The sequence below is a fragment of the Bufo bufo genome, chromosome 10 (assembly GCF_905171765.1).
Source record: "Bufo bufo chromosome 10, aBufBuf1.1, whole genome shotgun sequence".
Taxonomy (NCBI): Eukaryota; Metazoa; Chordata; class Amphibia; order Anura; family Bufonidae; genus Bufo; species Bufo bufo.
In genome coordinates, this window is record NC_053398.1 from 89,525,901 (window position 1) to 89,666,075 (window position 140,175).

General features: G+C 44.5%; 1 long non-coding RNA gene across 1 annotated transcript; it reads left to right on the forward strand.

Annotated features, from left to right (window-relative positions):
* The first annotated feature begins 15,702 nt into the window (after nt 1-15,702).
* Nucleotides 15,703-56,046, forward strand: LOC120980771. The gene is made up of 3 exons (XR_005774573.1): nt 15,703-15,744; nt 19,088-19,251; nt 55,758-56,046. It is a non-coding gene; the product is annotated as an uncharacterized LOC120980771 (long non-coding RNA).
* Nucleotides 56,047-140,175: the final 84,129 nt, after the last annotated feature.

Below are 140,175 nucleotides of genomic sequence, written 5' to 3' on the forward strand. Positions count from 1 at the left end.
ATTATGTGACAGAGGCTTACGGCAGTTGCACAATAAGGAGGTTTATGAGGTTGTACAAGTAGACCCCACACATCAGTTTGCAGGGACTGTTGAGGAGGTTACTCCATAAACATTGCGAGTGCAATACCCTGTCGCAAAAATTGGCAGAAAAATTACTGCTACTCTTCCCCTCGAAGCCATCCTGGTATTTTGTGCCCAAGGTCCACAAGTCACTGACCCAGCCTCCTGGCAGACCCATTGTGTCCGGGGTTGGGTCAGTGACTGAACCCCTGTCCAAGTACGTGGACTGGCTGCTTAGACCCATAGTGAGTAAACATACCCTCATACGTCAGGGACACGTCGGACCTCCTCCAGGTGCTAAGGTCTATACCTTGCAGGAGGGTTTCCGACTGGTGTCCCTAGACGTGGAGAGCCTGTATACGCGCATCCCCCAGGATGAAGGCATTGAAGTAGTCACGGACATTTTGTCCGGGACGGGCAAAAGTGAGAAGTTTTCCAGCTTCATCCTGTGATGCACTGGGATTCATTCTCAAGCACAATGCCTTCAGGTTTGGGGATGCGTGGGTACAGGCAAAAGTTCGGGACCGCCATGGGGACGCCGGTATCATGTACTTTTGCGAATTTGTATTTAGCAAGATTCGAGGACAGGTACGTGTATGCACTTTCAAATCCATTTCTTTCATGTATCCACACATACAGTCAGGTCCATAAATATTGGGACATCGACACAATTCTAACATTTTTGACTCTATAACCACCACAATGGTTTTTGAAATGAAACGAACAAGATGTGCTTTAACTGCAGACTGTCAGCTTTAAATTTGAGGGTATTTACATCCAAATCAGGTGAACGGTGTAGGAATTACAACAGTTTGCATATGTGCCTCCACTTGTTAAGGGGCCAAAAGTAATAGGACAATTGGCTTTTTAGCTGTTCCATGGCTAGGTGTGTGTTATTCCCTCATTATCCCCAATTACAATGAGCAGATAAAAGGTCCAGAGTTCATTTCAAGTGTGCTATTTGCATTTGGAATCTGTTGCGGTCAACTCTCAAGATGAGATCCAAAGAGCTGTCACTATCAGTAAAGCAAGCCATCATTAGGCTGAAAAAAACAAAACAAACCCACCAGAGAGATAGCAAAAACATTAGGCGTGGCCAAAACAACTGTTTGGAACATCCTTAAAAAGAAGGAACACACCGGTGAGCTCAGCAACACCAAAAGACCCAGAAGACCACGGAAAACAACTGTGGTGGATGACAGAAGAATTCTTTCCCTGGTCAAGAAAACACCCTTCACAACAGTTGGACAGATCAAGAACACTCTCCAGGAGGTAGGTGTATGTGTCAAAGTCAACAATCAAGAGAAGACTTCACCAGAGTGAATACAGTGAATACACAAGATATAAACCATTGGTGAGCCTCAAAAACAGGAAGGCCTGATTAGAGTTTTCCAAACGACATCTAAAAAAGCCTTCACAGTTCTGGAACAACATCCTATGGACAGATTAGACCAAGATCAACTTGTACCAGAGTGATGGGAAGAGAAGAGTATGGAGAAGGAAAGGAACTGCTCATGATCCTAAGCATACCACCTCATTAGTGAAGCATGGTGGTGGTAGTGTCATGGCTTGGGCATGTATGGCTACCAATGGAACTGTTTCTCTTGTATTTATTGATGATGTGACTGCTGACAAAAGCAGCAGGATGAATTCTGAAGTGTTTCGGGCAATATTATCTGCTCATATTCAGCCAAATGCTTCAGAACTCATTGGACGGCGCTTCACAGTGCAGATGGACAATGACCAAAAGCATACTGCAAAAGCAACCAAAGAGTTTTTAAAGGGAAAGAAGTGGAATGTTATGCAATGGCCAAGTCAATCACCTGCCCTGAATCCGATTGAGCATGCATTTCACTTGCTGAAGACAAAACTGAAGTAGAATGTCCCAAGAACAAGCAGGAACGGAAGACAGTTGCAGTAGAGGCCTGGCAGAGCATCACCAGGTATGAAACCCAGCGTCTGGTGATGTCTATGCATTCCAGACTTCAGGCTGTAATTGACTACAAAGGATTTGCAACCAAGTATTAAAAAGTGAAAGTTTGAGTTATAATTATTATTCTGTCCCATTACTTTTGGTCCCGTAAAAAGTGGGAGGCACATATGCAAACTGTTGTAATTCCTACACTGTTCACCTGATTTGGATGTAAATATCCTCAAATTAAAGCTGACAGTCTGCAGTTAAAGCACATCTTGTTTGTTTCATTTCAAATCTATTGTGGTGATGTATAGAGCCAAAAATGTTAGCATTGTGTTGATGTCCCAATATAGTATGGACCTGACTGTACTTGAGATACATAGACGATGTGCTCATAGTGTGGACAGGGACAGAGTTGGAGTTTACTAATTTTGTACAGTATCTTAACCAGGTGAACGACATGAACATGTTGTTCACGCATAAGTTTGGTGGTGACCGTCTGGAATTTCTAGACGTTGATATCTCCGTGAGGGAGGGCGAGCTGGTGACCGAGGGCTATCGCAAGCCAACGGCCACCAACTCGCTTTCACATTTCTCCAGTTAACATGCGCCCAGTGTCAAGAGGGCGGTACCCTATGGCCAGTTTGTCCAATTAAAATGGATTAATAGGTTGAGGTTGATTACAACAGTCAGGCTTTGGAGCTTAAGAATAGACTACTGGCTAGGGGGTATCCCCTTAGACTACTGAATCAGGCCATGAAGAAGGCCGACCACATCAAACCCCAAATCTGCCCTGTACCCACGGGAATGCGCAGATAGAGAGAGCAGGGCCTGATGAGGGCTCCCACCCCTTTGTCTTCTCTTTCAAGTATGGACCCACGGCCTCTCTAATTAAGAGGGTCATAAAGGACAACTGGTCCATACTTGAAAGAGACGAATCATTAAGGGAGATAAACAACGTGGCACCGATTATAGCTTTCAGGAGATGCCACACTTTGAGGGACAAGTTAGTCCGTAGCAGGTTTCTAGAGAAGAAACCTACCACATGGCTGGAGAATTGGGGACCAAAAGGAAACCGCAGGTGCGGACATTGTTCGTGCTGTAGGTTTAATCCCCAATGGAACACTTTAAGGTTTGGAGGGATACAACACAAAGTGAATACCCTCATCACCTGTAAAAGCAAATACGTGGTGTACCTTATTAAGTGTGCATGTGGTAGGTTTTATATAGGCAAAACAATCAGGTGTCTCCAGGAGAGGATCAGGGAACACATAAACTCACTGTCCACGGGAAAAGGTTGCATGCGACTTATAGATCATGTGAGGGAGGAGCATGCAGGTAACCATCTCACCCTTAGCTTTGCCGGTATAGAAGTAATACAGAGTCTACCACAGGGGGGCGATACACACAAGGAACTCCTCTGAAGAGAGAGTAAATGGATCCTACGTGCAGACGCAATGGGACCCCTGGGGTTAAACTATAAAATCGACATGGGATATTCCTATAGGGACCCGATTTCTCTTGCTAACATGTTACATGTATAATAGAAAAACAATGGTACTATTTTAAAGTTGTGTTTTATTGTTTGTCTTTCAGTTGTGACGCGGTTTACTCTGACGCACAGGGGCAGGCGCCGGGCCTGTGCAGTACCTGTTGGGCGCAGGTAATACCGCGTCACAGGCTGAATCTCTTAAAAGAGCAGGTGAAGGGACCACTTGATTAAGGGCCAGAAGAAGCACTAAGGTGCGAAACAGCCTATTCAGCTGGTACACTCTTGTATATGTTGTCCGCTATCTACCGAAAAATAAAGAGAAGATTGTCATAGCGCAAAGTGGTGAGTGCCGTCCGTCTTGGTCTCTACTTGTACATGAGTTGTCTGAAAGATACCACCTACCATAATACATAGCCCCTACTGTAAAATGTATTGGAGTAGGGATAATTTATGGTGCTGTTCTTTAGGATTTGGGTTAGAACCCTAATTAGAGATGAGTGAATCGATTGTAAAAGAAAATATTGTAAAAGAAAATATTGTATCCGAATGAGAAATTTTGGTGACTTAATTCAAGTGAATTTTGAAGACAAAGAGAGAGAGGATAAACAGATAAAAAAAAGGAAGGAAAAAGTAGGAGACTAGAGAAAAAATATGAGTCCTAGGAGACCTCAGAGTGCAAATTGGACTTTCTTCTCACTGTTCTCATAGGGCCCTCCTCAGCAGGCCCAAGAAGCAGCAGTCAACTACAGTCAAAGCACTGGAAGCTGTCCATAACAGGTCAGCAAGATTCTCAGGGTCACTGCCTTTCGCAGATCTGCAGATGTTCGGTTGTCAGTTGCACTATCGACGTTGTGTGCACTTGTCTCGCACCTGACAGTGCACTCTCAGTACACACAAGCACGAGCTGCTCTAAAAAAAAACTTCTAATATACCGTAACCCAAGTCTCAAGAAGCCTGTGCATGCGCACTACTCCTGCATCCAGACACATAACCAGAGACCACGCCACCCACTATGCCTTCCAGCAGCTATATGCAGTGCAAAACACAACTTTATGGTGGCAAGAAATGACCATAGTCAAACCTTCTAGTCACTGGGATTTTCCACACGTATTAATGAAGTTTGGCTTCTACATTGGTGTCAGTGTATAGTACAAGTTCCAGCCAGTTGGCATAGTAGCTCTACAAGTACCAGCTTGTGTGTGCCAGATGAGAGCTCGGACAAAGGTCTTGGGCAATCTATGAGCAGCACAGTGAGAATTGGTGAGGATTTTATTGCAGCAGTTAGTTTGAACAGCCCAGTGTCCTCCCAATGTCTAAACGCAGGTTCATGGATCGCCATCAGCAGCAGAAGCTCCAATATCCCTGGACAGAAGAGCCATAAATCAGTAATATCTGGCTGTATGTGGCTAATTCCAGGGTACTGAGAGTGATATGAAGCTTGTGAAATGAATGGTAAATATTACTAAATGTTATAGATTTACTGATGAATTGCCCAATATATTGCCTCAAACTTCTGCTCAATGTATTGCTTTGTTCAAGCTGCTTCTGGGAATATTAATCCTGTGTTCATAATAAAGACTGTGATATCTGCAGTGCCCAGGACAACACTGGCTGCCCACTTCATTGATTGATTCGAAGCACATATAGGAATGGTAATTGATTCCTTGTCTAAAATAATGACTTCAATACCAATCTCTCGTTCTGATTTATTCCCAGTATTGACTGGAGTACCAATTGATTATTCACACTACTGGTGTAGCTAGAAAACAGACTAGATGAATAGCAGAGATTAGCTGGATTGACTGTTATTCCTGCTGTGATGGTCCTGTAGCAGGTGCTTATCGATTTTAGCCTCTGAATTTGGACTGTCTTTTTTTAATTATTATTATTATTATGATGTTTTACTTTGTTTTTCACATACTTGCAATATGGTTGATCTACTGTATATGGTAATGTTGCATGCAGCATTAAATTCAGTATATAACAAAGGGAACAATACAGCAAACGTCTATAATTCAATAAATGTCTGACATTTTTGGAAGGTGCCTCAAGAACGTTTTTGTTCTTTTTCACATAAAACATAAGGACACAAAACCTGCAAAATAACGGCATGTTATCAGCACATAACATTGCAATACATCACAGCCGTCCTGTTAGATTAGAAACATGAAGGAATGATGGTAAAAAGAGCACTTAGTCCATCAAGTCTGCTCTGATTTAATTTCATTTTGATTTTCTTATAGGATAGATACAGCTTTATCCCAGGCATTATAAAGGGTACTTTCACACTAGCGTTGTTCGGATCCGGCAGCGGAACTGCCTGCCGAATCTGGCAAACCATATGCAAACAGAAATATGTTTTTTTCTGGATCCGTTAGACAGATCCGGTGATATACCAGATGGGTCTCATCCGGTATCATCCGGAATAACGGATCCGGTATTTAATTTTTTTTAAAGATCAAAAGCAAAAACAGTTCCTCCTATGTCCCGGCGCATGCGCAGACCGGAAAACCGGATCCGGCAACACTGCAATTTCCGGAACCCTTGGTACCGGATCCGACATTAATACATCTCTATGGAAATGAATGCCGGCAAGTGCGGTAGTGTTCCGGGATTTTGGCTGGAAATAATACCGCAGCATGCAGCTGTATTTTGTCCGGTCAAATACCATACAAGGGATGGAACTGAATACATCCTGATGCATACTGAACGGATTGCTTTACATTCAGAATGCACTAGCACAAAACTGATGCATTTATTTCCGGTATTTAGACCCTTTACCGGATTTCAATACCGGAAAAGAATAATGCTAGTGTGAAAGTACCCTAAATTCACGTACTGTTGATTTTCCAACCACTACTGCTCTTTCAGTAAAGTAATATTTTCTGTCATTGCAGAGTGTGCCTCTTGTTTTATTTTAGTTTCTTATTAGAAATACTTCCCTCCTGAGCCTTATTTAACCCTCTAACATATTTAAAGGTTTCAATCATGTCCCTGCTTTCCTCTAGACTGTAAAAACTAAGGGGGCCTCTTATCATCACCCTACGCTAGTTTTCTGGGGTAAAAAAGTCGCAACCTCTGTGTTTTAATTTTTTTTACGCCTCTGCAACAACATTTTTTCACAGGTGCCATTTCTATGCCACCTTTGCTACTTTCATGAGGGCGGGCTGGCCCAGCTCATTTATCTTCATTCACGCCAGTTTTCTGGCATGAATGAAGACAGAAATCCACAACAGATAGGAGGCAACACATGGCCGCAGGATGTCCCGCACATATCGCTGAGCTGTTCGTGTCCCTCGTATCACTACTAGATGTAACCGACTGTCACATGCGATGGCTCTCCAGATTATCACACCAGCAGTATGTCACTTCACAGCAAAGGAAAGGACTGAAGCCATCCCCACGAGGCCTCCATAATCAAACCTGACCATTGTTGGATCCCAAACAGAACCTAGGTTTGTAACTAAGGCTACTTTCACACTTGCGGCAGGACGGATCCGACAGGCTGTTAACCATGTCGGATCCGTCCTTCCGCTATTTCGCCGTGCCGCCGGACCGCCGCTCCGTCCCCATTGACCATAATGGGGACGGGGGCGGAGCTCCGGCGCAGCACGGCGGTGCACGGCGAAAGCCGCCGGACTAAAAAGTCCTGCATGTCCGACTTTTTAGTCCAGCGGCTTTCGCCATGCACCGCCGTGCTGCGCCGGAGCTCCGCCCCCGTCCCCATTATAGTCAATGGGGACGGAGCGGCGGTCCGGCGGCACGGTGAAATAGCGGTAGGACGGATCCGACATGGTGAACAGCCTGTCGGATCCGTCCTGCCGCAAGTGTGAAAGTACCCTAAAGGCTTTACAGTTCCAGTCCATAGGAGTCCATGTCTCTTGTTCATGACACGACTGCAAACAAAGGCAACAATGGCTGGCTGTCAATGGCAGGTAGGGGCAGACTGGCCATACACCCTACAGGCAAATTTTCCGGTGGGCCAATGCCCAGGGGGTCGCCCAAGTCCTCCTCTCTACTGCTAGCCAGGTGCATAATCAGCTCTCGGCCGTAATTAATGCTGTGAGAATAAGGTACTCATATACCCAACCAGTGACTGCACATGCCTTCCTGAATTTAACTGCTGTGGCCTGAATCTCACTTTCTAAGCCCCCTGCTCCATATCTTAATCAGAGACAACTGAAGGAGGACAGACAATGGCAGCTATTGATGACTACCACAGAGGGACAGCTTTTGGGTAACAATATTGTGCTGCGCTGTGGTATTAGGTTCTGCTGGGATGGTATTTTGCACTATGGTATTGCTGACTCTTTCTACTTGTATTGCCCCACCTTCTTTCAATTTGGGCCTGCCTACAACATGGGGCCACTTTTTTTTCCAGGGCCATTTCAAGTTCCCACTCAGCCCCTAATGGCAGGACATGTAATGGGCGCCATGGTGCCAAATTCTCTTCTGCTATGCGCCTGGAAATTGTCCAGTCAAAGAGGTAAAAAACTGTGGGAGCTGCTCTTGCTTGTTGGCAGATCAAACAATCCTCTTTACTAGTGTTCTGTGTGGGCTGTCTAGAGCCTGTTGGCAGTGTGTATATCCCCCCACATAATCACTGCTGCCAACAAGCTACTAACAGCTCGTAAAGGCATGTCTAACCACCAACAATCTATCACCAAGCGGTATACTACCCAAAAGTAGCCTCTAAGATCGCTCTCTCTCTCTCTCTCTCTCTATATATATATATATATATATATATACACTCACCTAAAGAATTATTAGGAACACCATACTAATACGGTGTTGGACCCCCTTTTGCCTTCAGAACTGCCTTAATTCTACGTGGCATTGATTCAACAAGGTGCTGATAGCATTCTTTAGAAATGTTGGCCCATATTGATAGGATAGCATCTTGCAGTTGATGGAGATTTGAGGGATGCACATCCAGGGCACGAAGCTCCCGTTCCACCACATCCCAAAGATGCTCTATTGGGTTGAGATCTGGTGACTGTGGGGGCCATTTTAGTACAGTGAACTCATTGTCATGTTCAAGAAACCAATTTGAAATGATTGGAGCTTTGTGACATGGGGCATTATCCTGCTGGAAGTAGCCATCAGAGGATGGATACATGTTCTCATTCTGTTTACGCCAAATTCGGACTCTACCATTTGAATGTCTCAACAGAAATCGAGACTCATCAGACCAGGCAACATTTTTCCAGTCTTCAACAGTCCAATTTTGGTGAGCTTGTGCAAATTGTAGCCTCTTTTTCCTATTTGTAGTGGAGATGAGTGGTACCCGGTGGGGTCTTCTGCTGTTGTAGCCCATCCGCCTCAAGGTTGTGCGTGTTGTGGCTTCACAAATGGTTTGCTGCATACCTCGGTTGTAACGAGTGGTTATTTCAGTCAACGTTGCTCTTCTATCAGCTTGAATCAGTCGGCCCATTCTCTCTGACCTCTAGCATCCACAAGGCATTTTTGCCCACAGGACTGCCGCATACTGGATGTTTTTCCCTTTTATACACCATTCTTTGTAAACCCTAGAAATGGTTGTGCGTGAAAATCCCAGTAACTGAGCAGATTGTGAAATACTCAGACCAGCCCGTCTGGCACCAACAACCATGCCACGCTCAAAATTGCTTAAATCACCTTTCTTTCCCATTCTGATATTCAGTTTGGAGTTCAGAAGATTGTCTTGACCAGGACCACCCCCCTAAATGCATTGAAGCAACTGCCATGTGATTGGTTGACTAGATAATTGCATTAATGAGAAATAGAACAGGTGTTCCTAATAATTCTTTAGGTGAGTGTATATATATATATATATATATATATATAAACAAAAGATGCAGACAGTAGCACTAGACCAGACCTTGATCAAGCTTGAAAAAAGCCCCAGGTAGGAGCTGAAACATAGCATTTTTAGGCTACTTTCACATCTGTGTTTACCTTTCCGGATCAAAGGACATCTGTTTCTGGTGCTTGCCACACCTTCTTTCCCCAGGTGTGGCTTTTGTGGTCATTTTACCTATATTTATTGTTGTTTCTCCCACTATGCAATGTGGTTTATAGCTTCTGTTAGACTTGTGGTTAGCTTGTGTTTGGTTCTCGGCTGAGTTCCTGGTGCTACCAAAGCTTCATTGAAGATAAGTGTTTCCTTTCCCTTTTGTTTTTTGTTTATTTATATGTGTGTGTTGTCTTTCCATGTTGTTTGTCATTAGGCCTTAGGGAGACTCCTGTTCTTCCTTCCCTTTGGAGGAACAGGTAGTCCTGACATTAGTTCCAGGGTCCTATAGGGTGAGATAGGATTCTAGGTATCCAGTGTATGAACTTGCCTACCTTTGGGGCTTGTTCATACTAGTAGTCTGTCACGACTGGAGTTAGGGTTTTCTCTAGGAGGTGTCCATTTTCCTTCCCTAGTTTCCAGGCCTTATTCTGGTATCCCCTTTTCCCTCCTACGCTCGGTGTGGTGTTTTCCTCTCACACACGAGCGTGACAGTATTATATTGAAAATGAACATGCCAGATCTGGCATCAAATACCATTGTAAGTCAATAGGCATTGCAAGTCAATTTTCTTGTCTGAAAAAAACGGATACGGCACCATTGACTTACATGTTTTTTTATGCCCGATCTGGCATGTTCAATTTCTCTCGCCTCTCTCATGTGTCCGAAAGAGGTTAGAAAAAAAAGTAGCACTCCAATCTTCAATCCAATCGTGTATTTATTAACACCGAACAAAAGCAACGTTTCGACCCAAAAAATATTTTTCAAGCTACAAATTAATAATACAAGTGAACAATACATATACACCCCTCTTAATAGGGATTGGTTGGACAATTACCACAAGAGAAGGTCAACCCCTCCCCTTTCACAATACTACCATTACATCAAACCCCAGTGACACTATTGTATATTTTCCACATAGAATCAAATCTGTGCATACATTATTTAATACTTACATCAGAGCTGAACAAAAGAATAGTCAACTTAATCAAGCGGGAAGAACAGCATCCCAGGCACGTTACTGCGCCTACGCGGCTTACGTATATTGAAGTGTGGCCGAAGCCAAGACTACATCCGCTCACGTGTCCGTACTTGGAGGCCATTATCAAGACGCTGTAGGCGATGTCAGTCACCTGATCTGTCACATGCTCACATGTGTCCTGTTAACTAGGCAACCTCCGGACCTGCTCCAAACCTGTATGTATTCGTTGCAAACACATCAGGGATCCATTAGATAAATGTTTCTCATATATAAATACAATCTGAGTGCGCTGTTCTCCCTCGCCTGACCCAATATTATGGAGAGAATTATATACATAGCAGACAACATCTGATGTACCTACAAACAAGGACCAGCTATACAGAAAGGTCCATCAAAAACAATGGTACCCATTCCTATATTGACCCCGCTGGGTATGCATGGGGCTACATTAGTAGTATAACTAAAGAATGACCCCCATATATGCACAACCACTTTAACCCAGTGGTAGAGACAGCACCAGGTATTAAGGGTAAGGGGACTCTCGGGTGCAAAACCCCAAACTCAAGAGAGGGGGAGGGGGCTTAGAAGGCACATAAATGTCCAGAGGACCAAATAGAGAACCAAATACTTAACAGCGCAGACCCCAATGACTCCCACCTCCGGGGACTGCATTACGGCAAATTGCCTAAACCATTCACATCGGGGAAACCAAAAGGCTGAGGCATCTCCTCAATAGGGAGGTAAGTTGCCCTTGTTCAGGCAACGTCTGGGTACAGCCTCCTTTATATTTGTGGTAAGGACCCCTCCCCTGCCTATGTCCCCTTCATACAAGGTACCACTCAATCAGTCCACCACTATGGATTAACTAGTGCCGTCCCTATCACATCCTGAGTTACCCCAAAGACAATACCCACAAGAAGGCATCTACTCCACCCGATCAACTTGTCAACCACTAGGTAAAAAGGGGGGGCAAGGGGGTCCCCCAGTAGAAAAATACATACAAATAATACAGTCCCCCATTTCATAAGTCCAGCGGTCAAGTGGTGTATTCAAGTAGCCGGTGCCTTGATTGCATCCGTCCGCATCTGCACACAGTTCTATAGCTCTGACGTGTAATACACCAAAATACCTGTGAAATATATAAAGAGAAAAAAATTATTAATGTATTTCAACACAAAATACCATCGGGTAATCTCACTTTTGTTACATTAAAAACAATAACATTGTCCAAAATCCTGTATGGCATTCAAAAAAAGGAGCCCACCTTGAATTGAGACCCTTGGGTTCAACAGTATCAAGCTTAAAGATCCACTTAAGTTCTAAAACGCTTCAGTAGCCGTTCCTGATTTCCCCTCTGCATAGTGGGGGAATACCATCAATGATTCTGAACCTCAACTGTGCCACATTGTGTCTACACCTATAAAAGTGTTCCGGCACTGGAAGTTCCCCCTCAAGTTTACCAGTTTGAATCTGTCTCTTCACAAAAAGTTTCCGGATAAAGTAATGGTGTTGATTTATCCTCAATATACAAGCTTGCGTTGTCTCACCCACATACAACTGTAACATATAGATAACAAAATCAGAGGAACAGGTGTAAAAGTCCCTGATCTTGTATTGCTTACCGGTAACGGGGATGGGAAAAGACACCCCCCTTCAGCATACTGTTACAATTACAGCAGTTAAGGCAGGGGTAACAACCCTTCCTAATCCTCTGCATCACCTTTGGGCTCTGTAATTCGGAATGTATAAGGCTGTAACCTAAGTTCTTCGACCTCCTGTAGGACATCAGGGGTGGGGACTGAAATTCCTCTATGTCTGAAAAAGACTGTGCTAAGATCTGCAAATTACGTTTAAGTACTCCTGCTATCTGTCCACTCATTGTTGAAAATGTAGATACAAATGGTACCCTTTTCCTATCCATCTTTTTATTATGTGTGTTCAATAGCTGCGATCGTGCCTACCGTAGTCTGGCATCTGCCAACTTCTCATCCGAAACAATGCGTCTCGTCCTAAGCAGCTGGCTATATGGGAGAGATTCCAACATACCCTTAGTGTGGGCACTATCGAACCTCAGCATGTTATTCCGGTCCGTTGGTTTCACATACAGGTCTGTCTTTAGGCCGTCAGCTGTCACGTAAACTAAAGTATCAAGGAACTGTAAGGAATGTGTAGAGTCCACCCTCGTAAATTTAAGTTTCACATGAATACTGTTCAAGAAGTCATGAAACACCTGCAAATCAACATCTGTCCCCATCCATATTAGGAAGATGTCATCTATATATCTCATCCACCCCCTCACATGTTGGTAAAGGGCGGATGGGTATATAAATGACTCCTCCACATACGTCATGTATATGTTTGCGTATGTTGGGGCCATATTGGACCCCATTGCGGTCCCCCGACACTGCATATAAAACTCCTCCTCAAAACAAAAGTAGTTGCAGGTCAGCAATATTTCCAACAGGGAACACACAAAATCGCATAACTCCGTCGGATAGTCTGTGAGCCCTAATGCCCATTGTATCGCCTCTAGACCCCGTTCATGCTCAATGCTGGTATATAGGCTTACTATGTCAAAGGACACCAACCTATCACTCATATTTAATGTAGTATTCCCCAATTTGTTTAGGAAGTCGGTCGTGTCCCTCGCGTATGACAAGGCGGGTTGTACAAAGTTTTGTGGATTTTGGGCAAAGTATACAGTATTGGTGTCACCGGATGCTGCTGTATGAGAAAATAATGCAATTTCCCATCAATAATATTATTGGCATAGGCATTGTCTACCAAGATTTTAATCTTTCTCATAATTTTAAACTTTAGATCAACATTTACCGGTTTGTACACTTCCCTATCCTGTAATTGGCTCCTAATCTCAGCGACATACTTGTGCGTATCCATGATAACTATCGCTCCTCCCTTATCAGCCGCTTTGATAGTTAATTCCTTGCGCCGACTGAGAGAGAGGAGAGCATCACCCTCATCCCTGGTCAGATTGGAACCATGTTTATCATGTTTATGCTTCCTCAACTTCATGATATCCGATCTGACCAACGAAACATAGGTGTCAACTGCCTTATGATTAAGAGGAGGTTCAAAATCATTTTTAAGATGTAGGCCCAACTCCGTGAGTGTTAGCATACTGTGTTCCACATCTACAGAGGTCCCTGGACTGGGCCTGACCATGGGCTCCTGATTATTAAAGAACACTCTCAGCTTAATCCGTCTAAAAAAATTCAACAAATCAATTTCATTCTGGAACCAGTCAATGTCAGTTAATAGACAGAAGGACAACCCCTTATTTAACAACATTACTTCACCATGTGTTAATGTTAATTCATATGAAGAGATATTTACCACATGTGAAGTCCCATTCATGATCATTTCCCCTGTACGCCTATTTTCCGGTGTTGTGACACAGAGGTCTTGTTTCCCATGGGCGGTCTCATTGAGTGTGTCTTGCGGGCAATTGTAGACTCTAGTCCATTGTGCTGGTACCTGCGTCCTCCCCTTCTCGTTCTCCTGGTTCTCTTGAGGTACCTACCCCTAAAAAACCTATGTCCTCTCCCTGGCCTCCTGAGGAATCCGTATCAGTAAGGTCTACCCGACGTCCTGTGGGTCTCTGTGCTCTGCGTTTTCGCTGGGTCATGGTGTTCCTATTGTCTGTCTGGATTTTTTTATAAACTTTTCATTTTATACAGTATAATCCTCCTGGTCTCTGAACCATTTCTGTCTCTTTGTTTCCTCAATATTAAGACGGTATTTACTCAGATCTATCTTAGATTGTTCTATTAATTTCAAAAAATTCTGGTCACTGAGCAGTGTCTTCAGCTGACTCCCATAATCTTTAACTCTCCTCTTGATGTGGATTAAATCATTTTGCAACAACTCCATATTGAGTAACATCATGTCCATTGAGAAACGGTTCGCTATAACCGTGAACTTATTCAGAAATTCCGGATTATTTGGGCACAGGATTGGTCTCAGATGGGTTCTCAAGCCTCGTGGTATACGCTCAGCTTTATAATATTCCCTGAAGGTAGATTGGTAAAATTCATTATTAATGAGCTGTTTCTTATCATTCTACCACTTCCGTTTAACCAGGTCCACTGTTGGTTTACTCAAGAAGGCTCCCTCCTCGTCATTCCCACTCAGGATGTGTGAGATTTGTTCACTTGAATAAACAGAGCTGTTTGGTGAATCCATATTCTTGTTGCCGCAATCATCCACAGTAAAAACCAAGGAACCAGTCCTATTTACTCAGTGGCCAGTGTGCTTGTCCTCAGGCCCACAATGCTGAAAAAAACATAGAAATAGGACAGCACCACTTACTGACATATTTTAGTCCATCATTTAGCGCTAAATCATGGACTAATATGTGTCAGTAAGTGGTGCTGTCCTATTTCTATGTTTCTCTCTCATGTGTCCAGCATGGGAATGCAACAAAATGGAACGGAATGCATTCTGGTGCACTCCGTTCCGGTTTGTTCAGTTTTGCCCCCATTGACAATGAATGGGGACAAAACTGAAGCGTTTTCCTCCAGTTTTGAGATCCTCTGCCGGATCTCAAAACCAGAAACAAAAACGCAGATGTGAAAGTAGCCTTATGGATACAGAGGAATAAGTCTATTTTGTCACATCCCTGGAGTGCTGTGATCCCTTCTACATGCTATAAATATACTGTGTGTGTGTGTGTGTGTGTGTGTGTGTGTATATATATATATATATATATATAAATATATATATACACACACAAGCCTGTATTGTTCATAGACTTATACTTCACATTATCTGTTGGACTAATCACACACTGTACTACCCTCTTCTGTTTTTAAATTGGATCTATTTGTGTTAATCCCATAAACTATTTTGTTTTCTTCTTCATTGCTTTTCAACCTTATGAGATTGCCTTGCATACTTGAATGAGTACTGCCTTTTTTGCTTAGGTGTATTCTGTAGTCTCACACTGCAGATACCTTTCATGCCATTCTTCTCACCCAGTCTCTGCTCTCATTTTATTATCTCCCGTTGCTCTTTTCCATATTTGTATTGATAATTGTAGCTATATGGCTATGCAGTTTCCACATGTATCTCTTTTCTCCCCTGGGCAGATCAGACAAATCTGCTCCACTCTGCATGCTGTTGGAGAAATGGATCACCTTGCTCTCTTTCTATGGTCTCTGCCACCATATTTATCAAATATATATGCAAATATGGAGGCAATCAGCTTTACTCTTCCACCTAGAGAAGAAAGGAACACAATCAAATCAGCTAGAGAAGTAAACGGGGCAGCACACTGCCTGAAGGTAAGTTATCAAAAAAGTATCTGTGCTACAATATTATCATACCAAAGAGTGCAATTTATTGACATTTTGTCTCATGCATACAAGTTATATATATATTTACATTAGAGATCGACCGATATTGATTTTTTAGAGCCAATACCGATAATCGGTGAACTTTCAGGTCGATAGCCGATAATTTATACCGATATTTTATATATTATAATATAATATATTAATTGGTAGTTACTGAGGTGGTGGAAATTTGCATTTGGCACTAGTATATTATAAATGTACGGTAAATTATAAATTAACCACTTCACATCCAGGCCATTTGCCCCTTTCCTGACCAGGCCTAATTTTGCAAATCTGACATACCTCACTTTATGTGGTAATAACTTTGGAACACTTTTACTTATCCAAGCCATTCAGAGATTGTTTTCTCGTGACACATTGTACTTCATGATAGTCCTAAATTTGAGTCAATATAGTTCATCTTTATTTATGAAAAAATCCCAAATTTACCAAAAATTTAAAAAAATTAGCAATTTTCTAAATTTCTATTTCTCTGCTTTTAAAACAGAAAGTGATACCTCATAAAATATTTATTACTTATTATTCCCCATATGTCTACTTTATGCTGGCATCATTTTGGAAATGTCATTTTATTTTTTTAGGACGTTAGAAGGCTTAGAATTTTAGATTAAAAATTGCCAAAACTTTTTAAGGACCAGTTCAGGTCTGAAGTCACTTTGTGTGGCTTACATAGTGGATACCCCCATAAATGACCCCATTGTAGAAACTACACCCCTCAAACTTTGTTAACCCTTTAGGCGTTCCACAAGAATTAAAGGAAAATGGAGATCACATTTTTAAATTTCACTTTTTTGGCAGATTTTCAATTTTAATCCATTTTTTTCTTTAACACATCGAGGGTTAACAGCCAAACAAAACTCAATATTTATTACCCTGATTCTGCGGTTTACAGAAACACCCCACATGTTGTCATAAACTGCTGTATGGGCACACATCAGGGCACAGAAGGAAAGGAACGCCACATGGTTTTTGGAAGGCAGATTTTGCTGAACTGGTTTTTAGATGCCATGTCCCATTTGAAGCCCCCCTGATGCATCCTTAGAGTAGAAACTCCCCAAAAGTGACCCAATTTTGGAAACTAGGGGATAAGATGCCAGTTTTATTGGTACTATTTTTTGGTACATATGATTTTTTTTGATCATTCATTATAACACTTTATGGGGCAAGGTGACCAAAAAATTTGTTATTTTAGCACAATTTTTATTTATTTATTTTTACAGCGTTCACCCGAGGGGTTAGGTCATGTGATATTTTTATAGAACAGATCGTTACGGACGTGGTGATACCTAATATGTTACTTTTTCTTATTTATTTAAGTTTTACACAATAATAGCATTTTTGAAACAAAAAAATTATGTTTTAATGTGTCCATGTTCTGAGAGCTATAGTTTATTTATTTTTTTTAAATGTTTTTTTATGTAGGGGCTAATTTTTTGCGGGATGAGGTGACAGTTTTAGTGGTACCATTTTGTGGGACATACGCCTTTTTGATCACTTGGTGTTGCACTCTTTGTGATGTAAGGTGACAAAAATAGCTTTTTTTGACACAGTTAAATTTTTTTTTGATGGTGTTCACCCGAGGGGTTAGGTCATGTGATATTTTTATAGAGCTGGTTGTTATGGACGCGGCAATACCTAATATGCATGCTTTTTAAAATGTATTTCACTTTAACACAATAATAGCATTTTTGAAACAAAATTTTTTTTTTTTTTGCGATTTTCTTATTTAGGGGCTCATTTTTTGCAGAATGAGGTGACGGTTTTATTGGTACCATTTTGTAGGACATATGCCTTTTTGATCACTTGGAGTTGCACTTTTTGTGATGTAAGGTGACAAAAATGGCTTTTTTTGACACAGTTTTAAAATTTTACGGTGTTCACCCGAGGGGTTAGGTCATGTGATATTTTTATAGAGCTGGTTGTTACGAACGTGGCGATACCTAATATGTATACTTTTTTTATTTATTTCACTTTAACACAATAATAGCATTTTTGATGTAAGGTGACAAAAATAGCTTTTTTTGACACAGTTTTTTTTTTTTTTATGGTGTTTATCGGACTGGTTGGATCATGTGATATATTTATAGAGCCGGCCGTCACGGACGCGGCAATACCAAATATGTGTGTTTTATTTCTTTCTTTTTATAAAAAAAATAAAATGGTATTCCTTACTTTTTTTTTTTTTTTTTTTTACATGTGAAACTTTTTATTTTAACAATTTTTTATTTTTTTTACACTTTTCGACCCCCGTAAGGTCATACAAGACCTCTGGAGGACATTTAACTTCATTTTTTTTTTCACTATTGATTTCTCCTGTAACTGGGGCTGACATAGTAGCCCCAGTTACAGGGGAAATACACCCCCCAGAGAGGCTGTACGGCGGTATACTGCGCTGTACAGCCTCAGTGCAGGGCTGATCAAGGTATGTGAAATACCCGACAGCTCCTGCACTCACCCGGCTCCGGCGGTCACATCACCGCTGGGCCGGAACAGGAAGCGCATAGCACTTCCTGCACTGTATACACAGCGCTCGGTGAGCGCTGTGTATACAGTGATCTAGAAGGCAGGGACACCTGGGAACTGTCCCTGCCTTCTCTAAGGGTTGCCCTGCTGTCACTGACAGCGGGCAACCCGATCTGCAGCTGCACGATTAGCGTGCAGCTGCGATCTCTGAATGGACGATCAGAAACGTCCATTCAGAGATAGAGAACCACCTACCGGACGTTTATAGTCAACGTGCGGATGGGAGGTGGTTAATAAAGCACTTAGTTGGTAGTCAATTTATAATTTACGTTTATAATATACTAGTGCATAATGCCAATTTCCACACCATCCCCCCTTCTCACTGACTTTATTAACCCCTATCAGACCTCAGATTAGACTTTAATTAACCCCTATCAGACCTCAGATCAGACTTTATTTAACTCCTATCAGAACCTCAGATCAGACTTTAACTCCCATCAGACGCTGTATGGGGTCAGGACAGTGCAGTGCGGGCCCCATCAAAGAAGACCAGGGAGGGTGAGTATCGGAAGCGCTTGCTGCGCTTCTTCCCTGCTCCCGGAACCCGATGCATACTAGTGAGCTCTTCCATTAGCGCTCACTAGTATTCGCTTTATACGCATTATCGGCATATCGGCAAGGTTAGATGCCGATACCGATAATGTGCAAAATCCTTAATATCGGACGATAATATTGGTACTTCCGATAATTGGTCGATCCCTAATTTACATACTGTATATATAGCTATGTACTTGCTATACTTTACTAGGAAAACACCCGGAAACTGCTAAGAGAGTGTTATCTTCGAAATCCATATCCCAGTCCAGCACAAAAGAGGCATCTTTCCTACATGACTGGATTGCGTCCCACACAAGTTACTAACTGGTATAAAAACAGAAGACAAAGGGATAGGGCAGTTAGCTCAAAAATGAAGTAAGTCAAATCATACTTCAAGATTTTTTTGTTGTCTGCTTCTCATCATTTAAATAAATGAATATATTTTACATATATATATATATATATATATAAAACAAACTCCAGCACGAAATGCACTTTGATTGTTGTTTATTGATAATTACTGCTGCTAGTGTATTTTGGCCGTGTCAATAAACAACAATCAAAGTGCATTTCGTGCTGGAGTTTATTTTATATATTAACTATGGGATGGGAACCCTACTCCTAGCAATATTAACAGAGTGCGACAAGGATTAAACAGTGAATATATTTTACATAAATATTTTCATTAATGTGTTAATATATTGTTTATGACCCCATATTTATAAGTTAGGGTACTTTCACACTAGTGTTATTCTTTTCCGGCATAGAGTTCCATCCTAGGGGCTCTATACCGGAAAAAAACTGATCAGTTTTATTCCCATGCATTCTGAATGGAGAGCAATCCGTTCAGGATGCATCAGGATGTCTTCAGTTCAGTCTTTTTGACTGATCAGGACAAAGATAAAACCGCAGCAGTACCAATAGGTACACCTGTGAGGAACTGGGTATCCGGGAGACTGACTTTGCTGATCTAGAGCTGTTTGGAAGCAAATCTCCAGGAAATTGGTAGAAGATCCGTTAACAGACCTATGTCCTAGAAGCACTAGACTGCCCCCTCTAGTTCGTTCTGATCATATTGATATCTTTCTGCAAATGGTTGTATCCGATCTTGAAAAGTTGGGTGCTAATGAGACTCGTTTCTCTAATCTATCTAATACTGAAATGGAAGACTTGCAGAATTTGGAGAATGAAGAAACCCCGGAAATCTCCACAGCAGGCCCGGAGATTTGAGCCGATAAAACCCGCCTGGGATGTACCCATGGAGGACCTGGCTCCGATGGTCTGCTGGCGGTGTCAGGAGCTTGGCTATGTAAGGGCTGACTGTCCCCATCGGGTTGAGCCCATGGACTATGGCTATCGTCAGTCGCTATATATGCCAGGAGGCTGTGTGCAACAGGTTCCCCAGAGTCTCTAGATCACTTAAAAATCTACCCCACCGTGCTGATGTCTCTAACAACGGTGGCCGGTAGATGGACCCACGAGGTGGCTGTCGCCACAATTTTTTTTTTTAATAGTATTTATTTTATTCACTTTTTAGTTCACAGTACATCAGCATCCTAACCGGGATGAAATAAAACAAGAAAGAACATTAGACATTATTGAAGACAGCAAGCCCAGGTATCGCAGTAATCAATTACACGAGAAGTCCAATATTAGAGAGGGAGCACCCCGTTGCCCCACCCAACTCAATACTTAAACCAGGTTTTGCGCATGTAGCCAAACGTCCCAGATCTTTTCAAAGCAGTCTGGAGTTCCTCTAGTAGTGTACAGTATGTTAGCTTATACATGTTGAGATCAGCATTTATGAGTAGGGGCCTTAGGTGGTTTCCAGTTTAGGAGAATAGTCTTTCTTCCATAAAACATTAATAAACGTCTTCTGCCATATTTAGTGGGGATCACATCTACCTCAAGTCCCAGTAAGCATACTATAGGGGAACAGATCCCCGGGAGACCCAGCTTCGTATTAATGAAAGTGCATATCCGACCCCAGTGCAGCTGCATAGTGCGACACGCCCATATCATATGGTACAAGGATCCTCTCGACTCTCCGCATCTTGAACATGAAGCATCCTGTAGTCTACGCATGTGGAGCAGGAGCATTGGGGTCAGATACACCCCGTGTATCCACTTCATCTGAATGAGCTGGTCTCGGACACCAATTACTTTGGTTCTCCACACAGAGCCCAACTCCTCCAGGTGAGACGCCTGCAGGCCAGGAATATCCAGGGACCAATGCTCAAGTGATCACCGGAGTGGAGAATCTTGCATTTTCATTATCTCCTTATAGAAAGAGGAAACTGGTTTATAGGGCTGTGCTCACCTAGCAATAGATTCGAGGGGCCCACATTTCAACTGTAGAGGTAAAGCTCTAAACTGTGTCCCGCAAGCATGTGTCAACTTTAGAGACTGTCAAAAGTACGGAATAAGCTGTCTTTATATACAGTGGGATGCGAAAGTTTGGGCAACCTTGTTAATCGTAATGCTTTTCCTGTATAAATCGTTGGTTGTTACGATAAAAAATGTCAGTTAAATATATCATATAGGAGACACACACAGTGATATTTGAGAAGTGAAATGAAGTTTATTGGATTTACAGAAAGTGTGCTATAATTGTTTAAACACAATTAGGCAGGTGCATAAATTTGGGCACTATTGTCATTTTATTGATTCCAAAACCTTTAGAACTAATTATTGGAACTCAAATTGGCTTGGTAAGCTCAGTGACCCCTGACCTACATACACAGGTGAATCCAATTATGAGAAAGAGTATTTAAGGGGGTCAATTGTCAATTGTTTCCCTCCTCTTTTAATTTTCTCTGAAGAGTAGCAACATGGGGGTCTCAAAACAACTCTCAAATGACCTGAAGACAAAGATTGTTCACCATCATGGTTTAGGGGAAGGATACAGAAAGCGGTCTCAGAGATTTCAGCTGTCTGTTTCCACAGTTAGGAACATATTGAGGAAATGGAAGACCACAGACTCAGTTCAAGTTAAGGCTCGAAGTGTCAGACCAAGAAAAATCTCGGATAGACAGAAGTGACGAATGGTGAGAACAGTCAGAGTCAACCCACAGACCAGCACCAAAGACCTACAACATCATCTTGCTGCAGATGGAGTCACTGTGCATCGTTCAACCATTTGGCGCACTTTACACAAGGAGATGCTGTATGCGAGAGTGATGCAGAGGAAGCCTTTTCTCCGCCCACAGCACAAAAAGTGCCGCTTGAGGTGGGCTAAAGCACATTTGGGCAAGCCAGCTTTATTTTGGAATAAGGTGCTGTGGACTGATGAAACTAAAATTGAGTTATTCGGCCATAACAAGGGGCGTTATGCATGGAGGAAAAAGAACACAGCATTCCAAGAAAAACACCCGCTACCCACAGTAAAATATGGTGGTGGTTCCATCATGCTGTGGGGCTGTGTGGCCAGTGCAGGGACTGGAATCTTGTCAAAGTTAAGGGACGCATGGATTCCACTCAGTATCAGCAGATTCTGGAGACCAATGTCCAGGAATCAGCGACAAAGCTGAAGCTGCGGCGGGGCTGGATCTTTCAACAAGACAGCGACCCTAAACACTGCTCAAAATCCACTAAGGCATCTATGCAGAGGAACAAGTACAACGTTCTGGAATGGCCATCTCCGTCCCCAGACCTGAATATAATTGAAAATCTGTGGTGTGACTTAAATACAGTTGTCCATGCTCGGAAGCCATCAAACCTGAATGAACTAAAGATGTTTTGTAAAGAGGAATGGTCCAAAATACCTTCAACCAGAATCCAGACTCTCATTGGAACCTACAGGAAGCGTTTAGAGGCTGTAATTTCTGCAAAAGGAGGATCTACTAAATATTGATTTCATTTCTTTTTTGTGGTGCCCAAATTTATGCACCTGCCTAATTTAGTTCAAACAATTATAGCACACGTTCTGTAAATCCAATAAACTTCATTTCACTTCTCAAATATCACTGTGTGTGTCTCCTATATGATATATTTAACTGACATTTTTTATCGTAACAACCAACGATTTATACAGGAAAATCATGACGATTAACAAGGTTGCCCAAACTTGCGCATCCCACTGTATATATATACACACACACATCATATACACTGTACATATAGTACACACACACATATATACATTTACTCAGTCATTCACATATATACAGGTACATTAGACGATTACACACACATCGCATACATATGTACACTACACAGGCATAAGTACAGATATGTAAACACACACATATTACACTGCGTACATATGCACACACTTACCTTCTGAACAGGTCTCCAGGGTAAACAGTCAGGATTGATGGGAGGACATCTTCTCCTCAGCTGGGCAGTGCAGCAGGCTCTCTTCCCCCCTTCCTCTGTCCCGACTGCTGCACATAGATTACATAACAGCAGAGGAGGACTCTGCAGTGTGCCAGGGACGGGAAGAGGAGCAGAGTGGGGGAGAGGAGCACTGGGGAGGCTTCTGATGGCAGCAGCACATATTGCTGTAGCTTCTGAAAACTGACCTCTCCTCAGTAGTGCAGCCCCTGAGGACATGTGCAGGCTGATGCCTGGAGGCATCTCCTCATGGTAGGATCTTGCTGGAGGGGAGGCCCTTGCTGGAGGGGAGGGGGGAAGCTGGGGCACATCGTGCACAGGAGAAACAGTGAGGGGAGCTGAAAGGCTGAGCCAGAGGCCCTGGCAAGGACTCTGGACGGAGTTGTTGTGCCAATTGTAATAAGGGGGCGGCGCTTTTCCTCCACAGCCAGGCCCCCTTCCCCTACCGTCCCCATAGCAGTTGCGTGGTCTGCTTCTATTAGAGGTACACCACTGCTCCAGCCACATAATCACTTGACCATTTATGTACGGTGAATGCATAATTTTTGGGGCCTGTAATTTAACTGGCAAACAGTAAAATTGTTATATGGTGACCGCCTAATCTACCTCCAGCCACATTATCAATTGTGCTTTTCTGTACGGTGAATAAATCATTTTTGGGGCCTGTAGTCCACTGGCCTGCAGTAAAATTGATATCCATTGACCGTCTAATATACCTCCAGCCACATAATCACTTGATAATTTATGTAGATTGAATGCATAATTTTTGGGTCCTGTAATCTTACTGGCCAACAGTAAAATTGTTATACGGTGACTGCCTAATGTTCCTCCAACCACATAATTACTTGTTCTTTTCTGTCCGGTGAATGCCTAATGTTTGGGACCTCGGAGGAATTCAACACTTGTTTGACGACGACCACGTGTTATCGAATTTCAACTATTATCATTTGGGGGGTTTTCAAGAGGGGGGATGTTTTTAATCCAATTTTATATTTTTTGTTCTTTTAAACATATGTATTTAACATCTATTTGTACTGGCCTGCAGTAAAATTTATATCTGATGACTGTCTAATATACCTCCAGCCACATAATCACTTGATGTTTTCTGTCAGATGAATGCCTAATTTTTGGGGCCTGTACTCCCGTGGCCTAAAATAAAAAATTTCTAGGCTCCAGCAGGCCACATTTTTGAGAGTTTCCCTTTAAGACGCATAAAAATGGCCCCTGAATAAAATACATATTTTTTGTGGGAATTTCTGCCATTGATCCCCTTCTGGTATGTCACTGTCCATGTTGTGGGACGATAAGTGCACGTCTTGTAAGTATTTGGTGGCTGCAATAATGACCTGAAGGTTTTTCAGGTTCGCCTGCCATTAAAGTGAATGGGGCCTGCCACGAACTTGCGGTTCGCGAACAGTTGATCAATGTTCGTCCATCACTAGTGAGTATATATATTTTTTTGTTCTTAACTCCTAAAAGTCCTGAATGTGACGGTCAGATGCTGCGATCAGCGTTGGACGCTGCATTACAGGGGTTCAATGAAGGGGGGTGGCCCAATCGCTGTTACCCGTCATTGCACCCGCTACATACAATGGAATGCGATTCGTGACGAAGTGATTTGTCGCAAATCGTGTTTCTTTGTGAACTTCCATGAAGCAACCGAATTGAATTTTTGATAACTTCGCTCATCTCTAGTCACAGTTGAAGATACCACACCCTTGGCCAACGGTTTGATTAAATATTGTACCCTAATATCTCTATGCTCATTGGTGATATGCATTCTGAGGTTTGTTCTCTGTTTGTAATAGAAAATTTGCCAGCTAAAGTGATCTTGGGTGCAATGGCTCCAGGTACATAATCCTGTTATTAACTTTATTTCTGGTGAGCTGGAGAAATGGGGACCCAAATGTTGCAGTATCTGTACATTTAGGACTAGTCCAAAGAATATTAAAGCAAATGCCATATTTAGAAAGCTCTTTGTCAGTCATTCCTCAGATTTTGAAACAAGAATCCATCTTGTGTGATGGGATTGTCAGTTCATCTATTTTCCCTCATCTGAGATCAGAGCTTAAAGGGGTTGTCTCACTTCGGTAAGTGTCATTTATCATGTAGAGAAAGTTAATACAAGGCACTTACTAATGTACTGTTATTATCCATATTGCTTCCTTTGCTGGCTGGATTAATATTTCCATCACATTATACACTGCTCATTTCCATGGTTATGACTAGAGATGAGCGAATCGAAGTTGACTAAGTGGAATTAGATCCGAATTTCAGGAAAAATTCGATTTGCACCAAATCCGAATTTCCTCATGCTTCGTGGTAACGAATCACGTCTTTTCCTAAAATGGCTGCTGCACAAGTTAGGACATGATGTAAAGAACTCTGGGAATGAGGGATCACCCACAATGCCATGTATGCATCCAATCAGCAGCCAGACAGCCCTGTGATGTCACAGCCATATAAATAGCCTCAGCAATCTTGGATTCAGCCATTTTCCAGTGTATTTAGTGCAGGGAGAGACATTAGCAGACTCTAGGGAAAGTGCTAGGAAAGACTTGAAAACTTTTTTTTTGCTGAATAGAAGTTCAGGGAAAGATTATTAGAAGTGTAGGGAAAGGATAGGGAGGAATTATTCCACAGTATTGAAGCAGAACAGGGTTCGATAAGGGAGGTTACAGCCTGGGTAATAGGAACAATTCTATTACACCTTGCTGCACTGACTGCAGATCCAAATTGCCATTATACTGCTTCTTCCAGGTTTGCAATAGATGATACCTTTGTAATTCTAGCAAACCGTTCTTTTTCTTCTTTTTTGGGGGTACAAGTGCTGTGTGATACAGCTATTAACAGGTTGTATTACTAGGAAATATTTCTATGTCTTATTAGCCCTTGTGCGGTGCAGTTATATGTTCTTATATGTTTTGGCCGTTCAGTGGTGCAATTATATGTTCTAAAGCTTTTTTGGCGTGTATTAGTGGCAAAAAAAAAATTATTTGCCATTCAGCGGTACAGTTATATGTTCTAAAGCTTTTTTGGCCGCTCAGCAGTGAAGTTATATGTAAAGCTTTTTTGGCGTGTATTAGTGGCAAAAAAAGTATTATTTGCTGTTGTGTGGTGAAGTAAGAAAATTAAAGCCCTTTTTGGCTTGTATTAGTGGCAAAAAAAAATAATATTTGCTCTTCAGCAGTGAAGTTCTAAAGCCTTTGTTGGCATGTATTAGTGGCAAAAAAAAGTATTATTGCCCGTTCAGCGGTGCAGTTATATGTTCTAAAGCCTTTTTTGGCGTGTATTAATGGCAAAAAAGGGCTTATTAGACGTTGTGTGGTGAAGTGACAGAATTACAGCCCTTTTTTGGAGTGTATTAGTGGCAAAAAATATATATTATTTGCCATTCAGCAGTGCAGTTATATGTTCAAAAGCCTTTTTTGGCGTGTATTAGTGGCAAAAAAAGGATCATTTGCCGTTGTGTGATGAAGTGACAAAATTACAGCCCTTTTTGGCATGTATTAGTGGCAAAAAAAAAAAATATTATTTGCCGTTCAGCGGTGAAGTTATATGTTCTAAAGCCTTTTCTGGAGTGTATTAGTGGCAAAAAAAAATTGTATTATTGGCCATGCTGTGGGCTCAGCTCAACTATACAGCGAGGACGAGCTACTAGAGGACAGTCAGCAGCTGTTCCCCAGCCATCATCTGGAGGAGATATCCGCCGCTTCCTCCGGTAGGCGGGCAAGTAGTGATGAGGAGAGTGGTGTGGGAGCTGGAGACCGATGAGGAGGACATCACTGACGTGCAGACAGTACTCGATGATGACGTAGCCAATCGAAATTGGGAGCCGGGTGACGAAGGGGCTTCATCATCATTTGGAGTAGAGGGTGGCAGCTTGCGCGTGAGGCAGCGGCGGAGTCAGCAAGTTGGTAGCATTTCCAGGAGTCAGCAGGGTGGCAGCAGTGGGAGGTCGGGAGCCAAACATGCCTGAGGTAGACCACTACCTGCCCAGAAAGTAGTAATGCAGAGGTTCACGGAGGCAGCGGCGGTAGCAGTCAGTCAGTGCAGAGTGTTGGGGGTAAAATCACCTACTCGGCGGTGTGGCAGTATTTTGTGAAGCCGCCAGAGGAGGTGAACATGGCAATTTGACGAATATGTGGGCAGAAGGTGAAGCATAGCCAAGGTGCCAATGTCAACATATGCAGCGTCACCATAAAGTTGCCTGGGAGAACTGTGTCTCCAATGTGGTGGTCCAGCCTGCCGCAGCAACCACTGCATCACCCAGTGGCACGCACCCGATTTCAGGCAGTCAAGGCTCCACCACCTCAGCCAAAGGGAGCTGTCTGTCCGACGGCACAGAAGCTGAGCGTGCTCCTGGCCAAGTTGCTGCAGTCCCTCCCTTTCCAAGTGGTGGACTCTGCACCTTTCAGAGAACTGATGGCTTGTGCCGAGCCGGAGTGGAGAGTCCCAAGCCGTAATTTCTTTGCCAAAAGGCAGTACCAGCCCTGCACAAATATGTAGGACAAAAGGTGGGCCAGTCCTTGAGCCTGTCAGTGTCTGACAAAGTGCACGGCAGGAGTGCTTTATGATATCTACTTCTCATGCCTTTTGGACTTTGCAATGCACCCGGAACTTTTCAAAGATTAATGGAGCGTTGTCTGGGCCACAAAATTTTTGAAACTGTCCTGTTGTACTTAGACGATGTCATCATCTACTCCAAATCTTATGAAGATCACTTGAAACATCTGGCCGAAGTTTTTCAAGTCCTCATTAAACATGGACTCAAAGTCAAACCATCTAAGTGTTATCTACTGAAGCCAGAAGTCAAATACTTAGGGCATATTGTCAGCTCTGAAGGTGTTAAACCGGATCCAGAGAAGATAGCCGCAGTCCAAAATTGGCCTACTCCTACTACGGTGAAAGAAGTGAGACATTTTCTCAGTTTCGCAGGATACTACAGACGCTTTATTCCTCATTTTGCCCAAATTACAGAGCCAATATTAGAACTTCTGAGAGGACATCCTAAAAGGTATCAGAAATCTCCAATACCCGTTAAATGGAGCACCGAAAGAGAAATTGCCTTCCAGCTCCTGAAGAAGAAGTTAGCAGAGCCACTAATCTTAGGCTATCCGGATTACCAACAGCCATTTCATCTTTACCCAGATGCCAGTAAGAAAGGCCTGGGAGCTGTCTTGTCACAAATACAAGAAGGTAAAGAAAGAGTCATTTCCTACGCTAGTAGATCTCTTAGAGGTACTGAAAGAAACGATCAAAACTATAGTTCCTTCAAATTGGAATTCCTCGCACTCGTGTGGGCTGTTACAGAGAAATTTAAAGATTACCTTGCCGCAACACCATTCGTGGCCTTCACAGATAACAATCCGCTAGCGCATCTTACCACCAAGTTGGGATCATTAGAACAAAGATGGGCCTCACGCCTTGCTAACTACAATTTCACCGTGAAATCCAGAACAGGAAAAGCAAATGAAAATGCGGATGCATTATCCCGTCTGCCGACCCAAGAAGACCCTACTACACAAGAAGATGTTTGGGAAGAGGTAGAAATGCCATCCTTCTACAAAAATTTTGCCCACTAAGACATTATCACCATCAAAGGGAAAAAGGTCCTTAACCTTCAACAACAAGTGGATCCAAAATCTCAAGTGCACAAAGAAAGATGGGTCAAGCTGCAAAATGAAAACAGAGTGTTGGGTGAACTGCAAGATTTCTTCACCAGCGGAAGAACACCATAAAAAATCTGCAGGAGGAATGCTGATCCAGAATTGTCAAAACTATGGAGACACAGAAAACACCTCTTTCTACAAAAGGGCCTACTATTAAGGACCTTAGATCCAATTACCTGGGATCGTCTGTATCAAATCTTAATACCGCGCCGAGATGCAAGAATAATTCTAGAGATGTACCATGATCAATCAGAACACTTTGGCGTGCAGAAAACAGAAGCCACCATCCGTAGAAGATTCTACTGGATCGGGATGAGAGGAGACATTGAAAAGTGGTGTCGAGAGTGTTCCACTTGTGCTGTTAGAAGAAATGAAAAATATGACCAAAGAGCACCCTTACATCCTATTGTAAGCCGAACACCGCTAGAAATAGTTGCAATTGACCATGTGAAGCTGGAACCACGTCGCTAAGGTTACACATACGCTTTGACCATTATTGATCATTATACTAAATTTGTTGTAGCCGTACCTGTCAAGGACACTAAAACAACTGCAGATGCTTTCTGGAAACATTTCTTGTTGCCATATGAATGCCCAGAAAGAATCCTTACAGATCAGGGATCTGCCTTTGAGTCGCAACTCTTCCAAGAACTGTGTACCTTTCACAACTGTCAGAAAATCAGGACCACAGCATACCATCCTCAAGGGAATGGGCTTTGCGAAAAAATAATCCAAACTTTAATTGAGATGTTAAGAGCGGTACCACCTGCTACAAGAAATGATTGGCCTACTCTACTGCCTCAATTGATGTACACCTACAATAACACTATTCATTGTTCTACTGGGTATACACCCTACTACCTTATGTTTGTCCGACAAGGTACATTAAGTGCTGATCATACTTTGGGCGTACAAGTACCTGATGCAATCAACCTTCTATCAAAAACTGATTGGGTGAGTGAGCACAAAAGACGTTTGATTGATGCACAAGAAATTGTTCAACAACGCATGGAACATGCTCATGAAAAACAACAGAAAGACTATAACCAATCTGCCAAAGCAGAACCTCTCAAAGTTGGTGATCGTGTGTGGTTAAAAAACAATCATTGTACCAGCAAATTAGATAGCAAATGGGAGAAAACTTTACACCATTACCGCTATTCTCAATCCAGAGACTGATACTTATGAGATCACCCAAGAGGACAAATCACGTATAGTACATCAAAATCATCTTAAGTTGTGTCTCAAGGAAGATACTCAAGGAGAAACTCTTCAAGAAGAAGCTGTTCAAAAGGAAACTCAATCCGTAGAACCAGAGCCTTTTGTCACATTTCGTTGTTGCCTGACATACTGTATGTTTGCCTAACCCATTTTACAAGGAGTACAAGAATGGAGTTATGGTATTATTTTCTATGCATGCTTTCCCTTATCTTATATCTTACAGGAAGACACAACATCGAGTCAAAAATGTGTCGAGGTCGACTTATGTTTTACCATGGGGGTATGCAACTTCCCACTAAGGACACGTGGGAACTGCAAAATTACTTTAAAAACTGCAAATTTATTGCTCCATTGTCATTACTGACAGAAACAGAGAAATATAGTGGCAATTCTGGAGGAGCTGCTCAGCCCCTAACACTGTGGCGTGTCTTTCATTGGGGGAGCAGCCCGACCGCATGTGGACCGCAGTAATCGACTATCCCCAGCAAAATATGCATACAATGGAGGACGTCGGCGCGGTCCACATGCACCACAAGAGCAAACTACACAGAATATAGCAAATAATCATACGAAACACAGGGAGAGAATGCACCAAACGGATATATTACTGACTATACTGGCAATTCATAAATACAGGTATTAAAAACTGAGACTTTCGCCAATATATTCCTATCAGGAAAATATCGGAGCCCATCATGCACCACATCACGGTCACTCAGCATGGCAGAGGGTCCTAACCGCTGCTCTAACTATGGTGTGAACAAGGTCTGGGGGTGATATAATTCAGCTCACAGCCAAGCTTCCACACAAAAGCCCAGCATGAATACTGCGGTAGTGCAATGTGAACCAAGCCAGACTGTGAGCCACACCTACACCAGACCATGTGATTGAGGTTACCAGGAGCAATAGAGTGTTAGAATGCCAAGTAAAGGCACACACACTCAAATCTAACAAGACAGAAACAGAGAAATATAGTGGCAATTCTGGAGGAGCTGCTCAGCCCCTAACACTGTGGCGTGTCTTTCATTGGGGGAGCAGCCCGACCGCATGTGGACCGCAGTAATCGACTACAGTAATTGTCATTACTGAGTTGCATGTCATTTTGCATTACAACACCTGTTGTATCCCTGTTCATAGGCTGGTCAAGTGTGCTTTATACATCCCACCACTAGATGGGGATAGCACCACTCTGGGATATCTAGCCCAGCTCAGGTCTTATCTGTGTTCAGTCTTTTGTTAGCTAGAGAGTGTGCAGATCAAGCACAAGTCTGCTCAGGAGTAAAGTCTAGTCCAAGAAGGGACAAAGTAAAGAAAGGACTTAAAAACCAAAGGATAATAGCCACTACCCAGGCATCAAAGACCTTTGAAGGATTCTTTAGCCACGGGCAACCTCACCAAACTACACTGGATTTAAAAGGGACCGGAAGCAAAGTCACCTACCAGTAAGACCTATACTGAACCACAGCCGGAGTCAGAACCTAGCCAAACCTAATAACAGTGGATCAACAGAATTCCTCTAAATATCAAAAGACTGTATTCTATCTGGATGTATATGCCGCAACTAAAACCAGCTACAGTAAAAGTTGTGAGTTGTATCCTACCACTGTCTACCTCATTCTTCAATATTACCACTACAACTGGTTGTACCACCATAAACGGTACTGGCGTCACGACAAATACCACCAAGGGACCCAGCCGCCACAAGCACCCTAAACACCACTGCCATCAAGGGCACCTCAACCTCCATCTATGCTGGTGCTTCCCTACCACAGAGTGTGCCCCGGAGGATTTCGTGCTGTCTTCCTCATCACTGTGCTGCTGGCCCAGGGAGGCTTTCTGCTAACCGTGAGTAAACCGATGAAGAAGGGCTGGAATTGTCTCTGGTAGCCCGAAACGCGTAGACAAGACTGCTAATTTTTGTAATTCATGGATGAGTTTTTAACCGCAAGCTGAATAAACGCATATTCCTTTATCCAAGTGGAGCTGGATTTCTCTCAACTTCTTTTTGTATTTGCTGCCCGCACCTGACACGGGCCATCCGTGCTCAGAATCAAAGGAAGGGCATGTGAGAGCTGCTACACTTCTCTTTTCCTTAAACCGATGAACTGTATTATTACTGGCCCCTCATCGGCCCACCGTGCACTTCACGTGTAGCCCCTGCGGTTCTGGCGCGCCACATACATCTCATGGCCATATGAGCCCTGTGGTGGCTGAACTGGAGGAGGACATTGGAGCACAAGCAATGTGTAGCGAAATGGATGGTTTCTCTACTCGGGGGAAAGGAGAGGAGGAGCAGGAGCAGCCGGAGGAGTAAGAGGGAGATGAGTAAGAAGACCCAGGCACACCGTGGCAGTATGCAGTGGAGATGGAGGCAGGTTTGTCCCTCCGAGTCACTTGCGCAAATGGCCCGCTGCATGCTCACTTGCTTGAGTAGTGACAGCCAAATTGTCACCATTCAGCAGAAGGATGACTTCTGGCTCTCCAGCTTGTTAGACCCTCGCTAATGGTCCAAAATGGGGGCCTTTTTTACACCCGCTGAGAGGGAGCACAAACTAAACTACTATAGAGACATCCTATGTAGTCAGTTGGCCGCTTCCTATCTGCGCCATCATCTATCCTCTCGCAGGTCTGACCGGGGGGAGCCCTCTGCACTCTCGTTCACTGCTATGGCTGCTGTGGTGGGGTGGGGAGTAGGAGCAGTACCAGCTCCATCAAAAGCAGCTTGAGTCTAGAGTCGATGATAAGGCGCTTTCTTAACCTACCTAGTGAAGAAACTACTCACCAGCAGCAGCAGCTAGACCTGGAGCAGAACCTGAACCAGCAGGTGGTGGCATACTTGGACAGAACCCTGCCACCCCACATTGAAGATCTGCTGGACTACTGGGCAGCCAAACTGGATTTGTGGCCGCAACTGGACGAGTTTGCCCTGGAAAAGCTGTCCTGCCCAGCCAGTAGTGTGGCATCAGAGTGGGTGTTTAGTGCAGCGGGGGCCATAGTTACCCCAAAGAGAACTCGCCTGTCTACCCAAAATGTGGAGAGACGGACCTTTGTCAAGATAATTCAGGCATGGATCAGCCAGGATTTCCACCCACCAATGCCTGATGCATAAGATTAGATCATCCATGCTGCCTCACCCAAACCTTGACAAAAGAGACCGTTTTTTTTTTCTGGCTACCTGCCTCAACTACTATTCTGATGTTGCCACCTGCCTAATGTCACACATTTGATGCCAAGTGTTCCTTCTTACGCCCACCGTCGTCAGCGGGTACTGTTATTGCCACCCACCTCCCCACTCTGTCACTGGGTCCTTCTGTGGTCTCCTGATGCTGCTGCCACCTCATGTCATGGATGCGGTGTGGGTTGGAAACTCAACATCAAGCACAGGAGGAAGGGGGATAGAAACTAGGTCTGGAAATAATGATAAAGGACAAGGTCTCCTCCTAGAACAAGCCTAATCCAAGTCCTGACTAACCATCAGTATGATCTGACCTCGATGGTACCTAGAGCTCTAACACACCCTGTAGGCCCTGGTATAGTGACAGGATTTGAGACAACCTATTCCTCCACCAGAAGGATGAACAGGATTCTCCCTCAGGCCTATATACAAAAGACAGGGAAATACAACAAACAAAATACAAATAGGAAAGACGACACTTAACTTCACATGGAGCAAAGGCAGCGCCAGAAGCTCAACCGAGTTCCAACAACCAGCTATCCCAGAAACTGAAACTATAAACCGCACCGCCAAAAGGGGTAAGCAGTAATAAATAGGGGAAGTTAAATGACCAAACCAACAACACCTGCCAGATGTGCGGTCATTACCAAAACAACATAGATCCACAAGGAACCATTCAGATTAACCCACATGTTGCCAGTCTCTCTAATCTCTTGGCACCTGTCACTGGAGTGTCCGTGACACCTCACCGCTCAGGTCTCCTCATGCTGCCACCTCCACACTCTGTCATTGTGCCACTCTGTGGCCTCCTCATGCTGCTGCTGCCACCTCCACACTACGTCATCTTGCCACTCTGTGGTCTGCTCATGCTCCTGCTAAATCAACACTATGTCACTGGGCAACTCTGTGGCCAGCCTCCTCATGCTGCTGCTAACTCAACACTATGTCACCTTGCCACTCTGTGGTCTCCTCATGTTGCTGCTAAATCAACACTATGTCACCTTGCCACTCTGTGGCCTCCTCATGCTGCTGCCACCTCCACACTATGTCACCTTGCCACTCTGTGGTCTCCTCATGCTGCTGTTAAATCAACACTGTGTCACTGGGCCACTCTGTAGCCTCCTCATGCTGCTGCTAACTCAACACTATGTCACTGGGCCACTCTGTGGCCTCCTCAGGCCTCCTCATGCTGCTGCTGCCACCTCTACCCTATGTCACCTTGCCACTCTGTGACCTCCTCATGCTGCTGCTACCTCCACACTGGGTCACCTTGCCACTCTGTGGTCTCCTCATGCTGCTGCTCAATCAAAACTATGTCACTGGGCCAATCTGTGGCGTCCTCATTCTGCTGCTGCTGCCACCTCCACACTATGTCACCTTGCCAGTCTGTGGCCTCCTCATGCTGCTGCTAACTCAGCACTATGTCATTGGGCCACTCTATGGACTTCTCAAGCTGTTCTCCCACTCTCCCCAGTCCATGACTGGGCCACTATTTTGCCTTTTTGGCCTGGTTGACGTCATAATTTATTTGACCCTTCTTCTGATATGTCAGAAGGAAGGAAAAATTAGACGCACAACAGATCCTGTCTGTGTAGCAGCTGGAAGGCCTGTATGGTCCCATCAGAATTGGCTTATGATTTGTTAGCCAAAAGCAGGAGTGGGTACAAAACACAGAAGATATGCAAATATTCCATTCACGTGTTATCTCTGTTTTGGATCTACTCCTGTTTTTTTTTGGCTTTAGCAATACTGATGGATTACTGACCAAATGCTGAAGGCGGATGCTCAACCAACAGGATCTGTTTTTTGGGGGATTATTGTTCTGACAGATCAGAGGAAGGGGAAAATAATCAGTGACGTCAACACAAACTTATTGCTGACACCCTCTCCACTCTGTCAGGGGGACTCTACTTGTATAAGCGTTTAATAGAACAGGTTCTGTAGACATCTATGTGGAATCAGCTGACGATGGTGTAAAAGGAGTGCGCTCTTTCACGCTACAGTAGGATCTTGGGCCTCTGCACGGTTCTTTATACCTGTAAGGCTGAGTTCACACTTTTTTGTTATTGGAGTAATTTGGTCAGTTTTGGCCCCGTAACTGCCCAAATAAGTGAAGTGTGCAGTGATTCTTAGAGTGGCGCCTGTCATGTGCGTGTCATACTGACTCACAGTATTGTTTCACTACCACAACAGACTCCTTATGCGTGTTACTGCAAGGCACAGTGTTCTACACCACTATACAGGTTCTCTGCAGCCAGGAAATAGCTGTTTTTAACGTGGTTTGCCGCAAATAAATTCGTATTGAATTTTTTCAGAAAATTTGGCGAACCTGCCAAATCGATTTTTTTAGAAATTCGCTCATCTCTAGTTATGACCACCCTGCAATCAATCAGTGGTGGTTGTGCTTGCATAATATAGGAAAAAGCACTAGCCTATGTGCGCTCCCATGGTCCCAGCCACCTGAGAGGCTGACGCTTTATCCTATAGTGTGCAAGCACGACTACCACTGATGGATTGCAGGGTGGTCTGTACCCATGGAAACGAGCAGCGTATAATGTGATGGAAAAATGAATCCAGCCAGCAAAGGAAGCAATATGGGTAATAACAATACATTAGTAAGTAGCTTGTATTAACTTTCTCTACATGATAAATGCCCCTTACTGAAGTGAGACAACCCCTTTAACAAGATGAGGGTTCTGAAAATCTGAAAAAATCCCTGTGTATACAAAAAAGGGAGTTGTTAAAGAACACTCTTGTGGTTCTGGTCAGAAACCTCCTGCTCCTGTTCAGGTCTCCAAAATATTGGATCCAGGAGGGTGCGAAGTACAGTGCGGTGCCTTGAGGGTCCAGTGGCCCCTTGTAGAAGGCGAGTACTGTCATGCACTTACATGTCTATGCTCCCACAATATGGCGTTGTTGCTCGCTTGCTACAGAAACCAGGGAGCCAGGACACCGGACCAATCAGGCTCTTGGACAGGGTCATTTAATTCCTGAGGCAGGCTATATAAACAGGTAGCTGCTGGCCACAGTTGCCTGTGATTGGTTTCTAAGCCTCACTAGCTAGCTGTGTGTTTGCTACTCTGGATCATTGACCTTTGCCTGTTTCTTTGACATTGCCTTTGATTACTGATTTTGCCTCTGACGCCACCTCCTGGTATTGGACGCTGCTTGTTGTGACCTCGCCTTTGACTGCTGACTTTGTCTCTAACATTATCTCCTGGATTCACTTTGCTGTGCATCTGGTTTTGGATCTTGGATTTTGGATCTTGATCCGGTCATATTGCCTGTCTCTGTTTTTTACCTCTTTCTGTCTTACTACTTTTTTCCCATTTTTGTTTAGGCCCCTGCATGTAGCTAAGAAGGTACTGTCATCCAGTTTTGGGCCATCACTTAGGACGGATCGTGCAAGTAGGTAGGGACAGTGGGGTGGGTGGAGCATTATGGTTGGTTACTTAAAAGTCCTGTCTATTTTATTTTGTTTTTTAAAAGGTTATTCAAGGATTTTAATATTGACTGTGTAACAGCGGCTGCTGTGCGCCGATGTTCTCCTGCTTACGGTCCATGGGCGCCGTGTTCAGTGGTGATCTGCTGCAAGTGTTTCCTTTCAGCCCTGGCCACAGCATGCTTGCTGCTTGTTTCCTGCAGTATTTTCTTAAGGGCCGGCAGGCATCACTTCCTGTGTTTTATGGGTTGGATCATGTGACCTTGCCAACCATTCCTAGCCCTCCTGCACATAAGGCTAACTTCACACTCTCGTTTGGTGCGGATCTGTCATGGATCTGCACAGAAGGATCCGTTTTAAATAATACAACTGTCTGCATCCGTTCAGAACAGATCTGTTTGTATTATCTTTAACATAGCCAAGACGGATCAGTCTTAAACACCATTGAAATTCAATGGAGGACGGATCCGTTTTCTATTGTGCCAGATTGTGTCACAGAAAACGGTCGCTCCCCCATTGACTTACATTGTGTGTCAGAACAGATCAGTTTGGCTCAGTTTCGTCAGACGGACACCAAAAAGCTGGTGTCCGCCTCCAAAGCGGAATGGAGACTGAATGGAGGCAAACTGATGCATCCTGAGCGGATCCTTTTCCATTTAGAATGCATTAGGGCAAAACTGATCCGTTTTGGACCGCTTGTGAGAGCCCTGAACGGATCTCACAAACGGAAAGCCAAAACGCCAGTGTGAAAGTAGCCTTAGTGGCTTAACACCCTTCCCAGATGCCTTAGTGTCAAGGTCCTTGTGTCCTGCTAGGGTTCCTGATATCCGCTTGTGTTCCTGACTCGTACTTGTTTTCCTGGACTCTGCTACCTGTTTGATCCCTGCCTGCTTGCCTTGCCTCTCCTGTTGCCGAACCTGATTGGCTGACCTGTACCTCTGCCGCCTGCCCTCACCTATTGCCTCTCTGACTTCGCCTCTACCTCATCTTTCGATCCTGCACTGTTTCTCCTGGTAACGGCTCAGCCTGCTGACTACGCCTGTACCTCTGGTACCTTTCTCAGGTACCTCCTGGTCCGCCTGGAACAGCTGCCTCGTGTGCCTATCCTCCTCAAGAGCTCGTGACCTGATGTTCCCCTCGCGAAAGTCTATATCCACCATCACGGGTACTGTGAAGATTGAGGGGTTCTCTTAGACAACACCCTTAGAGGAGGTAGGACACGTGGCACAGTAGGTTCACACCAACTGGTTTGTGACAGACTGCCTGTTCTTAGGAGAGACCATCAATATCTGATCAGCAGGATCCTACATCCCGCACCTTTCTCAGCTGTTCCTGAGTAGCTCTAATGCCAGAACTACACTGCTTCATTCAATGGGAGCAGCGATGCATTAACCAGCTGTCTACTATGCAGTGGACAAAGCTGTGTTGTAATGACGCTGTGAACAGCTGATCAGCGGGGGTGCGATTTGTCCGCATCCTGCCAATTAGATATTGATGGTCTATCCTGAGAATAGGTCATCAATATTACAAACTTGGAATACCCCTTTAAGAACCAAACATTTTAGGTTTTTTTAAGCATTCCAAGAGCCATAGCTTTATTTTTCAGTTTTTTGTAACTGTATGAAGGCTTGTTTTCTGAGGGACTAGTATTTTTCAGTGATACAATTTCAGGATACATATAACTTATTAGGCTTTCTTAATTTTTTTTAGGGGGGGAATGCAAAAAAACGCTTTTCATGTGTACGGTTTGGTATGAGGATACCAAGTTAGTATGGATTTTTAGTACTTTTTCACTGAAACTTGTTTGTTGATGTTTTTGTATTACAATTTATCATATACTGAGAACCATAACTTTTTTATTTTTCAGTTGATTTAGCCATATAAGAACTTGTTTTTTGGGGTAAATATAATAGGGGAGAGCTCTCAAAACTCGTGCCCTTAGCATCCGTTCAGAATCCACCTTTCATTTTCCAGAAGCAACTAAGCCAGTTTTCCTGTGCACCAGTTTTGATAAATCTCCCCAAATTTGTTTAGAAGATTTTATCTTTTTTTGTGGGGCGTGAGAAGGTCATGCGTCATGTGATATAAATAATAGGTTAAAGGGTTTTTTCAGGTGTTTAATACTGATGATCTCAGGATTAGAGTTGAGCGGACACCTGGATGTTCGGGTTTGGCAGGTTCAGCCGAACTTGAAAAGAAAATTCTGATTCGGGACCCGAACTTGACCCCGAACCCGAACCCCATTGAAGTCAATGGGGACCCGAACTTTTGAGCACTAAAATGGGTGTAAAAATTTCATGGAAAGAGCTAGAGGGCTGCAAAAGGCAGCAAAATGTGCTTAAGAGCATGGCAAATGCTCTGCAAACAAATGTGGATAGGGAAATGAATTAAAAAAACATAAAAGACCGTCTTATCCTAGATGTGCAGTATATTAGAGGATTTTTTCACCCCAGTAACCAAAAAGATGTATTTCTGGCCTAAATGTGACAGTCACTTATGCACGTCTTATCCCAGATGTGCAGTATATTAGAGGAATTTTTCACCCCAGTAAGCAAAAAGATGTATTTCTGGACTTGCAGACATGCAGATAGCCTGTGCTGGTGCAGTATCGTTGAATAAAATGGCTGCCGATTATGTATTGATATTGACAAACTGAAGTAAAAAAAAGTTTGTTTTCAGCAGTAGTTGGCTCAGGGCAGGCTTAAAAATATTCTGCACTGCACCCACAAAACACATTTGCTGTAGATCGCTGAGTAAAAAAAGCAGTTCTTGATAAGATTTCTCCTTGATCTCTCCCTCACAGCAGCTGCAGCCTCTCCCTACACTAATCCGAGCTGATTGAAGGGCGGCGCTACGTGACTCCAGCTTAAATAGAGGCTGGGTCACATGCTGCAGTTGGCCAATCACAGCCATGCCAATAGTAGGCATGGCTGTGATGGCCTTTTGGGGCAAGTAGTATGACGCTTGTTGATTGGCTGCTGTGCAGCCTTTCAAAAAGCGCCAAGAAAGCGCCGAACACCAAACCCGAACTTTTACGTAAATGTTCGTGTTCGGGTCCGGGTGCCGAAAAACCTAAAGTTCGGGTTCGCTCAACTCTACTCAGGATAGTCCATCAATTCATGATTGGTGGGGGTCCAACACCCGCTAAATAGCTGTTTGAAGAGGGTGTGGCACTCCAATGAGCACCGTGGGCTTCTCGCAGCTTGCCAGATACAGCGTCATCCATTGGATTTGGATGGTGTCTGCACTTGGTATTGCAGCTCAGCCTCATTTATATGAATAGGAGTGAGCTGCACCTAGGCTATCTGACCAATGAAAAAAAAAAATTATATATATATATATATATATATATATATATATATATTGTAAAGCTGTCAGCTGATACGACTAGTGTTGAAGAAAGGCAGGGACACAATAAAGTCACTTCGAACCCGTTTATTGGTAATTCCAGCCAACTTACAGCGCATTACAGCCGGATCACAGCCGGGTCAGGTAGTCAGTCAATAACACAAGAACAGAGTGATAAAGGCTCGGGTCTTACTTAGAACCGTCCTCAGGCCAGTGTTGCTCCACACGTGCCTTGCTCTCGGTGATCTGTAAGCCTCTCACTCATACAGACACACCCTGCTTCTTGCTGGTGACTTTCAAATCAGAACAGTGGACATGGGCCACCTGTGAGGCCAGGAGTGGATCGTGGGGAATAAGAACCAACAGCGTCCACTATATATCCTAGTGGACACACTAGGTACTGGCTTTAAGCCTACCAAGGCTGGGCACTTTGGTGACATGTCTCAGGTGAAACACAGCAAACTATAATATGCATCTCCTATAATAGGTTTTCTGCACCATTCTGGGAGACACATACCTTCCCTCAGGCCTGTCACTGCCTCACTATATAAAGTGTATATATATATACACTCACCTAAAGAATTATTAGGAACACCATAATACGGTGTTGGACCCCCTTTTGCCTTCAGAACTGCCTTAATTCTACGTGGCATTGATTCAACAAGGTGCTGATAGCATTCTTTAGAAATGTTGGCCCATATTGATCTTGCAGTTGATGGAGATTTGAGGGATGCACATCCAGGGCACGAAGCACCCATTACACCAGATCCCAAAGATGCTCTATTGGGTTGAGATCTGGTGACTGTGGGGGCTATTTTAGTACAGTGAACTCATTGTCATGTTCAAGAAACCATTTTTCCAGTCTTCAACAATCCAATTTTGGTGAGCTCATGCAAATTGTAGCCTCTTTTTCCTATTTGTAGTGGAGATGAGTGGTACCCGGTGGGGTATTCTGCTGTTGTAGCCCATCCGCCTCAAGGTTGTGCGTGTTGTGGCTTCACAAATGCTTTGCTGCATACCTCGGTTGTAACAAGTGGTTATTTCAGTCAACGTTGCTCTTCTATCAGCTTGAATCAGTCAGCCCATTCTCTTCAGACCTCAAGCATCAACAAGGCATTTTTGCCCACAGGACTGCCGCATACTGGATGTTTTTCCCTTTTCACACCATTCTTTGTAAACCCTAGAAATGGTTGTGCGTGAAAATCCCAGTAACTGAGCAGATTGTGAAATACTCAGACCAGCCCGTCTGGCACCAACAACCATGCCACGCTCAAAATTGCTTAAATCACCTTTCTTTCCCATTCTGACATTCAGTTTGGAGTTCAGGAGATTGTCTTGACCAGGACCACACCCCTAAATGCATTGAAGCAACAGCCATGTGATTGGATGACTAGATAATTGCATTAATGAGAAATAGAACAGGTGTTCCTAATAATTCTTTAGGTGAGTGTATATATATATATATATATATATATATATATAGTAGAAAAAACCACCGGCAGCACCATCCAAGAAGAAAAAAGGAAAAAAAGAGGGTGCAAGGCCCAAGTATGGCAATAGATGCTTACCCACTTGTATAAAACAGAAATTGGACTGCACTCCAAAGGACTTTTCAATGAGTCAATGTGTTTTATTCACCCATCATGTGGCAAAGAGCGACGTTTCGGCTCATACATGAGCCTTTCTCAAGCATTGGTACAAAATGAACAGCACACATATAAAAGTGTATCAATCAACATAATCAGTGAAAAGACATAATTGGTAATTAGAATAAAAATACAAGTGCATAATATGTCAAAGTACATAAAAAATCAATAATCATCCCCAAAGAGTAGAGTGACAAAGTGCATATGGTAAATCAAATACATAATATAATATATTACATACAATACCATCAAATGTGCATAATTGAATCCAACTGTATCGCATCAATATGCAATCAGTGTATACACTTAAATCAATGTGATCATAATTGGGAGGAGGAAACTAGTTACAACCTGGATGATCGATGAGGCCCACAAATACCATCGCGCCGATCGGCGCGTCTACAGGTTACCTCTGCGCATGCTCCGGCTGCATTACATCATCAGGATCGGGCCGAACGGAGACACGCGCTCGCCGCAGGGTCGCCTGCCAATGACCCAAGCGGCGCACGCATGAATAACATTCACTGCCCATAAGCTGACGGCTGGAGACGGCGGCGCATGCGCAACACCGTCACCCTTGTAACCACTGCCATATTGAAAAAGGGAACATTGCCAGACCTCTTTTTATAATTCATCACAGCAGCCAAAAATTGTCACAATCGTATGATACCTTATGAAAAATGTCACTATGGATAAATTCCACTGACAGGCAGGTTAGGCGAGTGACCATCTCTTCCAAGATGGATAACCCAGGCCCAGTCGGCGCCCCAATGTTGCCAGCACATCAGTGTCAGCCACATTACGGGTCCCCGTCCTGCCCCAACTCGTGACTAAGAGGGTTCTCCTCTATCGGCTGTGACATGATTGGTCATTGGATGTATAAAGCTCTAAAAGAAATACCAAATTGTCAACATAAGCACTTATACTATACAAAACAATGTCTTATCAAGACACGGAGGAAACTACCTCCATGCAATGCAGGCGGGACACGCAAAAGGAACCTAAAAATAAAAGAACAATGGGATGTTGTAGCAGGATTATATTTTGTTGGGGGCTCTTCATCCAATGTCCAGGCTCGTTATTTAACCAAAATACCTTCTCCCAGTTGTGCGAAAGTGTCTAAAAAAATAAAATAAAAAAGTATGAATAATAGACATAAATAATATACCTTATTATTCCTACGTTACAAAAAGATATATTTTTCTTTTCTTTGTTTTACATTATATATTTTTCATTATTTTTTATTTTTTTTAAATATTTTAACCAATGAACCTGTCTAACACAGGTGGGACGCTTCACGTACAACAAGGGTAACAGAGGGCAAACCACCACATACTCATGCTATACCCCCATATCTATAATCTATATTCAATCCATTAGGATGTAGGCTATTTAAATTCTGGATCCAATATAACTCCCTTTTTTTAAGTAGAAATATACGGTCTCCACCCCTCCGTGGCATTTGAATCTGATCTATGATCCAACATCTGAGATCCTTTTCATTATGCTTATGTAACACAAAATGTCTAGGGACCGGTAAATCTGTACGCCCTTTTCTAATTGTGTAGCGATGATTATTAAGCCTGGTCTTTAAATCTGTAGAAGTCTCACCTACATAGAGCAACCTGCAAGGACAGGACAATATGTATACTACAAAAGATGAGTTGCACGTTAAGTGGAACTTGATGGGATATGTGCAGCCCGTGTTGGGGTGTGTAAATGTCCTGGATCTACAGACATAGCGACAATTGACACAATGCAAGCACGGAAAACAACCAGTGCCCGATGGTGCCAACGTCGTCTGTCTGATAGTTGTTTTGGGGCCCACATCCGCTCTCACTAACTGATCTCTAATATTTTTACATCTGCGATATGAAAACAAAGGTAATACCCTAAATTCAGGTACCTCTTTCAAACAGCTGCCTAGTATAGGCCAATGCCTCTTCAAAATTTTGTTGATTTCGCCACTAAACTCAGAATAAGTAGATACAAATGTGATTTTCCTTTTCGGCTGCTGTGATGAATTATAAAAAGAGGCCTGGCAATGTTCCCTTTTTCAATATGGCGGTGGTTACAAGGATGACGGTGTTGCGCATGCGCCGCCATCTCCAGCCGTCAGCTTATAGGCAGTGAATGTGATTCATGCGTGCGCCGCTTGGGTCATTGGCAGGCGACCCTGTGGTCGAGCTCGTGTCTCCATTCGGCCCAATCCTGATGATGTAATGCAGCCGGAGCATGCGCAGAGGTAACCTGTAGACACGCCGATCGGCGCGATGGTATGTGTGGGCCTCATCGATCATCCAGGTTGTAACTAGTTTTCTCCCACTTATGATCACATTGATTTAAGTGTATACACTGATTGCATATTGATGCGATACAGTTGGATTCAATTATGCACATTTGATGGTATTGTATGTAATACACTGCTCAAAAAAATAAAGGGAACACTTAAACAACACAATGTAACTCCAAGTCAATCACACTTCTGTGAAATCAAACTGTCCACTTAGGAAGCAACACTGAGTGACAATCAATTTCACATGCTGTTGTGCAAATGGGATAGACAACAGGTGGAAATTATAGGCAATTAGCAAGACACCCCCAATAAAGGAGTGGTTCTGCAGGTGGTAACCACAGACCACTTCTCAGTTCCTATGCTTCCTGGCTGATGTTTTGGTCACTTTTGAATGCTGGCGGTGCTTTCACTCTAGTGGTAGCATGAGACGGAGTCTACAACTCACACAAGTGGCTCAGGTAGTGCAGCTTATCCAGGATGGCACATCAATGCGAGCTGTGGCAAGAAGGTTTGCTGTGTCTGTCAGCGTAGTGTCCAGAGCATGGAGGCGCTACCAAGAGACAGGCCAGTACATCAGGAGACGTGGAGGAGGCCGTAGGAGGGCAACAACCCAGCAGCAGGACCGCTACCTCCGCCTTTGTGCAAGGAGGAACAGGAGGAGCACTGGCAGAGCCCTGCAAAATGACCTCCAGCAAACCACAAATGTGCATGTGTCTGCTCAAACGGTCAGAAACAGACTCCATGAGGATGATATGAGGGCCCGACGTCCACAGGTGGGGGTTGTGCTTACAGCCCAACACCGTGCAGGACGTTTGGCATTTGCCAGAGAACACCAAGATTGGCAAATTCGCCACTGGCGCCCTGTGCTCTTCACAGATGAAAGCAGGTTCACACTGAGCACATGTGACAGACGTGACAGAGTCTGGAGATGCCGTGGAGAGCGTTCTGCTGCCTGCAACATCCTCCAGCATGACCGGTTTGGCATTGGGTCAGTAATGGTGTGGGGTGACAGACCCCTTGTGAGACCATATGCTGGTGCAGTTGGCCCTGGGTTCCTCCTAATGCAAGACAATGCTAGACCTCATGTGGCTGGAGTGTGTCAGCAGTTCCTGCAAGACGAAGGCATTGATGCTATGGACTGGCCCGCCCATTCCCCAGACCTGAATCCAATTGAGCACATCTGGGACATCATGTCTCGCTCTATCCACCAACGTCACGTTGCACCACAGACTGTCCAGAAGTTGGCAGATGCTTTAGTCCAGGTCTGGGAGGAGATCCCTCAGGAGACCGTCCGCCACCTCATCAGGAGCATGCACAGGCGTTGTAGGGAGGTCATACAGGCACGTGGAGGCCACACACACTACTGAGCCTCATTTTGACTTGTTTTAAGGACATTACATCAAAGTTGGATCAGCCTGTAGTGTGTTTTTCCACTTTAATTTTGAGTGTGACTCCAAATCCAGACCTCCATGGGTTGAAAAATTTGATTTGCATTTTTTAATTTTTGTGCGATTTTGTTGTCAGCACATTCAACTATGTAAAGAACAAAGTATTTCAGAAGAATATTTAATTAATTCAGATCTAGGATGTGTTATTTTTGTGTTCCCTTTATTTTTTTGAGCAGAGTATAATTATATTATGTATTTGATTTACCATATGCACTTTGTCACTTTACCCTTTGGGGATGATTATTGATTTTTTATGTACTTTGACATATTATGCACTTGTATTTTTATTCTAATTACCAATTATGTATTTTCACTGATTATCTTGATTGATACACTTTTATATGTGTGCTGTTCATTTTGTACCAATGCTTGAGAAAGGCTCATGTATGAGCCGAAACGTCGCTCTTTGCCGCCTGATGGGTGAATAAAACACATTGACTCATTGAAAAGTCCTATGGAGTGCAGTCCAATTTCTGTTTTATATATATATATATATATATATATATATATATATAAACTTTATTAAAATACAGCAGTTGAAACATCATATGATCTTAATGTACACTTAGTATTCTTAGGCATTATTGTCTGCCAGGTAGGTAGGCAGAAGGAGGCTCTGTCACCCGGATCAAGCCTACCCTACCAGGCATATAGCCTAGTAGGGCTGATGACGATGACAAAAGCCATACCTTTCTTTCTCATGTCGGCAGTACATTGTTGAAGAAAAGTAAACTTTTAAAATAGGCAAATGAGGTACTCGAGCATTCAGAGGCGGGCTTATGCCATCCAATCACTGCTTCAGCGACCCCCATTCCTTCCTAATGCTGGACTTCTCCACTTAATCACACCCCCATGCCTTTTGACTGGCGGGTCTAGCGTTGAGATCCAGCACCTGCGCACACGTCGCCAGGTGACATAATGGCACTTGCACACTAGACATATTCACAAGCCAGGAAGGAAGGAAAAAATCCTGTGCGCACGTGCCGTTATGGTAGCGAGTGCGCAGGCACTGGATCTCAGCGCTAGACCGAGGGGTCTAGCGCTGTCAATCAAAAGGCATAGGGGCGTGATTAAGTGGAGAAGGCCAGCATTAGGAAGGAGCGTATGCATCGCTGAAGCAGTGCTCGGACAGCATAAGCCCGCCTCCAAGTGCTCAAATACCTCATTTGCATAATTTTAAAGGTTTCTATTTTTTCAACACCGGATCGCCAACATGAGAAAGAAAGGTATGGCGCTTGTCCGCGTCATCAGCCCTACCAGGCTATATGCCTGGTAGGGTAGGCTTGATCCAGGAGATAGAGCCTCTTTAAGCTCCTTAGAAATCATGGTTGCTATTGACTGATTGCTAAAGAGCCAAGATCACAAATTCTGTGATCCTGCTTGTTACTTCAAGAGCTCATCACGATATAACTGTACATCATGGAGCCTTTATGTAAGGTTAAATTTAATTAAATTAGATGGCTTAGGTAGGGTGCTGAATCTTCTTAAAGAGAACAGTCCTGTATGGAGAATTATTGGCAATGCTCCATGGAAACGAATATGCAAAGAGGTATTTTCCAAGAAAGAGAACCATCTCGCCAGCGCCATCTATTGGAAGTGGTTCCCTATGAATCAAGATCTGACTTTCCAACAAGCCTTTCGATTTGACAAGGGAATATAGCCAGGCTAGATATACATCCATAGACAGCTGTTGGGGTGCTTGCCCCTCATCAGAGTAGGATTCTGGCTGGCTCAGTGAGATGCTTAGGTGGGGTGCTGAATCCTAATAAAGAGTCCAGTCCTGTATGGAAACTTATTGCCGATGTTCCATTGGAAACAAATATGTAAAGAGATATCTACGGATGGATATTTGGCCTGGCTGTATTCCCTTATAAAATCCATATGCCTCTTGGACCAAATCTTAATTCATAGGGATTGATTTCCAATAGGTGGTGCTGGCGATGTGGTTCTCTCTTGGAAGGTACCTTTTTGCATAATGGTTAAATCACAAATAAATACCAAAATGGCATAGTGAAAGTACAAGGAGATACGTTGTACTATCTGTGATTACTACATTCCTATACAGTCAATTTCAAATGTAATGTATATACCTTCCTCTCTACAGTACAATGCACTTGCTGTATATGCAGTGAGCCCCTGAGGAGTCGGTGCAGAGGATAGAAGTAGTAGTGGTCCTGATGAAATGTTGTCACAGTGTTCTCTCTCAGGCTGTTGCACACTGGGGATTGGTGCAGTGGAAATGTAGTTTGAAAATAAGGCCAGAAGTGAATGTATAACTCTCGTTTTACTAAGTTCAGCATATAACTTTTGGTATAATACTACATTCAATAGCATCAGTAAGAAAGTATGGAGGCAGGTTCGATTGTTGCAAATTAGCACTTGTGGGTGTAGATTGCTGTTATCGGGTCCAGACCGTTAATTGGCTTTGTGGTAGTCTTAGGTGATGGGTGTCTTAGCCATAGTCCCTCAGCTTACAGCAGTGTCTATTATGCAGGTTTTCAGCTGTTCACTCTGCTGACTTGTCTCTCAAGTATTTGCTTGAGTATGCTTTAGGTAGTTCTCTCTGGAGAATCTGCAGTTTGCTTCCTCTGCTCTCTGTGTCTGCACCCCACTCCAACAAGAAGGAAGGAATAGGTGGTTAGCTCTGTTCCTGCCAACCATACATCTTATTGAAATGTATGGCCAAAGCATACAATATGCTATTCTCCCTGGTACAATACAACTATTTATAATACATTTGCAGAAACCCCAAGATCTAGGGTACTGCACAGGGGAGTAGCTATAGGGGGTGCAGAGATAGCAGTCGCTACTGGGCCCAGGAGCCTGAGGGTCCCCAAAGACCCTTGTACCACATGAGAAGGCACCTTTTTTATAGAAGGTGCATGCTGGTCAAGTTACACCTCTGGCTGGAGGGAAGGTGTTAGGTCAAGAATTTGACATGGGAGGAGTGCTGTTTCAATTTCAATGTTTGCCTCAGGCAGCAGGAAGGCAATGTGCTTCCCTGCCCCTGGCCACAAAGCAGTGATGGAAGGGGGGCCCAAGCTGAACTCTTGCACCAGGGCCCATGAACCTTTAGCTACACCCCTGGTACTGCATATACAGTATAATAACTGAACAGAGTGAGTCTTTTCTGTTTTGTTATAAGAGCAAAAATACTACAACAACAGCAGTTCCAAATCTATCATATGATGGACACCAACAGTGCCTGATGTACCCCTCTGGCTATAATGGGGTCTGTCAGGTTTCTGTCATTTTACCTAAGAAGTTTTTGTCATTTTACCTAAGAAGTAGCTATTTTTGACAGAATTTACTATGGAGGCTCCTAATGGATACTCCTATGCAGATATGAGCACAGCCTTAGATTTACATTAGGCAATAAATTATAATTCTAAGAGTGTGACAGTACAAAAATAGACTACTTTCTAGGAAATAAGGTCAGAATAGATAAAATAATACAAAGAAAAATAAGATCATGGATAATGGATAAAAAAAATCATGTGTTGATTTAAAAAGTTGTAGACCTCATCAATAGTCTGCTGGCTGCACACCTTTTGCGTACTGGCTGCGGGTGTTTCCGTGTAGGCTGGTTGCTTTTGGCTGTGTGCTGGCTGCGGTATCTATTGTGAACCTGCTAGTGTGTGTACCCCTTTTGGCTATATCGTCTCCCTGTGGGTATGTCAGGTTGGTTGTGCTCTTGCGTACTGGCTGCAGTGTTGGTGCATACTGGTTGCTAGGGGCAATGTCCTGTATCGCAGTTTGGTATGCTGTGGTTTCTGGTTATTCCTAACCTGATTTGGTACCTCCCTGTTTGGTTATGATGGGGTTAACCTCCCCTGGTCTGTTCCTGGGTGTGTCCTTTCAGTTGCGCTCATTAGGCTGCTATTTCTGCCTTTGAGCGTGGAGTGTTGGGGTCAGTCTGTTCTGTCTTGTCTTGTGGGTGTTTCACCCTTCTGCACTTCGTAGTCTGTCTGTCTACGTTTGTCTTGCCAGGTTTTGCCATTTGCTGCTGACCCAAGGGGTCCTACCATCTGCACTTTAGTATGTTCCGCCTGGTTCTGTATACTGTCACGTGCCAGGGGTTCAGGCAGACCTCTGGGATGACATGCAAGCAGGATACAAGGAAAACAGGCCAAGGTCCACGGAACACATAATTTATTACAAAGGAACCAAGACCTCCAATGACCATAACAGAAGATCTTAGTGTACTGAAATTGATCAGTGGGTGTGTCCCCACTGCGCCACTGACTAGCAATACTCTAGAGGGGCATAACTAAGCAGCTACCTGGTCTTCACTAGAGCCAGTGGCGTAGGGATCGCCATAGCAGCCATAGCAATGGCTATGGGCCCCTACGCCACTGGGGCCCACCGCCGACTGAGGATTAACCCCTTAAGGATGCAGGGCGTATCGGTACGCCCTATTTCCCGAGTCCTTAAGGACTCAGGGCGTACCGGTACGTCCTAACTTGAAATCGGTATTCCGGCGCCCCAGGGGTTAATTGGAACGGGATTTAGGCTGAAATCATTCAGCCGGCATCACGTAACAATGCAGGGGGGGTCATTTGACCCCCCCGTATCGGCGATTGCAGAAAACCGCAGGTCAATTCAGACCTGCGGTTTGCTGCGCTTTCTGCAGTTTCTGATCCCCGCGGCCCCTGACCGCGGGGATCAGAAACTTTAGTGACCCTAAAATATGGATTTTACACCCCCCCTGCACCCCTGCATGATTTTTTGCCGCGGGTGGTGCAGGGGGGGGAGTTGTGGGCGGTGGGGGAGGTGCGGGAGGCGGGCGGTGCGGCAGGCGGGATCACGATCCCCCGCCCGCCTCCCCTTGAATAATCGTTGGCTTCTAGTGGGTATACCAGGGTGCCAGCACATTGCTGGCACCCTGGTATAAACAGCTGACATCGATGATGTGATGTCAGCCGTTTAACCCTTTCCATACCGCGGTCCGTACGGACCGCTGTATGGAAAAAGTTAACAGTAAGTGGGAGCTCCCTCCCTCTCCCATCGGGGGGCTGCAGTGCCTTTGCAGCCCCCCGATGGAGAGGGAGAGAGCTCCCAGACAGCCCCCCGACAGCCCCGTCCTTACCCTTCCCCGTCTGCGCAGTTCTGACCAGTACTGAGCAGACGGGGAAGGTTCCCATGGCAACAGGACGCCGTCTCAGGCATCCTGCTGTCCATGGTGCTGAACAGATCTGTGCTAAAAGGCATAGATCTGTTCAGACAAAGTGTAAAATACAGTACAGTACAATATATATTGTACTGTACTGTATTATACAGACATCAGACCCACTGGATCTTCAAGAACCAAGTGGGTCTGGGTCAAAAAAAAAGTGAAAAAAAGTGAAAATAAAGTAAAAATCAAAAAACACATTTATCACTGATTAAAAATGACAAAAATAAAATTACCTGCACATGTTTGGTATCGCCGCGTCCGTAACGACCTGATCTATAAAACGGTCATTTTACTTTACCCGAACGGTGAACGCCGTAAAAATAAAAAACTATGATGAAATTTAAATTTTGCCCACCTTACTTCCCAAAAAAGGTAATAAAAGTGATCAAAAAAGTCGTATGTACGCCAAAATTGTAACAATCAAACCGTCATCTCATCCCGCAAAAATCATACCCTACCCAAGATAATCGCCTAAAAACTGAAAAAACTATGGCTCTTAGACAATGGAAACACTAAAACATGATTTTTTTTGTTTCAAAAATGAAATCATTGTGTAAAACTTAAATAAATAAAAAAAAGTATACATATTAGGTATTACCGCGTCCGTATCGACCGGCTCTATAAAAATATCACATGACCTAACCCCTCAGGTGACCACCGTAAAAAAATAAAAATAAAAACGGTGTAAAAAAAGCAATTTTTTGTCATCTTACATCACAAAAAGTGTAATAGCAAGCGATCAAAAAGTCATATGCACCCCAAAATAGTGCCAATCAAACCGTCATCTCATCCTGCAAAAAATGAGACCCTACTTAAGATAATCTCCCGAAAAATGAAAAAACTATGGCTCTTAGACTATGGAGACACTAAAACATTTTTTTTGGTTTAAAAATGAAATCATTGTGTAAAACTTACATAAATAAAAAAAATTGTATACATATTAGGTATCGCCGCATCCGTGACAACCTGCTCTATAAAATTACCACATGATCTAACCTGTCAGATGAATGTTGTAAATAACAAAAAAAAGTGCCAAAAAATCTATTTCTTGTTACCTTGCCGCACAAAAAAGTGTAATATAGAGCAACCAAAAATCATATGTACCCTAAACTAGTACCAACAAAACTGCCACCCTATCCTGTAGTTTCTAAAATGGGGTCACTTTTTTGCAGTTTCTACTCTAGGGGTGCATCAGGGGGGCTTCAAATGGGACATGGTGTCAAAAAAAACAGTACAGCAAAATCTGCCTTCAAAAACCATATGGCATTCCTTTCCTTCTGCGCCCTGCCGTGTGCCCGTACAGTAGTTTACGGCCATATATGGGGTGTTTCTGTAAACTACAGAATCAGGGCCATAAATAATGAGTTTTGTTTGGCTGTTAACCCTTGCTTTGTAACTGGAAAAAAAATATTAAAATGGAAAATCTGCCCAAAAAGTGAAATTTTGAAATTGTATCTCTATTTTCCATTAAATCTTGTGCAACACCTAAAGGGTTAACAAAGTTAGTAAAATCAGTTTTGAATACCTTGAGGGGTGTAGTTTCTTAGATGGGGTCATTTTTATGGAGTTTCTACTCTAGGGGTGCATCAGGGGGGCTTCAAATGGGACATGGTGTCAAAAAACCAGTCCAGCAAAATCTGGCTTCCAAAAACCATACGGCGCACCTTTCCCTCTACGCCCTACTGTGTGCCCGTACAGTAGTTTACGGCCACATATGGGGTGTTTCTGTAAACTACAGAATCAGGGCCATAAATATTGAGTTTTGTTTGGCTGTTAACCCTTGCTTTGTAACTGGAAAAAAAAATATAAAAATGGAAAATCTGCCAAAAAAGTGAAATTTTGAAATTGTATCTCTATTTTCCATTAAATATTGTGCAACACCTAAAGGGTTAACAAAGTTAGTAAAATCAGTTTTGAATACCTTGAGGGGTGTAGTTTCTTAGATGGGGTCACTTTTATGGAGTTTCTACTCTAGGGGTGCATCAGGGGGGCTTCAAATGGGACATGGTGTCAAAAAACCAGTCCAGCAAAATCTGGCTTCCAAAAACCATACGGCGCACCTTTTCCTCTACACCCTACTGTGTGCCCGTACAGTAGTTTACGGCCACATATGGGGTGTTTCTGTAAACGACAGAGTCAGGGCAATAAAGATACAGTCTTGTTTGGCTGTTAACCCTTGCTTTGTTAGTGGAAAAAATGGGTTAAAATGGAAAATTAGGCAAAAAAATGAAATTCTCAAATTTCATCCCCATTTGCCAATAACTCTTGTGCAACACCTAAAGGGTTAACGAAGTTTTTAAAATCAGTTTTGAATACCTTGAGGGGTGTAGTTTATAGAATGGGGTCATTTTTGGGCGGTTTCTATTATGTAAGCCTCGCAAAGTGACTTCAGACCTGTAGTGGTCCCTAAAAATGCGGTTTTTGTAAATTTCTGAAAAATTTCAAGATTTGCTTCTAAACTTCTAAGCCTTGTAACATCCCCAAAAAATAAAATATCATTCACAAAATGCTACAAACATGAAGTAGACATATGGGGAATGTAAAGTCATCACAATTTTTGGGGGTATTACTATGTATTACAGAAGTAGAGAAACTGAAACTTTGAAATTTGCAAATTTTTTCAACATTTTTGGTAAATATGGTATTTTTTTATGCAAAAAAATTAACTTTTTTCACCCAATTTTAGCAGTGTCATGAAGTACATTATTTGACGAAAAAACAATCTCAGAACGGCCTGGATAAGTCAATGCGTTTTAAAGTTATCAGCACTTAAAGTGACACTGGTCAGGTTTGCAAAAAATGGCCAAGTCCTTAAGGTGAAATAGGGCTAAGTCCTTAAGGGGTTAAAAAAAAAAATAATGTGGCGAGTGGGCCGGGCATGGCGCTGTGATAGGGGGCGGTCGGACTCGGAGCCGGCGGAGGTAGAGAGGCAGTCTGGGCGGCGGTTCGCCGGAAGTGGAGGAGGCGGGGTCGCAGACTAGGAGGTGGGCGGCGCATGCGCAGTACGGGGTACAGTTCGATTGGTTCAACTTCAAGTGGCTGAGGTGAGGGCTGGCTGGGGAGTGGGACTGAGTCTGACTGAGTCTCCGACCGAAGCGGCAGGCGGCAGCGTCAGTCAGTGAAGAGATGTGGAGACTGGAGTACTGTAACTGGAGTCACTCTGGAGACTAGTGTAGTGGACAAGTGGAGGAGACTGGAGTTATTTCATCTGTGTGTGTGAGGTACCGCCGGATCTCAGCATCTTCCCTATTCACACATATACCTGTGACCCCTCAGATAGGATTAGGTGGCTGTGTCTTCGCCAATGCCATTAACCATTACCACACCACACTATTAAATAATGCGGGCGCAGTTGCGCCTGCCAGGCTTCAGCAGGTATATGTGTGAATAGGGAAGATGCTGATATCCGGCGGTAGCTCACACACACAGATGAAATAACTCCAGTAATACAGACCCCTCAGATAGGATTAGGTGGCTGTGTCTTCGCCAAAATGCCATTAACCATTACCACACCACACTATTAAATAATGCAGCTGCGCCTGCCAGGGTTGAGCAGGTATATGTGTGAATAGGGAAGATGCTGAGATCCGGCTGTACCTCACAGTGAGGTACAGCCAGATCTCAGCATCTTCCCTAATCCATATTCACACATCAAGCCTGGCAGGCGCAGCTGCATTATTTAAAGGGATTCTATCAGATTTAACCCCTTTAACCTAAGCATATGCTCATGTCCAGACTAATAAAAAGATTCCTAAGCTGGCCTTATTAAACCTCACTGTGGCTCTATTTGCCCAAAAAACAGTTTTTTATAACCTGTCAATCACTTACTTAAGGTGCCCAAGAGGAGGTCCGTTAATACAGGGTGCCCAGCCACACCCCTTGCCGTCTGGTGCCCAGCACTGCCTTCCCTGTCTTCAGCACCACCTTCTACAGCTCAGCGCCGCCTCCGCAATCCTCCCCGTCCCTCTGCCAGGTCCATAAATTTTTTTTGCTATGGGGCCCAGTCATTTCTAGCTACGCCCCTGACTAGAGCCTCAGATGGTGAGGATAGGCTTGGGCCGTTAGGGTAGTTGCCAGAGCGTAAACCGAATCAGTGGCAGCAGGATCAGGCGCCAAGGAGATACCAGACAAGGTACCGACAGTACATTGAGACCACAGACAGGCAGGAAGAACGGAACAGAGGTAGAAGCAGGTACCTGCGCCCCAAGCAATAGTAGCATGGTGGCCCCAGAAAGAGCTGCACAGAGACAGAGAATGGGCATTCTCCCTCCGGGGAACACAGGAATCCTCTTCCGAAGGCAGACATGGACAGACATGAACGGAACACCAGAAGCAGTAAGGACTGCCAGACAGACAATAACAAGACATAGATCAGACACAGAGAAGCTCTGCTAGGCTATACAGATACAGGAACAATACAAGGCAAGGTACAGGGCCAGAAGACAACAATACAGAACCAGGCAGAACATACAGAGGTGCAGATGGTAGGACCCCTTGGGTCAGCAGCAAAGGGCAAAACCTGGCAAGACAAACGTAGACAAACAGACTACACAGAGCAGAAGGGTGAAACACCCACAAGACAAGACAGAACAGACTGACCCCAACACTCCACGCTCAAAGGCAGAAATAGCAGCCTAACGAGTGCACCTGAAAGGACACACCCAGAAACAGACCAGAGGAGGTTAACCCGATCAGAACCAAACAAGGGGGCACCGTGACACTTTGCCACAAATAATAATCCAAATACAGTTTTCAAACCAGCACCTGGATCTGAATACTTTTCTAATTGCATGTATTTCAAAATATAATATAGCTGCTTAGCTATTCAATAAAATTTAGCTGTATAGCGCCATCTTCAGTTTGTTCTTTTTCTAATGTCCTATCCAACTGTCTCCAGCCATATCTTCTGTTAGAAACTGTGGCATTTACAGGGCTGGTTCTAGCTTTGGGAGAAATAGATTGTCATGTACTATATGATGTCTGATTTTCATTTTTTACATCAATCGTGACATAACCCCTTTAATTATTTTTGGAATGTATTACGTGTGTATTGCACACCACTAAGTAAAGGATCTGATATTATTAAATATTGCAATAAATTACTATTTGTGTTTCATTGTAGGTTCCAATAGAGGCAGTCGGTGATAACTGAGGATATTTCATGAGGATCAAAATGTTCATCATAATGCCAGATGACCATTCAATCAGTATATGTGTTGACTGTGTAATGTACAAATTGTAAAATAGATATTAACCCTAGTTATGCTGAATCTTGAATACAATCATCTGGTAGTAAATTGTTATCTTCTTTAGCAGATAAGCATGTATGATTCATGTTAATTAAATGAATAAATATTCCATAATCATTTGTGCTTCAATGTTATGTTGTATATAATAAAGATGTAAAGTGTATTCCAACTATACAAGTCATCTCTGTCCCTCATGTTATATACTGCATGTTCTTTTCTATGGATATGACCATTTGAGCTGTAGAATTTGCTGTATCCTCATCTAAAGCCCTATAATCAGTGTTTCTGGTGCCAAGCTCTCATGAGCCATGCCTGCACAAATGAAAAATATACATAACCTAGTCCAGTGCATATGCAGATTGACAGGAAACCGGAAGAAGCATAAGATTGCTAGAGATGCGGGCAGCCGGGTTTTGCTTTGCATAACATGGGCATGAGGGCATAGAAGCAGTGGGGACCAACAGACCATAAGGCAGATCAATTCATCAAGAGACATATTTAAATCAAATCCTTAAGCCACGTGCACTGATCGCATATGGCGGGACATGGAGTCCATACAGGTCTGCTTTATGGACCCCTAAGCTCTCCATGTGCCTCTGTATGCTACCTGCATACTACAAGCCTAATGCATTCTGCATAAATCAATGAAAAAAATAACTTGTATATCCGATTGTGAGATTATTTTCATAAACCTCTGCTTAATCATACCGTATTATTTATTGTTTGAGACAAACAATAAAAAGGCAAAACTGTGCGATATTCAATAAAAAACGTACAAAAGAACATCAATCTTCAATAAAGTTTTATAAATCTAAACCCATTATAAAAGCAATGCCTTAACAGAAAATGACAATATATTTTGATGAGTATTAAAACTGTTTTTTTAACGAAAAGATTGAAAAGATGACGAAGTGTAATACAATGACAAAATCACATATGTTGTCATAAGTGAGGAGGGTGAGAATGTGCTCTGCAGCTCCATACAACACAGTGTTGAATACTTAAAGGGGTTGTCCGGGTTCAGAGCTGAACCCGGACATATCCCCATTTTCACTCCTCCAGCCTCTCTAACATGAGCATTGGAGAATATCATGCTCCGATACTCTCCCTTGCCCCGCGCTGGATCGCGCAGGGCGAGGGCTTGCTTGTTTATATTTTCATATTGCTAGATGGAGGCTTCCACCTAGCAGTGTTCCCGGTGACGTCACCGGCACTGATGAGCGGACTTTAGCGCTGCTGTAGACGTTTTACAGGCTAGGGCAGCACTAAAGCCCGCCCATCAGTGCCGGAGAAGTCACCGGGCTCACTGCCTCCACCTAGCTTAGCCTATGGATAGCACGATACCGGATCTCCATAAAAAGCTTTTGCCCTGAGCGATTCAACGCAGGGCAAAGGAGAGCATCAGAGCATTAAAATGCTCAGATGCTCATATCAGGGGGGCTACCTGGGTGAAAATGGGGATAAGTCCGGGTTCAGCTCTGAATTATTTCAAGGTAACAGCTCAGGTGGGTGGGGTTCTGCTGCAGCTGGCAGTAGTTGAAGAATGAAACTGAGCATGCATGTCAACCTCAGTGAGCTGGACGGAGAAATAAAAAAAAGGGCAAACAGCAGGTGGTGCTAAATATTTAGGTTTCCGTGTAAGACTCTGTGGCTATACAAAAATTTTAATTACAAAAGTATTAAGATACAGATCCTGGTTTGAATACTATAGAACATTTTTTGTGGAACAACCCCTTTAAGGCGAACCAGTCACCACAAAATGAAGTGCAATCTGCAGGCAGCATGTTATAGAGCAGGAGGAGGATGTTAAAAGGCTTAGAATTTTGCAAGCAATTTGTGTCAGGCGCAGCACTATGAAGTGCCTTTTGCACTGTGGCATTAGAAGAATTTTGGTATCTCTGAATTTTAGTCTAACCAGACTGTCTATTACTCTGTAATTCCTATAGCGTCGTTCTATGGAAACAGTAGGTTTAAAGAGCACACCAAATGCTTGAAATAACTTCTTTATTAACTTCAACTTTTCTTCATATAACACTGCCGCCTCCGCAGCAGAAAGTCCATAACAAGTGTTGAAAAGTTATCACAAAATGGCGGTATGATTAAGATGGTGGTTCAACTGTTTAATCTTGTCATTCAACATAAAATGGTGGATATATTTCTCTCTTGAGTATCTGTACTTTCACTTTAAGTTATTTAAGCTCTTTATGATCTCTCTGAGAGGTATATCTGAGGTCTAACTAATAGTTCACTTGCAGTATGCAGTTAGCAGTGACTATTTGCAGATTGGTTGAGTATGATCTGGTATGGCTGTATAAAATTTGGATTGCAATATGGAATCTGAATGCTTGCAATTTGTAGCTTGCATATTGTATTTGCAATTGTATGGTTGCAATTGAATTTGATTTGGTGGACCTGTATGTAAACATACATAACTGGTCCAGTATACAGTTCTAAACACAATAGTAACAATAGGAACATTATATAACTGTTTTAAATACCTATTTTGACCTCTTGTTCCCATAAAACTCAGTTCTCAGTGAAGTGAATGTCTCTTCAGCTCCTGTCTCTGGTAAATAATGATTCTAGCAGCAGAAGCTGGGCGAATTCCCAGGCAGGCTGTGTGTGAGGCTGGCTGTGATTGGTGAAAACTCTTGCTGTGTGAGAAGCTGGCTGTGATTGGTCTAGACTTCTGCCCAGCAACAACAGATTAACATTATGCTTTCTGTTGTTTCTGCTGTGTCACTGAGCTTACCTTACACTATCTTTTCTGCTTCTGTGAACACAAAATATAACAGTTATGTGACATCCAAAACATGGTGTCACAGTAAATAACTCTGCTTTTGTCTTTAACACATAAACATAGGAACTGTATTTAGGTTATTGGCAGGTTTGGCTATATACACATATAAGCTATATTTAGCAACCTAGGACAGGTCTTAGCTGGCCTGCTACAATATTTTAGAACTTTTTGAAAAACAGTTTTTTTAAAACACTGATTCAGTTCTGAAGTGACTTCAAGGGGCTTACACAATAGAAACCACCCATAAATGATCCCATTTTAGAAACTACATCCCCTCAAATTATTAAAAACTGATTTTACAAACTTTGTTCCACAGGATATAAAGCAAAATGGAGGTGAAATTTAAAAATGTAATTTTTTTGGGCAGATTTTCCTTGTAACACGGGTTAGCAAGGGTTAACACCAAATAGAACCTCAATAGGTATTTCTCTGATTCTACAGTTTATATAAACACCCCATATGTGGTCGTAAATCTCTTCATGGGCACACGGCAGGGCTCAGAAGGAAAGGCGCACAATATTGTTTTTGGAGGGCAGACTTGCTGGAATGGTTTTTGGTTGCCATGTCACATTTGAAAAGACCCTAAGATACCCCTAGAAAGAACCCCCCCCCCCAAAAGTGACCCAATTTTCAAAACTGAGGGATGCAGTGAGTGCTTGGACCCAACAAGTGTTTTACAGAATTTAGAAACATGTGGCTGTGAAAATAAAATCATTTTATTTCTAATAAAATGTTGCTTTAGCCCTGAATGTTTCATTTTCACAAGGGGTAACAAGAAAAATAGCACCCCATAATTTGTCATGCTTTTTTTTCTGAATATGGAAGCACCCCATATGTGGTCGTAAACTGCTGTTTGGTGGCATGGCAGCATTCAGAAGGGAAAGAGTGGCATTGGGATTTTCTAACGTGGAATTTGATGAAATTGCTTTTTGCCCATAACAATTTTATTTTTTTGTTGACTGAGCTGTGTGCAGACTTGTTTTTTGCAAGACAAGATGTATTTTTTTGTACCATTTTGGGGTACAAATGACTTTTTGATCACTTTTTATACCATTTTTTAGGAAGTGGGAAAAAATTGCAATTCTGTTAGTGATTTTTTTATGAGGTTCATCATGCGGTACATATGATAATTGTATTCTGTGGGTCAATACAATTATGGTGATACCAAATTTACATATTTTTGTAAGTTTTACTACTTTTTCAGCATAAAATCACCTTTGTATTAAAAATAAGTGATATTTTGTATCTCCATATAACATTCATAACATTTTTATTTTTTTTATCAATGTAACTGTATGAGGGCTTGTTTTTTTGGGGGGATGGGTTCTTATGGGTTATAGTTTTTATTGTTACCGTTTTGGGGTACATGTGTTTTTTTTATCACTTTTTATACAATTTTTTGGTAAGTTTGGTCGACAAAAATTGCAATTCTGTCAGTTTTTTTATATTTTTTTTATGAGGTTCTCCATGCAGTATATATGATAACTTTGTTCTGTAGGTCGATATGGTTATGGCGATACAAAATGTATACAGTTTTTTTTAATGTTTTTATTTTGCAGCATAAAATCACTTTTATTAATCAAAATAAGCTATATTTTGCATTGCCATATACTAACATCCATAATATTTATATTTTTCCGCTACCGTAGCTATGTGAGGGCTTGTTTTTTCGGGATGGGCTTTAATTTTTATTGGTACCACTTTGGGATACATATGACGTTTTGATTATTTTTTTATTACATTTTTGGGGGGAGGTGAAGTAACAAAAATAGCAATTCTATTATTGTTCTTTTCTTTTCTTTTTTTTTACGGCGTTCACCATGCAGGATTAGTAATACAAAGTATGATCATTATATAGATAAGGTCGTTATGGACGTAGCAATACCAATTATGTGTAATTTATTTTATATTTAATGAGTGGATATGGGAAAAACATTTTTTTCATTGAAGTTTTTATTTAATTTTGTATTACTTTTTTTTTTTATCAGGTACCACTTGGTTCTTCAAGATCCAGTGGGGCTGATGGCTTTAGTCACCTATTGCAGTGTACAGTACTGTCAGTTTTACACTGACACTAAGCTTGATCAAAGCTGTAAGTGTGTATACACAGATAGTTTTCAGTCACTGATAGTTGTGCATGGGGCAGTCTTAATTTTAGAAAGAGCAGAGGTTTAAATGTATAAATTACAAGTTTTACTGAATCTTTTCCCAAATAAACTAGATATCAATTTGCTCAGCTTCTCCTGCTCTATAACATGGTGCCTGCAGATTGCACTGCATTTGGTGTTCTCTCTAAACAGACATATCCCCATTACAACCATGTTTGTGGGTTACAAGTTACAATGATCGTGAAATGTCTTAAAGCGTACAGATGTAGCAGGGTTAGCACTCCAGCTCTTAACTCAAATTTCTTAACTCATCGCATTATCTTGAGACAAAAGCCATAGAAAAGCAATTGAAGGTGTTTGCTTCATTTCAAATTACTTTTCAGAATATATTGCCATGTGTGTATAGGATGGATAACGCTATAACTGGCCATTATATGACTTGTATCTGGTAGTTTTAGTAGTTTTCTCCTTTGCATGCTGCATCTATAATTCTCAGTTGTCTCTGAGCTGGAGGGTGTAGATATGCTGCTGTTCATAGACTACAAATGGAGACAGCAGATTCTGCTTTCTCTGAGGAGAAAAAGTCAGACTGTATCATCTGCATCTACAATATCGTAAATCATTGAGCAGGCACCTTGCCTAAATGCACGGGGGGTGTCCCGTGACCCCCCCGTGTTGGCGATCGCCGCAAACCGCAGGTCAATTCAGACCTGCGGTTTGCAGCTTTTACCTGGTGCGGCCAAGGCGGGCGCAGGTGCCATCGGGTCCCTGTGGGGCTGTAGGGGGGACCCGATGGCATGGAAGGCAGCGCAATGCCTTCCTGAGGCATCAGCGCTGCCTTCCGGTGACGAACCTGTGAGATCCAGCCCCCTGGATCTCACAGGCCGGAAGCTGTATGAGTAATACTCACTGTATTACTCATACAGCCAATGCATTGCAATACAAGTATTGGAATGCATTGTAAAGGATTAGACTCCCAAAAGTTGAAGTCCCAAAGTGGGACAAAAGATAAAGTGAAAAAAAATAGTAAAAAAAATAATGTTTTCCCCCCAAAAAATTAAAAGTTTCAAGTAAAAATAAACAAAAACATCATTTTCCCCAAATAAAGTAAAAAAATATTAAAATTGACATATTAGGTATCGCCGCGTCCGTATTGACCAGTTCTATAAACATATCACATGACCTAACCCCTCAGATGAACACCGTTAAAAATTAAAAATAAAAACTGTACTAAATTTAAAAAAAATTGTCACCTTACATCTGTCACGGCGGGCGTTCACTCAGTCTAACAGATAACGCACCAACCAGGCTCTGGGCGAGAGACAGGGGAAGGGTCACCTCCTAACTAATCCCTGACCTCTTTCCCTGCACTGCTCAGCCCACCTACAGACCTTTAAGGTAGGTATGAGGTGTCCCCGTGCCTGGGCTGACAAAACCCTGAATTCCCTGAGATGGTGAAGTAGGGAAAAAGGAGCAGCCTGCTCGCACAGAACCTGGATGGGATAGATGACACAAAACAACCAAACTAGAAATAACACTTATCTTCCTGAGCTGGAGCCGACAGTCAACCTTCCTTCCTAGCTTCCAAGACCACAATGATTAGTATAATCCGCCCAGAGCACTGGACTGGTGTACTATTTAAACTAATGACCCCACCCAGTGCACTTGATGAGAGGCAGAATCAGCACGGCTCTAAAACAAACACTAAACTCGTGCTGCTATCCTGGCCAACCTCTGCACATCGTCAGAGTGGGGTATGACAGTACCCCCCCTTCTACGGGTGACCTCCGGACACCTGGGACCAACCTTATCCGGATGGGACCTATGAAAGGCCCTCACCAGTCGGCTGGCGTTGACATCCGATGCCGGAACCCACATCCTCTCCTCAGGACCGTATCCCCTCCAGTGCACCAGGTACTGAAGGGAACCCTGAAGGACTCTCGAGTCGAGAATCCTGGAGATCTCAAACTCCAAGTTTCCCTCGACTAGAACAGAAGGAGGAGGCAATGGCGATGGTTCCACCGGTCTTTTTTTTAGTAAAGACCTGTGGAACACATCATGGATCCTCCAAGTCTGCGGAAGATCCAGCCGAAACGCCACAGGATTGATCACCGCAGAAATTTTATACGGACCAATAAATCTTGGACCCAGTTTCCAAGATGGCACTCTCAATTTGATATTCTTAGTGGACAACCACACCAGATCACCCACACACAGGTCCAGACCAGTCATACGTCTCTTGTCAGCCATTCGTTTATACCTCTCACCCATCCTCTCCAAATTCCCTTGAATCCTCCGCCAGATAGAGGATAAGGCAGAAGAGAATCTCTCCTCCTCTGGCATCCCAGAGGAACCAGACCCAGAAAAGGTACCAAATTGAGGATGGAAACGGTATGCGTCAAAAAATGGCGACTTACCCGTGGACTCCTGCCTACGGTTATTCAATGCAAATTCTGCTAAGGACAAGAATGAGGACCAGTCCTCCTGATTCTCAGCCACAAAGCACCTCAAGTAGGTCTCCAGGTTTTGATTAGTACGCTCCGTCTGACCATTCGACTGCGGATGAAAAGCCGAAGAGAATGAAAGTTGAATGCCAAGCCGAGAGCAGAACGCCCTCCAAAACCTGGAGACAAACTGCGTGCCCCTATCAGAGACCACATCCGAAGGAATACCATGCAATTTCACAATATTATCCACAAAAATCTGCGCAAGAGTCTTAGCGTTAGGCAGACTCGTTAGTGGTATAAAGTGAGCCATTTTACTGAAACGGTCAACTACCACCAAAATCACTGTTCTCCCGGAGGAACTCGACAGATCCGTAATAAAGTCCATAGACAAATGCGTCCAAGGATGAGATGGAATAGACAATGGAAGAAGTGAACCAGGCGGTCGAGTATGAGCAACCTTTGACCGAGCGCAGGTTTCACAAGCTGTCACGTAATTCTCAATGCTCTTACGTAACCCTGGCCACCAGAACCTCCGGGATACTAGATCATAAATGTCCAGCGAGAACAGTATCGTGATGTTCCTTGAATACCTTGTATCGTAGGCCCTCAGGAACAAACAACCTCCCTGGGGGACAAGAACCAGGAGCCCCCTCCTGGGCTCCCAACACCTCCATCTCCAATTCAGGGTACAGAGTGGAGACCACCACCCCATCCGCCAAAATCGGCGGCGGATCTTCTGAATCACCTCCCCCAGGAAAGCTGCGAGACAAGGCATCTGCCTTGACATTCTTGACCCCTGGGCGAAAGGTAACCACGAAATTGAACCTGGTAAAAAACAGTGACCATCTGGCCTGCCTAGGGTTCAGACGCTTGGCAGATTGCAGGTAAGCCAAATTCTTATGGTCAGTATACACCGTAACGGGGTGAGACGCCCCCTCTAACCAGTGACGCCATTCCTCAAAGGCCAACTTGATAGCCAACAACTCTCTATCTCCAACATCATAATTCCTCTCGGCGACCGAGAGCTTCTTGGAGAAGAAGGCACACGAGACCCACTTGCCAGGAGATGAACCCTGTGACAGCACCTCCCCAACCACCACCTCTGATGCATCAACCTCCACTACGAATGGCTGAGACAGATCCGGCTGCACCAGAATGGGAACAGACGCAAAACGCTCCTTAACAGCCAAAAAGGCCTGCAATGCCTCATCCGACCAGACAGAGACATCGGCGCCCTTCTTGGTCATATCAGTAAGAGGTTTTACTAAAGTAGAATAATTCAAAATACATTTTCTATAATAATTCGTAAACCCCAAGAACCGCATCAAAGCTTTCTGATTCTCTGGTCGGTCCCACTCCAGAACCGCCCGGACCTTTTCGGGGTCCATACGAAAACCGGAATCAGAAAGCATGTATCCCAAGAACGGAAGCTCTTGCACCGCAAACAAACATTTCTCCAATTTGGCATATAACTTATTCTCCCGAAGGATCGTCAAAACCTGTTTCACATGATCCTGATGGGTCTTCAGATCAGGAGAATAAATTAAAATGTCATCCAGGTAAACTACTATGAACCTCCCCACCAAGTGATGAAAAATGTCATTGACGAATCGCTGAAATACTGCTGGCACTTTTGTCAACCCAAAAGGCATCACCAGGTTCTCAAAATGACCCTCGTGCGTATTGAAGGCCATTTTCCACTCATCCCCCTCCTTGATACTGATCAGATTGTAGGCTCCTCTCAAATCCAACTTGGAGAACACCTTGGCTCCAACAATCTGATCAAAAAGATCAGAGATCAAAGGCAGGGGATATGGATCCCGGACTGTAATACAGTTCAATTCCCGGAAATCCAAACACGGTCTCAGTGATCCATCTTTTTTCTTCACAAAGAACAACCCAACTGCCACTGGAGACTTAGATGGTCTAATATGACCCTTTGCCAAACTCTCGGCGACATACTTTCGCATGACCTCTCTTTCGGGTTGAGAGAGGTTGTAAAGCCGAGACTTTGGCAATTTAGCCCCAGGAATGAGATTAACTGGACAATCATAATCTCGATGAGGGGGCAATTCCTGAGCCCCACCCTCCGAAAAGACATCAGCAAAATCCGAGAGATACTGAGGTAAAGTCGTAATGGACACACCAGAGATAGATGTGCCAAAACAATTATCCGAACAAAACTCGCTCCAACCAATAATTTGTTTCGCTTGCCAGTCTATAATTGGGTTATGTCTAGTCAACCATGGCAACCCCAAAACTATAGGGGCTGGTAAATCCTTCATGACAAAACAAGAAATAATTTCAGCATGTGAATCACCCACCCTTAAGTGAATGCCATGAACAATGTGAGTAGGGCTCCTTTGAGAAAGAGGGGAAGAATCAATTGCAAAAACACGAATCTCGTTCTCTAACGGGCAAGTACTTAATCCCAGGCCTTGAAGAAAAAGAAAGTTAATTAGGTTTACTCCAGCACCGCAATCAAGGAATACATCAACAAACACATTTTTTGACTCTAGCGCCACCATAGCTGAAAGGAAAAAACGGGAATTGCAGGGAGCTTGCATACATGTCTGCTCCACCACACCATTCATACTACCAAGTGTGAGGGAAGTTTTTTTTTCTTTTTTCTTTTTCTCTTCCACCTGTGATTTAACATAAGGACAAGAAAAAACAAAATGACCCCTCTTTCCACAATAGTAACATAGATTGTGCACTTTTCTAAAGTCTCTACTATCAGAATGGCAAGATACCTGACCTAACTGCATGGCTTCCTCCCCTACCCCAGAGTTATGAGTAATATCACCCTGGGCAGTAGGAGAAACAAAACCACACGCAGGAGGGATCCCCTGCACGGAGGGACCCTTACACCTCTCTCTGATACGTCTATCCAACCGTATAGCCAAAGACATTGCATTCTCGAAGGTATCCGGGTACTCATGAAAAGACAGGGCATCCTTCAACCTTTCAGATAACCCCTGACAAAACTGACTACGTAACGCGGGGTCGTTCCACCCCGACTCAGTAGCCCACCTCCTAAACTCTGTGCAGTAACCCTCTGCAGTATGTTTACCCTGTAGTAAGTTACGCAATCTCGATCTGGGTCATCGTAAATCAATCCCAGGGCTTTGAAAAATTCCTCCACCGACCGGAGAGCCAGAGAACCGGGCGGCAGAGAAAAAGCCTAGGATTGCGCGTCCCCTTTAAGCAAAGACATGATGATAACAACCCTCTGATCTTCATTACCTGACAAAAATGGACACAGTCGAAAGTACAAATTGCATGACTCTTTAAAGCGGAAAAAATCATCCGTAACCCCTGTAAATTTCTCGGGAAGAGCGACTTTAGGCTCCCCATTAATTTGACCTGTACCTGATGCCAGAACCCTCTGACACTGTGTGACCGAACTACGCAGATCCGCAACCTCTAGGGATAAACCCTGCATGTTGTCAACCAGTGCATCAATTGACGCCATCACAAAAGCGCTGAGTGATGATAGTCACAGTATGGCAGATTATAATGTCACGGCGGGCGTTCACTCAGTCTAACAGATAACGCACCAACCAGGCTCTGGGCGAGAGACAGGGGAAGGGTCACCTCCTAACTAATCCCTGACCTCTTTCCCTGCACTGCTCAGCCCACCTACAGACCTTTAAGGTAGGTATGAGGTGTCCCCGTGCCTGGGCTGACAAAACCCTGAATTCCCTGAGATGGTGAAGTAGGGAAATAGGAGCAGCCTGCTCGCACAGAACCTGGATGGGATAGATGACACAAAACAACCAAACTAGAAATAACACTTATCTTCCTGAGCTGGAGCAGACAGCCAACCTTCCTTCCTAGCTTCCAAGACCACAATGATTAGTATAATCCGCCCAGAGCACTGGACTGGTGTACTATTTAAACTAATGACCCCACCCAGTGCACTTGATGAGAGGCGGATGCAGCACGGCTCCAAAACAAACACTAAACTCGTGCTGCTATCCTGGCCGACCTCCGCACATCGTCAGAGTGGGGCATGACAACATCACAAAAAGTACAACAGCAAGCGATCAAAAAGGTGTATGCCCACCAAAATAGTACCAATCTAACCGTCACCTCATCCCGCAAAAAATTAGCCCCTACCTGAGACAATACATGGCTATACATGTTAAGGTCCTTAAACATTTCCTGGTAAGTTTTATCCTGCAATCCATGTACTAGTTTAGTAGGCTCTTCTCTGAACTCTCTCCAAAGTATCAATATCCTTCTAGAGTTATGGTTTCCAGTACTGCGCACAATACTCCAAATGAGGTCTTACTAGTACTCTGTAGAGCGGCATGAGCACCTCCCTCTTTCTACTGGTAATGCCTCTCCCTATACACCCAAGCATTCTGCTAGCATTTCCTGCTGCTCTATGACATTGTCTGCCTACCTTTTAGTCTTCTGAAATAATGACCCCTAAATCCCTTTCCTCAGATACTGAGGTTAGGACTGTATCACTGATTTTATATTCTGCTCTTGGGTTTTTACGCCCCAGGTGCATTATCTTGCACTTATCAACATTAAATTTTAGTTGCCGGATTTTTGACCATTCCTCTAGTTTTCCTAAATCCTTTTCCATTTGGTGTATCCCTCCAGGAACATCAACCCTGTTACAAATCTTTGTGTCATCAGCAAAAAGACACACCTTACCATCGAGGCCCTCTGCAATTTCGCTGATAAAGATATTAGACAATATGGGTCCCAGAACAGATCCCTGAGGTACCCCACTGGTAACAAGACCATGGTCTGAATATACTCCATTGATTACAACCCTCTGTTGTCTGTCCCTCAGCCACTGCCTAATCTATTCAACAATATGGGAGTCCAAGCTCAAAGACTGCAATTTATTGATAAGCCTTCTATGTGGGACAGTATCAAAAGCCTTACTAAAGTCTAGATAAGCGATGTGTGCAGTAGACATCTATTATTTTAGTCACCCAAACAAAAAAAAATCAATAAGATTAGTTTGACATGATCTCCCTGTAGTAAACCCATGCTGTCTTGCATCTTTCAATCCATGGGATTTTAGATGTTCCACAATCCTCTCCTCTCGGAAAATAATAAAGTGAAGTTTGGGTCCCCATTGACTTCAATGGTGTTCGGGTCCAAGTTCGGATCAAGTTCGGGTCCCGAACCCGAACTTTTTTTTAAAGTTCGGCCGAACTCCCCGAACCCGAACATCTAGGTGTTCGCTCAACTCTACTTATCACCTTTTTTCACTGACTGAGCTAATTTCTCTTCTGCCTGTGCTTTAGAAGCTCTTATAACTTGCTTGGCCTCTCTCTCTCATTTCCCAGTCATCCTCTTTATTTTTTTATAATTACTAAATGCTATCTTTTTGTTTTTAATGATTTTGGCCACTTCTGCTGAGTACCACAGTGGTCTCTCCCTTTTTTTTTGCTTTTACTGACAAGCCTAATGCAATTATCTGTTGCCTTCAATAGTGCCACTTTTAAGTAGTCCCATTTCTCCTAGACTCCATTAAAACTGTTCCAATCTGATAGGGACTCGTATACCACTAATCTAATTTTAGAAAAGTTTTTCTAAAATCTAAAACTTTTGTTTTTGTGTATTGTGACTCAGTCACTGTACTTATAGTAAACCACACTGACTGGTGATCACTAGATCCCAAGCTTTCCCCTACAGTAATATCAGATACCAAATTCCCATTTGTGAATACTAAATCTAAAATGGCCTCCTTCCGGATTGGCTCCTCAACTACTTGCAGTAGAGATAATCCCAGTAGGGAACTTAGAATATCTGTACTCCTGGCAGAATGAGCTATTTTGGTTCTCCAGTTTACATCAGGAAGATTAAAGTGTCCCATACTGATAACTTCCCTTTTCAATGTGATTTTAGCTATTTCCTCAACTAGTAGATCATCTAATTCAGTGGTTCTCAACCTTTCTGAAGCCGTGACCCCTTAATACAGTTCCTCATGTTGTGGTGACCCCCAACCATTAAATTTTTTTCCTTGCTACGTCATAACTAATTTTGCTACTGTTATGAATTGTAATGTAAATATCTGATATGCAGGATGTATTTTTATTGCTACAAATTGAACATAATTAAAGCAGAGTATTTATTTACATCCACAGATCCCCCCTAAACAGTGCCATCCACAGATCCCCCCCTAAACAGTGCCATCCACAGATCCCCCTCCCCTAAACAGTGCAATCCACAGATCTCCCCCCTAAACAGTGCCATCCACAGATCCCTCCTCCCCTAAACAGTGCCATCCACAGATCCCCCTCCCCTAAACAGTGCCATCCACAGATCTCCCCCCTAAACAGTGCCATCCACAGATCCCCCCTAAACAGTGCCATCCACAGATCCCCCCTAAACAGTGCCATCCACAGATCCCCCCTCCCCTAAACAGTGCCATCCACAGATCTCCCCCTAAACAGTGCCATCCACAGATCCCCCCCTAAACAGTGCCATCCACAGATCCCCCCCTAAACAGTGCCATCCACAGATCCCCCCCTAAACAGTGCCATTCACAGATCCCCCCTCCCCTAAACAGTGCCATCCACAGATCTCCCCCTAAACAGTGCCATCCACAGATCCCCCCTAAACAGTGCCATCCACAGATCCCCCCTAAACAGTGCCATCCACAGATCTCCCCCCTAAACAGTGCCATCCACAGATCCCCCCTAAACAGTGCCATCCACAGATCCCCCCTAAACAGTGCCATCCACAGATCCCCCTCCCCTAAACAGTGCCATCCACAGATCTCCCCCCTAAACAGTGCCATCCACAGATCCCCCCTCCCCTAAATAGTGCCATGATGGCACTGTTTAGGGGAGGGGGATCTGTGGATGGCACTGTTTAGGGGGGGATCTGTGGATGGCACTGTTTAGGGGGGATCTGTGGATGGCACTGTTTAGGGGAGAGATCTGTGGATGGCACTGTTTAGGGGAGGGGGGACTGTGGATGGCACTGTAGGCGGATCTGTGGATGGCACTGCCATCCACAGATCCCCCTACAGTGCCATCCACAGATCTCCCTCCCCGACGCTCACAGCAGTATATTTACACTGCGTGCAGAATTATTAGGCAAATGAGTATTTTGACCACATCATCCTCTTTATGCATGTTGTCTTACTCCAAGCTGTATAGGCTCGAAAGCCTACTACCAATTAAGCATATTAGGTGATGTGCATCTCTGTAATGAGAAGGGGTGTGGTCTAATGACATCAACACCCTATATTAGGTGTGCATAATTATTAGGCAACTTCCTTTCCTATGGCAAAATGGGTCAAAAGAAGGACTTGACAGGCTCAGAAAAGTCAAAAATAGTGAGATATCTTGCAGAGGGATGCAGCACTCTTAAAATTGCAAAGCTTCTGAAGCGTGATCATCGAACAATCAAGCGTTTCATTCAAAATAGTCAACAGGGTTGCAAGAAGCGTGTGGAAAAACAAAGGCGCAAAATAACTGCCCATGAACTGAGAAAAGTCAAGCGTGCAGCTGCCAAGATGCCACTTGCCACCAGTTTGGCCATGTTTCAGAGCTGCAACATCACTGGAGTGCCCAAAAGCACAAGGTGTGCAATACTCAGAGACATGGCCAAGGTAAGAAAGGCTGAAAGACGACCACCACTGAACAAGACACACAAGCTGAAACGTCAAGACTGGGCCAAGAAATATCTCAAGACTGATTTTTCTAAGGTTTTATGGACTGATGAAATGAGAGTGAGTCTTGATGGGCCAGATGGATGGGCCCGTGGCTGGATTGGTAAAGGGCAGAGAGCTCCAGTCCGACTCAGACGCCAGCAAGGTGGAGGTGGAGTACTGGTTTGGGCTGGTATCATCAAAGATGAGCTTGTGGGGCCTTTTCGGGTTGAGGATGGAGTCAAGCTCAACTCCCAGTCCTACTGCCAGTTTCTGGAAGACACCTTCTTCAAGCAGTGGTACAGGAAGAAGTCTGCATCCTTCAAGAAAAACATGATTTTCATGCAGGACAATGCTCCATCACACGCGTCCAAGTACTCCACAGCGTGGCTGGCAAGAAAGGGTATAAAAGAAGAAAATCTAATGACATGGCCCCCTTGTTCACCTGATCTGAACCCCATTGAGAACCTGTGGTCCATCATCAAATGTGAGATTTACAAGGAGGGAAAACAGTACACCTCTCTGAACAGTGTCTGGGAGGCTGTGGTTGCTGCTGCACGCAATGTTGATGGTGAACAGATCAAAACACTGACAGAATCCATGGATGGCAGGCTTTTGAGTGTCCTTGCAAAGAAAGGTGGCTATATTGGTCACTGATTTGTTTTTGTTTTGTTTTTGAATGTCAGAAATGTATATTTGTGAATGTTGAGATGTTATATTGGTTTCACTGGTAAAAATAAATAATTGAAATGGGTATATATTTGTTTTTTGTTAAGTTGCCTAATAATTATGCACAGTAATAGTCACCTGCACACACAGATATCCCCCTAAAATAGCTAAAACTAAAAACAAACTAAAAACTACTTCCAAAAATATTCAGCTTTGATATTAATGAGTTTTTTGGGTTCATTGAGAACATGGTTGTTGTTCAATAATAAAATTAATCCTCAAAAATACAACTTGCCTAATAATTCTGCACTCCCTGTACAAACTAATCAGTAACTACTTTAACTTTAATCATTGCTCATTGCTGAGCTTTTTACTTGGATTATAATTTATTTGGATATGGGATATCTTACTTTGTCTTAGCTCCGGTAATAGCAGGCAGTGTGGGGGGCGGCGCTCACTCACTGACGTCACGTGCCTGCGCCGCCTAGTGGCCTGCTATTACCGGAGCTAAGACAAAGTAAGATATCCCATATCCAAATAAATTATAATCCAAGTAAAGAGCTCAGCAATGAGCAATGATTAAAGTTAAAGTAGTTACTGATTAGTTTATAAATATACTGCTGTGAGCGGCGTGGCCCTGTATATTCTAACCCCCAGGCAAGCGTCCCTGTCACCATGGGAACGCCTGGGGGTTAGAATATACCATCGGATTTGAGTTTTTACGATAAGCCTCATGCGACCCCCCGGAAAGGGCCGATCGACCCCCAAAGGGGTCGCGACCCCTAGGTTGAGAACCGCTGATCTAATTCTTTGACTTGGCCAGGTGGTCTATATATCACACCTACACGAGTTACCTTATGATTATCAAGCTGCAACGTAACCCAAACTGACTCTACAGGGAGTGCAGAATTATTAGGCAAGTTGTATTTTTGAGGATTAATTTTATTATTGAACAACAACCATGTTCTCAAAGAACCCAAAAAACTCATTAATATCAAAGCTGAATATTTTTGGAAGTAGTTTTTAGTTTGTTTTTAGTTTTAGCTATTTTAGGGGGATATCTGTGTGTGCAGGTGACTATTACTGTGCATAATTATTAGGCAACTTAACAAAAAACAAATATATACCCATTTCAATTATTTATTTTTACCAGTGAAACCAATATAACATCTCAACATTCACAAATATACATTTCTGACATTCAAAAACAAAACAAAAACAAATCAGTGACCAATATAGCCACCTTTCTTTGCAAGGACACTCAAAAGCCTGCCATCCATGGATTCTGTCAGTGTTTTGATCTGTTCAACATCAACATTGCGTGCAGCAGCAACCACAGCCTCCCAGACACTGTTCAGAGAGGTGTACTGTTTTCCCTCCTTGTAAATCTCACATTTGATGATGGACCACAGGTTCTCAATGGGGTTCAGATCAGGTAAACAAGGAGGCCATGTCATTAGATTTTCTTCTTTTATACCCTTTCTTGCCAGCCACGCTGTGGAGTACTTGGACGCGTGTGATGGAGCATTGTCCTGCATGAAAATCATGTTTTTCTTGAAGGATGCAGACTTCTTCCTGTACCACTGCTTGAAGAAGGGGTCTTCCAGAAACTGGCAGTAGGACTGGGAGTTGAGCTTGACCCCATCCTCAACCCGAAAAGGCCCCACAAGCTCATCTTTGATGATACCAGCCCAAACCAGTACTCCACCTCCACCTTGCTGGCGTCTGAGTCGGACTGGAGCTCTCTGCCCTTTACCAATCCAGCCACGGGCCCATCCATCTGGCCCATCAAGACTCACTCTCATTTCATCAGTCCATAAAACCTTAGAAAAATCAGTCTTGACGTTTCAGCTTGTGTGTCTTGTTCAGTGGTGGTCGTCTTTCAGCCTTTCTTACCTTGGCCATGTCTCTGAGTATTGCACACATTGTGCTTTTGGGCACTCCAGTGATGTTGCAGCTCTGAAATATGGCCAAACTGGTGGCAAGTGGCATCTTGGCAGCTGCACGCTTGACTTTTCTCAGTTCATGGGCAGTTATTTTGCGCCTTGGTTTTTCCACACGCTTCTTGCGACCCTGTTGACTATTTTGAATGAAACACTTGATTGTTTGATGATCACGCTTCAGAAGCTTTGCAATTTTAAGAGTGCTGCATCCCTCTGCAAGATATCTCACTATTTTTGACTTTTCTGAGCCTGTCAAGTCCTTCTTTTGACCCATTTTGCCAAAGGAAAGGAAGTTGCCTAATAATTATGCACACCTAATATAGGGTGTTGATGTAATTAGACCACACCCCTTCTCATTACAGAGATGCACATCACCTAATATGCTTAATTGGTAGTAGGCTTTCGAGCCTATACAGCTTGGAGTAAGACAACATGCATAAAGAGGATGATGTGGTCAAAATACTCATTTGCCTAATAATTCTGCACGCAGTGTAAATTGATCTCGCTAACTTGTATTAGATTAGATTTTATGCTATCTTTCACATACAGGGCCACCCCTCCCCCTTTCTTGCCTTCTCTGTCTTTCCTATATAGAGAGAACCCTGGTATTGTTATATCCCAGCCATTACTCTCATCGAACCATGTCTCAGTAACAGCCACTAAATCTACAGTTGCAAGAAAAAGTTTGTGTACCCTTTAGAATGATATGGATTTCTGCACAAATTGGTCAAAAAAAGTGATCTCATCTTCATCTAAGTCACAACAATAGACAATCACAGTGTGCTTAAACTAATAACACACAAATAATTAAATGTTACCATGTTTTTATTGAACACACCATGTAAACATTCAAAGTGCAGGTGGAAAAAGTATGTGAACCCTTGGATTTAATAACTGGTTGAACCTCCTTTGGCAGCAATAACTTCAACCAAACGTTTCCTGTAGTTGCAGATCAGACATGCACAACGGTCAGGAGTAATTCTTGACCATTCCTCTTTACAGAACTGTTTCAGTTCAGCAATATTCTTGGGATGTCTGTTGTGAGGTTTACTTGAGGTCATGCCACAGCATCTTAATCGGGTTGAGGTCAGGACTCTGACTGGGCCACTCCAGAAGGCGTATTTTCTTCTGTTTAAGCTATTCTGTTGTTTATTTACTTCTATGCTTTGGGTCGTTGTCCTGTTGCAACACCCATCTTCTGTTGAGCTTCAGCTGGTAGACAGATTGCCTTAAGTTCTCCTGCAAAATGTCTTGATAAACTTGGGAATTCATTTTTCCTTCGATGATGGCAATCCGTCCAGGCCCTGACGCAGAAAAGCAGCCCCAAACCATGATGCCCCCACCACCATACTTCACAGTTGGGATGAGGTTTTGATGTTGGTGTGCTGTGCCTCTTTTTCTCCACACATAGTGTTGTGTGTTTCTTCCAAACAACTCAACTTTGGTTTCATCTGTCCACAGAATATTTTGCCAGTACTGCTGTGGAACATCCAGGTGCTCTTGTGCAAACTGTAAATGTGCAGCAATGTTTTTTTTGGACAGCAGTGGCTTCCTCTGTGGTATCCTCCCATGAAATCCATTCTTGTTTAGTGTTTTACGTATCGTAGATTTTCTAACAGGGATGTTAGCATATGCCAGAGACTTTTGTAAGTCTTTAGCTGACACTCTAGGATTCTTCTTCACCTTAAAGAGCAGTCTGCGCTGTGCTCTTGCAGTCAGTTTTACAGGACGGCCACTGCTAGCGAGAGTAGCAGCAATGCTGAACTTTCTCCTTTTATAGACAATTTGTCTTACCGTGGACTGATGAACAGCAAGGCTTTTTCGAGATACTTTTATAACCCTTTCCAGCTTTATGCAAGTCAACAATTCTTAATCGTAGGTCTTCAGAGAGCTCTTTTGTGAAAGGCATAATTCACTTCAGGCAATGCTTCTTGTGAAAAGCAAACCCAGAACTGGTGTGTGTTTTTCATAGGGCAGGGCAGCTGTAAAATACACCTCCAATCTCATCTCATTGATTGGACTCCAGTTGGCTGACACCTCACTCCAATTAGCTCTTGGAGATGTCATTATTCTAGGGGTTCACATACTTTTTCCACCTGCACTGTGAATGTTTACATGGTGTGTTCAATAAAAACATGGTAACATTTAATTCTTTGTGTGTTATTAGTTTAAGCAGACTGTGATTGTCTATTGTTGTGACTTAGATGAAGATGAGATCACATTTTATGACCAATTTGTGCAGAAATCCATATAATTCCAAAGGGTTCACATACTTTGTCTTGCAACTGTATATTCTCAGATGCCATTATAGACTCAAGTTCATTGATCTTATTCCCTAAACTGTGAGCATTTGTAGACAAGACTCTGAGCTTGTCATTTCTTTACCTATGTGCTACTGGCATCTTTTGGCATTGTTCCGGGGGGCAGGCGGACTGCTGGATTATCACTCTTTTGCCCCCCTTTCCTAGTTTAAATGCTCCTTAGCAAATACTTTGAACTGTTCACTGAGGACATTCGTTCTCTTGAGAAAAAGATGCAAACCATCTTTCTTGTACAGTTCTTTTCCATTCCAACTAGAGCTAACATGAGACACAAAGCCAAACCCTTGGTTCAGACACCATTTACCAAGCCATACATTGAATTCCTTAATGTGCATCTGTCTGTCATGCTGAAGGTTATGCACAGGAAAAACCGCAGAGAATGAAACAGTCGATGCAACCTATCGTATATCATTACCAAGTGTGTGAAAAGCTTCCTTCACCTTTGAAACATCATTGCAAGCCAGATCATTTGACCCAGGATGGACAATAACATCCACCTCCCTTTCCTGCTTTGCTTGCCTAACAATATTAAGGATACGTCGTCTGTCCCTGCTATCGGTAGCACCAGGGAGACATCACACAATTTTCCTCAAACTTCACACCTCTTATGATAGAATCGCCCACCAACAGCTGCTTACTATTAGTCCACACCTTATCCTTTTTTTCTTTGAATGGAGTCTTGCATACTTTAGGCATGGGAGATGATTGTTCCTCACCCACTGTTCCTGAGCCACCCTCTATGTTGCTATTGCACTCTGAAAGTGCTGCAAATGAATTATGGAGAGCCACAGACTGTGGGACATGTTTTCTCCACAACTCCATCTGCAGACAATCCTACTACATCCTTGTGCTCGACACGTGTCTGTCTCCCTCTCTAACCCTCTGCCTGAACTTTTCTTACCCAGCCTAAATCAGCATCCCTGTTAGCCTCTTAAATTTTGGTTTCAGTCTGGAGTGAGAACTTAAAGGGGTTATCCCATGGCTAATGTAAAACATCAAGCTGAAAGCTCAAGGGGATTGTCTTTTCTGCTGCAGCTAAGGGGGAGTGTCTCAGCTCTCCCTATCACAGCTCAGTAGAATGAAACTGAGCATGTGCGGCCACCTCAGTGAGAAGGTCAAAGAAATAAGAAAAAACTAAGAGCAGATGGTGCTATACAGATACATTTTATTGAATAACTCAGTGGCTATGCTAAATTTTTAATCACATGCCAATACAAAAGTATTCAGATCCAGATGCTGGTTTGAAAACTGCAGAATGTTTTTCATGGGACAACCCTTTTAAAGGACAGACAGCGTGGAGCTCTTCTCTTCAGTCTGGGCCTGGTAGGATCTTCACGTTCAGGTAACATGACCAGTGTTGATCGAGCATGCTCGGCCGAACACCAGTTCGGATCGATCATCTAGATGCTCGGCACATGGCGGTATTCGGCCGAATACCGCATGTGCTCGAGCGCAGTGCTCGAATCTCCTCACCGCACGGTTCTTGGCTGCAACGCAGCCAATAAACATGCAGGTAAGTACTGCCCTCGCTGTAATGCCGTAGCCATGTTGGTTACTGGCATTACATTGATTGTCTGGCCGGAACACGTAATCGGGTGCTATATAGCACCCAATGACGCGTGTTCGGCTCAGTCTTAGTCAGGGAGAGCTGTGCTGAGGAAGGGACAGACAGTGTAGGGAGTGATATATGAATATTTTTATAGAAAAACTTTTCAGAGAGCCAAAAGTCCTTTTAAGGACTGATGTTGTGTGTGGCAGCAACAATATATATTTTTTGCGCAACCTGCACTAAATTGCTAAAATTTAATAGACCCAAAAGTCCTTTTAAGGACTGTTGTGTGTGGCAGCAATATCTATTTTTAGCGCATCCTGCGCTAAATAGCGTGCAATAGTTAGGCAGCTGCAGACAGCGACATTAGCTGCGCCACATCTCCTGTGTAAAGTGTGCATCCAAAAATATCTGAGACATCCAGTGTACTTTTTCCGTAGATATTATCCGCTGTGGAAAGTGAAATTAGCTGCGCTACATCTCCTGTGTAAAGTGTGCACATCCAAAAATATCTGTGTCATCCAGTGTCCTTTTTCTGTAGACGATGTCTGCTGCGGACAGTGACATTAGCTGCGCCACATCTCCAGTGTAAAGTGTGCGCATCCAAAAATATCTGTGACATCCAGTGCCCTTTTTCTGTAGACGGTGTCTGCTGCGAACAGTGACATTAGCTGCGCCACATCTCCAGTGTAAAGTGTGCACATCCAAAAAATATCTGTGACATCCAGTGTCCTTTTTTGGTAGACGGTGTCCGCTGCGGACAGTGAAATTAGCTGCGCCACATCTCCAGTGCAAAATGTGCGCATCCAAAAAATATCTGTGACATACAATGTACTTTTTCAATAGACGGTGTCCGCTTCAGTTATGGCCGGACTGAAGGGCGTAGCCTTAGGGGAGGGCATCATGACAGGGGTTTGGTTTAGGGAGACCCCCTGGTAGTGGGATAGGTGGGGTTAGTGGAGATGGGTGGATGAAGCTGGGAAAAAGGGGGATTGGGTGGTCTCAGGGCAGGGGTGTGGTCAAGGGGTTAAATAGGGGAGCAGGGAGGAAGACAGGGGCCATTTTGTGAAAAATCTGAAGCAAACTGGTACCTGTACGCTGAAGCATGGACCAGCTTGAGGAGACGATCTCAAAACTGCGGGCAGCGGCGGAGGTCTGCGGCGCCGAATGGTTGGAGGCGCAGGTGCAGCAGATGCTCCAGGGGGCGGCAGAGGCTCCAGCTGGGCCTCAGCCAGTATCAGTCCGGCCGCGGCGGGCCAGGCCGCCGGCGCGCTACAGCCCGGAGACGTCCAATACGTCTCAGCCCCCCACCAAGGCTCAGCGCCGAAAACGGAGCCCCCTTAGGGACCCTCCACGCCGGGGGTCGGCGGGGACCGCTTCCTCGAGTACTCCCCGGCGTGGGAGGAATCCGGTCGGGAGGCGGAGCCTGCGAGGTGGCCGGGCCCGGTCACCTCGGCCTTCAGCTGCGGTCGTCGGTGGAGAAGGACCAGGTGCGGGGGTCTCCAGCCCAGGATCGGGGGCTGGGACCTCCCGGCGTGAACAGGACGGCGGGGGGAGCGGGGCTGCCGCAGTTGCCATGGTGTCCGGCGGCAGGCCCCTGTCTTCGGTGGTCGGGATGCAGGGGAGAAGAAGCTCCGCCCACTCTGGTGCAGACGTTGAAGATGGCGGTCCTGACGTCTCTAGCCTGGGGCTGGCTAGGAGACTGGATGAAGAGGCGGCATCGCGGAGGAGTGATCTACTGGATTCCGTATCTTCGGCTGGTCGGGACACAGCACCCAGGCAGCCAGGTGAGGCCTCTTGGGGAACTTTAGCGCAGATTGTTGGGGGGGCTGGGGGTGTTGGGGGGGCCCCAGTAGATGTTAGCAGGGGTTTGGGACAATTATTAGGCGGGCTAGCAGGTTTGCTGGCGGGCTGGGGGATGGGGGGTGCGTCTCCGTTACCAGCGTGGGGGGTGTCTGGGTTTTCCGGTGGCGCTAGTGGGAGTGTGGGAGCCAGTTCAGGAGTAGGGTCTGCGGTAGCGTCAGTGCAAACGCAGGCGGGGGGTGCGGCGGAGGATGAGACGGTGCGGATGGATGACAGGGCGAGAGGGGAGGTGTATGTCTGCTTTGAAGGCCCGTTGGGGGCGCATTTGAAACAGGAGGTGAGGGAAAAGATTTGTAAGGGGGAGTATGTGGAGATTTTTTCTCTGCTTCCCTTAGACAAGTTTAACCTGGATAGGGTGAGACGGGAGGAGGGTAAGAAGGAGGAGGAAGAGAAGCGGAGGTACCGGCTGATACCGCGGACGTTTACAAACTGGCTGCAGGCGTTCGCGATATTAGCAAGCGTAATTGGGGAGAAAGCGCCGGAGTGCTGTTCGGCGTTATTTTGTTATTTAGATGCTGTTGGGGAGGCGTACAGGGTGTATGGGGGGGTAGCGTGGCTGCGGTACGACGAACAGTTCCGGCAGCGGAAGGCGGTGCGGCCCGAAATAAAGTGGGACCATAAGGATATCGCGCTGTGGTTAAAGGTCACGGCGCCGGTGAGACAGGGCCAGTCCTTTCGGGGGGATGCAGGAGGCGGAGGGCAGTCCAATGTCGCGTCAGCATCAGCGAAAGGGCTTTGTTTCGGATTCAATGATGGGACATGTAAATTCGGAGCGAAGTGTAAATTTAAGCACGAGTGCTCAGTGTGTGGAGGGTCGCATGGGGCAGCGCGGTGTTTTAGGGGTAACAGACAGAGGGGGGGGGATTTTAATAGCAAAGGGGGAGACGCCAGTACGCCTGGGAAGGATGGGCCCGTTTCTAGATAGATATCCGGATAGGGATGCGGCAGCTTTATTGCAGGAAGGTTTTTCGGTTGGTTTTCGGATACCGTTTGTTCAGGGTGATGGGTTGTTGATTAGGAGAAATTTGAGGTCGGCATTGGAACATCCGGAGGTGGTAGCGGAAAAGCTTAGCAAGGAGGTCAGTCTAGGCAGGATGGCGGGCCCATTCGTGGACCCGCCTTTGCCGAATTTGCGAGTGTCACCGTTAGGGGTAGTGCCAAAGAAGGAGAGGAATAAGTTTAGGCTTATTCACCACCTGTCTTTTCCGAAGGGCTCGTCGGTCAATGACGGTATAGACCCCGCCTTGTGTACGGTGGTTTATACCTCGTTTGATGCGGCAGTGCAGTGGGTTAGGAAATTTGGAAGGGGGGCGCTATTAGCAAAGACTGACATCGAGGCTGCGTTTAGGTTGCTGCCAGTTCACCCGGATTGTTTGCATTTGTTGGGGTGTTTTTGGGGGGGGGAGTTTTTTGTGGATAGATGTTTGCCTATGGGCTGTTCCCTGTCCTGTGCGTACTTTGAGGCGTTCAGCTCATTTTTGGAATGGGCGGTAGCGGATTCGGCGGGTTGTGAGTCTATTATTCATTACCTGGACGATTTCCTATGTATTGGTCCGTCGGGGTCCAGGGTGTGCGCATTGTTGTTGCATACATTGGAGTCGTTGTTTGGAGTTTTTGGGGTCCCGTTGGCCTCGGAGAAGACGGTTGGGCCGGTCACGGAGTTGAGTTTTTTAGGTATTGTGATTGACACGGTTAGGATGGAGTGTAGGTTGCCCTTAGATAAGTTGGAGGATCTGAAAGGGGAGGTAGCGAGGGCGTGTCGTTTAAAAAAGCTGCAGTTGAGGGAGCTTCAGTCGCTGCTTGGAAAACTTAATTTCGCGTGCCGGATTATGCCTATGGGGATGGTGTTTTGTAGGAGGTTGTCTATGGCAACGGCGGGGGTGGTCGCACCACATCATTATGTTCGTTTGGGAAAGGAATTGAGAGCGGACTTGAAGGTGTGGGGTTCCTTTTTGGATTGTTATAACGGTCGCTCTCTGTTTATGGGTGATGTGGTGAATTCGTTTGATTTTGAGTTGTTTTCAGATGCAGCAGGGAGTGAGGGTTTTGGGGTTTATTGCCGGGGGCAGTGGTGTGCGGGTCGGTGGCCTGACAGCTGGGTGGAAAGAGGTTGGGTAAAGAATGTGGCTTTGTTGGAACTTTTTCCTATTGTGGCGGCGGTGGTGTTGTGGGGGGAAGTGTTCCGTGACAGGAAAGTTCGGTTCCACTGTGATAATTTGGGAGTGGTACAGGCGATAAATGGGTTGTCAGCCTCGTCAGGGTTGGTGGTGAGGTTGTTACAACAGTTGGTGTTGGAGTGCCTGTTGATCAATGCGTGGGTGGTGGCGGTGCATGTGCCGGGTGTAGAAAATGGCATAGCTGACGCTCTTTCTCGTTCACAGTGGGACCGGTTCCGGCAGTTGGCTCCAGACGCGGAAGAGTTTGGGAGGGAATGCCCGAGTTGTCTATGGGAGGTACTGGAAGAACGGTAGCCAATCTCATTCAGGCATCGCTGGCGCCTAGGACGTGGGAGCTGTATTTAAAATCGTGGCGGTACTGGGATGATTGGTGCAGTCAGTTGGGGGTTGGGGAGGGGGATCTGGAGGTTCCTATGTTGTTGTTTGTGGGGCACTGTAGGGAGGAAGGCTGGTCTGTAGCAAAAATGAATAGTTGCATGGCCGGTTTGGCGTTCGGCTTTAAGTGTAGGCAGCTGCCGGATGCGACTAAGTCATTTTTGGTGATGCGGGCGTTGAAGGGGTGGCGCAGGACGGGTACAGGGTGTGATGGCAGGAGACCGGTGTCCTTCGGGTTATTGTTAAGACTGGGCGAGCAACTGGGGGTGGTATGTACTTCTGCTTCGGAGGTTCGTTTGTTCCGTTTAGCTTTTTCATTGGCGTTTTTTGGGGCATTACGGGTGGGGGAATTGGTTAGTCCAACGGTGCGTAAGGCAGGGGGGTTGCAGAAGGCGGATGTGGAGTTATTTCAGGACAGGCTAGAGTTTGTTATTCGCCGGTCTAAGACAGATGCGGAAGGACGGGGGCGCAGGGTAGTGTTGTTTGGGGTCCCGGAGTGCGCTATGTGTCCGGTATTGAGCTTGCGTGAATATTGGGGAGGTAGGAGGAGCGATACGTTGCCGTTGTTAGTGCATGGGGATGATTCCTTTTTGTCGCGCTTTCAGTTTGCGGCGGTTTTTTCGAAGTGTCTAGTTCGGTTGGGTTTGGGGCCTGACGGGTATTCGAGTCATTCATTTAGAATCGGGGCGGCAACGGAAGCAGCGAGGTGGGGGTTGGGGGATGAGATTATAAAAAGGATTGGGCGGTGGGAATCGGTTCGTTTCAGATCATATATTCGTTTGCATAGCTTGTAAGGGAACGGCCAGGGGGGCTGGTAGGGGAACGGGTTTTTCTGTATGCAATGTTATTATTGGTTGGTCTTGGTTTTGTTTTTCTTTACAGATGCAGTGCCGGCCCTAGTGTGGATCCTCGGACATTCTTATGTCTTTTGGGGGGCTGTCCGGGCAGCGGTTCGGCCGGATGGTCAGCAGCTGGGGTTCTCGAGGTCCGTGGCGGTGGTGAGATGGCTAGGGCGGAGAGGTATGGTTTGGGCCGGGGTGTTGCCGGAGATTCACAGGTTTGTGAGGCAGGATAGGGCACCCGAGGTGTTGGTTTTGCATGTGGGGGGTAATGACCTGGTAGCGCGGCCATTTAGGGAGTTGTTGCAGGGCATTAAGTTTGACTTGCTGAGGATATGGGCGTTGTTCCCGCGGATGGTGACGGTATGGTCCGATATAGTGCCTAGGATGGTGTGGAGGGATGCAAGGTCCGTGGAGGGCGTAAACAGGGCCCGTGTTAAGGTCAACCGGGCGATGGGTCGGTTCATGGCCAGGAATGGGGCGGTGGCAGTGAGGCATATGGAGCTTGAGAAGGGTGTGGGGGGGTTTTGGCGGGCTGACGGAGTGCACTTAAATGCGGTTGGTTTAGACATGTGGTGCTTGGCAATCCAGGAAGGCATTGAGGTGGCCTTGCGTTTGTGGAGGGACGCTCAGCCTTAAGGCGGTCAAGTCTTCGCGTCAGTGGCGGGGGGAGGTCCTTGAAGTTGGTCATATTCACAGAGGAGGATGCTGGGAGGGCTCCATGGTGAGGGCTGGACTCCCAGTGGTGACGGATTTCAAAGGGGCCATTCAGTGGTGCTTCTGAGCTGGAGGGCAACGGCTGGAAGCAAGATGGCTCATTCAGTGGGGTTTCTTGCAGTTATTTGGGGGCTTCAAGGACCTCCCCTCGGGGGGGGAATTGTTATTTATAAATGGTTATGTTTATTTGTTAATAAAAGACGGCTGCTGTGGCCGATTTATTCCAAGATCGGTGTCTGTGTGTCATTTTGGGGTCAGGTTGAGTCGAGAGATGGGTGGAGTTAGTTTCAGGATTTTTGGGAGTTAAAAGGAGTGTTGGGGGTCGAGCGGCAGATAACCAATACCCCTGTCAAGTTATGGCCGGACTGAAGGGCGTAGCCTTAGGGGAGGGCATCATGACAGGGGTTTGGTTTAGGGAGACCCCCTGGTAGTGGGATAGGTGGGGTTAGTGGAGATGGGTGGATGAAGCTGGGAAAAAGGGGGATTGGGTGGTCTCAGGGCAGGGGTGTGGTCAAGGGGTTAAATAGGGGAGCAGGGAGGAAGACAGGGGCCATTTTGTGAAAAATCTGAAGCAAACTCCCGCCCACCCCCCCTTTTATTTGGTTATAGGTTTAGGGGTATGAGTCTTAGTGTACTGAAGGTAGGCAGGGTTGGGTAGGTGTCACGGTGGCTGTGGCGGGGGGAGGTCCTTGAAGTTGGTCATATTCACAGAGGAGGATGCTGGGAGGGCTCCATGGTGAGGGCTGGACTCCCAGTGGTGACGGATTTCAAAGGGGCCATTCAGTGGTGCTTCTGAGCTGGAGGGCAACGGCTGGAAGCAAGATGGCTCATTCAGTGGGGTTTCTTGCAGTTATTTGGGGGCTTCAAGGACCTCCCCTCGGGGGGGGAATTGTTATTTATAAATGGTTATGTTTATTTGTTAATAAAAGACGGCTGCTGTGGCCGATTTATTCCAAGATCGGTGTCTGTGTGTCATTTTGGGGTCAGGTTGAGTCGAGAGATGGGTGGAGTTAGTTTCAGGATTTTTGGGAGTTAAAAGGAGTGTTGGGGGTCGAGCGGCAGATAACCAATACCCCTGTCATGACAGTGACATTACCCGTTCCACATCTGCAGTGTAACATGTGCGCTGAAAAAATGTATCTGTGACATACGGTGTACTTTTTCCATAGACGATGTCCGCTTCTGACAGTGATATAATCAGTGCCACATCTGCAGTGTAATGTGTGCGCTGAAAAAATTTATCTGTGACATACAGTGTACTTTTTTTGTACACGCTGCGGACAGTGACATTACCGATGGTACCTCTCCTGTATAACGTTTCCTTATCCCAAATACCTGTGACATTCCCTGTAATTTTTTATTAGCCGCTGGTGACAGCATTGACATTATCTGCAGGATATCTCCTGTGTGACATTTCCACATCCTAAATACCTTTTTAAATTTGACAGACTTTCAAGCATATATAACATTTAATATGAAGAAGGCGAGCAGTAAGGGACGGGGCAGTGGCCGTGATGTTGATGGTGCACGCACAATCATCCACGATACCTAGCTTCATGTCTCAGTTTGCAGGGCGGCGCATGACACCACTCTTGAACTCAGACCAGTGCGACCAGGTGGTCGGTTGGATTGCAGCAGATAATGCTGCACCATCAGCGGTTAAGCACCACCCTGTCTTCCACCAAGTCCAGTCTCAGTAGCCAAGAGTCTGCTCAACATTGTGCTCAACCCTGATCCTCCTTCCACCCACCATGGAGAGTCTGGACAAACAAGTGATCCCACACTCGGATATTCCGAGGAGCTCTTTTCAGCACCATGCCTTGATTTGGCCCTCTCGCCAAGCCCGCTTGAAGAGGGACAGATCTTGTGCCCTGATTCCCAAACTCTTGAGCATCCACAGTTACAAGAAGATGACGGTGGGGCACGGCAATTACTGTTTAATGAGGTGGATGATGATGAGACACAGTTGCCAAAAAGTCAACGGCAATTACTGTCTCAAGAGTTTGATGAAGAGGATGAAAGTAGAAAATTTGTGGCACACCAGAATCAATTGATGCTTTTTAATTGGTAGACGTATTACATCGTATCATATGTATAGTGTATAGTACATCCGGATTGGAACATATGAATTAAAGTCGTATAGTTAGTCCCAACGTTTCGGCCATATGATTGACCCTTTTCAAGGGATCTATAAAAAATAAAATCTGTATTTATCTGTATACATGTTTGTATCTTATTGCCTTCAATGATATATGTTAACTGTGATGATATGTGGTGATTGTACTACTCCTTTTATTTTGCATGATATACAATCTTACCCTACTGTGACTTCTATATAGAGGATATTTACGTAATTGTCTTTTCTCCTCCTTTTTTTGACATACATACCTGACCCTTGTTTTTGTCTACTTATGAATTGCATTTGTTACTCAATCATTATATGAACTTATAAGTGATCCTTATTTGCAAATTTAATTTTTTATAGATCCCTTGAAAAAGGTCAATCATATGGCCGAAACGTTGGGACTAACTATACGACTTTAATTCATATGTTCCAATCCGGATGTACTATACACTATATACACTCACCTAAAGAATTATTAGGAACACCTATATTTCTGCTAGTTTATTTATTATGTCAGATACTGTGTGTTGTATGTCTTTTTATTAATAAAGGATGAAGTTACATTATATGTGTGTTTTCTCATTTTTGGTGAGCCAAATTGCCAGCTCACCAGCTGTTGTGTGACGAGAGCATGCGCTGGAACTCGTCGATCCACATGTTGGCCAGGCTTTGAGCAACAGAAGGCAGTAGTAGAATACCAGCTGCAACATGGTTGTCACCTTTACAGTCAGCTTTCGCTCTTAACAAGCGACGAATGGGCATTGATGTCTGAGCTCTGTGAGGATTTCTGCAACTTTGAGGAATCAACACAGATGGTGAGCGGCAATAACGCTATTATCAGCGTAACCATCCTTCTGTGTCTACTCAAACCCTCGCCTTGCATGTGGAAGAGGTGGAAATGGAGGAAGACATTACACAGGGTGATAGCCAGATCACCCTCAGTTCGTCTTCTCAGCACGAATTGGACGATGAAGAGGAGGAGCAGGAGATGGTTGCTTCCGCTACAGAAGGTAGTACCCATGGAAGTTTAATTCCATCTGTTCTGCGTGGGTGGGCAGAAGAGGAGGAAGAGGATGAGGAGATTGAGAGTAATCCTCCTGATGACGGCAGCGAAGTCTTGCCTGTTGGTACTCTGGCACACATGGCTAACTTCATTTTAGGCTGCCTTTCCGCGCGTTATACGCATTTTAGACAACACGGATTACTGGTTGTTCACCCTTCTCGACCCCCGCTACAAAGAGAACTTCTCATGTATCATTCCTCTGGTGGAGAGGATGAGCAAAACGGTGCAATACCAGAAGGTCCTTGTTGAAAAATTTCTCCCAAAATTTCCATCTGACAATGCTGGAGTCCAAAGTTCCTTCGGCAACCGAGGAGGGGAGACAAGGGGAATACAAAGCAGTTCCAACAGAGGCAGGGCAACACTCTCCAAAGCCTGGGACAGTTTCATGACACCCCGCCAGCACCCTCACTCTGATGCATGGCCTACTGTCAGAAGGAAGGAAAAATTTTGGAAGATGATGGAGTACATAGCAGACCGTGTCAGCGTCCTAAATGATCCCTCAGTGCCTTACAACTACTGGTTGTCCAAGCTGGACATCGTGCACAAACTGGCGCTCTATGCCTTGGAGGTGCTGGCCTGCCCTGCCGCCAGCGTTTTGTCTGAGTGGGTATTTAGTGCTGCTGGTGGCATTATAACAGATGAGAGTATCTGCCTGTCAACTTAAAATGCTGACAGGTTGACTCTTATAAAAATGAACAAGGTCCGGATTGACTTCTCAATTCCACCGAAGGAAAGCTGATGAACATATCCAGTATGCCAGACCTTGCAGGGGAATTATGTGTGAGGTCACGGTGGGAGCAATAGGTGGGCTGAGGTAAATACAGTTCTGGTTACTCACGGTTATGTCGTCCCTGAGCAGGCTTGCATAAAAGTGAAAAGGTGAACGGCACAAGGATTCTCTGGTGTAAGGGTTGGAGGTGCCCTTGGTGATCTGTATTAATGTGCCAGTGGCAAGGTCCCTTGTAGTTGTGACTCCAGTACCTTTTGCATGGAGGTACAACCATTTACTATAGTGTTAATAGAAGAACTTGAGTCTGAGGCAAGCAGGATGGAACTCAAAAGAGAACTTTACTGAAGATAACTTTTGATAACAGTACATCCAACGCATTTAAACAGTCTCTTGGCACAGAGATATACCGCTGCAAGTCCTCTGCTGACAGGTGTAACTGTCCCTCTCTAGATATTAAATAAGGAAATTGTAGCCTTACTGATAGATGACTTCAGGAATGGTCCTGGTAATCCTGGTTCAGGCTAGTGAAGTTGCCAAAGGCTGGTAAATCCTTCACGGTGGAGTCCAAAGGTCCTAAGGCACTAATAAGATGTGTCCATAACCCTTTGGGGGTCTCCTTTCTGTAATGTTTTCTGAGTAGATAAATCACTTCAGCTCTGGGCTGAGATATGGCTGAGGGCTCAAAATAACAGGCTGCAATACTGCTAGGCTGTGCTCAACTACAACTCTACTCTCAACAGGAAATTGTCTGGAAACTAGACTGCACTGGCTAGGCCTGAACTGAACTATATATATATGGGAGGTATTGTCTCCCCCTAGTGGTAAGCTCAGTGTAAATGCATGCTAATACACCTGTTAGCATGGATTATGCATAAGGACATTGCAGTATACAACAGGCGATATAAGGCATATAAAGTATAATACAACAACTTTGCAGTACCCACGAGGGTAGTGGGATGCTGCATACCCCTCTTGTTTAACCTGTGTCTGTCTCAACACGAAGATGTAGGTATCCTGAAAAATACAAAAGAGAACAATCCTGCAGGCATAAAGAACAGTACCATAACCCATAACAATACTTTTTCTTGAAATCTTGGTTAGGCACAATTGTAAATTATCAGGCAAACATCACAATTGGTAATAAACAAGTGGAAAGGGGCGTTGTTTCTTTCTTCTCTGGAGACTGATGAACAGGGGCGCTGACCTGGCACAGCGGAACAATAAAACCAGGATAGTCCATAATGGGGAAATGATGAACATGGGTGAAAATCAGGAGGCTCACAGGGCATGAGTCCATTCCCTGAGCATAGGGGATGTAAAGATCATGAAAAACACAGAGGCTCAGTTGCGTTTGAGTCCATCTCCGGGCACAGACTTGAACGTTGCATCAACAAAACAAATAAGTCTGTAGAGAGTCCTTGGAGTAAGGCAAATAATCAGAGTCAAGAAGTCTCTTACACAGGCTCTGTAGTCTCACCAAAAAGTGAAATTTGCAATCCACATTAAACTGGAGTATCTGGAAGGTCTCTCCACAGATTCTAAATTAAATCCTCCCTATAACGAGCATGTGGTTGTCCCTTTGTAATCCGACTGGATCTGTGAAGTGGCGGTCCTTCTTCTGACCTTGGTGCAAGGGAACTTAATACATCTGAAACTTCTTGCAGTACTGAAACTTCTTTTTGAGGTGGTTCCTCTGGCTGATGTGACACTGTACTGACTGCAGGCACAGCAATGTTTAACCATGGTGTAAGGAACCATTTTAGAGGATCTGATTCCGTCATTAGCTTTTCAACAGTTTGCATAGGCTCTACAGAATTAACTGGTAGTTCAGGCACTTGAATTGGAGGTTGATGTTCCTCTGTAACACTCTCATCTGGAAGGATTCCTCCTGGAGTATCTTTCTCCTTGTTACACAGTTTCAAGCGATTGCGATGAACTATTTGAGGTGATTTGTTTTCTCTGGTGATCTCATAGGTTTTAGTTGCTGGATTAGGGATAGCTGAAATGATGTAGGGAACTCTTTCCCACTTACTGTCCAACTTGCTGGTGCGATGGTTGCTCTTTAGCCACACATAATCACCAATTTCAAGAGGCTCTGCTTTGGTGGTCTTCGTAGGATTTGGAATAAATAATGACATCGTCCAGGTAGAGTAGGACAGTCTCAAAGTTTCTATGACCTAAACAGCGTTCCATTAGTCTTTGAAATGTTCCTGGTGCATTACAAAGTCCAAAGGGCATGGAATTAAATTCAAATAGGCCCATGGGGGTGGTAAAAGCTGTTTTCTCTTGATCTTCAGGAGCCATGGGTACTTGCCAGTATCCACTGGTCAGATCAAGAGTAGAGAAATAGGCTGATGATCCCAGTGTTGTCAGGGATTCTTCAATTCTGGGTAAAGGATAGGCATCCTTGTGGGTGATTTGATTAAGTTTTCTGTAATCCACACAGAATCTGATGTTGCCATCCTTTTTCCGGACAAGAACTAAGGGTGCAGCCCATGGACTATGGCTGTCTTGGATAATATTGGAATCTATCATCTCTCGGATCATTTGTTTCACAGATTGGTACATTGTTGGTACCTTTCTTTTATTGGAGGGGAAGAGCCGGTCGGGATAGTGTGTTTGATCCCACTGACTTCCCCATAATCAGTAGAGTGCTTACTGAAGGCTTGATGATGTTCCTTCACAATGTTCAAAACTCCTTCAATTTGGTTTTTGGGCGTAGAGTTGTCTCCCACAAGGGGTTCTTTCCACCAGGATGCAGGCGGAGTATGTTCTGGAGTACTGGAGCTCTGCGCAGATTGTCCTATTTTAGTTGTAGGCATGCTGATAACATCCTGGAAAGAGACTTGCAATAACTGAGCAACAGGATAATGTTTATGGAGGGTAACATGGTGATCTTTCAAGTTTATGAGACGGACAGACACTTTTCCTTGGGAAACAGTCACTAATCTCCTGGCGGCTCTGACTAGAGTATGGTAATCTAGCGCTAAGGGCTCTACCATGGCTTGGTAGTCTTGACCTTGAATTCCCAAGGCGGCATGGCACAATAAGAGTGTCTCTGTATTTGGCTTAAGGATAACAGGCTGGTTACCTCGGATGCGGACACAGCAGATTTCTCCTTTGTCATTGGTGAATTTCTGTTGTGCGCTTAGCACACGGATGGTTTGTTGTATACTCCTTTTGGAGGCAGGTGAAGCTGTAGGCATAGATTGGCGTAATGCCTCAAGCATTTCGGTGTAACAATTCCTAAGGACATTCATTCCTAGGATCACTGCAGAGCCACCTTTGTCTCCGTCTTGTACAACAATAACACCTTGTCTAGGTAGGGTGGTTTCTCCTACTTGCAGAGTTGGTTCCCAGTAGCCATGTATTGGTACGGGTTTCCCGTTGCTAGCTGTGAGATCCAACCAGGATTCTGGTGGTTGTGTAAGTTGGTTCTGGTCCCAGTATTTATCAAATGCAGTCCGTAGGATGGTAGTGACCTGAGATCCGGTGTCCGGTAGGGCTACAAAGGGAATTCCGTTAATTCTGATTGCTACTTCTGGACTGGATCCTACATATCTGGGCATCCAGTTGGGATCTTGTGGACCTATTGAATTACCTCTCGAGGGGCGGTCCTCAGCCTCGAGGGTTTATCTTTTAACCACTAGCACATTGTTTCTGTATGTCCTATCTTATGGCAGTAGGTACAAATAGGTCGCCTGCGGTCATTGGAGCCGTCATTTAGGCGCCCGCCGGGACTTCTGGGATATGTATTAAGGCATTTGCCTGGATTTGTGGGAGGGGCTGAGGTCTGCCTCCAGCCTATTTAGGGCACCCCCCTTACCTGGCTCCTGTACCGTCTGAGGTCTGAGCTTTGTCCCTCCCACCACTCCACTCATTTACAACTCATTTCTTTTATGTCTTTTCCTTGGGTGGGCCCTCTTCTTTCTTAGGCCTACCTCATCCTCGGTTTCGGCACACCACAACCGACTGCATTTCTTTCCCTGCATTCCAGGGCTCTTCACTGTACTACCGTAAGCACCTAACACAAATATATATTTGTAGTCAGGAGGGAAAAGTTATTTTCGTACTGGTCTCTTATCCTCCAATAATAAAGGCTTCTCCCACTGTTCTAATTTCTGACACACCTTCTCCAGGCTTTTTGTCAAAAAGTTAACCTGTTCTGTCAAGGCTGCTAGGGCATCAGGGACAGGAGTTTGAGCTGCCTGACTGGCTACTGGGCAACATTTTGAAGGGGTAACAGGCGTATGGACAAGAGTTTCAGCAATTTTAGTAGGCTCTGGCTGCGAACTCTTTCCCAGAATGCTAATGGCTAGCTCTTTAAAGTCTAGGAAGGTGACACTTGGGTGTTGTGCAGCTAACATTCTCAACTGGCTTTTTAGATTGTCAGTGTTAACACCTTCAATGAATTGTTCCTTTAAAGTTTTGTCTTGGTTCTCTGCCTCACGGGGGTCTACCTGAACCACAGCTCTAAGGGCTTCTTGTAAAGACAATGCAAAGTCTCTGAGTGACTCACTGGTTTGTTGTTTTGTACTGAAGAACCTCATTTTGACTTCTGACACGGTCTTGGGTTCAAAGGTGGTGTAGAGTCTCTCAAAGATCTGTCCCAGGGTTCTTCTTTCAGAGCTAGGCCAGGACTTCACCTCCCGGAGTGTGGCTCCTTCTAACTGAGCTAGAAGTTTTTCCATTTGTTGCTCTGTGGAGACAGGGTACAATCTAAACAAGGCACACATTTTCTCTTTAAAGTCTCTTAGGCTTCTTTCACACGAGCGTGTGCGGATAAGGTCCGGATGCGTTGCGGCAAACCCGCACGAGTAGGTACCCAATTGCAGTCAGTTTTGACTGAGATTGCGTTCCGTTGTTCAGTTTTTATCTCGCGGGTGCAATGCGTTTTGCACGCGCGTGATAAAAAACTGAATGTGGTACCCAGACCCGAACTTCTTCACAGAAGGTTAACATGGTTATAAGGGAAAATAATAGCATTCTGAATACAGAATGCATAGTACAATAGGGCTGGAGGGGTTAATCCACTTGTTCGCGCAGCCGGCATCTCTTCTGTCTTCTTCTTTGATTAATAGGACCTGTGATGACGTCACTACGCTCATCACATGGTCCGTCACATGATCCATTACCATGTATTCAGAATGCTATTATTTTCCCTTATAACCATGGCGTAAGGGGAAATAATAAAGATCGTGTCCCCATCCCGATCGTCTCCTAGCAACCCTGCGTGAAAATTGCACCTCATCCGCACTTGCTTGCGGATGCTTGCGATTTTCACGCAGCCCTATTCACTTCTATGGGGCCTGCGTTGCGTGAAAAACGCTGAATATAGAACATGCTGCGATTTTCATGCAACGCACAAGTGATGCGTGAAAATCACCGCTCGTGTGCACAGCCGCATAAAAATTAATGGGTCCGGATTCAGTGCGGGTGTGAGTTTCCCCAGAGTATCGAGGGAACCATGGTGCCCCAAAGTAGTAGGGCATGGTTAGTGGCATCATGCTGGCTTCTGCAGCGGCTGGCGGTGTACTGGGGCCAGCTGCGGTTGCTGCAGGAGATCAGCTGAGGTCAGGCTGCACGGCTTCCTCCTGAACAGATATGGCAATGACGGTTTATTTAAATGCTGCGGGCGAAATTTGACTTGGCACACTTTTTGAATGGGGTTGCTATGGACAACAGTTGCAGGTGTATGGCCTTTACAAGACTTTACAGACTTAAATCGGGGCTTGTACTTGTTTATTTTTCCATGGAGGCTGGCTGGAAGTCTCGATCCTCCTTCTCTCCTGTCCACACCAAATCTCGCGATGCACGTGAGCGCATCACACGCAAGTCCCGTGCGCGGCGTCTCTTCAACGCGATTACATAGCAGAGGAGGCGGTGACACACTTTGCATATAACCCGGCCTCTCTGGACCGTTACTGGAGTGGTAGGCGGCACTTTGAATAATCGCTTTACATATGGGGCTGTGCGCTAACGTTCTCTGCGCTGAAAGGGTGTACAATTTGAATTATCCCGCCAAGCTGCTCTGTGATGGCAGCAATTTTGAATGCAAAACAGTCCAGTCAAATACAGCAAGCAGCGTTACTGACTTTTCAAAAATCCACAATTTCACAGTTTTAACGATGCGGTCTTGCAGTAGATGGATAGCGCAGCACATGCAGATAGTCTCTAAGCAGTTTTAACAGTTCTTTGGCCCAATAGAAGCAATAAACAGTTGGGGCTCATTCACAATAGGCAATCCACAATAAAGCAGGGTTTGGTAAGTCCTGTTCTCACACAGCGCCAATTTCAATTATTGCAGTGCACAAGAATACAACAATGCACAAGTCCAGTGCATTAAAGGCACAGAGGATATTTATCAGAAATCCTGTTCTATAAGGCACAGAGGATATTGATCCTGTTCGTAGTGACGCCAATTTATTTTATGCGGTATGCCAGACGTTGCAGGGGAATTATGTGTGAGGTCACGGTGGGAGCAATAGGTGGGCCGAGGTAAATACAGTTCTGGTTACTCACGGTTATGTCGTCCCTGGGCAGGCTCGCATAAGTGAACGGAGAGAACGGCACAAGGATTCTCTGGGGCACACTCTGGTGTAAGGGACACAGGCCAGATGATGGTTGCAGGTGTCCTTGGTGGTCTGTATTAATGTGCCAGTGGCAAGGTCCCTTGTAGTTGTGACGCCAGTACCTTTTGCATGGAGGTACAACCATTTACTATAGTGTTAATAGAGGAACTTGAGTCTGAGGCAAGCAGGATGGAACTCAAAAGAGAACTTTACTGAAGATGACTTTTGATAACAGTATATCCAAAGCATTTAAACAGTCTCTTGGCACAGAGATATACTGCTGCAAGTCCTCTGCTGACAGGTGTAACTGTCCCTCTCTAGATATTAAATAAAAAAATTGTAGCCTTACTGATAGATGACTTCAGGAATGGTCCTGGTAATCCTGGTTCAGGCTAGTGAAGTTGCCAAATGCTGGTAAATCCTTCACGGTGGAGTCCAAAGGTCCTAAGGCACTAATAAGATGTGTCCATAACCCTTTGGGGGTCTCCTTTCTGTAATGTTTTCTGAGTAGATAAATCACTTCAGCTCTGAGCTGAGATATGGCTGAGGGCTCAAAATAACAGGCTGCAATACTGCTAGGCTGTGCTCAACTACAACTCTACTCTCAACAGGAAATTGTCTGGAAACTAGACTGCACTGGCTAGGCCTGAACTGAACTATATATATATATACTTAACAAATGACGAGGCAGCACTTCCAGCTTTAAGGTGATAGGGTGAAGACCCCAAAAGACTTTAATCCGGCAACGTTTCGGCCTGCTCAATGAGGCCTTTATCAAGCTACATAACAGTGTATACAACCAGGTATATATACCCACAATCCAATACAAAATAATTACAATCAGTGATTACACATGTCATCAATCAGGTCACATGATCTCCAACTCCATCGTCACGTGACATTTGTGCATAGTAAACATTTGCAAAAGAGTCATACAAAGATATAAAAATTACAAAATAGTGATCATCCTTGATTACAATAGATATGTGCATTTCAATCAATATATGTACGTACATCTATTTTAAAAAGAGTTTATGTCCCCTGCATACACAACCCCAAGATGTACATAAAGTGCTTAAGTGCTCCGTGCATAAAGAGTTAAAATCTTTTATTTGTGATGCAGCTGCATCATATCTAAACTTAAAATCAACCTGTTGGAGCTCACCATTCATGGACCCATAGAACAAACCGGCGTTGGCGTCCCTCAGTCTGCAGCGCGCATGCTCCGGGTCAGACGTCACTGGTCCCGCCCCCAACGTCGCCGCGCCCCTACGTGCCAACTCCATGGACCGCAGCGTCATCCAATGGAGCGCATCGCAGGGACAACAGCATAGGAGGGAGAAGGGCCAGGTCATGTGACACGGCGTAAACACCTCGCTGCATCAGAGGGTGTGTTCAGTGTCCAAGGAGATCTGAAATATGCAGCGAGGTGTTTACGCCGTGTCACATGACCTGGCCCTTCTCCCTCCTATGCTGTTGTCCCTGCGATGCGCTCCATTGGATGACGCTGCGGTCCATGGAGTTGGCACGTAGGGGCGCGGCGACGTTGGGGGCGGGACCAGTGACGTCTGACCCGGAGCATGAACACGCCCTCGGATGTTGAGTGATGCTAGGCCGTGTCACATGACCTGGCCCTCCTCCCCCCTTAGCTGTTGTTCCTGCAATGCGCTCCATTGGATGACGTTGCGGTCCATGGAGTTGGCACGTAGGGGCGCGGCAACGTGGGGGGCGGGACCAGTGACATCTGACCCGGAGCATGAACACGCCCTCCGATGTAGCGTGACGTTTTTCTGTGTCACATGACCTGGCCCTCCTCCCCTCGTTGCTGTTGGTCCTGCGATGCGCTCCATTGGATGACGCTGCGGTCCATGGAGTTGGCACGTAGGGGCGCGGCGACGTAGGGGGCGGGACCAGTGACGTCTGACCCGGAGCATGCGCGCTGCAGACTGAGGGACGCCAACGCCGGTTTGTTCTATGGGTCCATGAATGGTGAGCTCCAACAGGTTGATTTTAAGTTTAGATATGATGCAGCTGCATCACAAATAAAAGATTTTAACTCTTTATGCACGGAGCACTTAAGCACTTTATGTACATCTTGGGGTTGTGTATGCAGGGGACATAAACTCTTTTTAAAATAGATGTACGTACATATATTGATTGAAATGCACATATCTATTGTAATCAAGGATGATCACTATTTTGTAATTTTTATATCTTTGTATGACTCTTTTGCAAATGTTTACTATGCACAAATGTCACGTGACGATGGAGTTGGAGATCATGTGACCTGATTGATGACATGTGTAATCACTGATTGTAATTATTTTGTATTGGATTGTGGGTATATATACCTGGTTGTATACACTGTTATGTAGCTTGATAAAGGCCTCATTGAGCAGGCCGAAACGTTGCCGGATTAAAGTCTTTTGGGGTCTTCACCCTGTCATCTTAAAGCTGGAAGTGCTGCCTCGTCATTTGTTAAGTATATATCTTGGAGGAGGGGCCGGCCTCTGTGAGGAATTGCACCCAGTGCACAACGTCTGACTGTGCTGCTGCAGTATTTGGGATTTTATATATATATATATATATATATATATATATATGGGAGGTATTGTCTCCCCCTAGTGGTAAGATCAGTTTAAATGCATGCTAATACACCTGTTAGCAGGGATTATGCATAAGGACACATTGCAGTATACAAACAGGCAATATAAGGCATATAAAGTATAATACAACAACTTTGCAGTATCCACGAGGGTAGTGGGACGCTGCACATTAAGGCACTTTAAATGTGTTGTTTATAATGTACTAAAAGTGGCGTACTACTCGGACAACATCGTTCCCAGCAGCGACCTAGGAGTCCAAGATACATTCAGACATCCTCTCCATGCTGTGGTGTTTCCATCAATTTCTGACCTTTTTCTGTACACCCACCCCTCTTCAGAGCAGGGAGTGCCTAGTTTAATGCTCGGGTTTTCCCATTGACTTCCATTGTGCTCGGGTGCTCGGTAGAGCATCCGAGCATCCCGAGGTGTTCGGCCCAAGCACCCGAGCACTTTGGTGCTCGATCAACACTGAACATGACCATGAGGCTAATGCTGGCCACAGCCCTCTGTAGGTGCACTGCCCCAGTACAGGGGGTATCTGTAAATGTTATTTAATGTTATGTACTGTAATGTTTTGTAACATTATTGTATGCAATGTAGTGTGTACTCAGTATGACTATGTATGGTGGAGGGCAGAAACAGGGTTAATAATCCTGGACCAGCCCTCTTAAGAGCTTTGGGTGTGGGCTGACTCTACCCCTACCTCAAGTGTTCTAGTTAGGTTGAGGGAGGAGAGTTTGGAGGGAGAAGCAGCAAAGACAATCTGCACCACTCCTCCTGCAAGATTTACAGCAAAAGAGAGATTGGAGAAATTATAGAATCTGCATGGCCGAGCGAGGAATCAGTCTGCAAGATAACCTGCATTTATAGCTATTCAGCCTTTGCTGCCATGTAGGGATAACAAGTTAAGACAATCTACACTCTTTAACACGATTTGGCCAATCATAGTCATCTGGACCTGCATGGCGCAGTGCAAATTGCAGGCATTATTGCAAGAATGCAGTCACCAGCCAGCAATTCTACTGAGAGAGACTTTAGTGTTGCCAAACGCCATACATTGCTATCTGGGAAAGAAATTGTTGTTGGATGTATAATAACTCCCATTTTACACTAGAGTAAAAAGATTTATTCTGTTTAAAGCTGGCCTGGTTTTCTGATTTCTACGTAACCACACACTGGTTATTGCATGCTCTACACACCCTGTACCCATACGAACATTTAACACCTCAAATTACCATCAAGCAGGAACCCCAGCGACAGGGACTGCCCCGAGGGAAGAAATGGTACACCTTCCATTTCCTGCACTGGTCCTTGGGAGCAACAACCTTAGGGAAACCACTGTGACACATCCTATAGTCAGAGCCACTACTACTCCCATCCTCCGCTCTGGTTCCTCAAGGGCTAGCGGCAAAGGCTATGGGCACTAACAATACAGCTTAAATTAGTTTTTTTTTTAAATAGCGTGTCCTCGTTATGAAAAAAAGTCCTCGGTGGTGTCCTTGTGCATTCTAGCTCAACTACTGCATGTAATAGAATTCACTTGTTGATCTGCAGCAGTAACAGCTAATGGCTGCTATAATAGCTGTAACCACAAGATGGCAGAAATCTTCCCAGAAAAATCAGGTAAGGTAAACAGAAAATAAATAACAAAGACTTGCTTTAAATACCTTTATTAGGATGCATTCACATGGCGTTTTAGCCCTGCACAGGGCTTTTTATTGGGGGTATACGTCTCAATGTTCCTTTCCAGAATTTTCAACAGACATAATAGCATAGTCTACCATGTAGAAAATGCCAGAAAGGAAAAGAAAACTGTTCAAACGGAGTCCAAAGATGAATCCTTTGAACTATGTTTAACCCATTAATACAATTTTTGGGTATTCAGACGTATACATCGATGGAAAGCCCTGTAGAGCGCCAAACACTATGTAATTGCAGCCTTAGCATATGAAATATTTTCAGTGGTAGCACGCACATTGTTTTCAGCAGTTATTCAATATGAATTTTGCTGCCATACAGAATAAATATCATAGAATTGAAATCTTTTGCTTTTTACTTGTATATTTCTGGGTTCTTCCCTGCCCTCTGTTTTGCTTTCAGAATGTCCCTGATGTTACATTACATAAATTCCACAAATGTCTCTACAATGTAGGCATATTGGCCAGTGGCTAAAAATGTCATGTTAGTACATTCATAATACACACTTGCTTCACTTTTTCTCAAAGTTGCTTTATGTGGTCGAAAACTGGGAGCTGTGTTTTTTTTCTGGTAACAAAATGCCTTGTACGGACAAGAAATTGCACCTGAGAGAAAAAGCATCATCTCAGGCTACCTGGTGAGTCAAATGAATGAATGAAAAAAGCACAAGATCCAATGTAAATTCCAAATAAAAATGTAACATCACTTAAAACAGTATTATGCATTTCGAGGTCACTCTGATCTCTTCCTCAGGTACATATATAATATTAATATGAGGGGGGAAGAAGGCGGAGAATCACATGACACTGCGATAAAGTGGAGAGCAGGATTTGCCCTGATTGGCTTAGAGGATGCAAGACAGTCTCATTAGCCAATCAGGGAGCAGTAGGCAGGAAGATGCCTAGGCTGAACCAGCAGAAGCGCCATTGTGTGTTCACCTTCCGACCTGGAAGTAGTGTCTTTGCAGCGCGTACCAAAAAACGATTACGGAGTATGTAGAGCCACAAGCAACTATTGTAGTGTGATAGGGACACTATAGGGAAAGAATAGAAAGGTGTCATTGTGTAGATTCTGTCAGCCAGATTTTAGCTACAGAGCTTTTCACATCATCACATCAGTCTCCTCGATCTAGATAGAAAATATACTAATCTTACCCCCACATCTTGTCATTTAGGCTAAAATTGCTTTTATTCATATGCTAATTACCTTTATAAGGAGCCCAAGGGGCTGTCCCTCTGGCCGTTGGAGCCCAGCATTGCCCCGCTGTTAATTATTCACTCCTCTCCTCACTGACTTTTTTTTTCTAGTGCGCCGTAATCTCGCTCATGCGCCCCGGATCCACTCATCAGGGCCCGCGCGGTGTCCTGGCAGCAGCCTCACGGAAGAAAGCACGGATGTGTGCTTCGTTTGGTGAGGCTGCTGCCAGGACACCGCGCAGGCCCGGGCGATTGAATCCAGGACGCATGCGCGAGATTATGGCGCACGAAAAAAAAAAATCTGTGAGGAGAGGAGTGAATAATTAACAGCGGGGCGGTGCTGGGCTCCAAGACAATGGGCGCAGCTGGGCTCCAATGGCCAGAGGGACAGCCCCTTGGGCTCCTTAGAAAGGTAATTAGCATATGAATAAAAGCGATTTTTAGCCTAAATGACAAGATATGTGGGGGTAAAACTAGTATATTTTTTATCTAGATCGAGGAGACTGATGTGATGATGTGAAAAGCTCTGTATCTAAAATCTGGCTGACAGAATCCCTTTAAGCGCTTGCTGCTGTAGCCTATCAGGTCTACTTTACAAAACCAACTCCCTGCAAGAAAAAAACTATTTTTTTACATAAACATAGAGACAGGTTCTTTTGCCTAAACTTCAGATTTCTATAGTCCCAAATAGCATTCAGCTGTAAACACTGAGCAATTGCACTTTTTTCAGTGCATTATATCTGTGTTATTAAACGCATTGCATATAGCAAAAGCATTTTTTGGCAATAACACCATTTTTATACAAGTGTTATTGAACGCCTAGTTATATTCGTGTTAGCAGACACATTACTGCATAAGACATTTTCAGTACAAAAATGTAATTGTTGAAACAGTATGATATTAAAGGTATACACTGCATACATTTCACTGACTGAAGAGACGTTCAACATCCCACTCACACAGGGGTTCTCTATCTATCAAATAAATCAACTGAACCATATTTTTTGGGGTAAAATAGGGGGGGAGGCCACAGCTTTATTACAAAGACAGGAGGACCTTGTCTATCCATAAATCCCAAGCCGCTGCACTTTCTTCATCACCTCGTATGCCTGGTCACCGTGGCCATGGTGAGCATGTCTTTGTGGAAACTTCAGGTGACTTTCACTTCTCAACTTCTTCTTAGACGAGGTCCTCCCTCCGCCAGCTGTGACATCTGAAATTACAGGTATATGAGTCAATCAACAATACAAACAATGTAAACATCTGTAACATATCACTGCAGAATCGGGAAAAATAATAAAAAACACAGGGAGGGATGGTGGGAAAATCTTCGCCGGCCGAGCGCACACCAAGAGGAAGTGGAGGAGGAGTTAACCCTATATATATCCTCCCCTTGAGGCGCATTCGGCCCAGCGAGACCTCCCCTATAATTAACCCTTCCCTGCACCCCCCTGCCCTTCAGTCAATGGCCCCCACGCTTACACAGCATGGGAGCTACACGACTGAAGAGACGTTCAACATCCCACTCACACAGGGGGTTCTCTATCTATCAAATAAATCAATGGAACCTTTTATTTGTAGTAAAAAAGGGGGGAGGCCACAGCTTTATTACAAAGACAGGAGGACCTTGTCTACCCATATATCCCAAGCCGCTGCACTTTCTTCGTCACCTCGTATGCCTGGTCACCATGGCCATGGTGAGCATGTCTTTGTGGAAACTTCAGGTGACTTCCACTTCTCTATCTTCTTCTTAGACAAGGTCCTCCCTCCACCACCGGAGCCGGGTGTAAGCCTACATCGAGCTCCGACACCCCCCCCCCCAACAAAATGAAGAGGGCTCTGTCAATGGTATCCTGCAACCCCGAAAGAAATATGTCCAGACCTATGTCATTAAGGTGCACTCCATCGCGCAGCATTAAGTTACGGTTGTCTCCCTCCAACTGACGGTGGCGAACCACTACCCCACCTTTCGACCTAACGTGTCTAGACACCCGCATATTCAGCAAGCGGCGTGCCCTCTCGATGCCACTGTTGTTCCTCGCTCCGCTCCACAATACACGGGGAACTACCTCAGACCAAACAACTAAATCATTAAAGAAGGCTGAGAAACGATCAAAGTCCGACCGCATAACAGAAATCAGCTCCAAAATCCGAACTGCACATAAATCGTTGCCACAGGCGAGGATAACCAGCACCGTCCACGGGATTCCAAACTAATGGTCACCACTTCCGATAGCACCTGCAGCCATTTAAGACCCCGAACACCTCTTCAGGACACGTCTGCTTGCAAGAAACCCAATTGCAAGCCTCCTGGCCCAGTAAATGTAAGAGTGACCAAGCAACCACACCGCCGTCCTCCTAAAACCTAAAAGAAAAACAAACAACTATTAACCGGTTAATAAATCAGGCCTTATATATCTGCAAAAAAAAATAAAGATTTCCATCTCCCAAGTCTCTTAACTTGCACCTCCGTCATACCCGCCGCATCCGCGACTGTCCAGGTGAAACTCGAAAAATTTGGATATTTCAGTAATCCAACTTAAAAGCTGAAACTAACATATGAGATAGACTCATTACATGCAAAGCGAGATATTTCAAGCCTTTATTTGTTATAATTTGGATGATTATGGCTTACAGCTTATAAAACCCCAAAGTCACAATTTTGAGGTACCCTTAGCTCAGGGGGTATGGAATAATTAGCTGACTAGAGTGTGACACTTTGAGCCTAGAATATTGAACCTTTTCACAAAATTCTAATTTTAAGCTGCATTAATGCAAATCCTTTTAATTAGCATTACAGAAGTAAATGGACTTTTGCGCGATATTCAAATTTTTAGAGTTTCATCTATAGCTGCCCCGATGCAAAACAAATGTGTACCAAATTCTGACGGGGACAAACCTGACTTAGCAATACAGTGTTTGAAGATCGTTGTAAATTGATATTTGGTAAGAGGAGAACCGTCTGCATGAACTAATAAACTATGGGCCCTTAGACGGACGTCGGAAAGAGAACGAACCACAGGCACTGGGCTAAATACGCCATCTATACTAGAGATAGACTGCCAGACGCCTTGCCCATAAAAATCAGTTTTAGAACGTTGAATGCGTACCTTTACTGCATCCGGAAAAAAGCACATGTCCTCCTTCAGTAGCGGAGACTCAGTGGTACATGACGGGGCAACTAATTCTCCGAGACGCATTGCGCAGAAGAAACATAGCACAAAAGCACATGAAAACAGCCGCGATTAGAATTTGGAAGAACAAACAAAAGGAAGGACATCGCAAAGTCTCCGTAGTAAAGCAAATGACACGGGTCGCCGTTTGTCAACTGGACAAGATTCCTTCCTCCACCCTTTTATAATCAAAGAAATGGCAAAATCTTTAGTGATGTCATGGATACCCAATAGACGAAATGCAAAGGAGATGCCTGATAGCCGTTTTTGAACAACGCCCAACGAACACCCCTTATCACGAAGATGATACAAATATAAATGTGTGACCCTATGGCAATAGTCAGATGTAAGCAACGCGTCCGCCTCAGCCAATGCCAACCATTCAAACCATTCCTTACCATGACTGGACCAGGTAGAAGGAGCCACTGCATTCTGAATCAGCGGCCTTAACCTGTCTGCAGAAAGTCCCATAGAAAAGGAGGGCATGGGAAGCCCACAGGGGTCCGCAGTTGGATGCAGCGTCCTGAAACGATGAAACTGCAAACGAGAAAGAGCGTCAGCCATCACATTACACTTACCCGGCACATGACACGCCTTGAAAACCACTTTATGGCATAAACACGTTAGAACAAGCTGACGATGAGAGGTTAAACTATTAATCGCTATAACTGCCCTTTCATTGTCCGACCAAAACTGAATACGCTTGTTCCTAATCTGAGGACCCCATACTTCCATCGCCACCACAATCGGGAAGAGTTCCAAAAAGGTAATATATTTTTGTCAAACCGCAATCCGACCAATCTGAAGGCCAAGGCTCTGCCGACCAGCGATCTCCAAATATCGCAGCGTAGTCCAAAGAACCCACCGCATCAGTAAAAAGGTGAAGTGCGTCGCTGTCGATTTCCGGTTCTGGAAAACACGAAACACCATCGTAGGAATCTAGGAACCGCAACCAAACTCGAAGGTCATCCTTCAAAGGTTTCAGTAATCTGATAAAATGGTGTGGCTGCCGAATGCCTGCCATTGCCAGCGCCGTGGAAAAACCCGCCCCATAGGAAAAATATGGCATGCAAATACTAAATGACCTAGGAGAGACTGCAATTCTCTAAGCGTAATCTTTTGTGCATCAAGACTTGACGTCAACACGCAAGCGCACCAGCTTATCCTGTGGCAAACTAAGCAAGCCCCTCTCTTTGTCAATTTGGATACCTAGAAAGGAAAGACAACGCATGGGACCTTCAGTTTTTTCCTCGGCTAACGGAACTGCGCTGCGAAAAAACAAAAAGTCGCCAGCGTTGACACGCAGACCTCAGACCCGCTCGGACCGATAAAAAGGAAGTCGCCCAAATAATGCGCGACCAAAATGTTCCCAGTCTCGACTTTTACTACCCACTCTAAAAAACAACTAAGCATCTCGAATTACTTACAAGAAATGGAGCGACCCATGGGAAGGCACATGTCGAAGTAAAAGAAACCATTCAACTGACAATCAAGCAGATGGAAGCAATCCGGGTGGACCAGCAGAAGCCGGAAGGCTTCTATGTCTATTTTTGCCAAGAGGGCCAGCGAGCCAGCTTTCACAATTAGGTGTAAAGCTGCATCAAAAGAGGTATAGGAGACAGCCGACTTCCTTTGGGATCGCATCATTGACGGAATCCCCTTCCGGAAATGATAAATGGTGTATTAAACTAAATTTTCCCGACTCTTTTTTGGGCACCACACCAAGAGGGGACACGCGTAAATTGTAAAACGGGGGCTCCTCGAAAGGACCAGCCATACAACCCAAGCAACCTCCTTGTCTACTTTCCCCTGCACCTCCCCAGGGTGCTCCAAAACTGACTTCAGATTACCTGTGAACACAACCGAGTGATGGGGTAGATGAGGAATCCAGAAACCGGACTCAAAACCTTCAAGGAGCCTGACGGCCTCCTGTCGCCTGGGATACCGTTCAAGCCACTGGCGCATCCTTTGCACATTCACTGGGGTCCTCCGCTCTGGTAGGAACTGCCCTGGCCGCGAAAGTGTTTTTTTTTAAGCACCTGAGGACCGAATGGGACCCACCGCCGAGGGAGCACTCATGCTGGAACTTGCATGATGCAAAGAAGCGACAGTGACCTTCGTTGAAGAGCCAACAAGCTCCAGGCCGGCGACCTCCTGCTACGGGGCCATAGGAATCCGCAGAGTGAGGTGTCTGAAGGGACGAGGAAGGGCAGGATGACATCATTAATTGGATCCAGACATCCGTGGCTTTTGACGCCCAACCAACCTCGGGTCTCAATGCCAGACATCATCTGAACTCCTTGTCATAATACCCCCACGCCTTACCACCATGTAACTTGTGGGCCAAATAAATTGAGTCAATATAAGTGAACAGTTCCCACGCTTTGTCTGGGTGACGCTGACTATATATCCCAGCCAATATAGAAAAAGCCTGTAACCAGTTGTCAAACGTCTTGGCGACCTTGGGCTTCCTATCATCAGATTTCTCTACACGTTTTTCTTTATCGAAAGTCAATTGATCGACTGCCAACAAGGACCAAATATCCACGTATTCACAGTTAGCTCTTTTTTCTTTAACCTCTTGAGTGACCTGACCACCTAACGGGGCCACTCCACAAAAATAAGCATCACCAAACAAAAGGTCGGATGCATCCAAACCACTCGCAGGCGGTGGAGGGGCTATCCCTGACGTCGCCACTGAACTTTCCAACTTGGCAACCAATGTTTTTAATGTGTCCAGCATATCGCCAGAACCAGAAACACTCCCACCTACCCACGCCTGTGAAGAGGCAGACGCACCACCTAGCGGCAGTGCGGCGGCAGCCGAAATGGGAACCGGAGGGGAAGGCAGCACAGGAGCGTCAGGAGCCATAACCACAGACGCGGACCTAGCCACCTGCGAAGGTCTGTGAGAACACCTCCCGCGACTTCGTCTCCGTCTGCGACGATCCCCCCTGGAAGAACGGCCATGATATTCCACACTGGAATGCGAGGAAACCGACCAATCTCTGTGCCTCCTGGAGCAACGGGAACTGCAGTGTCTGCGACCAAGACACGACCGCCCACCGTGGTCCGACCTCTGGCTGTGAGAACTACGGACTGCTCTCCGACTGCGAGATACGCTACTTACCAAGTCAGATGATGATGCAGAGCGACGCACGCCCCCAACGACTTCGGCCACTGTCATTAAGAGCCGAGAGCTCCCTCTGGTAGCCAACAGGAATAATTGCAGCCCCAGACTCAGAACGAGCAGGAGCTGCAACAGGAGATGGTAAGTCACCCTGTGGGGCCGTTGCCGGGGGGATTAGAACCAGCAGGTGGAGGGGGCACTGGCTGGCGTCCAAACCATCTGGCCAGCCTGCCTGGTGGGTTATTATCAGACTGCACGGCCTGCAGTGCCGGGAGGCAGGCGCACAGCAGGCAGGTGCCCTGGACGGGGCACGGCCACGCCTGAGATGCCTGACCGGTGTGATATTGAACACATATGGGTTCATTTATTATGAAATATACACAACTTTTTGGCATATTTAAGTCGCAGATTTTGACGCAAAGGGGATTTGCATCAAAAGCTACGACTTTTCCTTGCTCATGCCACTTTTCCGAGGTGGAGGGAAAAGAGGGCGTGGTGTGGGTGGGGAAGAAGGCGAGATGGATGGCCTGTCTCATTTACCATTTTCTACGCCAGTTTATAGTGTGGAAAATGGTCTTAAACTACGCCAGCAAGGGAGCTGGCATAGTTTAAACCATGTTGCATGGCTGGCAGGACCAAGTGCCAAAATTATGAAGAGGCCTGGGCCTCTACATAACTTTGGCGCATCTTCCTCCATCGCAGGAGTATTAAGACCGGTTTATAAATCGCCGATCTTAATAAATGACCCCCCATAGTTTAAAAAAATCTCGCCACAAAAAACATTGCACTATTATATTCTTGTTAGACACACCGATCACTTGCTAAAGTGCATCAAACAGAAAACATCCCACTAGCTCTCCACCAACTCCAATTGGGCAAGGTGGTCAGCGACAATGACAGGAATATCGTGGCTGTGCTACATTTGGGGAAAATAACAGCTCCCTTCATGGCAGTCATGCAACATATGTAGAAAAAGTACACTGACTTGCAGATGGTGTTAGCAATGTCCAGGAGACTGTTCTTGCATTTCAGCCATTCTCATGTGGCAAGGAACACCCTTCTGGACTTGCAGCAACAGAATGGTCTGCCACTGCAGAGTTTCCTCCATGACATTTCAAATCGTTGGAATTCCACCTTGCATATGCTAGAGCGTCTGTACGAGTCGAGTAAAGTAGTGAATGATTTTGTCATGCACCAGACCACTTCATCAGAAGGATCATGTGTTGTTTTGAGGTCAGACAGTAGCAGCTCATCAGAGATGCCTGTCGCATACTCAGATCCCTCGAAGAGGCCACCAGATTTGTCAGTAGGGACAACTGCAGCATCAACCATGTCATCCTCCTGATTTTGTATCTTAGAACAGATTCTCACGCTAATGCAACAAGGGAAGGCAGGAGAACAATAGCTTATGCATATTGCTGGCCACCATATAGCTACTGGGGACCCACAAAATCCTGTGGAAGAGAAGGATGAGGAGCTACCACTTCAAGAAGAGGAGTCGTGGTGGAGCAAAAGCAGGAGGCTGATGATGAGACGACACCCAGTCATCTCAGTGGTAGGCAGAGCTGGAAAGAACTGGGCTGGCCGGAATGGCAAGCTGTATGATTGCTTGTTTACGTAATGACAGTAGTATCCTTACCATCAAGCAGTCTGATGATTACTGGATAACCATGCTTTCAGATCTTCATTATCAAAGCAAAATGGGGGAATGTTTTCATGTTGCCAAAAGGGAATCCAAATTACTTTATTACCAGGAAACACTGTGTATGCAGTTTGCTGCAGCTTTTTGCAAGCAGCCACCCGTATATCAGGCCCCTCTCCACCCTCCGCAGATTCACTCACCACACAGTCTTCACTACCATAAGCAGCAGAAGTCATAGCAGTAGCTTGTTCAGTATTATCAACATGATGGAGAATTTTTCTTGATGTGCTAAGCCAGGTTGATGCAAATCAGCAAATGGAGATGTGGCGAAAATAACCTTGCCACTGGGTTTTGGAGGCGCCTGTTTGCCAGCCTCTTGCCTCAGGACTATGGCCCATATACTAACTTTGAAGGAGAAGACAGACCGGCCATACAGCCTAAATCTGTGGAGCTGTTTTGGGCAGGAAACCCATGCTTGCGGTCGGCCAAATGTGACTTCCATGGAAAGGGGGGACCCCTGCTCGGATCTGGGTGATTTTTGGATATGTTGTTCACCCAGATCAGAGCTATCCATGGATGTATAAATTATGGGGATATGTGGGGTTTGAGGTGGTTTCTGTGTTTTGGGGAAAAATGTGTGTTTTCTGCCTGTGAGTGATTAAGTTAGCCCATTATGTTTGGTAATTGTATCACAGGCAGAGCCAATTGTGTTTTGGTAATTGTATTTTGTTGATTGCGTCAATGACAATGCCTATTCTGTTATTGAGTGTGTCACAGGCAATGCCATTGTGTTTGTTAATTGCGTCACAGACAATGCCAGTGTGTTTGTTAATTGCGTCACAGGCAATGCCATTGTGTTTGTTGAATGTATAGTTTTTGTGTTTAAACTGTAAAACTGTAAGGATTGGCTGCTATGTCATGTCCTCAGTTCCCATCCAGGTCTACGGGGGTGGTACCCTTGTTGGAAAATGTGTATATAAGTCAATGCTTGTGTGTTCAATAGAGAGTTCCTGTTTTACCCTTCATCATGTTGAGGCTGGTGTTTGGGTAACTGATCGACACTGGGGAATGCTATACGCTATATACTCCCCTGGCTATAACTCCTAGCTCTTGTAAGAGCTGTTCCTGTTCCTTGTTACTGTGGTGGTATCAGTGTTGAGTGGAGTGCTTGGAGTCCTCGGGAAGCGCTAGGAGCATCCATCAACGGAGGTACCCAGTCGGGGTGCCAGGAGATCCGTTACAGGAGACATACCGCCTTAACACCCAGGCTCAGTCCTACCTGGACTGTGGCATTTCTGTGCAGCATACCAGGAAAAATGGATAAGTGTAAGTATCTGAGCAACTTGTGCAAGGGCCAAATTTTGATTACTAGACAACTGTGTCAGAGCATCTTGAGATTAACAGGTCTTTTGGGGTCTTCCTGATATACAGTGGCTAGTACCTACCAAACATGGTTCAAGGAAGGACAACTGGTAAACCAGCCCAGAGTTACATGCCTTGGATGATCAATGATGCACCTGGGAAATGAAGGCTTGACTTGTCTGGTGCGATCTCACATAAGAGCTACTGTAGCACAAATTGCTGAATATATTATTTCCAGCTATGATAAAAAAGGGTCAGAACACAGTGTCTTACAGCTGCAGACTGGTTAGGGTGCCCACACTTACCCCTGATTTGCTAAAGCAAAGATACACACAATGGCGGAACATAGGCAATTAACCCTCTAAAAAACATGAGAAAATGCACCCGGATATTTATAATATACATAATAAGGCTAGAATTTTTGACCAGCAGATGAAGCTAATGATTGTCAGTACAATCATCTGAACTTCAGTGGAGGAGACCTCTGATATTACATGCACTGATCTCCTCCACAGTATGGGGATTGCTAATGTCATTGCTCGTCCACATACAAAATCATTATTTGCCGGCAGCAGACCATGATTAGACAGTATGATCTGCCGCTGGCAAGCAATGATTTTTACGCCTGCTTAAAAATTATGATTGTTCATCAGGAAATCGGTGGTACTATTATACAGGCAGATCATCGCTAACGAGTGTTCCTACGAACTGCCTGACTATCAGTAAGGAACCGCCTATGCCTGGCAGTTTCTTAGGTCAAGGGTTGTTAAAAAAAAGGCAAAGCTTTAACCACCTCCGGACCGCCTAACGCAGGATCGCGTTCCGGAGGTGGCAGCGCTGCGCAGAGTCACGCATATACGCGTCATCTCGCGAGACGCGAGATTTCCTGTGAACGCGCGCACACAGGCGCGCGCGCTCACAGGAACGGAAGGTAAGAGAGTTGATCTCCAGCCTGCCAGCGGCGATCGTTCGCTGGCAGGCTGGAGATGTGTTTTTTTTAACCCCTAACAGGTATATTAGACGCTGTTTTGATAACAGCGTCTAATATACCTGCTACCTGGTCCTCTGGTGGTCCCCTTTGTTTGGATCGACCACCAGAGGACACAGGTAGCTCAGTAAAGTAGCACCAAGCACCACTACACTACAATACACCCCCCCCCCGTCACTTATTAACCCCCTATTAGCCCCTGATCACCCCTGATCACCCCATATAGACTCCCTGATCACCCCCCTGTCATTGATTACACCCCTGTCATTGATCAACCCCCTGTAAAGCTCCATTCAGATGTCCGCATGATTTTTACGGATCCACTGATAGATGGATCGGATCCGCAAAACGCATACGGACGTCTGAATGAAGCCTTACAGGGGCGTGATCAATGACTGTGGTGATCACCCCATATAGACTCCCTGATCACCCCCCTGTCATTGATCAACCCCCTGTAAAGCTCCATTCAAATGTCCGCATGATTTTTACGGATCCACTGATAGATGGATCGGATCCGCAAAACACATACAGGCGTCTCCCTGGAGCCTTCCAGGGGGGGTGATCACCCCATATAGACTCCCTGATCACCCCCCTGTCATTGATCACCCCCCCTGTCATTGATCACCCTCTGTAAGGCTCCATTCAGACATTTTTTTGGCCCAAGTTAGCAGATTTTTTATTTTTTTTTCTTACAAAGTCTCATATTCCACTAACTTGTGTCAAAAAATAAAATCTCACATGAACTCACCATACCCCTCACGGAATCCAAATGCGTAAAATTTTTTAGACATTTATATTCCAGACTTCTTCTCACGCTTTAGGGCCCCTAGAATGCCAGGGCAGTATAAATACCCCACATGTGACCCCATTTCGGAAAGAAGACACCCCCAGGTATTCCGTGAGGGGCATATTGAGTCCATAAAAGATTGAAATTTTTGTCCCAAGTTAGCGGAACGGGAGACTTTGTGAGAAAAAAAATATATATATCAATTTCCGCTAACTTGTGCCAAAAAAAAAAAAATTCTATGAACTCGCCATGCCCCTCATTGAATACTTAGGGGTGTCTTCTTTCCAAAATGGGGTCACATGTGGGGTATTTATACTGCCCTGGCATTCTAGGGGCCCCAAAGCGTGAGAAGAAGTCTGGTATCCAAATGTCTAAAAATGCCCTCCTAAAAGGAATTTGGGCACCTTTGCGCATCTAGGCTGCAAAAAAGTGTCACACATCTGGTATCGCCGTACTCAGGAGAAGTTGGGGAATGTGTTTTGGGGTGTCATTTTACATATACCCATGCTGGGTGATAGAAATATCTTGGTCAAATGCCAACTTTGTATAAAAAAATGGGAAAAGTTGTCTTTTGCCAAGATATTTCTCTCACCCAGCATGGGTATATGTAAAATGACACCCCAAAACACATTCCCCAACTTCTCCTGAATACGGCGATACCACATGTGTGACACTTTTTTGCAGCCTAGGTGGGCAAAGGGGCCCATATTCCAAAGAGCACCTTTAGGATTTCACAGGTCATTTACCTACTTACCACACATTAGGGCCCCTGGAAAATGCCAGGGCAGTATAACTACCCCACAAGTGACCCCATTTTGGAAAGAAGACACCCCAAGGTATTCCGTGAGGGGCATGGCGAGTTCCTAGAATTTTTTATTTTTTGTCACAAGTTAGTGGAAAATTATGTTTTTTTTTTTTTTTTTATACAAAGTCTCATATTCCACTAACTTGTGACAAAAAATAAAAAGTTCTATGAACTCACTATGCCCATCAGCAAATACCTTGGGGTCTCTTCTTTCCAAAATGGGGTCACTTGTGGGGTAGTTATACTGCCCTGGCATTCTAGGGGCCCAAATGTGTGGTAAGAAGTTTGAAATCAAATTCTGTAAAAAATGACCAGTGAAATCCGAAAGGTGCTCTTTGGAATATGGGCCCCTTTGCCCACCTAGGCTGCAAAAAAGTGTCACACATCTGGTATCTCCGTACTCAGGAGAAGTTGGGGAATGTGTTTTGGGGTGTCATTTTACATATACCCATGCTGGGTGAGAGAAATATCTTGGCAAAAGACAACTTTTCCCATTTTTTTATACAAAGTTGGCATTTGACCAAGATATTTATCTCACCCAGCATGGGTATATGTAAAAAGACACCCCAAAACACATTCCTCAACTTCTACTGAATACAGAGATACCAGATGTGTGACACTTTTTTGCAGCCTAGGTGGGCAAAGGGGCCCATATTCCAAAGAGCACCTTTCGGATTTCACTGGTCATTTTTTACAGAATTTGATTTCAAACTCCTTACCACACATTTGGGCCCCTAGAATGCCAGGGCAGTATAACTACCCCACAAGTGACCCCATTTTGGAAAGAAGAGACCCCAAGGTATTTCGTGATAGGCATAGTGAGTTCATAGAACTTTTTATTTTTTGTCACAAGTTAGTGGAATATGAGACTTTGTAAGAAAAAAAAAAATCATAATTTTCCGCTAACTTGTGACAAAAAATAAAAAGTTCTATGAACTCACTATGCCCATCAGCGAATACCTTAGGGTGTGTACTTTCCGAAATGGGGTCATTTGTGCGGTGTTTGTACTGTCTGGGCATTGTAGAACCTCAGGAAACATGACAGGTGCTCAGAAAGTCAGAGCTGCTTCAAAAAGCGGAAATTCACATTTTTGTACCATAGTTTGTAAACGCTCTAACTTTTACCCAAACCATTTTTTTTTTTTACCCAAACATTTTTTTTTTATCAAAGACATGTAGAACAATAAATTTAGAGCAAAATTTATATATGGATCTCGTTTTTTTTGCAAAATTTTACAACTGAAAGTGAAAAATGTCATTTTTTTGCAAAAAAATCGTTAAATTTCGATTAATAACAAAAAAAGTAAAAATGTCAGCAGCAATGAAATACCACCAAATGAAAGCTCCATTAGTGAGAAGAAAAAGAGGTAAAATTCATTTGGGTGGTAAGTTGCATGACCGAGCAATAAACGGTGAAAGTAGTGTAGGTCAGAAGTGTAAAAAGTGGCCTGGTCTTTCAGGGTGTTTAAGCACTGGGGGCTGAGGTGGTTAAAGGGGTTATCCAATGTCTAAGACAACCTGTCACCATGAAAATGCAAATTGATCTGCAGGCAGCATGTTATAGAGCAGGAGGTGGTGTGCACAATCATATATAGTTTTGTGCAAAAAGATTTTTTCATTTATAACCACGCTCATTCTGGGCTTTGAAGTAGAAGAGGCGGTCCTATCAGTGATTGACAGCTGTTTTTATATGCACAGTCATAGAGGGAAGGCTGTCAATCATTGATAGGACCGTCTCCTGGACTCCAAAGCTTAAAATGGGCAAGATCCTAAAAAATGAAATACAGGTTATACTGAATCTTTTCCCATAAAATAATTTTTCAATCTGCTCCACTCCTCATGCTCTATAACATGCTGCCTTCAGCTCAGATGCCATGTTCAACATTACGGGTTCCCTTTAAGCAGGTGACATAGTAACATAGTACATAAGGCCGAAAAAAGACATTTGTCCATCCAGTTCGGCCTGTCATCCTGCATATTGATCCAGAGGAAGGCAAAAAAAAATCCTGTGAGGTAGAAGCCAATTTTCCTCACTTTAGGGGAATAAAAAATTCCTTCCCGACTCCAATTAGGCAATCAGAATATCAGGTAATTTTAACGTTATGGTGATCGGTATATATTGTAATTCTTTGTTTGAGTAATCCTTTCATTTTTATCATAGTATCCCTTGAACAAGATTCAGAAAAGTAGAAATGACTCAAGTTATTGAGAGAAAAAACTATTAAATGGGGTTTTCTGGGTATTCTATGCATCAGCTTGGTGATGGTCCAACTCACAGCAACCCACGCCGATCATCTGCAGGAGCTGCTGTGCCGCAACCAGGTACACTGTGCAGTGGCCGCACCTGGTTATTGCAGTGCTGCTGCCATTCTCTCGACAATTCACAATATTAAAGGCTTGGAAACCCCTTTAAGATCTGCAAGAGGTAAAACTGGACTCATGTTGGCTCATTGTGTGTATTGTACCTGCACCAAGCAGTACTTGTCAGAGGAGGCTTCACCTTGCTGCATCAGCTGTTACAGGACTCAGCACATGCCATGCTGTAGCTGTGTGCGAGTGCTGACGGCTGGCATGGTCTCGGCAACTGCTGGTATGGTAATATATGTGACAGAGCAGCTGGTGCCCCTTTCTTGACAGTATTGCTAGAGGGGAGGTGACAGATGACAGATACATAAGCTGAAACACTGATCTCTATCCTAGAGGGAAAATCTCACATACTTTCCTCTGTCTCCTTCCATTCCGCTGACCTTCGTTTTTCACATTTTCCTTTTTTCTCTTTCCTGTCTCCCCCTTCTCTCTCTTTCTCTCGTACTTTCTCCCTCTATTATTATTCTCACTTTGCCGTGTGGGGGCGAAAATGACCTGAAATTAACATAATTACAGAAGACACCCAGAGAGAGCCTGAAAGAGAGAGTGGGTGTGAGCGAGGAAGTGGCAGATATAGAGCGGTGGGGCGCGGACACAATTGTATTTACTATACATGAGCTATGAGAAATAATGACGGTTTTATACTAACATTTGTGTTAAAGACAATGGCATTCTAGTATCACAGTGGCTCATCAGGCAGCACAGGTGCCTTGTAATGCTGGAGTCCTGGATTTGAAACCAACCAAGAACAACATCTGCATGGAGGTTGTATTTTCCACCATGTTTGCTTGTGCTTCCTCCAGGTACTCCAGTATACTCCCACACTCCATAGGCATGGGCTACTTTGGAATTTACATTATAATACCCAATGGGGAGAGGGTGTGTGTGAGTGACAACAATCTCTGTACATTGCTGCAGAATATGTAAGCGCTACATAAATACTACGTGTCCCTATGTATGCTGTGAAGACAGACAATCTGGATTTTATTTAAACTGTTGATATTATTTGCATATTCTTCAGGCTTTGAACTGTATTTGATGGGTTTGTCCTGTTACAGGTCCTGCACAGAAGACCTCTAAGTCCTCTTTCACACAAATGATATGGATTGTGTCAGGATGCATTCAGGGTGCGTTCATTGAAACTCACACCATTTCACAAGCAAGTTCAGTGTGTGTTTCAGTTTTTTTTCTGCACAAATGTAATCAGTTTTGATGCATTTTTCATGCACATGAAAAAAACTGAAGATATATATAATTTATATATGTATGTGTGTATATACTGTATATACACTGCTCAAAAAAATAAAGGGAACACAAAAATAACACATCCTAGATCTGAATTATTTAAATATTCTTCTGAAATACTTTGTTCTTTACATAGTTGAATGTGCTGACAACAAAATCACACAAAAATTAAAAATGGAAATCAAATTTTTCAACCCATGGAGGTCTGGATTTGGAGTCACACTCAAAATTAAAGTGGAAAAACACACTACAGGCTGATCCAACTTTGATGTAATGTCCTTAAAACAAGTCAAAATGAGGCTCAGTAGTGTGTGTGGCCTCCACGTGCCTGTATGACCTCCCTACAACGCCTGTGCATGCTCCTAATGAGGTGGCAGACGGTCTCCTGAGGGATCTCCTCCCAGACCTGGACTAAAGCATCTGCCAACTCCTGGACAGTCTGTGGTGCAACGTGACGTTGGTGGATAGAGCAAAACATGATGTCCCAGATGTGCTCAATTGGATTCAGGTCTGGGGAACGGGCGGGCCAGTCCATAGCATCAATGCCTTCGTCTTGCAGGAACTGCTGACACACTCCAGCCACATGAGGTCTAGCATTGTCTTGCATTAGGAGGAACCCAGGGCCAACCGCACCAGCATACGGTCTCACAAGGGGTCTGAGGATCTCATCTCGGTACCTAATGGCAGTCAGGCTACCTCTGGCGAGCACATGGAGGGCTGTGCGGCCCTCCAAAGAAATGCCACCCCACATCATTACTGACCCAATGCCAAACCGGTCATGCTGGAGGATGTTGCAGGCAGCAGAACGTTCTCCACGGCGTCTACAGACTGTCACGTCTGTCACATGTGCTCAGTGTGAACCTGCTTTCATCTGTGAAGAACACAGGGCGCCAGTGGCGAATTTGCCAATCTTGGTGTTCTCTGGCAAATGCCAAACGTCCTGCACGGTGTTGGGCTGTAAGCACAACCCCCACCTGTGGACGTCGGGCCCTCATATCACCCTCATGGAGTCTGTTTCTGACTGTTTGAGCAGACACATGCACATTTGTGGCCTGCTGAGGTCATTTTGCAGGGCTCTGGCAGTGCTCCTCCTGTTCCTCCGTGCACAAAGGCGGAGGTAGCAGTCCTGCTGCTGGGTTGTTGCCCTCCTACGGCCTCCTCCACGTCTCCTGATGTACTGGCCTGTCTCCTGGTAGCACCTCCATGCTCTGGACACTACGCTGACAGACACAGCAAACCTTCTTGCCACAGCTCGCATTGATGTGCCATCCGGGATAAGCTGCACTACCTGAGCCACTTGTGTGGGTTGTAGACTCCGTCTCATGCTACCACTAGAGTGAAAGCACCGCCAGCATTCAAAAGTGACCAAAACATCAGCCAGGAAGCATAGGAACTGAGAAGTGGTCTGTGATCACCACCTGCAGAACCACTTCTTTATTGGGGGTGTCTTGCTAATTGCCTATAATTTCCACCTGTTGTCTATCCCATTTTCACAACAGCATGTGAAATTGATTGTCACTCAGTGTTGCTTCCTAAGTGGACAGTTTTATTTCACAGAAGTGTGATTGACTTGGAGTTACATTGTGTTGTTTAAGTGTTCCCTTTATTTTTTTGAGCAGTGTATATATATATATATATATATATATATATACATTGCTAAAAAAAATAAAGGGAACACTTAAACAACACAATGTAACTCCAAGTCAATCACACTTCTGTGAAATCAAACTGTCCACTTAGGAAGCAACACTGAGTGACAATCAATTTCACATGCTGTTGTGCAAATGGGATAGACAACAGGTGGAAATTATAGGCAATTAGCAAGACACCCCCAATAAAGGACTGGTTCTGCAGGTGGTGATCACAGACCACTTCTCAGTTCCTATGCTTTCTGGCTGATGTTTTGGTCACTTTTGAATGCTGGCGGTGCTTTCACTCTAGTGGTAGCATGAGACGGAGTCTACAACCCACACAAGTGGCTCAGGTAGTGCAGCTTATCCAGGATGGCACATCAATGCGAGCTGTGGCAAGAAGGTTTGCTGTGTCTGTCAGCGTAGTGTCCAGAGCATGGAGGCGCTACCAGGAGACAGGCCAGTACATCAGGAGACTTGGAGGAGGCTGTAGGAGGGCAACAACCCAGCAGCAGGACCGCTACCTCCGCCTTTGTGCACGGAGGAACAGGAGGAGCACTGCCAGAGCCCTGCAAAATGACCTCCAGCAGGCCACAAATGTGCATGTGTCTGCTGAAACGGTCAGAAACAGACTCCATGAGGGTGATATGAGGGCCCGACGTCCACAGGTGGGGGTTGTGCTTACAGCCCAACACTGTGCAGGACGTTTGGCATTTGCCAGAGAACACCAAGATTGGCAAATTCGCCACTGGCGCCCTGTGCTCTTCACAGATGAAAGCAGGTTCACACTGAGCACATGTGACAGACGTGACAGAGTCTTGAGACACCGTGGAGAACGTTCTGCTGCCTGCAACATCCTCCAGCATGACCGGTTTGGCATTGGGTCAGTAATGGTGTGGGGTGGCATTTCTTTGGAGGGCCGCACAGCCCTCCATGTGCTCGCCAGAGGTAGCCTGACTGCCATTAATTACCGAGATGAGATCCTCAGACCCCTTGTGAGACCATATGCTGGTGCGGTTGGCCCTGGGTTCCTCCTAATGCAAGACAATGCTAGACCTCATGTGGCTGGAGTGTGTCAGCAGTTCCTGCAAGACGAAGGCATTGATGCTATGCACTGGCCCGCCCGTTCCCCAGACCTGAATCCAATTGAGCACATCTGGGACATCATGTCTCGCTCTATCCACCAACGTCACGTTGCACCACAGACTGTCCAGGAGTTGGCAGATGCTTTAGTCCAGGTCTGGGAGGAGATCCCTCAGGAGACCGTCCGCCACCTCATCAGGAGCATGCACAGGCGTTGTAGGGAGGTCATACAGGCACGTGGAGGCCACACACACTACTGAGCCTCATTTTGACTTGTTTTAAGGACATTACATCAAAGTTGGATCAGCCTGTAGTGTGTTTTTCCACTTTAATTTTGAGTGTGACTCCAAATTCAGACCTCCATGGGTTGAAAAATTTGATTTTCATTTTTTTATTTTTGTGTGATTTTGTTGTCAGAACATTCAACTATGTAAAGAACAAAGTATTTCAGAAGAATATTATATTAATTCAGATCTAGGATGTGTTATTTTTGTGTTCCCTTTATTTTTTTGAGCAGTGTATAATCCAAATAAATATAACGCAGCACTCCTTGGATAAAAAAGGGAAAAATGTGATATTTATTCAACACATGTTGATACAGGCAAAGTTTCAGCTCTCTCACAGAGCCATTATCAAGCCAAGTGCACCTGAACTGCTTGAAGCTAGGAGTGCTGCCCTGTGATTTTCTGGATATATATATATATATATATATATATATATATATATATATTATAGTGATAATTCTGAAGAAGAAATCTGTTGAAAATAGCTCTGTCCATGTATGCATATTGTAGTACGGTACAAATAAAAGCCAGCTTCTCTATGTTAATCAGCATTTCATAATTGTACCACTGTACCAGATGATAGTGGCTGTTTGGTCTTCCTCTCTCCTCTGTGTTGGTGAATCACACATGCGTAAAGTTACTAGTGCGTCTTGTGAATTGTGATCTGAATTACCTGCAAAACGGTAGTGGCTGCTGATTATTAAACTGAATGACTTTTCAGGATGATGTTCTTCAGACAAAAGAATCTTGTTTTTCACAGTCTAAGGCTACATGCACAAGATCATGCCATTTTTTCCGCAAAAAACAGAAGCCGCCCGTGTGGCTTCCGCAATTTACGGAACGGGCAGCCCATTGTAGACATGCCTATTCTTGTCCGCAAAACGGACAAGAATAGGACATGCTATTTTTTTTCTGCGGGGCCTCGGAATGGAGCAACGGATGCGGACAGCACACAGAGTGCTGTCCGCATCTTTCGCGGCCCCATTGAAGTGAATGGGTCCGCACCTGAGCCGCAAAAACTGCAGCTCGGATGTGGACCCGAAAAACAGTGGTGTGCATGAGGCTTAACAGTCCTTTAGGTGCTTTTTTTGCTTACTCTATGCAGGTTTTTAGGCGTCTTACTGGGGAGAGACTTCATTTTAGGCACTCTGCCATAAAGTGATGGTTGACTTTCTGGAAGTTTATTCTGTCTGCTGTGGGGTTTCGCTATGGTAGATAGGGTAAGCGGATGCAGTACAAAGGCAAAAGATAAGTTCTTAACGCAAAACTTTATTGTTTATTCACACTTTAGGCAAATGCACAAAACAATGTGTTACTTTGCAGTCTTGGTTTTTACTTCACACACAATGGAAAGTTCATATAAGACAAGTCACCTTGATGTCAATTCTGCCTCCAGAAGTCCACGGCAGGCTTTAGGGAGCCTGTTTCATCAGCCCATGGGTCTCAGCCCTCCAACCTGGCACCAAGCCTCAGATCCCAACACAGAGATCCTGCTGCTGAACCCAGCTGCCTATTTGACAGCCAGGTGCTGCCAAAAAACCCAGTACCGGTCAGTACCGGTCTCTCTATCTTTCCAAGGTTTGAGCAAATTCACATGGTACACCTGCTCCGGCTTTAGCCGCCCTGGCTGGTGTACCTTGTAGTTTACCTCTCCAACTTTTTTGATTACTTCGTAGGGTTCCTGCCACCTAGCCAGGAACTTACTGCCCACGATCGGTACCTGAACCAAAACCCGATCTCCCGGGTTAAAGATCCGGACCCAAGTCTGCCGATTATAGACCCGACTTTGAGCTCGCTGAGCTGCCTCCATATGCTCTCTTACAAGAGGCAACACTGTTTCCATACGTTCCTGCATCTGGGTGAATAATAATTTTATATGGGGTGGGTTGTTGCTTCCACACCTCTTTGGCTATGTCTAAAAGACCACGAGGATGTCTTCCATATAGCAGTTCGAAGGGTGAGAACCCAGTAGAGGCCTGGGGCACCTCTCGCACCGAGAACATAAGATAGGGCAGAAGGAGGTCCCAGTCCTTCCCATCCTTAGACACCACACTTTTAAACATGTTTTTTAACGTTTGTTTAAACCTTTCTACCAGGCCGTCAGTTTGCGGATGATAAACGGATGTCCGTAGTTGTTTGATGTGCAGCAACTTACAGAGTTCCCTCATAACCTTGGACATAAAAGGGGTCCCCTGGTCAGTCAGAACCTCTTTAGGTAGCTCCACTCGGGAAAACATCTCCATTAACTCTTTAGCTATAAGTTTGGCCAATGTATGTCGCAGTTGCACCGCCTCCAGATACCGAGTGGCTTAATCTAGGACGACTAAGATGTGTTAGTGTCTTCTAGCAGACTTCGGTACTGGGCCTATGAGGTCCATAGCGATTCGCTCAAATGGTACCTCGATGATCGGGAGAGGTACTAAGGGACTGCGGAAAAGGTGCTGGGGGCTAGTTGTTTGGCAGGTCGGGCAAGACTTGCAAAATTTGTCCACCTTTCTAAACACACTGGACCAGTAAATCCATAGTAATATCCGGTCCTGTGTTTTCTGCATTCCCAGAAGACCTCCGAGAACATGTTGGTGGGCTAACTCTAACACGAGTTTGCGATAAGGCTGGGGCATCACCAACTGTTCAATATGTTCACCCCACAGCTTGTTTACCCGACGCTTTGGAATGTTCCTGCCGTCTGTATAGCCATCACGTGTTGTAACAGCAGCTGATTTGTTTCTAGCCTCCCTTTCGCTCTGGTAGATAGGGTAAGTGGACGCAGTACAGAGGCAAAAGACAAGTTCTTAACGCAAAACTTCACTGTTTATTCACACTGTAGGCAAATTCACAAAACAATGCGATACTTGCAGTTTTGTGTTTACTTCACACACAATGGAAAGTTCATATAAGACAAGTCACCTTGATGTCAGTTCTGCCTCCAGAAGTCCACGGCAGGCTTTAGGGAGCCTGTTTCATCGGCCCATGGGTCTCAGCCCTCCAACCTGGCACTAAGCCTCAGATCCCAACACAGAGATCCTGCTGCTGTGCCCAGCTGCCTATTTAAGGACAGCCAGGTGCTGCCAAAAAACCCAGACCGGCTATTAAAATCCAGTCTGGTATTTGACCTCACCTGGCTGCAAATCAGCCCAGCAGCACACGCTGGGAGGAAAATACCTGTTTTTCCAAACCATTCCCATCACTTTGTCACACTGCCCACAAGATCTTTGGAGCTCAGCCAGAGTGATCATTGGGTTCTTGGTCACCTCTCTTACCAAGGCCCTTTTCCCCCATTTACTTAGTTTGGTGGGGCGGTCAGCTCTAGGAAGAGTCCTCATTGTTCCAAATTTCTTCCATTTAAGAATTATGGAGGCCACTGTGCTCTTGGGAACTTTCAGTGCAGCAAAACATTTTTGGACCCTTTTCCAGATCTGTGCCTTCACACAATCCTGTCTCTGAGCTCTACAGGCAGTTCTGGATTTGTTTTTGCTCTGATATACATTGTCAGCTGTGGGATCTTATGAAGACAGGGATGTGTCTTTCCAAATCAGGGTCAACCTACTGAATTTACCACAGGTGGACTCCAATCAAGGTGTATAAACAGCTCAAAGATGGTCAAGAATAATGTCATAGCAAAGGGTCTTAATATGTATGTCCATGTAAAATTTTTGCATTTCCTTTATAATAAAGTAAAAATTTCTACAATTCTGTTTTAATTTTCTCATTATGGAGTATTGAATGCAGCTCAGTGATATGTGTAGGACATCCTGCGGCTGCATGTGTTGCCTCTCATGGCAGGTCTTCCAAGTGACCTTTTTCAGTAGGATAATGATCTCCTACATATAGCAAGGGTTTGCCACGGATGTCTGTCAGATTTCAACACTTCCTTGGTTTAACTGGTCTCCAGTTTTATCATCAATCATGTATTTATGGGACCAACTGGGATGCCAGCTTCAGGAACCTACAAGTGTGCAGAATCTAAAAGCCCAGCTGCAACATCTGTTGGCAAATGTGCTGCAGGATACCATAAAGAAACTGTATGCCTCCATGTCCAACCATATTTCATCTTGTATTCAGGCTAGAGGTAGCCCAACAGGCTACTAGAGACTACTTTCAATTTGTAAAATATTTGGAAAAATATAAAAATGAACATTCTCTCAAAATGTAGTGTATGCGTTAATTGAAGGAATATAATAGGAGGACTCAGCAGGATGTTTATAAAAAATAATAATGAGATTTATTTTCTGCCTTCATAAAAGTTTATTGATTACAAGAATAATATAGTAAAGTTCATCAATATATTGTCTATTTCAATATGAATATCCTGATAATATAATGAAGGAGGTCAGAGTCCCTTTTCTCATGCCTCTGTGTGACTGTCCTGTCATTTTCTTCCTGCAGCGACTCCCAACAGAGACCCCCCTCATATCTGTTCCTGTCAGTCATATATTACATGAATATACAGACACATCTTACACATGTACAGTGGGGAAAATAAGTATTTGATACACTGACGATTTTGCAAGGATGCAGAGATCTGTAATTTCAGATGAAAGCACATACAGTGGGGAAAATAAGTATTTGATACACTGGCGATTTTTCAAGTTTTCCCACCTACAAAGAATGGAGGGGTCTGTCATTTTTATCATAGGTACACTTCAACTGTGAGAGACAGACTCAAAAAAAATCCTGAAAATCACATTCTATGATTTTTCAATAATTAATTTGAATTTTATTGCATGAGATAAGTACTTGATACAATAGAAAAACAGAACTTAATATTTGGTACAGAAACCTTTGTTTGCCATTACAGAGGTCAGATGTTTCCTGTAGTTCTTGACCAAGTTTGCACACACTGCAGCAGGGATTTTGGTCCACTCCTCCATACAGATCTTCTCCAGATCTTTCAGGTTTCAGGGCTGTTGCTGGGCTACATTGAGTTTCAGCTCCCTTCAAAGATTTTTGATTGGGTTCAGGTCTTGAGACTGGCTAGGGCACTCCAGGACCTTGAAATGCTTCTTACTGAGCCACTCCTTAGTTGCCCTGGCTGTGTGTTTTAGGCCATTGTCATGCTGGAAGACCCACCCATAACCCATCTTCAGTGCTCTTACTGAGGGAAGGAGAATGTTGGCCAAAACCTTGCGATACATGCCCCCTCCATCCTCCCTTCAATACGGTGCAGTTGTCCTGTCCCCTTTACAGAAAAGCACCCCCAAAGTATGATGTGTCCACCCCTATGCTTCACAGTTAGGACAGTATCCTTGGGGTTGTACTCATCCTTCTTCTCCCTGCAAACACGGCGAGCGGCGTTGATACCAAAAAGTTTGGACCAAATTTTGGTCTCATCTGACCACATGACCTTCTCCCATGCCTCTCCTGGATCATCCAGATGATCATTGGCAATCTTCAAACGGGCCTGGACATGTGCTGGTGTGAGCAGGGGGACCTTGTGTGCACTGCAGGATTTTAATCCATGACGGCGTAGTGTGTAACTAACTGTAAACTTTAAGACTGTGGTCCCAGCTTTCTTCAGTTCATTGACCAGATCCTTCTGTGTAGTTCTTGGCTTATTCCTGACCTTTTTCAGAATCATCCTTACCCCACAAAGCGAGATCTTGCATGGAGCCTTAGACCGTCATCTTGTGTTTCTTCCATTTTCTAATAATTGCGGTAACAGTTGTTGACTTCTCACCAAGCTGCTTGCCTATTGTCTTGTAGCCAATCCCAGCCTTGTGCAGGTCTACAATTATATCCCTGGTGTCCTTAGATAGCTCTTTGTTCTTGGCCATGGTGGAGAGGTTGCAGTGTGATTGATTGAGTGCATGGACAGGTGTTATTTATACAGGTAACAAGTTCAAACAGGTGCAATTAATACAGGTAATGAGTGCAGAGTAGGGCTTCTTAACCACCTCAGCCCCTATAGCTTAAACACCCTTAATGACCAGGCCACTTTTTACACTTCTGACCTACACTACTTTGACCGTTTATTGCTCGGTCATGCAACTTACCACCCAAATGAATTTTACCTCCTTTTCTTCTCACTAATAGAGCTTTCATTTGGTGGTATTTCATTGCTGCTGACATTTTTACTTTTTTTGTTATTAATCGAAATTTAACGATTTTTTTGCAAAAAAATGACATTTTTCACTTTCAGTTGTAAAATTTAGCAAAAAAAACGAGATCCATATATAAATTTTTCTCTAAATTTATTGTTCTACATGTCTTTGATAAAAAAAAAAAGTTTGGGTAAAAAAAAATGGTTTGAGTAAAAGTTATGGCGTTTACAAACTATGGTACAAAAATGTGAATTTCCGCTTTTTGAAGCAGCTCTGACTTTCTGAGCACCTGTCATGTTTCCTGAGGTTCTACAATGGCCAGACAGTACAAACACCCCACAAATGACCCCATTTCGGAAAGTAGACACCCTAAGGTATTCGCTGATGGGCATAGTGAGTTCATAGAACTTTTTATTTTTTGTCACTAGTTAGTGGAAAATGATGATTTTTTTTTTTGATTTTTTTTTTCTTACAAAGTCTCATATTCCACTAACTTGTGACAAAAAATAAAAACTTCTATGAACTCACTATGCCCATCATCGAATACATTGGGGTGTCTTCTTTCCAAAATGGGGTCACTTGTGGGGTAGTTATACTGCCCTGGCATTCTAGGGGCCCAAATGTGTGGTAAGAAGTTTGAAATCAAAATGTGTAAAAAATGACCGGTGAAATCCAAAAGGTGCTCTTTGGAATGTGGCCCCCTTTGCCCACCTAGGCTGCAAAAAAGTGTCACACATGTGGTATCTCCGTACTCAGGAGAAGTTGGGCAATGTGTTTTGGGGTGTCATTTTACATATACCCATGCTGGGTGAGATAAATATCTTGGTCAAATGCCTACTTTGTATAAAAAAAATGGGAAAAGTTGTCGTTTGCCAAGATATTTCTCTCACCCAGCATGGGTATATGTAAAATGACACCCCAAAACACATTCCCCAACTTCTCCTGAGTACGGAGATACCCCATGTGTGACACTTTTTTGCAGCCTAGGTGGGCAAAGGGGGCCACATTCCAAAGAGCACCTTTCACCGGTCATTTTTTACACATTTTGATTTCAAACTTCTTACCACACATTTGGGCCCCTAGAATGCCAGGGCAGTATAACTACCCCACAAGTGACCCCATTTCGGAAAGAAGACACCCCAAAGTATTCGCTGATGTGCATAGTGAGTTCATGGAAGTTTTTATTTTTTGTCACAAGTTAGTGGAATATGAGACTTTGTAAGAAAAAAAAAAAAAAATCATCATTTTCCACTAACTTGTGACAAAAAATAAAAAATTCTAGGAACTCGCCATGCCCCTCACGGAATACCTTGGGGTGTCTTCTTTCCAAAATGGGGTCACTTGTGGGGTAGTTATACTGCCCTGGCATTCTAGGGGCCAAAATGTGTGGTAAGAAGTTTGAAATCAAAATGTGTAAAAAATGACCGGTGAAATCCGAAAGGTGCTCTTTGGAATGTGGACCCCTTTGCCCACCTAGGCTGCAAAAAAGTGTCACACATGTGGTATCTCCGTACTCAGGAGAAGTTGGGGAATGTGTTTTGGGGTGTCATTTTACATATACCCATGCTGGGTGAGAGAAATATCTCGGCAAAAGACAACTTTTCCCCTTTTTTTATACAAAGTTGGCATTTGACCAAGATATTTCTCTCACCCAGCATGGGTATATGTAAAATGACACCCCAAAACACATTCCTCAACTTCTCCTGAGTACGGCGATACCACATGTGTGACACTTTTTTGCAGCCTAGATGCGCAAAGGCGCCCAAATTCCTTTTAGGAGGGCATTTTTAGACATTTGGATGGATTTAGGAAGGATCGTGTTCTCCCAGCCTTACTGTAGAGAACAAAACTATTATACAGAGCCAATTGAATCAAATATACAGACACCTTCTTATACCAGCGTCTGGTTCTGCTGGACACTAAATACGGAGACAACATCTGGTCATTGAAGTCCACCCCTCCCATGAGCGCATTATAGTCGTGGACTGAGAGGGGCTTTTCAATGACACGGGTTGCTCGCTCAATTTGTATTGTCGTGTCTGCGTGAATGGAGGAGAGCATGTAAACGTCACGCTTGTCTCTCCATTTCACCGCGAGCAGTTCTTCGTTACACAAGGCAGCCCTCTCCCCCCTTGCAAGACGGGTGGTAACGAGCCGTTGGGGGAAGCCCCGGCGACTAGGTCGCACGGTGCCACAGGCGCAAATCTGTTCTAGAAACAAATGCCTAAAGAGGGCCACACTTGTGTAGAAATTGTCCACATAAAGATGGTACCCCTTGCCGAATAAGGGTGACACCAAGTCCCAGACTGTCTTCCCACTGCTCCCCAGGTAGTCAGGGCAACCGGCCGGCTCCAGGGTCTGATCTTTTCCCTCATAGACACGAAATTTGTGGGTATAGCCTGTGGCCCTTTCACAGAGCTTATACAATTTGACCCCATACCGGGCACGCTTGCTTGGGATGTATTGTTTGAAGCCAAGGCGCCCGGTAAAATGTATTAGGGACTCGTCTATGCAGATGTTTTGCTCAGGGGTATACAAATCTGCAAATTTCTGGTTGAAATGGTCTATGAGGGGCCGAATTTTGTGGAGCCGGTCAAAAGCTGGGTGGCCAATGGGACGGGAGGTGGTGTTGTCGCTAAAATGCAGGAAACGCAGGATGGTCTCAAATCGTGTCCTGGACATAGCAGCAGAGAACATGGGCATGTGATGAATTGGGTTCGTGGACCAATATGACCGCAATTCATGCTTTTTAGTTAGGCCCATGTTGAGGAGAAGGCCCAGAAAAATTTTAATTTCGGAAACTTGGACTGGTTTCCACCGTAAAGGCTGGGCATAAAAGCTTTCCGGGTTGGCGGTTATAAATTGTGTGGCATACCGATTTGTTTCTGCCACAACTAAGTCTAAGAGCTCGGCAGTCAAGAACAGCTCAAAAAATCCCAGGGCCGAACCGATCTGAGCCGTCTCAACCCGAACTCCAGACTGGGCGGCGAAAGGGGGAACTAATGGTGCGGCTGAAGTTGGTGACTGCCAATCAGGGTTTGCCAGCACCTCAGGGATTCTAGGGGCTCTACGGGCCTGTCTGTGCGGTGGCTGCGACGGGGTAACTACTGCACGTGACACCGTACCAGCTTCAACTGCCCTTCTGGTGCTCGCTACTTCACCATGTTGTACGGCAGTGCTGGTACTAGGTCCAGGAAGGGCTGCGCTGCTGGTGTATGCCTCACCACGTGATCCGGCAGCGCCAGCCCCACTCTGCTGCTCTTGAAGCGGATCCTGCGCAACCTGTGGTCTAGCGACACGGGGCCGGGTACGCCTGGTGCTATCAGGGACCTCAGCCTCCTCGTCCGAACTTTGGGTCAGAGAGCCACTGCTTTCTACAGGTTCATATTCTGACCCGCTAGATTCATCAGATGAGGGTTCCCACTCCTCATCCGACTGGGTCAGAATCCTGTAGGCCTCTTCAGAAGAATACCCCCTGTTTGGCATTTGGGCAACTAAATTTAGGGGTATTCCCTGAGACTACCCAAGAAAAAAAGCAAGCCTGTCTTACAAATGGGAGGCTAGCGAAGTACCGGAGGCCGCTGCGGTTGATAAAAAATATCAAAACTGATTTTTTTTATCGTCGCAGCGCGTGTAAAGTGAATGTGCAGTGATCAAAAAATAAACATTTTTTGTCACTGCGGTGGGGCGGGCGTGGGTGAACGCACGTGTGGGCGACCGATCAGGCCTGATCGGGCAAACACTGCGTTTTGGGTGGAGGGCGAGCTAAGGTGACACTAATACTATTATAGATCTGACTGTGATCAGTTTTGATCACTTACAGATACTATAAAAGTACAAATGCTGATTAGCGATACGCTAAACAGCGAATAAGTGACTGCGGTGCGGTGGGCTGGGCGCTAACTGATCCCTAAACTACCTAACCAAGGGGCCTAAACTATCCCTTAAACCTAACAGTCAATACCAGTGGGAAAAAAAAGTGACAGTTTACACTGATCACTTTTTTCCTTTCACTAGTGATTGACAGGGGCGATCAAAGGGGTGATCAAAGGGTTAATTGGGGTGCAGGGGGGTGATCTGGGGCTAAAGTGTAGTGTTGGTGCTACTCACTGTGATCTCTGCTCCTCTGCTGGATCCAACCGACGAAAAGGACCAGCAGAGGAGCAGACAAGCCATATAACAGATCATATTTACTAGTATGATCTGTTTTACGGCTTGTGATTCGTTTTTTTGAAAATCGCCAGCCTGCCAGCCAATGATCGTTGCTGGCAGGCTGGTGACGAACTTGTACTTTAACTTTTGCCGGCCCGCGATGCGCATGCGCGGGCCGGCTCTGACCGAAATCTCGCGTCTCGCGAGATGACGCACGGATGCGTCCAGGAGGAATGAATCAACCACCTTCCAGACGCATCCGTGCGTTAGGTGGTCCGGAGGTGGTTAAAGGATAACTCATATTTTTTTTATTTGCTAGTTTATTAGAGCTAGGCCTGTATACCTGAGTTAGTCTGTCAATGATTGCCAAAAGATCTGTAATTACCTTATAATAACAGCTTTCATTAATGTCCTCTGTCCCTTTCCACTGAACCCTTAAAAGACCATTGCTAGGGCTCATCTGTCTCCCAACTTAATGTAAACAAAAAGAAGAGAAAAGGGGAGAGAAGGCAGCGCCTCGTGTGTAAAACCTTACAAATGTAGATAATATGAATACAATGATTGTGCTTACCAGATAGGGTTGTGATGAGTCACAACACCTATGAAGCACCTTGCTGGATTTTTACCGTCCAGCTTGCGGGGGAAGTCTGCGTCTGCTCTTATCCGTGAGTCACGGTTAATGGGATAAAGAGAAATGCAGTAATGGAAGAATTTGAGATCGTTCCATGCAACGCTGCTGCAGAAAGGACTCCGTATTGTAATGTTACCAAACCGGTAATCTTTTATTCAAAGTCAACGCGTTTCAGGGGCAAAAGGGTCCCCTTCATCAGGACAATAAAACTTATACATACAAGTACATCTTTTGTCATTGCTTCTTTTATGCACTCTGTTTGAGCGCGATGTAGCCGAGCTACAGTGGGTGGGAAAAGGGAGGTGTTAGGGGCGGGAAGGCGTGCTGGGTCACTAGGATACCATATCCCCTGATCAGCCAATTACGGGTTATGTGGGCGGTGTTAATGTAGTATGCCGCACCTCCGGATGACGTGTTGGGAGCGTGTGTGTATCTTGATCGCACTTCAGGACAGGCCCACAACATGTCTCTGACATATAGTGGGGGCGTGTACTGTAGTCTGGTCACCTGATCTATTTCTGACGCTTGATGGGGCGTGCACTATAGTCAGCTAACGTGGTATTATCGAAAGCGATTAACTGGTATGTTACTGGCTGGCATCGGGGAGGAGCATACCGCAAGAGTGATATTATTATTATTATTATACACTCACCTAAAGAATTATTAGGAACACTTGTTCTATTTCTCATTAATGCAATTATCTAGTCAACCAATCACATGGCAGTTGCTTCAATGCATTTAGGGGTGTGGTCCTGGTCAAGACAATCTCCTGAACTCCAAACTGAATGTCAGAATGGGAAAGAAAGGTGATTTAAGCAATTTTGAGCGTGGCATGGTTGTTGGTGCCAGACGGGCCGGTGTGAGTATTTCACAATCTGCTCAGTTACTGGGATTTTCACGCACAACCATTTCTAGGGGTTACAAAGAATGGTGTGAAAAGGGAAAAACATCCAGTATGCGGCAGTCCTGTGGGCGAAAATGCCTTGTGGATGCTAGAGGTCAGAGGAGAATGGGCCGACTGATTCAAGATGATAGAAGAGCAACGTTGACTGAAATAACCACTCATTACAACCGAGGTATGCAGCAAAGCATTTGTGAAGCCACAACACGCACAACGTTGAGGCGGATGGGCTACAACAGCAGAAGACCCCACCGGGTACCACTCATCTCCACTACAAATAGGAAAAAGAGGCTACAATTTTCACAAGCTCACCAAAATTGGACTGTTGAAGACTGGAAAAATGTTGCCTCGTCTGATGAGTCTCGATTTCTGTTGAGACATTCAAATGGTAGAGTCCAAATTTGGCATAAACAGAATGAGAACATGTATCCATCATGCCTTGTTACCATTGTGCAGGCTGGTGGTGGTGGTGTAATGGTGTGGGGGATGTTTTCTGGGCACACTTTAGGCCCCTTAGTGCCAATCGGGCATCATTTAAATGCCACGGGCTACCTGAGCATTGTTTCTAACCATGTCCATCCCTTCATGACCACCATGTACCCATCCTCTGATGGCTACTTCCAGCAGGATAATGTACCATGTCACAAATCTCGAATCATTTCAAATTGGTTTCTTGAACATGACAATCAGTTCACTGTACTAAAATGGTCCCCACAGTCACCAGATCTCAACCCAATAGAGCATCTTTGGGATGTGGTGGAACGGGAGCTTCGTGCCCTGGATGTGCATCCCTCAAATCTCCATCAACTGCAAGATGCTATCCTATCAATATGGGCCAACATTTCTAAAGAATGCTATCAGCACCTTGTGGAATCAATGCCACATAGAATTAAGGCAGTTCTGAAGGCAAAAGGGGGTCCAACACCGTATTAGTATGGTGTTCCTAATAATTCTTTAGGTGAGTGTATATGAAAGGTGTGTTATCTATGACGGGGATACGTGTACTGTTGCTACCATCAATAGATCTAGAAGCCCGGTATGGGATTGCTATCAGCATATAAAGTGTGCCGCAATACAGTGCAATGGGTATTGGCAAAAAAAATGCAATATAGTGCAATTTGGTAATAACCGGAATGCATAAAATCAAAAGGTCAAAACACATAAGATAGAGCTAAAATCAAGAGAATCAATAAATAGATTAAAAAAATGGATAAATAGATAAATAAATGCATAAAAAAAATAATAATAATAATAATAAATAAAAATAATGATAAAAAGAACATATATATAAGGGCGCAATACAACTTAAGCATACTGCCTGGCTATTTTTGTGCTGCAGCAGGTTGCAATACAGTCTCACACATCTCGTTTAGTCCATATGGGGTCAGGGTGTCCAATAGATAGATCCAAGATACCTCTCTTCTCTGGAGGTTGCTGAATCTATTGTATGGATTATCCAATATATAGTCAATGGGAGTAATTTTTAATGCATGTTTTTTTTTTTCGGTTGTAGTTGCGCAATGACGCGAAATGCTGTGTTTTGGCCATAATTTCTGTATATTATGTCTATGCTGATTCACCCTGCAATGCAATGCTTGAGTCGTTCGGCCTACGTACTGGAGGCCACATTCGCATTCGATTAAATATATCACATAACTGCTTTTGCAAGTTAGACGATATTTTATTGTGAAAGTGGCACCATTTTTTGTTGAACTGAAAGTTTTCCTATTGTGCGTGATCATATTACAACAAAGGCACCGTTTTGCACCGCATTTGAAACTACCCGCTAGTTCCGTTTTGGTTTTATTTCGGATTTGTGTGTGCTTTTTGGGCTTACTTGGAGCTAGAGTGCTTCTTATTGTGGGCGCTCTCCTATAGGTAATTATAGGTTTTTTGGGGAGATATTTCTCAAGATAAGGATCCTGTCTCAGAATGTGCCAGTGTTTAGCCAATATTCCACGGATAGCTTTGTTTGATTTGGTATATTGTGTAATTAAATTTAAATGTTTTAGGTGTTTTTCTGTTAATGTTTTTTCTTCTTTAGCTATACTCATTAAACATTCTTCTTGTGTATCTTTTGCGCTCTTTTGGTATGCGTTTTTTAGCAATTTACTTGCATAACCTTTGTCAATAAACCTTTTTTGTATGATTTTTGCTTGTTCTCTAATATTCAACACAACCGAGGCATCAAATGCGTAGAAACTAGATTACGTTGTGACACTACCCTAAAATCACCACAAATACAATTTTATGTATGTATAAGTTTTATTGTCCTGATGAAGGGGGCCCTTTTGCCCCTGAAACGCGTTGACTTTGACTAAAAGATTACCGGTTTGGTAACATTACAATACGGAGTCCTTTCTGCATCAGCGCCGCATGGAACGGTCTCAAATTCTTCCATTACTGAACTTATGTAAACAGAAGACAGAGGGGCGGTCCTTCACACTGCATGCCTGCATTCGGCTTCAGATTGAGGAGGCGTGTCTTTCAGTCATCCAATCTGATTGGCTGTCAGGAAGCTGCTGGCTACAGCAACTTTGTATGTGACCTGAGGGAATGCAGTTTTGGCCTCAGAGAACTGGCAGAGGAACCATCTTGAGAAGATCCTCATATTGTAGGATTCAAGACAGCCGTAACTAAGAGGAAAACTCTAAGAAAACGGTGGTATGTGAAGAAACTAAAGATTGATTTATGCATAATGCTGCTGCAGCAGTAACATATGCTAAAATATTTTTTTTTTTTACGAAAACATGACAGTTATCCTTTAAAGAAAAACTAACAGGTCTGTGAGAGCCAGAATTCTTGCTGGTTGGTAGGTGATCAAATACTTATTTCATGTAATAAAATGCAAATTAATTATTTAAAAATCATACACTGTGATTTTCAGGATTTTTTTTTTATTCTGTCTCTCAAAGTTGAAGTGTACCTATGATAAAAATAACAGACCTCTCCATTCTTTGTAGGTGGGAAAACTTGCAAAATCGTCAGTGTATCAAATACTTATTTTCCCCACTGTATGTGCTTCTATCTGTTCATGTATGAAAAACTTCAAATATAGACCTTTATATACCTATACAGAACTGCCACCCCTTTGTATTTTTATATAAATGACAATATATACCATTTAAGTTAATACTGTATCACATAATATTTAACACAATTGTACAACTTCCCCAGTAAACTTTTTCTTTCGCTCTAATCATTTGATTCCAACAACACTCCTTGGGGCTTTATGTTTTTTTGTCAATGAGTGTATGTAATAATAATATAGATATATATAAAGTAGGAAAATGGCAGCACTGGATAAAAAATGAATAAAAATAATAGAGGTGGAAGCCTAATGGACCCGGACTATGGTACAGCATATAAAACAAGAAAATCAGCAGCAGTGTGTCACGTACCGAATGTCGCCAGGAGGACACCCGGGATGACATACGAGCAGTACAAGGCAAATGGGCCAAGGACCACGGAACACATAACTTATTACAAAGGAACCAAGACACGTGACAATGACTATAACAGAAGACCTCAATGTACTGAAACGGATCAGTGGGTGTGAACCCACTGCGCCATTGACTATCAATACTCTGGATGGGATTAACTAAGCAGTTACTGGTCTTCATTAGAGCCTCAGATGGTGAGGATAGGCTTGGGCCATTAGGGTACTTGCCAGAGAGTAAACCGAGTCAGTGGCAGCAGATCAGGCGGCAAGGAGATACCAGACAAGGTACTGACAGTACATTGAGACCACAGACAGGCAGGAAGAATGGAACAGAGGCAGAAGCAGGTACCTGTGCCCCAAGCAATAGAAGCAAGGCGGCCCCAGGAAGAGCTGCACAGAGACAGAGAATGGGCATTCCCCCTCCAGGGAACACAGGAACCCTCTTCCGAAGGCGGACATGGACAAACATGAACGGAACACCAGAAGCAGTAAGGACTGCCAGACAGACAATAACAGGAACATAGACCAGACGCAGATAAGCTCTCCTAGGCTATACAGATACAGGAACATAGATCAGATGCAGATATGCTCTTCTAGGCTATACAGATACAGGAACATAGATCAGACGCAGATAAGATCTGCTAGGCAATACAGATACAGGACAGATACAAGGTAAGGTACAGGGCCAGAATTCAACAATACAGAACCAGGCGGAACACCCCGAGGTGTAGGTGGAAGGACCCCTTGGGTCAGCAGCAAAGGGCAAAACCTGGCAAGACAAACGTAGACAGATAGACTACACAGAGCAGAAGGGTGAAACACCCACAAGACAAGACAGAACAGACTGACCCCAACACTCCACGCTCAAAGGCAGAAATAGCAGCCTAATGAGCGCACCTGAAATAGCAGCCTAATGAGCGCACCCAGGAACAGACCAGGGGAAGTTAACCCCATCAGAACCAAACAGGGAGGTACCAAATCAGGTCAGGGATAACCAGAAACCACAGCATATCAAGCTGCGATACAGGACGTTGCCCCTAGCAACCAGCATGCACAGAACACCGCAGCCAGTACGCAAGAGCGCAACCAACTTGACATACCCACAGGGAGACGATACAGCCACTACACACTATATACCGCAACCAGCACGCAGCCAAAAGCAACCAGCCTACACAGAATCACCCGTAGCCAGTACGCAAAAGGCGTGCAGCCAGCCTGCACAGCAAACCACATCACGGTGAACCGCACCGTGACACAGTGGCTTGAGGAAGGCTCTAGTGTTTGAGCCACAACGTCGCGTCCACATGGGTGAATAAACTTTGTCTATTTTTTCATTTTGTGTGGGAGGAGTGTGCAGGCCTGAGAATCAGTATCGTCCTACACAGCCCAGCAGCGCAATGTGTGTGTGTGACTGCATCATGTTGCTGGAGGGTGCTGGATGTGCGCGATTATCAGGGCAACAGGTGAGTAATCAGTGTTTTTTTTTTTTTACTTTATTAATGGAGGGGGCATTGAGGTCATTACTACTGTGAGGGGCACAATTTGGGCATTACTATTGTGAGGGGGCACAATGTGGGCATAACTACTGTCAGGGGGCACAATGTGAATATTAAAATTGTTAGGGAGCACAATCTGGATATTACTACTGTGAGGGGCACAATGTTGATATTACCACTGTGAGTGGGCACAAAATGGGCATTAGTACTGTGAGGGAGCACAATGAAGGCATAATTACTGTACATTTTCACCCTATGAGTGCCTTTCTCATGTGGACCCCCCATGTGCTGTTTATATAGACAGAGGTGTGTCTTTCGAAATCATGTCCAATCAACTGAATTTACCATAAGTGGACTCCAATCAAGGTGTAGAAACATCTCAGAGAGGCCCCCAGATATAGATTTTAAGTGTGATAGCAAAGGGTCTGAATACGTATGTCCATGTGAAATGGCACCGACCGTGCTTGGTTCTAGTGCTGTATTTATGTAATGAGCTTGGTTCAGTTGCTGTACTTGTGTACCATGCTTGTTTTTGGTGCTATACATATGCACTGTGCTTGGTTCTGGTGCTTTACGTATGTACCATGCTTAGTACTGGTGCTGTATTTATGTAACGTGCTTGGTTCTCATGCTGTATTTGTTTAGCATGCTGGGTTCTGCTGCTGTATTTATGTAATGACCTCGATATGGAAACACTACTACTATTTCTTACCCCTAAGGACCAAGACTGTACCTGTGCAACAGAAGTCTGGGGTTTAAAAATGCTCATGAGCATAACACCACCAAGGGAAGTCCATCTAACATCAAGCAGGAGACCCACCAACAGGGTGTGCCCCAAATGGAAGAAAGGTTGCTCCCTTCCCATCACTGCATGACCCAGGGAGGGTCCAAGTACAACTATTCTTAACCTTCACACTACCCCTGCGGCCTGGTGCACAAGCGCTCTGGTATTTTTGGAAGTCCTTCATAGGTGACTAGATGGGTGGCATGTACAGCTTTCTCCATTTACTTTGGGGCTCCATTTTTTGAATAGCAGTGGGTCCCAGAGGTGGGACTCACACCTTCGAGCATTTATGGAATATTCTATCAATATTCCATAAATGTCCAGAGGGGACAACACCTTAAAGATGTTTTTCAGGGTCCGGCCATGAGCATAACACCACCAAGGGAAGTCCATCTACATCAAGCAGGAGCCTCACCAACAGGGTGTGCCCCAAATGGAAGAAAGGTTGCTCCCTTCCCATCACTGCATGACCCAGGGAGGGTCCAAGTACAACTATTCTCAACCTTCACACTACCCCTGCGGCCTGGTGCACAAGCGCTCTGGTATTTTTGGAAGTCCTTCATAGGTGACTAGACGGGTGGCATGTACAGCTTTCTCCATTTACTTTGGGGCTCCATTCTTTGAATAGCAGTGGGTCCCAGAGGTGGGACTCACACCTTCGAGCATTTATGGAATATTCTATAAATATTCCATAAATGTCCAGAGGGGACAACACCTTAAAGATGTTTTTCAGGGTCCGGCCACCACCAAGCGCTCTCCCCATAGAAGTAAATGGGAGAGTATCGTGCTTGAGTGGCCACTGCTCCCATTCATTTCTATGGGGCCAACAGAAATAGCCAAGCCATCGCTCGGCTATTTTCGGCGGCCCCATAGAAATGAATGGAGTACGGCTGCGCATGCGCAGTGAGCCCTCCAAAACTTTCAGTGATCCGCATAGGTCCACATCCAAGCCGCGAAAAAGGCAGCTCGGATGCGGAACCAAACGACGTTCGTGTGCATGAGGCCTGAGGACGAAGCCTATATTGGCCTTCATTATGCATCCCCATTTTTCAAATCTGACACGCCACTTTATGTGGTAATATAATATAGAAACCATGGCACTCAACATATGCTTAATCAGTGAAGATAACTTTTATTCATGTTTCCAGCAAAATGACAAGAGATGCAATCCAATAGATATACATAAGGTCTATCCAGGACCTTGGTCACGGCCTAGAAATAAGTACATTACATATCAGGTGAAAATGATATAATATATACAAAGTAAATAATGATATAAAACAAGTGGCATCTTAAGATGAGGTGGGCAAAAATTGCAATTCCGTTAGTGTTTTTTATTTTTTATGGAGTTCACCATAAGGTATATATGATAACTTTTTTTCCTGTGGGCTGATACGATTATGGTGATACCAAATGTTTATAGTTTTTTCATGTTTTGTTACTTCTGCATCATAAAATAACTTTTTTTATATTAAAAATCAGTTGTATTTTGCATTGCTGTATGCTAACATCCATAACATGTCAGTCAACATATATCACGTCAGTCAATGTATATATAGCTGTAGAACAACCTAATAAACTAGTATAAAGATTGGATCACGGTTGGACAAACCACCTGTGCAGGGGCCTAGAAAAAAGGCAGAGTCCATGTGGCCTGCACCTTTAGTTTAGATGCCATAGCAGTCTATGTTCAAAGTGTAAAGGGGGAATAAGGGACATACTGTACGATGGGCGTGCAACCAGTGAGGATAGGGCCCTAGGGGCTGTGTACTATAGCTTTTGCCAGGTACTTTACATGGTTACAGGGACTGCTAAGAGGTATTAAAAATCGAGATAGAGAATCATAAAATGACAAAAGAAATAATATTCAGATACCCCCCACTTCTCCAGGAACGATGCTCTTGAGGTCCTCCATAGGTCTTTGTTTACATGGCAGCTGGGATGGTGTGTATTAGCAGCCCATTTCTGCTGCATCCAGTTGCTCTACAGAATGTATGCAGTGCAGTCAGTGATTGGCTGCAGCGTTTGTAACACCCCAAAGTGGTGTTACCACTCCTGCACCCTGCTACTATCTCTAATGGGGTAACAAAATGTCATCCTATGTATTTTTTCCAGGTCCTCCACAATGTGCATTCCTATTTTGTTTTGCAACTGTTATGTTCATGTAATGTGCCTGGTTCATACAGAAGAAGCTGAGTTATACAGCCAGCCTGTCAGTACAGCAGAATCAGAGAGAAACAGAGATATAGCAGTCAAGTTTGCCTGCCAGTTTCATTCTAAAGCCTGCTGGAACCAAGACAAAGCCTGTAAACTGTTTGAAGAAATGTTTATTTAAGTAAAGCCATTGAACTTCATCTCAAGGTCTGGACTCAAGTTATTTCTTCAAATCCCTCAATTATTCCCCCTATTTATTGCTTCTGAGCGAATGCCTGGGGTCCAGCGATATCCAGGTAGGAGCATCGTGACACACATAAAGAGACATTTTAGGCCGCACTATACCACTTGGCATTCCTACACCTGGGACGCATTTTTTATATATAGAGGGCCCTGGGGGAGGCCGCCCGTTGCACGTTCATCTGCCAATATGGCTTTTTATTATTGCATTCACATAAAGGAAACCAGCAGGGACCACAAGACCATTAGTGCTAGAGTGTCATGAGCTTTAACGGGTAAGCAATGACTGTTTTGTCACTTTTACACCTATTCTGCAGTCAGATGCTTCTTTCTTTTACACTTACACAATCCCTGTTATGATTGGGGCCAGAGATCTTGTATGCTGTACAGTACTAAGGGGTTATGCAGACATGTCATTGCTATTGTGTGTGCATGTATATGTCTGGCATTTGACACATGTGGCATAAGTGACATATGTGTAGCATATGTACTATGTATAAATTGTGTATGTATAGCATGTGCTCTATGTGAGTGCTGCATGTGTGACATTAGTCCTATGTGATGAGTGTGCCATGTGTCCTATGCAAGGTTGCCAACCAGCCAATCCGCCAAAAAAATGGTGTTTTATTCTAATGTTTGTAACGTTGGCAGAAAAAAAATCACGGAAGCCAGGCAGGAGAAAAAGGCACTTCACCGAATGGGCTAATACAATTATTACCTGCCCTCTAGGCTATCGTGCAGGTTCTTCTACACCATAAACGCCATCGTTGGATCTGGCCAGGGACGTAGCTATAGGGGAAGAAGCTGCTTTGGGGACTGAACTCAGAAGGGGACCACCCGGGAGGAGGACTAAAACATTTTGTCAGGGCCATAATGACATAATATACAGTGACAAGACAAAGTGTATATCTGTAGGAAATGGACGGAGCGGCCTGGTCTGAGAGAGCAATCTTGACTAGCAAAGAAGTTGCTGGGGGAGGGGTCCTGTTCAAACATATGCTGTGGGGCCCAGTTATTTCGAGTTAGGCCACTGGATCTGGAATTGGTACTATGTGCAGCTGATGTTGTCCCTAATACACAGCAGTGTGTGCACTTCTAAACATAACATATCAATGACTAATAAGAGATATGAATCCGGTGGTCTTACTGAAGGAATATGCTGTATCTACTGTACCTGTTATCCGCCATGTCAGGCTGCGGAGAGGCTGCCTGTAGTGTTCTTAAAAAAAACATTGGTGACATGACGTGCAGAAGAATATCTGTACACTTCTCACATATGGTATGCCTAGTCCTGGGAATTTTCATAAAAATGTGCATATGCGCAGAGGCGTAACTAGAACTGACTGGGCCCCACAGCAAATTTTTGTACGGGGCCCCCCCCCACACACATTCTTCACAAACGCCTCTCCTGTGCAAACCCCTCCTTATATGGATATTTTGTGACTTTGTAATTTACTGTCATTTTTAGCACGGACATTTGTTTAACATTTCCAGTTTGCTTGACGGAGTTTATATCAACTCACCCCTTTTAAAACCTGCGTCTGCAATTTTAATAGACCCGTCTGATTTTCCTCTACATATCCAAGTATTTTATCCTCTGTACCTATCATACTGCAGCCATGGACACACTCATACACGCAACTCTCCACATACATGGCGCAGTCATACACACACTCTCCACATACATGGACGCACTCATACACGCACTCTCCACATACTGTACATGGACGCAGTCATAAGCACACTCAACATATACATGGACGCAGTCATACACGCACTCTCCACATACATGGACGCAGTCATACACGCACTCTCCACATACATGGACGCAGTCATACACGCACTCTCCACATACATGGACGCAGTCATACACGCACTCTCCACATACATGGACGCAGTCATACACGCACTCTCCACATACATGGACGCAGTCATACACGCACTCTCCACATACATGGACGCAGTCATACACGCACTCTCCACATACATGGACGCAGTCATACACGCACTCTCCACATACATGGACGCAGTCATACATGCACTCTCCACATACATGGACGCATTCATACACACACTCAACATATACATGGACGCAGTCATACACACACTCTCCACATACATGGACGCAGTCATACACACACTCTCCACATACATGGACGCACTCATACACACACTCTCCACATACATGGACGCAGTCATACACGCACTCTCCACATACATGGACGCAGTCATACACGCACTCTCCACATACATGGACGCAGTCATACACGCACTCTCCACATACATGGACGCAGTCATACACGCACTCTCCACATACATGGACGCAGTCATACACGCACTCTCCACATACATGGACGCAGTCATACACGCACTCTCCACTTACATGGATGCAGTCATACATGCACTCTCCACATACATGGACGCATTAATACACACACTCAACATATACATGGACGCAGTTATACACACACTCTCCACATACATGGACGCAGTCATACACACACTCTCCACATACATGGACG